The 113107-nt window shown below is 35.4% G+C and overlaps 9 protein-coding genes across 10 annotated transcripts; 4 read left to right on the forward strand and 5 right to left on the reverse strand.

Moving 5' to 3' along the window:
• The first annotated feature begins 26685 nt into the window (after positions 1–26685).
• On the forward strand, positions 26686–46304 carry LOC113765952. The gene is made up of 13 exons (XM_027310187.1): positions 26686–27252; positions 28542–28879; positions 30649–31363; positions 32551–32652; positions 33446–33623; positions 34834–36602; positions 37778–37990; positions 38245–40446; positions 41317–41426; positions 42428–42827; positions 42916–43233; positions 43834–44091; positions 44474–46304. Exons 1-13 carry the CDS (start codon positions 26686–26688, stop codon positions 45719–45721), a joined length of 8418 nt encoding a protein of 2805 aa, XP_027165988.1. The 3' UTR covers positions 45722–46304.
• Positions 46305–47276: 972 nt separating this feature from the next.
• On the forward strand, positions 47277–51178 carry LOC113765528 (gelsolin-related protein of 125 kDa). The gene is made up of 2 exons (XM_027309747.1): positions 47277–47756; positions 50693–51178. The coding sequence occupies exons 1-2, from the start codon at positions 47337–47339 to the stop codon at positions 50861–50863; spliced, it is 591 nt and encodes a 196-aa protein (XP_027165548.1). The 5' UTR covers positions 47277–47336; the 3' UTR covers positions 50864–51178.
• An 807-nt stretch (positions 51179–51985) lies between these two features.
• LOC113765012 (probable 2-oxoglutarate-dependent dioxygenase AOP1) lies at positions 51986–56535 on the reverse strand. Its single transcript, XM_027309064.1, has 3 exons — positions 55928–56535; positions 53858–54179; positions 51986–52482 (listed from the first exon to the last, which is right to left on the reverse strand). The coding sequence occupies exons 1-3, from the start codon at positions 56305–56307 to the stop codon at positions 52240–52242; spliced, it is 945 nt and encodes a 314-aa protein (XP_027164865.1). The 5' UTR covers positions 56308–56535; the 3' UTR covers positions 51986–52239.
• Positions 56536–60697: 4162 nt separating this feature from the next.
• On the reverse strand, positions 60698–63683 carry LOC113765953 (probable 2-oxoglutarate-dependent dioxygenase AOP1). Its single transcript, XM_027310188.1, has 3 exons — positions 63310–63683; positions 61666–61987; positions 60698–61066 (listed from the first exon to the last, which is right to left on the reverse strand). Exons 1-3 carry the CDS (start codon positions 63681–63683, stop codon positions 60803–60805), a joined length of 960 nt encoding a protein of 319 aa, XP_027165989.1. The 3' UTR covers positions 60698–60802.
• Positions 63684–67047: 3364 nt separating this feature from the next.
• LOC113765954 (probable 2-oxoglutarate-dependent dioxygenase AOP1) lies at positions 67048–70696 on the reverse strand. The gene is made up of 3 exons (XM_027310189.1): positions 70314–70696; positions 68345–68669; positions 67048–67311 (listed from the first exon to the last, which is right to left on the reverse strand). Exons 1-3 carry the CDS (start codon positions 70694–70696, stop codon positions 67048–67050), a joined length of 972 nt encoding a protein of 323 aa, XP_027165990.1.
• An 8685-nt stretch (positions 70697–79381) lies between these two features.
• Positions 79382–81160, forward strand: LOC113765955. The gene has a single exon (XM_027310191.1). The coding sequence runs from the start codon at positions 79382–79384 to the stop codon at positions 81158–81160; it is 1779 nt and encodes a 592-aa protein (XP_027165992.1).
• A 1719-nt stretch (positions 81161–82879) lies between these two features.
• Positions 82880–88202, reverse strand: LOC113765193 (alkaline ceramidase-like). Its single transcript, XM_027309283.1, has 3 exons — positions 87933–88202; positions 85731–86054; positions 82880–83844 (listed from the first exon to the last, which is right to left on the reverse strand). The coding sequence occupies exons 2-3, from the start codon at positions 85982–85984 to the stop codon at positions 83334–83336; spliced, it is 765 nt and encodes a 254-aa protein (XP_027165084.1). The 5' UTR covers positions 85985–86054; positions 87933–88202; the 3' UTR covers positions 82880–83333.
• A 2195-nt stretch (positions 88203–90397) lies between these two features.
• LOC113765211 (probable methionine--tRNA ligase) lies at positions 90398–98103 on the forward strand. The gene is made up of 17 exons (XM_027309304.1): positions 90398–90727; positions 91296–91440; positions 92098–92251; positions 92393–92542; positions 92851–93081; positions 93226–93369; positions 93976–94066; positions 94226–94332; positions 94489–94603; positions 94726–94844; positions 94936–95001; positions 95185–95313; positions 95399–95539; positions 95656–95782; positions 96764–97002; positions 97112–97213; positions 97680–98103. Exons 1-17 carry the CDS (start codon positions 90589–90591, stop codon positions 97908–97910), a joined length of 2430 nt encoding a protein of 809 aa, XP_027165105.1. The 5' UTR covers positions 90398–90588; the 3' UTR covers positions 97911–98103.
• A 2146-nt stretch (positions 98104–100249) lies between these two features.
• Positions 100250–108253, reverse strand: LOC113765506 (probable sucrose-phosphate synthase 2). Of its 2 annotated transcripts, none has more exons than XM_027309717.1 (12): positions 107283–108253; positions 106118–106350; positions 105611–105674; positions 104823–105521; positions 104254–104385; positions 104044–104175; positions 103763–103939; positions 103631–103684; positions 103467–103529; positions 101840–102553; positions 101629–101756; positions 100250–100891 (listed from the first exon to the last, which is right to left on the reverse strand). In XM_027309717.1, exons 1-12 carry the CDS (start codon positions 107562–107564, stop codon positions 100609–100611), a joined length of 2961 nt encoding a protein of 986 aa, XP_027165518.1. In that variant the 5' UTR covers positions 107565–108253; the 3' UTR covers positions 100250–100608. The 2 variants fall into 2 exon arrangements, with proteins under 2 accessions (XP_027165518.1, XP_027165517.1); XM_027309716.1 differs by having other exon boundaries at positions 101840–102790.
• Between the last annotated feature and the right edge of the window lie 4854 nt (positions 108254–113107).

The following is a 113107-nucleotide window of genomic DNA, read 5'->3' on the forward strand; positions in this document are numbered from 1 at the left end:
TCAATGTTCTGAGAAGGTTCGATTTTGGTGAGAGATTCATTGATATGGTTTGGCGAATGATTTCTAATGTCTGGTTTTCCGTCATTATAAATGGATCCTCATATGGTTTTTCAAGTCTTCGAGAGGACTCCGTCAGGGGGACCCATTATCACCAGCATTATTTATTATAGGGGCAGAGGTGTTATCTAGAGCACTGAATAATCTTGTCATGCAACCAAGATTTGTGAGTTTCAAAGTTCCATATGGATGCCCGTCTATTACTCACTTGGCATTTGCGGATGATGTTCTTATATTTGCAAATGGATCCTCATTTTCCCTGAAGGCTATCATGAAAGTGTTAGATGATTATCAAAGATGCTCGGGCCAATTACTAAATGTACAAAAAAGCTGTTATCTGGTTCATCCATCTGTATCAATGGCAAGACGACGGCTGCTTGATCGCATCTCTAGGTTTGCCTGCAAGTCATTTCCAATACGCTATTTAGGGTTTCCGCTCTACATTGGAAGATGCAAATCATCTTATTTTGGAGAAGTTTGTCACGCAATACTAGCAAGGATTCTGTCTTGGAAATCAAGGTTACTTTCCTTTGGAGGAAAAATTATTCTAATCAAGCATGTATTATCATCAATACCAGTTCACCTAATGTCAGCTGCAGTGATTCCCAGCTCGGTGTTTAAAACTATAGAAAAGGCATGCTCGGCATTCCTCTGGGGATCCTCTCCCGAGGAATCGAAGCTTCATTGGATACGTTGGCCTCAATTGTGCTATCCAGTTGAGGAAGGGGGAATTGGATTTCGGAGATTATGTGACGTCTACACAGCCTTTTCCTTCAAGTTATGGTGGAAATTCCGAACAGAATCATCACTGTGGTCGACCTTCATGAAAGCAAAGTATTGTAAATGTCTGCACCCTTGTCAGGCAGAACTCAGGCCAACGGATTCGGCAATTTGGCGAAGAATGCTCAATGTGAGCCGGCAAGTGGAACTCTCAATATTATGGGTGGCCAAATATGGGGCGTGTCATTTTTGGTACGATAACTGGTTGGGGAGTGGTGCATTGTTTCTAAAGGTTCCAGTTATCCCAAATTTGACGTTCCGAAACTTCATAAACAACGGCCATTGGGATTTGAATCTTCTATACCACACATTGCCAAACGAAATTGCTTATTCCATCTCAGAACAAATGGTCCCAGAAGAAGGAAGTATAGCTGAAGTCTTTTGGATGCCCACAACAACTGGTAATTTCTCTCTACATTCGGCTTTTGGGGACATTAGGCAGACCCGACCCACGTCTATGGTATTTGCTTCCATTTGGCACCCTCTGATACCTTTGAAAGTTTCATTTTTCATGTTGAGACTACTTCTGAGGAGAATACCGACACCGGATAAGCTTCGTAAATTTGGTTTCCATTTGCCGTCAAAGTGCTTTTGCTGTACTGAGCCTTCTGAGGAGTCTATTGAGCATTTATTCTCCAATGGACACATTGCGTCATTCCTTTGGAATTATTTTGGAGGGTTATGTGGAATAAAATTTTCAGGATCTTTTCTACGAGCACACATAGTAGATTGGTGGTTGAATTCACAGGATTCTGAGTTACGAAGGATTATTTGCCGTATTCTTCCTAGTGTAATTTGCTGGCAGATTTGGAAGGCAAGGAACAAAGCAATGTTTGAGGGTGTCCAGATGCAATCATCGGCCATTCGCCAAGCCATCTTCTCAGAAATCCAATCCATGGTAGGAATACATTTTAAACAATTGATAAGACTACAATCCTTTTGTCAATTGTATGATTGGTCAAAGGCACCTGGGGGTACGGTTGTATATCAAGGTATCCGCTGGGAAACCAAAGAGACAGGGAGGTATACTCTTAACACTGATGGATGTGCTAAGGGTAATCCAGGAATAGGTGGAGGTGGGGGCATACTCCGGGATTCCACTGGATTACCAATGATTGGTTTCTCGGCATATCTGGGAGAAACTACATGTCTCCGTGCAGAGGCTTGTGCCCTTCTTATTGGTCTTCAGATCTGTATACATAACGGTTTTGGAAACATATGTGTACAATCAGATTCATTGGTTTTAATTGGGATCATTCAACGTCGTACTCAGTGTCCGTGGAAAATTCGAAGATACGTCAACCAGATTTGGCAGTTATTAGATGATCCACCTAGATTCACGCACTGCTATCGGAAGGCTAACACAGTTGCTGATGCTTTATCCAATGTGGGTATATCTCATCCAGATAAACAAATTGAGGTTTACGATACTTTCAGTAAATTCCCAAGGTTGGCTCGTGGGGCAATCCGTTTGGACAGAATAGGGATACCTTCAATTAGAAAAATGAGGATTATGTAAGAGGAATATTTGGTTATATTTTCCATGAATAAATAAAAAGAATTTCTAAAAAAAAAAAAAGAAGTCATTATTACCCCAAAAAAAAAAAAAAAGAATTTAGTCACTTAGTGCTTTAATTGTTTTTGAGAATGGTTAATAATTTGCATGGCATATTTAAGGCTTAAAATAATTTGGATTCGAGCATTTCGAGCATGTTCGCGAACGGCTCATTTATGTTAAACGAGTCGAACACGAACTCGAACTCGAACACGAATTTTGCTTAACGAGCCGAATACGAACACAGGTTTGGAGTTCGAAAATTAACGAACGAACACGAACGTTGTTCGAACTGCTTAACGAACAGAGCTCAAACATGAGATACTCGGTTCGATTCGGTTCGTTTACAGCTCTAACTCTACATAAACCTCACCAACTTGAAATTAAGACTGTCAATAGGGTCGGACCAACCCGAGCCCTATCTGTTCAACCTGTTCGACCTAATAAAAAACCCAATGAGCCTACAATATCAATGAGTCGGGCTGAGGTTGGGCCTCAAAACTAGGTTCACATTAAATATAAGCCGAACTTGGGCTTAACTAGACTCAATTTCGATACAGGCCCCGCCCTATATATATAATATACTAATATAATATAATATAGGTAATATTTATAATATTTATATTTTGGTTTTATAATTATATATATAGGTATTATATATAATATTTTTGTTTTGGTATTATGTTATATACAATTAATCAATTCTATATCCAATTCTATATCCAATTCTATATCCAATTATATAATATTTTTGTTGAGAAATTTTTTTTATTCGTTGAGTAAATTTTTACGTTGACATAATATTGATTGATTTCTTTTTGTGTTGGCATGTTTGGATTCAAGTCACAAGGCTATGAAGAAGTTCCAATATTTGAAAATATATTGGTTTATGATCACATATTTTATTACTATTTTCTATGTACTTTAAACAAATTAGATATAAATATTGATGAAAAAAATCTTGGTTTATATACTTTTTAAGAGCTATTACTCGTTCATATTTAGTTTCAATATTGTAGTCATGTGAATATTAAATTAGTTTTACAACTTAATAGTTATAGCAATTATATTATGAAAATTGAATAATAAGTGAGTTTGGTCTAAACTCAAATAAAGCTCACAACCCGAATATTATGTGAGTTGGGTATGAATTTCACATTTATTAATCTGAAAGTTATAACCCGAAATCCGAAGGTGTTACAAATTAAATGAGTTGAGCTCGAGCTTATAAAAGCCGGACTCATTAGACCCGATTGACAGGCCTACTTGAAATAGAATTAAACTAAAATTGGTTTTGTTAATTGATTTCATCCATTTTCATATTTGGTATAGAAAGAAAGAAATCGATTTGATGTTAATCAAATGCTGAAATCTGTTTGGGGGAAGTAGATCTTGTCCATTGTCATGAATCAAGTTATATGTAAAATTATATCATGTAATTTATTAAGTTACTTTATACAAACATAAAGTCATTATTCGTAATGTCTAAAGTAGTACAATTATATGACCATTGTAACATATATTTATATGAGTTGTATGCGGTATATACTGAGCATGCTAACATACAATGTAACAAGAAATTAAGTATTAGGCATTACTACTACATTAATTATGTTACATTGAACTATATATATATATATATATTTTTATTTATGAGAAGGTAGTCACTTATCAATACAATGTATATTTGTCAATATATATCCATAATAAATTGTAACATAGATATAAGAATAAGCATGAGAATTTTTTTCAACCAAAAAAAAAAGCAATTGGTTGTCAGGTATCATCAAAATAGAAAATATGAAACTGTCACCGAATCGAATTACTAATTAGAATTTGATTTTTTAACCAAAATTTTTGCTCGCCCTTACTTGCAAAATTATATCGCCAGTGTAATTAAGAGATAAAGATTTAGAACTTGATTAGCTACCTTATTATTCTGAATTCGGGTAGATTTTTATTTGAATATCTACCATATTAGTATGGAATATATACCTTAATAATTACTTTCCTTTGAAGAAGCATTTATACCTTAATAATTACTTTAATAATTCCTTTCCTTCGAAGAAGCATTTATACCTCAATAATTACTTTCCTTTGATGCTGTATATATGGAACAATATCCTATAATAATATTTCAAGTGACTCCGTTTGGTAATTACTATATAAACGCAGCATCAAGAACTTAAAACGCATCACTAAACAAACAAGATGACTATCAGTTTCATAAAAAACTTTTTCTTGTTAGCTATCCTATTATTTTGCCTTCTGCAGGCCACACAAGTGCATGCTCAAAGACAAAAATACAAGATTGTCATAGCTAATGGTCTTCCTAGTGACTCCCCTCCATTGACAGCTCATTGTCGATCGAAGGATGACGATATTGGAAATCATACCCTTAAGGTGAATGAATTTTTCAGTTGGAGGTTTGCCATGAATTTCTGGGGAACCACTAGATTTTATTGTCGTTTTATATGGGGACGAAAAACTACATTTTTTGATGTTTTCAAAAAACATTTGGCCTTTGAGCATTGTGGTGCTAGTACTTCGTATGTAAACATATGTTACTGGCTGGTGAAGGAAGATGGTTTCTATCTTGCGAATACAGACTATCCAAAACCAAGTAAATTGATGTTTATGCATACATGGGACGGGAGGAGTTAAGGCAAAAGCTTTCGAAAATTGTTGTGTGGGCGAAAAGTGTGATTTAAAAAGGAGATTTTCAGCCCTCTCGTTCCATCCTTGTATATGGTGATGTGACTGCGTTTTGCATCATCTTATTCGTCTATAACAATCTCTATTATACATATCAAAATGTTTCTTCAGTTTCTTCTTCATCTAAATTCTTATCAAATATTGGCTTCACTTTTTGGATAATTGTTAACAAAGAAGCAAACAAGGACAAGATAAAGTGAAGAATTGATTGAGCACAATCATTATATCATTGCCAACTATTGGTTGCTAACTATGGGTAGCTATCTCTTAAAAGGGTGGTTTAGGATACTCAGATGAGGGCTTGTGTGGATGTCACTCTTTTTACAATTTTTTGTTGCCCAACTGTTTAATGTATGAGTGCTAATTATAGTACTGAAAATCTCAGAGGCACTAAGGGAAATTGTTAGAAAACCTTGGGGGAGGTATTCAGAATTTTTCGTTAAACAAGTGAAAGCAAAGTCTGTTGATTCTCTACTCTTTGCTGTCTTCAACATTTTAGGAAGATTGACCTTAAGATGTCAATTAAGACTGCAGAGGCAAAATAACTCAAATTTTGACTTTCATAGTTGGATTTGGATAACAAGTGCTCAGTAGAAACTCGTTAAAAGAGATTTCAAATGTTAGCTTTTTTAGAAAAATATAATTAATTTGAAAAAGTGTCTAAACATAGAAGATGCAATAATTGTACCTGTGTGTATTCATATTATAAGTAAAGTATAATTTAAATGTGCCACCACTGTTGAGTTAAAAAAAAAAAATCCTTCATACTTTCTTTCTTTCTTTACTTTTGGTCATTACCCAATGGCTGAAGCCTTCATGGGCCAAAGAAATCTTAGTCTAATGGCTAAAGTTAATGACAGATTCTAGGTTTTTATTTTTTTACTTCCTTTCTGCTTTTTAAATCTCATCCCTCGACTCCTATCCTTGCTAGAAAAAAATTTCAAAAAAATAAATGAATTTAAAAAAAGACAAATAGTAGAAAGTAAATTCTTATGACTTTTCGAAAGTGAATGATATCGAAGAGGAGGAAGAAACACAAGCTTATACCAAGAAAAATATGCTACCAAAGGTCTAAAACCCATATTTAGCATATGTTACAGGTTGCATATTTTCAACGTATATTGATTACAAAAATATATATATTTCCATTATATTCACAGCACAACAATTTGCCCAAAAAACTAATTAGTCTTCAAAATCCAAATCAAAATGAATATCCTGACACAGATTAAACAAAACATGATAAAATCCCCAGGCTAAAATATCTGTATTTACAACAAAAAAAAAAAAAAAATTACAGTTCCCAATGATTTCCCCGCCTTTTGTAGCCTCTACTGGTAAAACCTACCTGAGAAACTGCAAAACCAAATAGAATAAAAAAAAAGGAAAGAGTCTTAAACAAATCTCATACTAACGATGACAAGGCGACTAGAAATTAACAAAAGAGTAAAAGATGAATGCTATAAATTTGTGTGTTGTAAACAAAATAAGAACTCCATTAAGTTAATTTTATACGATAATACATTGGTCTGTTATTTTATTTCATGAAAGAGGGAAAAATGATTAATGGTCTTGTGAAATGGTTAAATTTAAAAAATTCAACTTTTGGAGGCAGAGAAAAAAATTTGGTTCATCTTAGGCTGCTTTTTGGATTGGGTTGACTCATTTTCTTGGGCCATATGTTACAAGCCACATTTCTACAGAGCGCCAGAACAAATCTGGAATTATCTTTTTTCCTAAATTTTAAGAAAGGGGTAAATGACACCAGCAGTATTTCAATTTTTACCGATGATCTTGATCTCTTAACTTTTAGAAAGTGTCTTTGAGGTCTCTCATATTATAGCAAGTGATGCCTAAGGGAGAAAGTGAAAAAAATTACAACTAATTTATGTGAACTAAAATGAAATGACTGTTTCAAATGGCAGCAAAATTCAAGCTACAACTATTATAGCAAAATTCATGCAATAAGTTACTGTTAATTCCTTGTATAACGCTTCTATATATAGTAGATATGAGCATCAAGGAGTCGAAAAACACATCACATGAACAGGCAAGAAGATGACGAGCAGTTTCAAGAAAAACCTTTTCTGTGTAATTGTCCCTTTACTTTGCCTTGTTCAACCTATACAAGTGCATGCTAAACAAGAATATACGACTATCATAGCTAATGGTCTTCCCAGTGGTTCTGCTTTGTTGACAACTCATTGTCAATCTAAAGATGACAACATTGGATACCATACCCTAAATCCAAATCAATCTTTCAGTTGGAAGTTTGGCATGAACTTTTTTGCAACCACTAGATTTGATAGGGTGTTAATTGTTAGCAATTTTATTGTTAATTTTCCTTTTTATCCTTGCCAAATATTATTTTAATTATTAATATTTACTTATATTTGGTATTGGACCCAATTTCAGGGATTGAAGCAGAAAACTACAAAAAAGGAGGGACTTTTGGAGATAATTGAGACTTCAAATAAGCCACAGACTTGGCCCACATGGTGATATACGCGGACTGCATTTCTTCTGCTAATTGGGAGTGTCTTGAGTACTTAAGAGTCCTAAGAGCAATAAAAGACGAAAAAGAGGAGGAGACATCAAGAGGCCTTGCCTTTTGTACTTTGATTTGGAATCTGCGGCGGGGACCACAGAAAAGCATTAGTCATTGGACTTTGGAAGGAAAGAAACGTAGGAAGCTTTGAGAGTTGTTTTTGTTTCTTATTTGTGGGGACCACTGGATGGATAGCTTGGGTCATCTTCCTTTTGGCTATAAAAAGACAATTGTAAGAAAGGCTACGGAGACAGTTTTTAGCATAGTTTTAGTTTTCTTTTCTTAGCTCTTTGGCATGGTTGTTCTCCATTAATGGAGGACTAACCTCTTAATTCTAGTCAAGGGGACAACTGAAGACTTGGTTCAACAATTACTGTGAGATCTAATTTATTTTAATTGCTTCCTTAATTTATTGGTATTTATATGTTTCCTGCTTTTAATTGCTATAGCTCGTGTGAGTGATTGAATAGATGCGCAATATTTAATTATTCACATAGGCTATTTTGCTAAATAGGGATAATTGAATCCGTAATTGTTCGTTATCTTTATCTCAGTAGCAACTGGCGTAATTGGGTTTATGTCAGGGGAACATACGATCTAACTTAAACAAACCCTCGTAGCGTGTTTGTTAGTTAGGATTGGGTCTTTCTAATTATTAATGCAATCTAGAAATTAAACCCTACGGTCGTACCTAGGGTTGTTTTTGGGTTAGAGAAATAGTTAACGGTCGTACCTTAACTATCGAGAAAGTAAGGAAAGGTTGGTTGTTTATCGCGTGCAGGGCAACTATAACTAATCTATTAATAAATTTGGAATTATCTGTGAATCAATGATCAGTGCCTGAACCATTTCTGAAGTGTACCCTTGGCTAGAGTTTTCCCTTAATTATTTCTTTTACTTAATTATTTTCTGCAGTTAATTTATTTAGTTAGCATTTAATCCAAAACCCCCCATATCTTGAACTCTAGAAGAAACGAATTATCCCCAGTCCCTGTGGATTCGACCCTACTTACCGCTATATACAAAATCTGTATTTTTCTTGAGTAGGTTTTTATTATTGTACAGGTTCGGCACTTGTCAAGATTCTATTGTAGCTTTACATGGGGACAAAAAGTTAGATCCTTTGATGTCTTCAATGCAAATTTGGCAGATAGGTATTGCAGTTCAAGCATTGAGGTTGAAAACATATGCTACTGGTTGGTGAAAGAAGATGGTTTCTACCTTTCTGCTAGAGATAATCCACAACCAAGTGATTTGCATCTGATCAATAAGTGGTGAAATGATTGTATTTTATATCATCTCATTATACAATAATAACCAAGATTATTCATATTAAAATTTTTGTGTAGTTTATTCTTCATTCAAATTCATTTTCAAATTTATTTTTAGTTTTTTTATGATGATCACTAAAGAAAAGAAAATAGGACAAGATAATGTAAAAATATGAAATATAAGTTACGATCATCACACTATTGTCAACTGTTCGCTGCTAAATTTAGGTAATAATAATTTTAAAAGGTTACTTTAAGATATCCATATAAAGCTTTGTATTGATGTCACCTCTGATTACAAGTTTTGTTGCCCCAGATATTGGTAACACCAAATATCGATATTAACATATACCAAACTTTGCCTTTTTTAGTTCTTGATAAACAAATCAAATTTTATTTTAGTGAAATTATTTTTCCTCCAGCTGAATTTTTCGGATAAAGTCATTTGATCTTATGTGGCACAACTAAAAGAACAATATAACCCGCATTTTAATGATCATTCACATTGCACTTGATGTTTTTTTCTCATTTCATTTTAATTTTTGTAATTTCTTTTTCATCAAGAAACAAGTTGCAAACTGTCCAAGAACATTGTTGGTTTGCACTATATGTAGACGTTGTTTAAATTTTTGTATCATAGTTGTTGCATAAACATATAATAGAATTAAAATTCTCATCTTCTTTTAGAAGTTTTTGAAATATAAACCGTTTATTATTATTCAATTGTAAATACTAATCTTCAGGCTAAAGGATAGTCTTGTGCCAGAATGCGGTATTTCTTGGTGATTCTTTTAGATGATTTAGAATGCATATATCATGTACATAATTTTGATTTACATTTCGTTTCATTTTGAAACTCTAAAAGTAACTATTGAAAACCTAAGGCCCTTCTAATCTCGTCAAGGGCCACCCTAGTTAAGTTATGTCTAGTTTTATCACCCAATATGGGTGAACTTATACAGTTTTGTTACACTATTATACCAAATTTGTGTGAATTTATACTAGATAATGCAAAAATTATGTCAACAGGACAAAATTCACCTGTAGAGGCTTCAGGTCTATCAATGCACGACTTTCTCCACAGATAATGCACCAAAAACTACCTCAAGGCACCCACGTTAATGAATCATATTCAATTTCTATCATCTTTCGTATAGGACTTTATCTATTAACATGTTTATCTTCTTACATGACTTTGTCTATCTACATCCAACTCAGATTTTTACATACTATTGTCTATTGAATTGTTCCACCACTAAATCTACAAAGGAACGGAAAATATTTTGAACAGATATTCTTTTTTTTATAACAACTTTTACCAAATATAAGATTAGGGATGATAACAGGAGTGGTTGCCCGCTGGTGCCCATCTCAGGGGGGTGGAATTTTTCTCCCCCCTTATCAAATGTAGCGAGGGGAGGGAGAAAAATTACCCCCCCCCCACTACCACCCCCGTTAATATATATGTATGTTTTTATATGTATAATATGAAATAAATGCTATGTTATTGTTATTATAGAAATATATTCTATGAAATAAAAATATGTTATGTTGTTATGATAAAATGATGTAATTTTTTGCTAAAATTTCAAAAGAATGATTAATAAAACTTTTATTAGATCTATATAAATTAAAAAGTTAAATCAAATAACAAATAATAATGATAGTGGGGTAGGATGGATGCACCCATGGTGATAGTAGGGCAGGGCGGGTATAGGGGTTAAGGGAGCGGGGGACGGGGACAGAAGAGTTTTAGTAGAATGGGACTCTCCCCTACTCCAAGACTGCCTCGTTGCTATCTCTATATTAGATAGATGAAGAAGATGATTTTGGTGAAAAAATCAATCCACTTTTTTGTATTTAGTTGGTTTGATACTTATGGTCTCTACTACTTTCTTCTGATTGATTTATGAGTCGATTTAGTATGACTCAAGCGAGTTTCACTAATTTTTTTAGTTTTTTGAACCAACTCGAGCAATATCAATCAAATTTGGACAAGTTTCTAATGTGATGAATGAATTACATCATTCGGTTTGGCTTCATATTGATAGGACCTGATCCGATTGTAAATTGTTTGAGTTAACTCAGACTCGGACGATTTGACAAACTATGAATGGAGTGGGATAGGCAGTAGAGAAAGGAGTGTGGTTTGAGGAGGAAAGATGATAGAATTGGAAAATTTGTGTATCCCTTTATTCCAATTAGGGTAAAGTTATCAAATAAATCTATTTGGAACAATCTAGCACAAGTGCATACGGTAAGGGGATGGATTGCAATAATCTTTAATGTTAGGCAAGTCGCAATTAAGCATAGTTTAGGGTGCATTTTGCAACTAACCCAAATAATTATATCAAAATGGAATTAAAATCGATTCATTTAACCAAATTGTTTGCTTGTCCTTACTTGCAAAATTATATTGCCAGTGTGATTAAGAGATAAAGATATGCAACTTGAACAGCTACCTGAATTTGAGTAGATTTTTATTTGAATATCTACTATATTAGTATGGACTAGATAGATTTTTGAAGAAGAATTTATACCTTAACAATTACTTTCCTTTGATGCTGTATATATGGAGCAATATCCTGTAATAATATTTCAAGTGACTCCTCTTGGTAACTACTACATAAACGCAGCATCAAGACCTTAAAACATATCACTAAACGAACAAGATGGCTAGCGGTTTCATAAAAACCTTTTTCTCGTTAGCTATCCTATTATTTTGCCTTCTACAAGCCACACAAGTGCAAGCTCAAAGTTTCCGGACCATCATAGCTGATGGTCTTCCTGGTGGTTCTCCTTCATTGACAGCTCATTGTCAATCTAAGGATGATAATATTGGATATCATACCATCAATCCAAATCAATCTTTCAGTTGGAAGTTTCGCATGAACTTTTTTGCAACCACTAGATTCTATTGTAGCTTTACATGGGGACAAAAATTTAGATCCTTTGACGTCTTCAATGCAAATTTGGCAGATAGGTATTGTGGTTCAAGCACCGAGGTTGACAACATATGCTACTGGTTGGTGAAAGAAGACGGTTTCTATCTTTCTGCTACAGATAATCCACAGCCAAGTGATTTGCATCTGATCAATAACTGGTGAAATGATTGTATTTTATATCATCTCATTATACAATAATAACCAAGATTATGCATATTAAAATTTTTGTAGAGTTTGTCCTTCATTCAAGTTCATTTTCAATTTTAGTTTCAGTTTTTCTTGATGACGATCGTTAAAGAAAGAAAGAAAGAAAGGACAAGATACTGTAAAAATATGAAATATTAATTACGATCATCACACTATTGTCAACTGTTGGTTGCTAAATTTTGGTAATAATATTTTAAAAAAGTTACTTTAGGATATTCATATAAAGTCTGTATTTATGTCACCTTTTATTCAAAGTTTTGGATGTCCAATTATTAGTAACACCAAATATCAATATTAACATGTACCAAACTTTGCCTCTTTTTTTGTTTGTTCTTAATAAACAAAAAAAATTTTATTTTACTGAAATTATTTTTCCTCCAATTGAATTTTTCAGATAAAGTCACTTGATCTTATGTGGCACAGCTAAAAGAACAATATAACCTGCATTTTAATGATTACTATTTACATTGCACTAGATGTGTTTTTCTCATCTGCATTGTTGCCCCCAGTAAAACAAACTCATTTTAATTTTTGTAATTTCTTTTTCATCAAGAAACAAGTTGCAAACTATCCAAGAACATTGCATGGTTTGCACTACATGTAGACGTTATTTAAAATTTTGTATCATAGTTATTGAATAAAGATATATTAGAATTAAAATTCTCATCTACTTTTAGAAGTATTTGAAATATATATAAGCCGTACGTTTACTGTTATTCAATTCTAACTACTAATCTTTAGGCTGAAGGATAGTCTAGTGTCAATATGCAGTACTTTTTGGTGACTTTTTAGATATTTTAGAATGCATATGTCATATGCATAATTTCGATTTATATTTCATTTCATCTTGAAACTCTAAAAGTAACTATTGAAAATCTAAAACCCTCGTAATCTCATCAAGGGCCTCTCTAGTTAAGTTATGCCTAGTTTTATCACCCGGTGTGTGTAAACTAGTACGATTTTATTACACTATTGTACCAAATTTGCATGAATTTATACTAGATAATGCAAAAATTACATCAATCGGACAAAATTCACCTGTAAAGGCTTCAGATCTATCAATGCAAGGCTTTCCCCACAGATAATGCACGAAAACTACCTCAAGACACCCACGTTAATGAATCATATTCAAATTCTATTATCTTTCGTATAGGACTTTATCTATTAACATATTTATCTTCTTACATGACTTTGTCTATCTACATCCAACTCACATTTTTACATATTACTGTCTATTGAAATGTTGCACCACTAAATCTACAAAGGAACGTGAAATATTTTGAATAGATATTCTTTTTTTATAATAACTTTTACCAAATAGAAAATTAGGGATGATAACGGGAATGGTTGCCTGCTGGTGCCCGCCTCAGGGGGGGACAGGATGGGGGGAATTTTTCTTCCCTCTCATCAAACGTAGCGAGGAGAGGAAGAAAATTCCCCCGACCCTTGTTAATATATATATATATATATATATATATATATATATATGTGTGTGCAATGACGGAGTTAGGGGGCTGATGGGGGCCATGGCCCCCCTAGGTTTTTGAAAATTTTAATTTATAGTATGTATATATGTGTAAAACAAAGTTGGCCCCCCCTAATTTTTTTACAATTTTAGTTTTTATTATGAGAGTTTATATATATATATATTTATAATTAAAGTTAATATTTGATTATTTTAAATGTCATATATTTAAATGGATGGAAATTATTTTGAACATAGCATATTAAGAAAATTTTGGTCCCTCTAGAAAAAAAAATCCTGGCTCCGTCACTGTATATATGTATGTATGTTTTTATGTGTATGATATGAAATAAATGTTTTATTATTGTTATTTTATAAATATATTATATGAAATAAGTAATATGTTATGTTGTTATGGTAAAACGATGTAATTTTTTGCTTAAATTTCAAAAGAATTATTAATAAAACTTTTATTAGATCTATCTAAATTAAAAAGTTAAATCAAATAAATAATAATAATGATAGTGAGGCATAGTGGATGCACCCATGGTGATAGTGGGCGTGAAGCGGGTATGGGGACTAAGGAAGCAAGGGACGGGAGAACATGAATGGGCAAGTTTTTGTAGAACGGGGCCTTTTCGGCTCCAAGATCGCCTCGTTGCTATCTCTATTTTAGATAGATGAAGAAGATGATTTTGGTGAAAAAAATCACTTTTTTGTATTAAGTTGGTTTGATAGTTATGATCTCTACTACTTTGTTTCGATTGATTTCTTAGTCGATTTAGTAAGACTAGAGCGAGTTTTACTAATTCTTTTATTTGTTTTGAATCAACTCGAGCAATATCAATTGAATTTGGACAAGTTTCCAGCGTGATGAATGAATTACATCATTCGGTTTGGTTTCGTATTGATAGGACCTAATCCGATTGTAAATTGTCTAAGTTAACTCAAACTCGGACAATTTGACAAACTATGAATGGAGTGGGATAGGCAGTAAAAAAAGGAGTGGGGTTTGAGGAGGAAAGATGATAGAATTGGGAAATTTGGGTATCTCTTTATTCTAATTAGGGCAAAGTTATCAAATAAATCTAATTGGGACAATCTAGTACAAGTGCATAAAGTAAGGTAATAGATTGCAATAATCTTTAATATTAGGCAATTCACAATTAAGCATAGTTTAGGGGGCATTTTGCAATTAACCCAAATAATTATATCAAATTAGAGTACCCACCAATAAAGACAAACTACAATTTATTTACCAAGAATAAAAGAAGGCAAAGTTTGATACAGTGATATCCGGTGTTGCGGTCATGTATATCTTACAAAGTTACAAAACCATACCCTTTGCAATTAGAAGTGACAGTTTATCGGTTAATCGAATAATTTTTAAAATGAAATTAGTCGAAATGGATTAAAAACGTCACCAACTTGAAATAGAATTAAACTAAAATTGATTTTGTTAATTGATTCCATCCATTTTCATATTTGGTATAAAAAGAAAGAAATAGATTTGCTGTTAATCAAAAGCTGAAATCTGTTTGGGAGGAGTAGATCTTGTCCGTTGTCATGAATGAAGTTAATATGAAAAATTATATCACGTAATTTATTAAGTTAATTTATACAAAAATAAAGTAATTATTCATAAAGTCTAAAGAAGTACAATTATATGACCATTATAATTATATTTATATGAGTTGTATGTGGTGTGTACCGGGCATGCTAACATACAATGTAACAAGCAATTAAGTATTAGGTGACATTAATTATGTCACATTGAACTACACTGAAAGGTAGTTACTTATCAACACGATGTATATTTGTAAATATATATTCATAATAAATTGTAACATAGATCTATAAGAATAAGCATGAGAATTTTTTTTTGAACCAATAAAAAAAAAACAATTGACTGTCGGGTAACACCAAAATAGGAAATATGAAACCGTCACTGAATTGAATCACCAATTCGAATTTGATTTTAACCAAAATGGAATTAAAATCGATTCATTTAACCAAAATTTTTTGCTTGTCCTTACTTGCAAAAATTATATTCCCAGTATGATTGAGAGATAAAGATATAGAACTTGAATAGCTACCTTATTATTCTGAATTCGAGTAGATTTTTTTTTTTGAATATCTGCCATATTAGTAATTACTTTCCTTTGAAGAAGCATTTATACCTTAATAATTACTTTCCTTTGATGCTGTATATATGGAGCAATATCCTATAACAATATTTCAACTGACTCCTCTTGGTAACTACTATATAAACGCAGCATCAAGAACTTAAAACCTATCACTAAACAAACAGGATGACTAGCAGTTTCATAAAAACCTTTTTCTCGTTAGCGATCCTATTATTTTGCCTTCTGCAAGCTACACAAGTGCAAGCTCAAGATTACAGGACTATCATAGCTAATGGTCTTCCTAGTGGCTCCCCTCTATTGACAGCCCATTGTCAATCTAAGGATGATGATATTGGATATCATACCCTTAATGTGAATGAATTTTTCAGTTGGAAGTTTGGCATGAATTTCTGGGCAACCACTAGACTTGATTGTCACTTTATATGGGGTCGAAAAACTATACATCTTTTGATGTTTTCAACAAACATTTGGCCGATGACTATTGTGGTGAAAGTGCTGAGGTTCTAAACATATGTTACTGGTTGGCGACGGAAGATGGTTTCTATCTTGCAAATATAGCCAATCCAAAACCAAGTGATTTTCAGTTTATGCATATATGGGACGGAAGCAGAAACTTCACTTGACGGGTGACTTTCATAGAAATGCAGAAATCAAAGTTAAGGCAAAAGCTTCCGACATAAAAAGGAGATTTTTTTGAAACTTTCAAAAACTTTTAAGGGGAAAAAAACAGCCCTCTTGTTCCGTCCTTGTATATGGTGATGTGACTGCGTTTTGCATCATCTTATTCCTAAATAACAATCTAGATTATACATATCAAAATGTTTCTTCAGTTTCTTCTTCATTTAAATTCTTATCCAATATTGGCTTCACTTTTTGTATAATTGTTAACAAAGAAGCAAAGGAGGACAAGATAACGTGAAGAGTTGATTGAGCACAATCATTATATCATTGCCAACTATTGGTTTCTAACTATGGGTAGCTATGTCTTAAAAGTGTGGTTTAGGATACTCATATGATGACTTGTGTGGATGTCAATCTTTACAAGTTTTTGTCGCCCGTATAATCTTTAGGCTAAAGGATAGTCTTGTGCCAATATGCAGTACTTTTTGGTGATTTTTTTAGATATTTTAGAATGCATATGTCATATACATAATTTCGATTTACATTTCATTTCATCTTGAAACTCTAAAAGTAACTATTGAAAACGTAAAACTCTCCTAATCTTGTCAAGGGCCCCTCCAGATTATGCCTAGTTTTATCACCCGACGTGTGTAAACTTATACAGTTTTGTTACACTATTATACCAAATTTGTATGAATTTATATACCAAATTTGTATGAATTTATACTAGATAATGCAAAAATTACGTCAATCGGATAAAATTCACCTATAGAGGCTTCAGATCCATCAATGCACGGCTTTCTCCACAGATACTGCACCAAAAACTACCTCAAGGCACCCACGTTAATGAATCATATTCAAATTCTATTATCTTTCGTAGAAGACTTTATCTACTAACATATTTATCTTCTTACATGACTTTGTCTATCTACATCCTGTTAGAGCGGTAATTTATATTAACCTTTGGTGAAAGCCATCACCTATTAAACCCAAAATCGATATGGCGACTATTAAGAAATAATCAATAGAAAAATTGCGGAAGCGTACCTGAATCCATATTCATAAACTTGATACTTGAATCGCTAGAGATTTGGGGTGGCCTTCCAAGTCAACAGGTATTCACCGATCCTTTGAGAGAGGCCTTTAGTTTCTCTCTGGTATCTTTCCTGACGATGGGATATCAGGGAAGGGGTATTTTGTGGTATTAGGAAATACGACAACTAAAACGATACCTGTGACCTGGGGACCATAACCCTATTTATAGGTAACATTCCTGTTACCTTTGGAGCCCTATTTCAGCCCATCATTGAAATAGGAGCCCATAAGTTTCTACACATAAAAGGGCCCACATCCTATTAGATACATTAAACCCAAACTATATTTGATCACTTTAATTGGGTTTAACCTTAATTGACAGTTTGCAATACATAATTATTCACATATAAGTCCAATGTTGGATTAAGGATCCAACAATCTCCCACTTGGACTATATGTGTAACCTTATAATTATATTTTGCAATTAACCGTATGAGCTCAACTTTACTGTCATTATCACAATGTATCTGCAACCAATTCGGTCCATCAATTACACCAATATAGGATCAAAGCGGCCTTTGTTACAATTTCGTAACTCGACCCATCAATGGTCACATATATCAATGCAATTGAATGACATGAATTATGATGTGGATGTGTAGCATGAAAATTTCATGTAATGTGACCAAAACATGCCTATTTCCAACTGGTCCACCTTAAATTTTATGAGATCAAACCATACCAAAATTAGAGTGCAAATAAATCCAAACTTTATTTATGCATAAAATATCCTTAAATCCTTAATAACTGAAAAATATCATAAGAGCATTTAAAATAACAAACTCCCACAAAAACTATACATCATTTAACACGACACCCATATGAGCAGTATGCTCATGAAACATTTTGGGTGGCAATCCCTTAGTAAGCGGATCCGCAACCATGGAGTTTGTCCCGATGTGCTCTATTGATAACTGTCCATTCTGCACTCTTTCTTTAACAGTCAGGAACTTGATATCTATATGTTTAGATTTGGTCGAGCTCCTATTGTTATTGGAATATAAGACTGCTGACTTATTGTCACAGAATAATTTGAGTGGTCTTTCAATGCCATCCACTACACGTAATCCTGTGACGAAATTTCGCAGCCAAATTCCCTGATTGGATGCCTCATAACAAGCTATAAACTCTGCAGCCATAGTGGAAGATGCTATGAGGGACTGTTTAGCACTCTTCCAGGATATGGCACCTCCAGCCAACAAGTAGACATAGCCTGACGTTGACTTCATAGTATCTTTGCATCCAGCATAATCGGAATCAGTATACCCAATGATCTCCAACTCATCTGACTTCCGATACGTGAGCATGTAGTCTTTTGTTTTCTGTAGATACCGTAAGACCCGTTTGGTTGCTTTCCAATGATCTAATCCAGGATTACTCAAATATCTACCCAACATTCCAGTAATGTATGCAATATCCGGACGCGTACATACTTGAGCATACATTAGACTCCCTACTGCTGAGGCATAAGGAATCTTTTGCATCTCTCTTTCCTCAAAAGCATTCTTGGGACACTGCTCAAGACTAAATTTGTCTCCTTTAGCCACAGGGGTGTCACCTGGTTTACAATTTTGCATGCCATATCTTTTAAGGACCTTTTCGATATAGCCCTTTTGTGATAGTCCTAAAATACCCCGAGAGCGATCACGGTGTATCTGTATGCCTAACACAAAAGATGCATCACCAAGATCTTTCATCTCAAAATTCTTAGTTAGAAATTTCTTGGTTTCATGCAATAGACCAATATCGTTGCTGGCAAGCAAAATGTCATCAACATACAATACCAGAAAAATATATTTGCTCCCACAGAACTTATGGTATATACAATCATCCACTAAATTCATCTCAAAACCAAATGAGATGATCACCTGATGAAATTTGAAATACCATTGTCGAGACGCTTGTTTGAGCCCATAGATGGATTTTTTAAGTTTGCAAACCATATTCTTTGGATCTCCTGATACAAAGTTTTCTGGTTGCACCATATAAATCGTCTCATCAATGTTACCATTGAGAAACGCTGTCTTTACATCCATCTGATGTAACTCAAGATCAAAATGTGCCACTAATGCCATAATAACTCTAAAGGAGTCCTTTGAAGAGAGTGGAGAGAAGGTTTCTTTATAGTCGATACCTTCTTTTTGTGTAAATCCCTTAGCGACAAGACGAGCTTTGAATCTTTCCACATTGCCTTTCGAATCCCTTTTGATTTTAAATATCCATTTACAACCAATGGGTTTCGCACCTTCTGGCAATGGGACAAGATCCCAAACATCATTGTCCTTCATGGATTTAATCTCCTCATTCATGGCATCGATCCACTTTTGAGAATTTGAACTTTCCATGGCTTGACGGAAGTTGATTGGATCATCTTCCATCAATCCAGAGTCATCCTCATGTTCTTGGAGAAAAACAATGTAATCATCTGGCACTGCACTTCTCCTTTCTCTAGTGGATCTTCTTAATGGCACTGGTTCTTGAAGAGGAAGAGTTTGTTCTTCTATAACAGTTTGCTCTTCGACATTGTCTTGATTTGTTGTATCATGATCAAATTCAGGAATAGGGTCCTGAGCAAGAGTAATGACACCTGTGGGAATATTAATATATTCCTCTTTAAAGACAATGTCCCTTACTGTATGTTCTCCCCCAAACTCGACATCCTCAAAGAACCGGGCATTTCCTGTCTCAAAAATTGATTTGGCTGTGGGATCATAAAACTTGTAACCTCTGGATCTTTCAGAATATCCAATAAAATAACAACTAATCGTTCTTGAATCCAGTTTCTTTTCATTTGGCCTGTAAGGCCTTGCCTCAGCTGGACACCCCCAAACATGCAGATGCTTTAAACTGGGCTTTTTCCCTGTCCAAAGCTCATAAGGGGTTTTGATAGTTGCTTTAGTTGGAACTCTGTTAAGAATATATGCTGCAGTCTTAAGTGCTTCTCCCCAGAGTGACTCTGGTAAGGTGGAATGACATATCATACTCCTTACCATGTCTTTAAGCGTTCTATTTCGTCTTTCAGCTACACCATTCATAGTGGGTGAACCCGGCATAGTGTACTGTGGAACGATACCGCATTCCTCTAGGTATTTAGCAAATGGTCCTGGACGTTGTTCACCTGAACCGTCATATCTACCATAGTACTCACCACCACGGTCAGATCTGACGCTTTTAATTCTTTTGTTGAGTTGATTCTCAACTTCGGCCTTAAAATTTTTTGAACACGTCCAGTGACTGTGACTTTTCAGAAATGAGATATATGTAGCCATATCTTGAAAAATCGTCTATGAACGTTATAAAATATTGTTGACCATTCCAAGCAGATGTAGGAAATGGTCCACAAATATCTGTATGTATAAGTTCTAAGACGTCTAAGGACCTATTGGCTTCAAATCTCCTTTTATTGGTTTGTTTCCCCTTTATACAGTTAATACAATCATTAAAATCTGTAAAATTCAAGGGGTCGAGAATTTCATTTGACACAAGTCTTTCCATTCTCCGTTTGGAGATATGTCCTAATCTCTTGTGCCATAATGCAGCTGAATTCTCATTGGCTAATTTTCTTTTAACTCCTCTAGTACTCAAATGCAGAGATTCATTAAATGAGACAATTGTGTCAATTAAATATAGATTATCGTAGTGCATTAAAGAACCAGAGCCAACCAATTTTGAATCATGAAACAATTCAAATTTTCCATTTCCAAATGAACAGAAATAACCAAATTTGTCCAAAGCAGAAATAGAAATTAAATTCCGTCTAAATGACGGTACAACAAATGTCTCATTGAGATCCAAATAAAATCCGGTCTTTAACAATAATCTAAAAACTCCAATTGCCTCAACTTGAACTGTTTTGCCATCGCCCACGCAGATATATCTTTCACTATCATTGGGCTTTCGGCAATTCAGGCAACCCTGCATAGACACACTGATGTGAGTTGTTGCACCGGAATCTAACCACCATGTGTGTCTAGGTACCGAAGTTAAATTAACCTCAGAACAAACCAAATTAAGAAGCATACCTTTCTTAGCACGCCAAGCGTGATAGTTGGTGCAATGCTTCTTTTGATGCCCTTCAGCCCCACAGAAGAAACAACTATTCTTTCCCTGATCATTTGATTTCTTTTGTTGTTTCTTTTGTGGCGCTGTACCTGCAGCTCCTTTTTCCTTCTTTCTTTTAAGTCCCTTACTTTTATTATTAGTGGTTGACACCAGATGAGCACTTTCTGTCTGCTCTTGCTTCAACCTTTCCTCTTCCTCTACACAGTGTGAGATGAGTTCATTTAGAGACCAAGTCTCCTTTTGACAATTGTAACTCACCTTAAATTGGCTAAATTGTGTAGGAAGAGATATTAAAATCAAATGCACTAGTAACTCTTCGGAGAGTTTCAACTTAAGTGCATTTAATTTCGAAGCAAGATGAGACATCTCCATGATATACTCTCTGATATTGCCTTTACCACTATATTTCATTGAAACCAGGCGTGTCAAGAGCGTACTAACTTCAGCCTTTTCGTTCTTGACAAACCTTTTTTCAATGTTCTGAAGGAACTCTTTAGCGGTTACAGTCGTTTCTGACATTGTTCCCCTGAATGCTTCTGGAACGGCCTTTTTAATGATCATCAGACACAAGCGATTTGATCTCTCCCACCTCTCATTATTTCTCTTTTCATCAGAGGTACTCTGATCTGTAAGAGGTGGGGGTGAATCATTCCTTAACGCAAGGTCGAGATCCATTACTCCAAGTACTATCAAGAGATTTTCTTTCCAGGACTTGAAGTTTGTGCCATTCAGCATAGGAATATTATTGATGTTGGAAGTAATATTTGTAAGATCATTCGCAACTGAACAGAAAACATAATATAATTAAAACAATGCTCACATAAACCAAAATAATAATAAATTTAAATAATGGTAACCCCATCTCAAGATATCGATATTCCATTAATATTTCGTCTTTGGACAAAAATATTAACTTCTGAGTGATATCTTGGTGCAGTAATAAATACTGATAATAATAACATGTCGAAAATAAATTTTCCTTTGGGCCAATTTATAAATCACATGTAAAATCCAAATAATTATCACGTATTTATTACCACAAGTGCACATGTAATTTTATGAAATATGGACCTTCCTTTGGGCCGATCAATATTCATAAAATTACAAGTACTCAACTAGTTATATTCTAAAATAAATTAATTTTCCTAATAGAGGTCACTTTGGTGGCATATTATGTCAATTAATTTATTCCAAAATATATATAATCATACCAATATTCAAATTTAAAATTATACAAATTAAACAAAATTTTGATTAAAGTCAACTTTAGTCAACTCCAATCAACCAATTAATTGGACCAAAACTTATTGGACCAAAGGTCCATATCCATAATTTGACCCAATTTACTATTCAAGCCCAAAAATTTTCTTGAAATCCATAAGTACTTTAAAAAACTACATATTTAATGGGCCACATATATGGATTTTATAGGGCTTAAATGTCCTATTTAACTTCATTAGGGTTCACTAAAATTAGAGAAACCCTAATTTTCTTAATATTATTTTTCAACCAAGAAAACAAGTCAAAGAGCCCAATTGTAAATAATTGAGCTTCAAAAGCATAATGGAAAAGTCACGGCAAAAGGGAAAATATTTTGGCTTTCTGTTTGAGGATAAATAAATAAATAAACTACTAGACAATCAATTGTGATCCCGAACCACGTGCCAATGATCAAATATAGCTGTGACTAATTTAGCTGCAGGCATCTAATAAGAACTACTCAACTAGAGCCAGGAAAATTTGCATCAGACTTCACTGGTGCCGAATAGTTTTGATAGCATGAATAAACAATTGAATCATACAACTAAAGCTGAACTACGGTGGGACCCTCTAAATTGAATCATACAATTAAGGCCACATGTATGCAAAAGCATTGTTGGAATGATTTGACCGAAGGCCATATTCAACTTACGTAAGCACCCATGAACATAAAAGCCACATAAAGACTTGTCAACCATGGAAGCGGAGCCCACGAATTCATTTTTTTTTTTTTTATTGCATATGAGTCAGAGTGGCGCCGTACAAACAGAAACATAATTTACCATAATTCTGAATTCATGTAGTGCGGCGGAAGCAACCAAAATCAGTCATATATATAGCGAAAACAGTGACTGGCGATCGAAAATTTAAACACACAACAGTCATGTATTTTATAGCATCAGTTCCGCAGCCAGTAGTCATGAAAACAAAACCAATAGTAATAAAACCATAAATTACCAAAACAAAATTACTTCCTAATAATCAACCATATGGGCTCTGATACCACTTGTTAGAGCGGTAATTTATATTAACCTTTGGTGAAAGCCATCACCTATTAAACCCAAAATCGATATGGCGACTATTAAGAAATAATCAATAGAAAAATTGCGGAAGCGTACCTGAATCCATATTCATAAACTTGATACTTGAATCGCTAGAGATTTGGGGTGGCCTTCCAAGTCAACAGGTATTCACCGATCCTTTGAGAGAGCCCTTTAGTTTCTCTCTGGTATCTTTCCTGACGATGGGATATCAGGGAAGGGGTATTTTGTGGTATTAGGAAATACGACAACTAAAACGATACCTGTGACCTGGGGACCATAACCCTATTTATAGGTAACATTCCTGTTACCTTTGGAGCCCTATTTCAGCCCATCATTGAAATAGGAGCCCATAAGTTTCTACACATAAAAGGGCCCACATCCTATTAGATACATTAAACCCAAACTATATTTGATCACTTTAATTGGGTTTAACCTTAATTGACAGTTTGCAATACATAATTATTCACATATAAGTCCAATGTTGGATTAAGGATCCAACACATCCCACTCACATTTTTACTTACTACTATCTATTGAATTGTTCCACCGCTAAATCTACAAAGGAACGAGAAATATTTCAATTAGATATTATTTTTTCTATTAGTTATAAATGCTTGTATGTGCCTAAATCACTAGTCTAAATAACAAACACCCATAAAGCAATTTGAAGATGGGTGCTTGGACATTGGAGAGGATTCAGTGATAGGACGATCAAGGACAGTAGGCTAGGGCTGATATAGAAAATAAGACGAGACAAATGAAGTTGTGATTAGGGGTGGTATCTTAACAAATGAGTGCTCAATCGAGGGTGGCAAGAAAAGGGAATTCTAGAAAGTGCATGGGATGGATTTCAAGCTTCTCAATTCGATAGGGAAAGAATTATTGGGTGCCGTGGACTAGGTCGGGCGTTCAAGCTCCACCTAGTGGATTATAAAGAAGCATTGTGCTTTTTTTGTAAAAAAAAAAAATTCAGAGAGTGCAATAATGCACTTGCTGATTTGGCAATTCACCTTTCAACCATCATAGAAGTTTAGTTGAGTTCCCCCTCTTCATAGGATAGTAGTAATATAGATTATTGTTGTTAAACAAAAAAAAATGTTTTTGATGGGGTGAGGGACAATGTATTTGGTATTGGAAATAGTTGTGCAAAGAAAGTAAAATGGGCAAAAGGCAATACACATTGGTAATGCAGTTTTGTAAAGGGGTGGAAAAGAAGTCAAAAGTTGGGATGGTGCGGGCAAAGAAAGAAAGAAACTGGGGAGAGGAAAGAAAGGAGATACAGAAAATTTTGGTATCTCTTGACATCAATTAGAGAAAAGTTATCCAATACATCCAACTGGGCAATGTATAAAAAATTCGCATTCTTAATTATTGGGCCACAAATTCATATTCTTAGGTGGTAGTTGATTGCAACCATTTCATACCATGGAGCAAGTCACGCGTGAGTTAGTAGTACATTTTGCGATCAAAGTAAGTTTGTCTATCATCAAAAATCAACTTCAATTTGTTTAACGAAAACAAAAGGACACAATGATATAAGTTTAAAGTAATTATTGATTGTTTCCTCTTTTTCAGTTGGTCCTTTGATTTCTCTATCTTGGTATTAATATCTTGCTAATTCTAGCCATGCAAACATACAATTTTTTGTTAGTTAAAGAGATATAATATCAAATATCCGACTAGTTTCGTAACATTATAGTTATTAACGGGTCTCGTGATCGACCCCTCGTGTAATACATTGTTGTGTATCCTTAGGATAAAATTCTATACAGCCTTAAGGGATTAGTCTAGCCAAAAGCTAGGATACTCCTAAATAAAAAAAAAATTCTCGAATATCTATCATATTGATTTGGAAGTGACTAGGCTTTCACTTAACTAGTGTATCTACATGGGATAAGATAGATGTACCATTCATGTACTTAGGTGTTCTTACGTTTGACTTGACTTTCTGAATTTACTCTGAAACTTCATATCGGTTACATGGTTTGCTGTCATCAATATCGTACTTAAAGAACTAATATAATGAAAGTAATTACTAATCTCTAACATTTTCTAAAATTTGAGGAGGGACCATGTTTTACAATTAGTATAGTACATAAAATTTAGAGAATCATTTGTGATTCAGTAATCACTTTTGAATTAATGCCTATTGTTTCTCTACATGACTACTATATAAACATAAAGCATCAAAACTTTAAAAAAAAAAAAAACACGTTCCAATAACAAGCAAGATGGCTAATAGTTAAAAGCAAACTTTTTTCTCATTATTTGTCATGTCATTTTGCCTTCTTCAAACCATGCAAGCGCATGCAACTTGTGAAAAACAGTGAATCGTTATAGCTGATGGTCATCTAGTGGTTCAATCTCCAGTGACAATCCATTGTCAGTCCAAAGATAATGACTCTGGCTGCTTTGATTTTTAGGAGAGGAAGAGAGAGAAAAGAAGAGGAAAAAAAGGATAGAAAGGTTAAGTCAATAAAAGTGCCTATCGACGATGATAATGATGGCCGGTTGTGATCGGAGCTGGAGTGATGAAAGAGCTCAAAGGAAGGGAAAAAAGAAAGAGAAAAGAAAAAGAAAAATAGAAAATTTTGTCAATTTCTCGACAAAAGTTTTTCTACGAATTCATAGTTAGTTATAGTATAATTTTATCTAAATATTCACAAAACTGGCGACGTAAAATTAGTTAAGAGACTAAAGTTCGATAAAAATAAAGATGGAGGACCAAAACAGTTGTAGTGAAAGAGTTGGAGGATCTCACTGGTAATTTATCTTCACTTTTTCGTTATTTAACAAAAAAAAAAAAAAAAGACCCAGTCACTCCTATAAATATCGCAAACCTCTTAAACCCTGCTTCAAGATCAAGCCCTGACGTTGCTTCAGAATAAGCAAGCAGAGAACACGCAGAAAAAATATGTACGGACGGCCACCGCACTTCCGCCACGGTGGCGGTGGTGCGCCGCCACCTCTGCCGCATCCACAGCAACCACCGTTCCAGCAGCCGCCACCAGGACAACAATTTCCTTTCCATAACTACCTCCAAAATCCTAACAATCTCCTTTACCAAAGTCCCAACCTACTGATTTTTAACAATCTCCTCAACAACATCAATAACGTTCCAATTCAGCCACAAGACCCTAACTTTCACTTTCAAAATGTTAACTTCCAATCGCAAAATCTCAACGCTCAACTCCCTCGGTTTCCGCAGCCTCATCCACAGCGGCCTAAGGAGTCAAAGCCGCAGCCACAAGCGCAAGCTAAGGCTATGCCGATGAAGGTGAACATTAACGAAGTTCTGGAGAGGTTAGATAGAGCGGTAATAAAAGCTCGCCATGATATTTTAGCTTCTGGCGGTTATGTTTCAGCTTGGAAGGTGTCGCAGGACGCTTTGTTAGCGTTGAAAGCGGAATCGTGGGAGTCTTTAGGATTTCAGATGCAGCAAGTCCCCTCCCTCCATCGCCTTATGAGCATTGAAGCGAAGGTATGATTTGATATATTTGATTTAATACATCACCTGAATTTTTTTTGGAAATTTATTCCTCGTGTATATTTCATTTGTATCAGTTTTTGATCATGTGGATAGTAGTATGATGGAATATGATGGCAAAGCTTAGCAATTCATTGGTAAAGTATCGATTTAATAATAATGGGGGAGAATTAATAAGTGAGATGAATATCTTGTGATGGAACAGTGCTCAAAATCAATGATACTCTAACATGACAAATTAATTACTCAATAAAATAGTGAAATGGAGCCCAGAGACAACTGAAATTTCATGGAGTAATCAAAATCTGTTACAATCGCCAATACAGAAATCAGAAGGGATGAATTAAGATGAGAAAATGTTTAAGATGAAGAAACTTGGGGATGGGGAAAACTCAGCTATTTGAGACGAAACCTCTGCAAAATTACATGACCTCTGGGAAATGAACTACTACTTTTATAGCTACTCCTAACACAATTCTGTATGCGCTATCTACTGCTGCCATGTGTCCCATCCACTTTCTTCTTTTCTTCTGACTAGAGCTCCTTCACGTGTATGGAACTGCACCCTGCCACTGCCACTGCTCCCTTTCCATGCCTTTTTCTGACTGCACACCAAAACCCCAAATTAATTCATCATAACCAGCTGCTTCATGACATATTTTTCGTTTTTGTTGCTTGCACATAGTGCATTAGTTTGCAAAATTAAGTAGGAAACTTCACGAGATAAATAAATCGGAGTTTGGTTTGTGAAATATGAATTTTCAACTTGGAAATTTGACTGTGCAAATAAATAGTACGAGATAAATAATCTGAGTTTGATTTGTGAAATATGAATTTTCCACTTGCAAATTAATTGTAGACATTGTAGGTCTAGAAAGTAATATTTAACTGGACAATTTTTACAGAGAGAATCAGGGCCACACCTGGATTCGTCAGTTGCGAATATAAGGCTTATTTGATATGCATTGTTTATTTGAAGAACCCTTTGCTCAGGCTTTTCTATGTTTACTAGTATCTAATGCAACAAAAATTTTTTGATGCCTGCACCATATCATGGTAGATAATTTATGATTCTGTGGCATAACTATTAGTATGCTTGTGTATATTGATTGACACTGGTTGAAGAATAGTAGGTAGATATTCTCTGAGAAATAGTAAGTGTCAAATGGGCTATTTTCAAGAATGCATATTAGGTTCTTGTGACTTGTAAGAGATATGCTATGTTAAATTTCCTTTTTTCTTTCTTGCTTTTAATGTTGCTGATCCATCTCTCACATACACAGATAAACTCATTCATTCATTGCTATGTTGGGGTTAGAAAAGTTACTACTTTGTATGATTTGGAATTGGCAATTTGCAAGAACGAAGGGGTTGGCCTGTTTGAGGAGCTGGAATTGGGTCCTTTGGTAAGACACCCACTTGTCGTTCATTATTTTTCTGTCATTCCTGATGTCAAGGAAGTTTTCAGAATAACGAGTGAAGATATAATATCTTACCTTCATGAGTATTTGAAAACTCATCAAGGTAAAGAAGTAAAAGTTGAAGCGTTATTGGATTTCGTTGCTGAGAAGCAATCTAAGACGAGCAGGGAAAAGCTTAATGTGCGTATTCAGAGCTTGGGGTATGTAGATGAATGCTGCTTTCAAATAATCTCAATTCAGATATATCCATAGTACAACTAGTAATTTGTTTAAATATATGCATGAAAGCTCATAGAGGTGAGTTGTGCCCAGATTGATAATATTTTTTATTGCTTAACGTGATTTATAAGCTATAGTTTTTAGTTGTGAAAGTAGACCATTTTCTTTTCGTTGCATGTGGTTTAGCAGTTAAGAATGTATTTTCTGTTTCATCGTTTTCATCCATTTTGCTGCTATGCAATAGGAGCATGTAATCAGTTGCAGAATGTCAACATGCTGGTGCACTTGTAATGAAAGAGGAAATGTGGTATTTTTATGGATGTGTTAGATAGAAACCTTTCAACTGCCCCTTTTAATCTAAGATAAGTTTTGGGACATGTTGCTCAGCTTTATTTATTTATTAGCTTTGTGGGATAGCTTAAAATAACTTCTTTGAGGGAAAAATCCTAATTTGACAGCCAATGCAGTGTCAATGTATTTATAAACCATATTTTTTTTGGTAGAAATTTATAAACCATATGATATAGGTTGAATATTAAATTTCAATGTCCTCTTGTAAGAGAAGCTGGTAGAAATTTATAAACCAATGCAGTATCAATGTATTTGACAGCCAATGCAGGATCAATGTATTTATAAACCATATTTTTTTGGGTAGAAATTTATAAACCATATGATATAGGTTGAATATTAAATTTCAATATGTTCTCTTGTAAGAGAAGCTGGTAGAATCATTTTGTACCCCTAGAATTCATCTTAATGTTGTTAGAATAATGCAAAGAATCTGATAATTTAAGGAGTTTGTTACCCTTAAGATAGCCAGAACTTTGCACTCAGTGGCTTCCCCTTTCTTTCTTTTTTGTTTTAAATTTTTTTTGGGGGTAGTTGGTAGGGGCAATGGATGAAGGAAGGGGAAGAAAGGGAGGCAGGGATGAGAAAAAAAAATGTCGTTCCTGGCCTATCAGGTAAATAAGATCTTTAGCCTACAGGGAAAAGGTTAGGGATTAATATTCTGTTTTCTTTATATTTCTTGCTCATGATGCTGCTTGTTGGATTGCCTGTTCGGTATCTTAACAAAACCTTGTGTGGTGAATTGCAGCCAGTTGATCTTTTATGACTTCAGAATACAAAAAGTGGTTGAATAATGTATCAAGTGTCATTTTTGGCCTGAGGAACTATAACCATATGTGTGGATATCTGAAAAACATGCGTCTTAGGTTTCATTAGTTGAATTATGCATATTTGAGAAGCGGCTGAAAAATACTATTTATGAGATCTCTGAGTTAGAAAACCATCAATTACCTTCTTAGTTGAGCAATTGGAAGGTTGCACTATACCTGGTTCCTTTATGAAAATTTAAATTTCTTCATTGGGATAAAATTTTACATGCTCACTGCAATAATAAAGGCAAAGCTTAGGTTTTGTCAGTTTGTGGAAGTATTAATCTTTATATTTTTTGACAAATGAATGAATCCTTGTTTTTTCTTTTTTGAGAAATGAATGAAAAGGAAGAATGGATTTATCATATGTTTCTATACCTTTTTGTAAATCATACATTTGATTTTGTAGGTTTACTCTTTGAAATGTTATCAGGTGCAATTTATTCATTTCTGTATTAGTATGGGGCATATAGCTCAAAACTGGTGTTTGAACATTATTAATTTATAATGGCACTGAAATTCATCCTTTTATCTTTTCTCCTTCAAGCTGCCCAGATGCGGCTCCAACTAAAACAATTGAATTTTTCTAACAGGTGGCACATAACTCTTATCCGGAAAGCAGTACAATCAGAAAATGCCACACTGAAGGAACATGTTGATGAGTTGAGAAATAAATATGGTATAAGGATCAGGAAGCGTCCACTTTTGTCTTCAAAAAAAGGGGTGCTTGATGACCGTTTCAATGAAATTTCACAGCGCATGAAGTCAATTTCCTCAATGGAGAAAATTTTTTGTGGAAAACATGTAAGGTTTTCATCTTCAAGTTCAGATAATGACAGTACAGATGATGACGAGGAGGACAACGAGGACAAAAATGACAATTATACTGAATTTGAAGACAACCTGCACTTGAAGAATGTGAAGAGTGATGCCAACTTCACATCTCCAACGCTCGAAAATTCAGAACGAGTTAGTAGGTGTCCTTATCCTTCAGCATCTGAAGAAATGGCACGGCTTGGGTTAAAACCTGATTTGGAATGTTCTATTGGGGATGACACTGAGGATGAAACAAATAGCATGAAGACTGTGCCGCTAACTAGAAAGAGAAAATTCAGCAAAGGTAGCAGCAGTACTTTGTTACCTAGGAAATTAACTAAAAGAGAGAAGGACAAGTCCAATTTTCATACAGGAGATGAGAGAAAGAAATCCGGCAGCAAGGACACAAGTGATTCTTCTCTTGTCAATGACTCTACAAGAATGTTCATTACAACATGGAAGGAGACATGCCAGAATAACAGTCCAGATGAGGTATTTTTTTCCCCTGATGCTGTACTGTTAGTCCTGTCAATCAGATGAATCTTTTGAGGCATGTCCTTTTGCTCTTCAATCATAGTTTCCTGTGTTGGAATTCCAAGTCTAGTGATGATTTCTTTGTACTGTATTTTTCCTGATTTTGTAATACTGCACAGAAGTTGGAGAATTCCTGTAAAAACACTTCCCTGAGCTGTTTAAATAGGTGATAGCCATTAGAGTGATGAGACTGACTTTTTGTATCCAATGACTGAGGGCCCATTTCAGGTTCCGGTGCTTTTGGTTAAAAAGCACTTTTGGGTGTTAAAAAGTACTTTTGAGGCGTTTGGTGAACATCATCCCATAAAATTAGGAGTGGACCTTTTGATGTTAAAAGCACTTTTAGCAAAAGCTCAAATTTTGGTGCTTTTAGAATAGCATTTGTGTTTTAAAAAATAAAACATTAAATTTAATCATTTATCCTATATTATGAACCAAACTAAAGAGATAAATGCATTTAAAATTTTTCAAATTACACGTTATCCAATACAATAAGTAATTATTGAACTATGTATTCAAACAATATACTTAAAAGCACTTAAGCACTTACTAAGCACTTTTATTAAAAGCTCTATTAGGTGAAGTACTTTTTGATAAGTTACTGCAACCCCAAATGGGCCTCGAGTCTGAAATGGTGGATGTTGGAAGGTATTGCTTCACGATGATAAGACATGCTTACGTGTTTAGAATCTGATTGTTAATCCTTGAGTCCTGTGAGCTTGTGCATTTACAGACCTCAATACATGAATTTGCAGTGATGTCCTGGTTTTAGAATTGAATACCGGTGGGGCTTTTGAATATTACCCCATTTGGCACTTCTTTGCTCTTTGATTTTCAGAGTTGAAACAATTTTGTCATTGAAACCTTCTAATGCTGAGTTTTACATGTATATGTTGCATGGCCCCTAATTTCTTCTGTGTGAGAAGATTTATTCTATTGTAGAAAGATTAAAACTTTGCTTCGTGTGTTACAGCTCTGATTTTGATGAGTGGGTAGGAAAGCAACATGAGAACAGGGATATATCTGTCTATATGCTTGTTGTTATGTGTGTATCTTGACGATTGTGACACTTTATTTGAAGTCTATTTGTTTGATTTCTACTTTTTTAATTGCTGAATTCTGCTCATTCCTTTTTGCACTTGTAGGTTCTAGATAGGATGCTGCACATGTACAGCTCAAGGAAGAAGAAGAAGATGCTGACAGCATTGTTTTCTTCATATCCATTTGCTGGATTACTTGATGTTGCTGTACGTTATTCACTTGAACTTTTCTTGATCATAATTTTCTACTTGCTTTATTTACGTAGGAGGAAACTGATATGTTGTTTGCATGTGTTCTAATTCCTCTAATTTAGCTCTAGGTCAACAGGCTATTTATTGATATTCAGAGGACTAGTGTAAGGGAATAGCTTTGATTCCGTTGGGATTTGTCTTTCCTTCTTAATCAACTTTCATTTTCCGCCTACAAGATGTTCTATCTTTGAGCCATGACTAAGTTTTCTTGATATTCCACTTTGCAAAAAACAAATGTACTGGCGATGCTATTTCTTATATAATTAGCTCTCTGTGACATCTTTGAAAAGACATATCGTGTTTTTCCTTTATTTCAATGAGTTGATCTTGAGTAACTTAGCTTTATCTTGAATTATATGCATCGAAGGGGATTTTAACTTCTTTCTAAAGCTTGTAGGATTGAACTTTTGAACTCAAATCACTTATTTCATACTACATATGTTGGCTGGAGCTGTTTTTTTGTGTCATTTGTCATCCTTTTCTGCTCTATTGATTAACTTCTACCAATGATGTTTCATCTGGTTTATTATTTGTTTTCTTCCAAAAGGTGAAGAATATTCTTTTACAGCTATCCAACTTATGGGCATCCTTTTTTTTTTTTGTCTTTCCCCTGATGTATATAACTCCAAATGCACAAGAGTGAAAGAGGTGGATTGGTTTTTGGGATTGGGGTTTGGTAGGAGTTGCTGACTTATGGATTGGTTTATTGATGCATTTTTCTTGCATGCTTTTTATGGGATTTTCACAGGTCAAATCTATCAAATGTGGTATGTGGGATAGTATATATGATACTTTCCAAACTCTTGGTCATCAAGGAGCATTGAACAGTGTTTCTGAGAAACAAGTTGATTGTATAAGCATAGAAGTTGAATCAGATGAAGAGGATGCCCCAATTTCTGCTGGAAAATCTTCCAAGCATGAATGTGGTGAGTTGTGTCTGCTATGAGATATAAGCTGGCTTTCTGTTTCTTTTTCTTTGCTGCCCTTTGTATGTACCTTATTTGTCCTTTATTCGGCTGCTGGCTGGCAACTGGAATATTGTAAAATTTTAAAGGGAGATTTGATGAATTTTGTGAAAGATGTCTATATAAAATCTTTGTATTCTCTAAACCAACCAATACATTGTCAGGATGTAAATTTGAAGAACCTCACTTGGAAAATGTTTTCGATGGCAAAAGCCATTTTCCTATTATTTCCTTCTAAAATTTTAGTCTCATGATTTATATTGCTAACACATTATGCACTGACTCTTATTTACTATGGTTTCATGGTATTAGGCAAGAAACTTACTTAATTGTGGAATCCAGATATCCTAGAATTATGGGCTGAATGATTTGGGGGTGGGGGGGGGGGGGGGGGGGGCGAGAGAGAGGAACCAATTTCTGTGGTTGTCTGGAAAATGCTTAAGCTCTTGAAGTAATTTGTATAAGAAAACAAAATTCTAGGGAATTTTCTAGTGTTTGGTTACAAGAATTTGCCGATATCTTCCTTACATCTGATAAATGAATCTTATTGGAGATTGGTTGCTTAATGCTTTTATTCTTTTGCCTATCCTTCCCTTCTCTCCTTTCTACTTCTCTCTAAATATGTCAAAAAACCCTTGATGGAGTTCAGCAAATAGCTTTAGATGGAGTGGAACTGATTAGTCCTACGTAATTAGGAAATAAGATGACAGAAAAATACAGCATATATAAGTCAGAAAACATAACTCTATCTGTTAAGTTTAGCAATACATTATTACAACTGTATGTAGCAAACAATCTTGGATGCCAAAACTGCTTGGAAGTTAAATCAACTTCAGCCTTTGGGAACTAAGAATCCTAGCTCAACTGAAAGAAAAAGTTGGAATACAGCTAGAAAGTAGAGCTCAGGAAGACTATTGCTTCCTGAAATGGCTCAATGGAGCCTTACATCTATCAGTATGTGATTTGTTTCGCTATTTTTCCTTGTTTTTGCAGCACCTTCGATATAATATGAGAATCTGGGTAAGAAAAATGAAATTGTTTATGAAAGATTCTGAGGACAAATTAGTTTTGTTTTGAGGTTTAATTACCAAGGTGGTAACTTAGTTATGCTTTTCATAAACATCTGTTGCTACCCTCTATCTCATCTCTATGCGTGCTTTACACTTTACAGGTGTAACAGTTGATGATATCATAAAGAAAATTTCTTCATACTTTGATTTTGATGGTGATGTCTCTGGCTATGCAAATCCTACTAAGCAAATGAGACTTTCCATTTTGAGGAAGCTTTACAAGTGTGAGTCTTGGCTAGTTGAACAGTTGTCTGTTGAAGAATTTGAATGTTTTGGTTTTGGAGATTTTATAATGTTCTTGGAGAGATATTTGCACCTATTACCTGATGCAATGCAGAAGTTTTTTATTGGGCACAAGTACGAGAATCTTCCTTTCGAGCCTTGCATGCTTCAGCTTCAGTTGGATGTACTAATGTCACAAGCTTCAAACAGCATTTGGAAAAATGAAAAGGTAAGCAAGATAATGGTATCGGGGCTGTTGAGTGCGCAATTCCCTTCAGTCTGCTTCAAATCAGTGGAAAATGATTCTTTACTAGATCTTGGGGATATATTACGGGAAAATGAAGGTAATGTTACTGCTAAATGTGTCCTATTTTCTGCGACTTTGTTAAAAAGGCATAGTGTTGGAGCTTCCAGTGCTCTAAATGAGAATTTGCTGGATTCTGGTGGATCTCAGCTTGATATTGGGCATAATGCTGGAAGCCTTGGCTTGGTCACTACTAAGGATGCCATTGAATTCTTACTTAGGGCTCCTATGCTGACAGATCTACATATCTGGGCGCATTGGGATACCAACTATGCTCCTTCACTTGGTTCTCTTGTGACGTGGTTGTTGAAGGAGGTTAATGCTAGGGAATTATTGTGTTTAGTAAGCAAGGGTGGCAAAGTCATGCGACTTGATCATACAGCTACTATTGAGTCCTTTTTAGATGTTTTACTTGAAGGATCCTGCTTTGGAACAGCAGTGACACTGCTGTCTCTACTAGCTTTATATGGTGGTGAAGGAAATGTTCCTTTATCTCTCCTAAAGTGTCATGCACAAAAAGCTTTTGAAGTAATAATCAACAATTCGATGGGAAAGGAATTCCATGGGGATCAGGGTTGCCTTGTGCAGGGAGAGTCCATGCCTGGACATGATGTTTTTGAACAAAGAACGTCAAGGAATTTAGGTGACGAGTTATACAGAGATAGGAATAGAGTTAATGAAGTGGTTCAGGTTATTTCAGGGCTTATTCTGGATTGTCTGGGTTACCTACCTGCTGAATTCTGGAGTTTTGCTGCTACCGTGTTGTTTGCTGGATTGCACAATTTGGTCAAAGATGCTCCTTCAGCCATCCTCACTGCGTGCAAGAATGTAGAGCAACGTGTCATGCTTCATGAAGTTGGATTATCACTTGGGATATTGGAATGGATTGATGATTATCATCAGTTTTCATCCTCTGCATTGACTAACTCAATGTGCACCTTGGATTCTTCCTGCTCAAAAGATGCAAGTTATGAATGTAACAGGGGTACATTATTTCTGCGGAGCAGACTTAAGGATTGTCTTCCTTCTTTAGGTGGTATGGAAGTCCCTATCAAATCAGACCAGAATAATGATCATCAAGAAGTTAACTCCATAGAGCAAGTTGCTGATGTTTCTGTCCAGCTTTCACCTGATGATACTGCACCTAGATTATGCAAACTAGATTGCATTCACGATCCACTTGGAGTTATTGACTCCATTAGGAGAGATGAATTTGGTCTAGATCCGAGTCTTTCGACTACAGAAAGTAGAATGTTAATGAAGCAACATGCTCGCTTAGGGAGGGCACTCCATTGTCTTTCTCATGAATTGTATTCCCAGGATTCACATTTTCTTCTGGAGCTGGTAATTGAACCTTATATTGTTCCATCCTTGTGCTTATTATGTGTTCACGCCTACTGTTTATCATGGCCTGTTTTCTCTGACTTCGCTGTTTTGTTCGATGTTTTAGAATTGAGAACACTAAGTGATCTTTATTGCAAACTTCTTCCTTCTTTTCTAGTTCATATCCCTATAACTGTAATTTAAAGGTAAGATAGAAAATTTGTAAATTGATATTGCTTGCACGATTGAGCCCTATGTTACTTCCAACGCTTCATTTGACCCCAAAGTACCTGTGTTGACACAACATGACACTGGGGCTGGTATAGATATGTTTCTGACATGTTAGAAATATTTTGGACATTGACTTCTGTGAGGTGTGATGTAGATGGAAGAGGAGGAGACATGGGTGAGAAAAATTCATGGATGTTGAAGACTTGTTGCACTGGAATCCTTATTGAGCTATGGCTTGTTTGTTACTTTAGAATTCTCCAATCCTTGTTGAGCTATGACTTGTATGTTGGCTGTGTTATATAATTTATACATTTACTAGAAATTTTTCTGTACCCATGTCCGAGTCTTTAGAAGTGTCACCGCATCCTAATTTTAGATAGTTGATGAATTAGACACTTCGATACATACCCAAATCCAACACCCATACCGAGTCCAATTACAATAGATTCAGCCAAGTATTCAGAGTGCTACATTCTTCTTATGGAAGATAGCTGACAGCTGCTAATTTATGGGTCCTGTGAAAGAACCTTTTTTTTTTTTTTTTGGAAAAAAGGGGTTTGGGGGGGTGGGGTGGGAATCCTGGGAAAGCCTAACCAGGCAGTTTGTGTTCACTTCTCTATTTGTGTTTTGTACAAATTACTTGAATGGTTTGTGGTATACTTGTCTTCTACTTGGAGATTCTTATTATACATGGAAAGAATCACTGAGATGAAAATCTGATATGCTGTTTGGGGTTGTCCATAGGTTAGAGTTTTTCATCCTTTCCCCATTGGAAAGTATTTGTTGCCCAAGGGATCTTTGAATAACCGAGCCATATGTATAGGCTTCTGGATACTGAGCTTTGTAATCTAGTGGATAATTATGTATGTTGAACTAATGTCAATTTATAATTTCTTTTGGATTGATAAATTTGTCATATTTGTAATGATGATTTTATGTACATTTCCTCTGAAAAATTCCTTCAGGTCCAGAATGCTGATGATAATATCTACCCAGAAAACGTGGAACCCTCTCTTACATTCATTGTTCAGGAAAAAGGCATTGTAGTCCTTAATAACGAGATGGGGTTCTCTGCCGAAAACGTCCGAGCTCTTTGTGATGTTGGAAATTCAACAAAAAGGGGATGCAGTACTGGTTATATTGGAAAGAAAGGCATTGGCTTCAAATCAGTGTTTCGGGTATTGTGGAAAAACATTTGCACTATATATTTTATGATCTTCTATTACATTCTTTCAGACTGCAGAAATAAGAACGAAATTGGTAGCATTCAACTTATCATTGGTTAGATTGATAAATAGTAAAGAATACTTTCAACCAAATTTTGGGAGACAGAATTTGACTTGTTAATTTGTGGCACTGTGGTCGTCAAGCTGTTTGATTAGTAATTTTATGTCATTGATTCTATTAACTAAGTTGGGCAACTTTTATGCAGGTCACTGATGCTCCTGAAATACATTCCAATGGTTTTCATATAAAGTTTGACATAACTGAGGGCCAGATTGGTTTTGTTTTGCCAACTGTAGTTCCTCCTTGTGATATTGAATCATATAGCAGACTGTTATCGACGAATACTGATGATATGGATTGTAACTCTTGGAGAACTTGCATTGTGCTTCCCTTCAAAGCAACTCTTTCTCAAGGTCTCGCAATGAACATCATATCAATGTTTTCAGATCTTCATCCATCTTTGTTGCTCTTTCTTCATCGTCTTCAATGCATCAAATTAAGGAACATGCTTGATAATTCTTTAACTGTTATGAGAAAAGAAGTGACTGGAGATGGTATTGTTAAGGTGTCCATGGGGAAAGAGAAAATGGTCTGGCTTGTAGCATCTCAGAAATTGCAAGCTGACAACATTCGTCATGATGTCAATGAAACAGAGATCTCCATAGCATTTTCATTGGAAGAAGCAAATGATGGGGAATACATTCCACAACTGCACCAACAGCCTGTTTTTTCATTTCTTCCTCTGAGAACTTATGGCTTAAAATTTATTGTTCAAGGTGATTTTGTCTTGCCTTCATCTAGGGAAGAAGTTGATGGAGATAGCCCTTGGAACCAGTGGTTACTGTCTGAGATTCCTGAGTTGTTTGTTACGGCACAGAAATCCTTTTGTGATCTTTCATGTTTCAGGGAGAATGCTGCAAAAGCTGTTACAGCTTTTATGAGCTTTGTTCCCTTTGTTGGAGAAGTGCAAGGATTTTTTTCCAGTCTTCCTCGGTTGATAATTTCCAAATTACGCATGTCAAACTGCCTACTTCTGGAAGCTGATAAGATTGAGTGGGTTCCTCCGTGCAAAGTTTTGAGAAACTGGAATGAACAAGCTCGTGTGCTTCTGCCTAATTGGTTGCTTCACAAGCACCTTGGCCTTGGGTTCCTCAAGAAGGATATAATTTTGTCAGATTCACTGGCAAGGGCATTGGGTATAGAGGAGTATGGGCCAAAAACCGTGTTTCACGTTATGTCATCTTTGTCTCGATCTAAGAATGGTCTAAAGGATATGGGCTTGGGATGGTTATCTTCCTGGATAAATGAAGTTTATCTGATGTCCCTCAATTCTGGGACTGAATCTGATCTGATTTTAAGTCTTCGAAAAGTTCCATTTATACCTCTTTCAGATGGCAAATATTGCTTTGTTGACAGAGGTACAATTTGGTTGCACTGCGACACCATTGGGGTTGGTAATGAGTATGATTTCAAAGCGTTTCCAAAACTCTATTCTAAACTTCGAATTGTGAATCCAGCACTCTTTTCTGCAGCAGTAGCTGCTGACAAATCATGCTTGGATGCATCTATTGTAGAGAACGTCACTAGGCTGCTTATCAAAGTTGGTGTCCAGCGATTATCTGCACATGAAATTGTGAAAATGCACATCCTACCATCTATCTCTGATGATAGAAATATTTCCAGGGATAAGGATTTGCTGACAGATTACCTTGCGTTTATACTGCTCCATATGCAATCAAGTTGCCCAAGCTGTTGCCTTGAAAGGGATTGGATTATGTCGCATCTGCGGACTGAAGCTCTAGTTTTAACAAATTATGGCTATAAACGACTTAATGAAGTGCCAATACATTTTAGCAGAGAATTCAGAAATCCAATTGACATGAATAAGTTAATTAATGGTATCGATATGATATGGCACGAGCTTGACAGCATCTACCTGGAACATCCAATCACGAAATCAGTTCCTGATGGAATATTGAAGTGGAGAAATTTTTTCCAGGAATTAGGCATCACGGACTTTGTTCAAATAGTACAAGTTGAAAAACCTATTGCAAATGTAACCTTGACTTCCATGGGGCCAACTGTAAAAGACTGGGAATCTTGGGAGTTGGGTCATCTGTTATCACGATTTTCTTCCAGAGGTGACCGTGAGAAGTGCAAGTACCTGCTGGAGATTATTGATACACTATGGGATGATTATTTTAGTGACAAAGTTACTAGTTGCTGCATGGTTACTTCTTGTGAAGCAGGCAAGCCTTTTGAGTCATCAATTATTAGCATGCTTCAAAATGCTAAGTGGATGGTCTCAATTATGGATGATGACCTTCACTATCCTAGAGATTTATTCCTTGATTGTGAAGCGGTGCGATCTATTATTGGTGCCACTGCTCCATATGCTGTTCCAAAGGTTGTCTGATTTCGATAATCACTTTTATCTTCTTCCTCATCCATCTCCCTCACCCCCTTGGAAAGAAAATTTCCAAGCAGTATTGATAAGTTGTTTTGCATATGCCACTTGTATGTGAGTGGATTAAATTTGAATCTGACAGTGATGCTAAGAATTCAGGTCTTAACAAATAAGATTATCAACGTTTAGTAAAATAGTTGTAAAGTGATAATGTGATAGTTGTCTACTCAGTGGGTACCAAAAGTTATATCTTCTTGTTTCAATTTGACACATTTGCGGATGTTGCGAAAAAAGCAAAGGAAGGAGACACTGCTATGGATATGTACTTTGGTTGTCCCAAATTTAATGGTTGATTACTCTGCTTGGTGTATTCTTTTGCCTTTTCTATTTAGATCTTGTCATGTAAATACAAATCTACCTTTTGCTGGATGATTTTTCTTGGTTGCTGCATGATTTGCCTTCACGTGCAAGTTAGGGACCTTTCCTTGCATTTTAATGTTATAAATGTCTTTACTGCCGCAGATTGTCCTTTTTGACTTGTTTGGGATGCTGGACCTTTTTCTCAAGGAGTAGCATTTTTATTTTAGAAAATGGTTAACAACCTGAAACCTAACCTAAGTACCATTTCATGGTATTTTTCTTTCTTTCTTTTTTTTTTTCGGAAAGCCTTGTGAAATAAGCACAATTTTGCTCAAGGAATCATTTTTACCAAAAAGAAATTAAGGGGTCATTCATTTTGAACAGGGTGCTTTAGTCTGCATATATTTTGATTGGTAATGCAGCATTTTAGAATTAGGATAGTTCTGCGGGAAGTGGCACATAATATCGATAAATAACCTCATTTATTTATTTATTTATTTTTTGGTGCAGGTGAGAAGTCAAAAGCTGCTAGATACCCTCCGTTTAAAATCTCAAGTTAGAATTGACGACATAATGTCACTTCTTAAAGTCTGGAGGACAGCAGCACCCTTCAAAACAAGGTAAATCCAGCCCTTATATACTTCTTTCTTCCTGAAATAGTAAGAGCGTTATGATTTGTGGGGGTCGAATTACTGTTCCGTTGCCAGCCTAATCGTTACGTGAGGGTAATATTCAGATATAGCTTGAGATTTTAATTTCTCCTTTTGTAATAAAGTTCTGAAGTTCTGTATCCTCTTGTGGTTATTGTAATGGAGTTTAAGGTGATTCTGCAAATCAAGAAGAGCGTTATATCTCTTAATGTCGAGGAATATAGGAAAGGATAAAAGGCAGAAAGATAACTCAAAAAAAGTGGTTGATTGGAATTTTTCCTTGGATAACAAAAGGTTATTTTCGCTTTCTTCTAGTTGCACATATAAATTCTTAACAAATCTCTGGGATTATCCTATTAGGTTATTACAGGAGTGCTTTGTCATTTTTATATTGTAGTGTATCTTAGAGAATGCCAACCATATGATACAGTGAGGGAGTGAATAGGGCTTCAATCTTCTTTGCCCTGAAATTCCTTTTTCTTTCTTCTTTTCTTTTTCTGAAGGCGATTTATGCATCCAAGAATTGGTCTATGTACTACTAAGGTTTGTGGATATTTGAGATGCATCTATATTCATATGCAATAATGCGCAAACAAGTCAGTGATTGGTATTTACTAAGTGTCAGTTTGTCAGTATCTTCTCTTAAGACACCTTTCTCCTGTTTCAGTTGTGGAAAGGTAGCTAGGGAAGAAAATTCTGCAGAAAGCTACACATCGGTTGTCTACTACTACTTGTGCATAACTTATGGTTCCTGGGAAATGCTTGAAACCTGTTTCCTCATTTTTTGTGATAATTAATCTGAAAAAAGTAAATGTCATTTTCTATGAGAGTTTTCCATTCTTTGATCATATTATTCAATACATAATTTGTTAAATATTGATAGAAATGTTGCATTAGCATATTATATTCCCTTTCAAACCTATTTTTGAACAATTTGCAATGACATGTTTATCTGGATGATTTAATTCCAGCAAAGCACAGATGTCAAGATTGTACACATTCATTTGGGGCGAAATGGCTAAATCAAAGCCAAAAATTGTGGAGGAATTATCTTCTGGGCCTTTCATATTTTTCCCCCACGTATCTGGTTTCTCGCTTGAAGATGTTGTCACTGGTGTATTTTTGTCTCCTAAAGAAGTATGTTGGCATGATACAACTGGTTCCATGGACCAAATGAAGTTGGTGCATCCAAAATTTGCCCTAGACGTGATTAGTCTTCCCTGCATCAAAATGTTAAGCAGAGTTTATCCGGCCCTTCACGACTTCTTCGTAAATGAATGCGGAGTAGAAGAACTCCCTCCTATTAATGGTTATCTTCAGATTTTGATAGAGTTGTCAACTGTTGCTTTGCCTTCACAGGTTGCTAGGACTGTGAGTATTGGAAAACACCTTATCCTCAGATACTAGTATATCATTAACTTTCCTGAAATTTATGTTAAAGAATTTCTTTGCGTATCAGGTTTTCAATGTTTTTTCGGAGTGGGCTGATAGATTGAGTTGTGGATTGTTGAGTAATGAAGATGTGGAATACTTAAGAGGGAGATTTCTGGAAAAAGAATGTGCAGTGTTTCCCACAGCACAAGATAAATGGGTTTCACTACACCCATCATTTGGTCTCATATGCTGGTCAGATGATGACGAGTTAAGAAAGGAATTTAAATATCTTGATGGTATTGACGTGCTTAGCTTTGGGAATCTCATGGATGAAGAGACAGAATTGCTTCAGACTAAGGTTGCAAACCTCATGAGAATGCTGGGGATACCTGCCCTTTCAGCTGTAATCTCTCTCCCTTGCATAGTAGCTAATAATGTGATTGACAAAATGCTGCTGCTGTTGTTTTTTTTTTTTTTTTTTGTTTTCCTTTTGTGGCCTTGATATCCATTAAATGTTGACCTAACTTGAAATGCCAGGCAGAATACATTTGTATTGAACAAATCTTTTCCTGCGGTTAGTTTCATAGAAGGCTCCGATGCATTCTCTTAGATAAAATTGTTACCGTGTCTTTCAGAAGGCTCTAAGTTATCCTTATAGTTCTGTATGTGGCAAGCGTGGGCTTCAAATTTATCAAAAATTTTTAAGAGGCCAATTATTTTAATCCTTGTACTTTCTATTAGTGCATCTTAAACTGTATAAAAAATTCACGGTGATAAAATACCATGCTAAAGTGTTCTATGGGCCTGACCTTTATAGCATTAGCATCTTTAGAAATGCGAAAAAATAAAAATCTTCTTGGTGCTCTGCTCATATCTGCTTTTGCATTTTGCATCCTTCGCACATGAAGTGCAGAACTCTTCGTCGATGTTATCTTTTAAACTAGTTTGAGGACAAAATAATGCCTGGAGTAATTGTCTTCTTAACATTTTCCCTTGCTTGCAGGTTGTGAGTCGTGAAGCCATCTATTATGGTCCTACAGACTCTAGCTTGAAAGCATCTCTTATTAATTGGGTTCTTCCTTATGCTCAGCGATACATTTACTATGTGCATCCTGATAAGTATCTTCAGCTCAAGAATTGTGGATTTGAGAATCTGAGATGCCTGCAGATTGTTGTAGTGGAAAAGCTGTTCTATAGAAATGTTGTTAAGAGACATGAAGTTGTTTCTAAGAAACGCTTTGAGTGCACTTGTCTTCTACAGGTACCTACGTGCTTAAGCATGTTTTTCATCTTATAATGGCAAATGGTCTCTTAGCTAATATTACATGTTGGCAGAACTACTATAGTTGTATTCTCACCAAAAGCCTTATGGATCATACGAGTATATAGCGTATTATTCTGTTACCTAGGATACAACATTTCTGTTTGCTTCATTTTGCATTGATATTTTTTAATTCCTGGAGCAATAATGCGTCCTGGGCATTTTTTTTATTATATACATCGGTCATTTTCATCTTAGTGGAAGTTACAACTTTAACAGAATTGCCTGTTTTGAATTACTTTTGGATTGAACACTTCCATTTAGCTGTTTGCAACATATGCATACCTCAAAATCTAATATGACATTGTCATCCATTCCACAGGACAATATCTTGTATGCCACTCCAGAATCAGATTCTCACTCAATTTTCATGGAACTTTCACGTGTATTATTTGAGGATGCTCCTCAACTGCATTTGGCAAACTTCCTTCACATGATCACAACCATGGCAGAAGCAGGTTCCTCTGAGGAGCAGACAGAATTTTTCATTTTAAACAGCCAGAAGGTTCCAAAACTACCTGAAGGAGAAACTATCTGGTCTCTGTCTTCTCTATCGGGAATAGTGAACGATGAATTGCATACCAGTAGTACTGTTTCCGCATTAGTTGACAAGTCGAACACACACACAAATAAGAGGAAGCTTGACATCAATTCAAATTGGCCACCAGTTGGTTGGAAAACTGCCCCCAGTTTTAATTTTGCTTGTATAAATGCTTTGAAGACACAAGCAGGTGATAGCCTTCCAATCAGGGAGGTTGAGGATGCAGAAGAAATTACCATACAGACAGGTCAGATGGCTCTAGCTAATTTGAATTCTGATTTGGCTTTTCAAGGTGGCCAATCTTCTATTTTACCAGCAGTAAACTTGCAATTTCAAGATGGCCCCTCATCTACTACACCCGAAGTATGTTTACAATTTCAAGATGGCCCATCATCTACAGCACCAGAAGCATGCATACAAAATCAAGATGCCCCATCAGGTACTACACCAGGAGCATGTTTACAAAATTCTGTAATTCCAGAAGACCAATCTGATCATGCAAGCATTATGGCTGCTTGTAGTTCAGCTAAGATATTTGATTCTGTTGATGCTGCGAATGCAGCTGATGGCTCTCATTTTGCTTTTTCTGATACTGGTCTGAGAAATCAACTATCCTGGGGCAATGCTGGTGCACAGGCAGCATTAACAGGAAAACTGGGAGAGTTTGTAGCTTTCAAATATTTTGCAACAAGAGTTGGTGAGCGATCTGTTAAATGGGTAAATGAAGCCAGTGAGACTGGGCTACCCTATGACCTCCTCGTTGGAAATGAGGAAAATGGCTGGGAATACGTTGAAGTTAAAGCAACCAAATCCAGATCTGCAACAAGGGACCTGGCTTTCATATCTGTGAGAGAGTGGCAATTTGCATTTGAGAAAGGTGAATCTTTTAGTATTGCACATGTCATTCTCCTGGATGACAACACAGCAAGGGTCACAACATATAAAAATCCAGTAAAACTGTGTCAGCTTGGTAAGCTGCGGTTAGCCGTTTTCATGCCAAGACAGCCGGAGTTGTCCAATCTCTACTAAAGCTGCTACCCTTTTATTTGAACTTACGGGGTTATTTTTCTACGTGCTGGTTGCTAGTCTTCGCAACAGCACAGTGTCTGATTTAAACGGCGGAAGGTGCCAGAACTTCCTGATGGAGAGAATCCATCTGGTCTCTCTCTTTCAGTAACTGAGAATGACAAATTGCACACTAAGAATTCTTTCACTGTGACGGATGAGTCGAATGCTTTTAAATCTGAGAGGAGGCATGGCATCAACTCAAGCTGGCAACCCCTAGATGACAAAACTGCTTCTGGTTTTAATTTGCCTGTGCAAATCAACTGCAGACAAAATCAAGTAGCTGCCATCAGATCAGGGGCACTGAGGATGTAAAAGAGTTAAATACATGGACGGGGCCCACGGGGTGCATATCATTGAATCCAAGTTGGAATGTAACTCAAACTAGGAAGATAGCTGAGCATCTATGTCACAGACAGTCCGTTGACATGGTACTGAAATTTCTAAAGATCAGTATAACCAACCGAGCAAGAAGGCTCAATCAAGAGGAGATTATTTGGATGATTTATTTAGATAATTATTGTAGTATTTTTTATGATATGATGTATATGAGATAAAAAAATTATTGGAAAGATAAAAAGGTGATTGAAATTTGTAAAACAAATTATTTTATTTCAAATAGAATCTATGAAAATATCCCCACTCAAGCCTCAAGAGTCTTCTATAATGATTCAAGTAGGCTCCACAACATAATTTTCAAAAGATTCAATTAAAATATAATAATAAAAGAGAAATATTATTTGTCTCTCGATTTTTGTTAATCACACTTTCATTATCATTTTAATCATATAAATTTAATTTATTAGACTATATAAATAAAACAAATAATGAAAGCGCAAATAACAAAATATGGAGTGCAAATAATATTCAAAAATTTTTCTCTCTTTTTTTTTTTCGAGCACTCAAAATGTTTCAAAGCATTACGATTTCTACAATAATAATGGATCATCTTTCAATAAAGTTTGAAAAAATTCACCACATCTACAATAATAAAGTAGCATCTTTTCAATGAAACATTAAAAAATTTATGTGAAAATTTATACGAAAACTCTAAACAAGAGGAGACATTATCGAATTTTTTCTCTTAAGAATTTAAAATCTTTCTAGTGTTGTATTAGAAAAAAACTTCGTATCTCCAACTTCGTTTGTATTTTCAAGAAGAAAAGTTGTGTTTAAGTAAAAGACTATATATATATTTTTAAAAAACACCTCAAAAAATAACTAATCCAAAATTCACCACATCTACAATAATAAAGTAGCATCTTTTCAATGAAACATCAAAAAATTTATGTGAAAATTTATACGAAAACTCTAAACAAGAGGAGACATTATCGAATTTTTTCTCTTGAGAATTTAAAATCTTTCTAGTGTTGTATTAGAAAAAAAACTTTGTATCTCCAACTTCGTTTGTATTTTCAAGAAGAAAAGTTGTGTTTAAGTAAAAGACTAATATATATATAAGTCAAATTGTTGGTTGGACTCCCAAACAGTACCTTGCACGCGAAGCCGGAATGATAAACCCCAGCTAGAAGTAGAACCCTCCCCTTCTCAAATTTGAAGGCTAAACAGAAAAAATAAAATGTCCTTATCTCGCCACCTCCTCCGCCGCGCACCACCCCCGGCAGCGTCATTAAACCCTCTCTTCCACCTTCGCAACGCCTTCTCCACTACCACCACTCACCACATCGATCACCAGCGTAATCACGAGTTTCTCCCGCCAGACAAGTACCTCAGCTCATGGAAAGCCCCAAAGGACCCCAAAGAAGCTCAGGCGAAGCTCGCGATGTTGCGGCGGGAGTATGGGAAGAAGGTCAAAGCCGTCCGCAAAGAGTACATTCGCGAAATGGAATTTCAGAAGCTCGAAAAGCTTAAGAAGGACGAAGCGAAGAAAGAGGCATTGAGGATCGCAAGTGAACAGAGGAAAGCGGCGAAAGAGGCCGAGAAGAAGGCCAAGGCGAAAGAAAGAGAAGTTGCCGAGGAGGAGTTCCGACAAACCCTAGTATGTTGTCAATTTACTGTTTTGTCCTCCTTTGGTTCAGTTCATTCTCTCTTTTCCGTTTACTTGGTTTAAAGTTTATGGTAAAATGTTGATACTGATGCGTTTGTAGTTTTCCTATAAAATCACACAATAGCTGTTTGAGTGTTAGGACATGAGTTTTGAAGGACGAATCTTTTTCTGAATAAGTGATAATCTTGAACAATTTGATGATATATTTGATTAGTAAATAACAAGCAAGGCTCTGATTGTTCTGAATCATGAATCCTATGGGTGCATGGCCTAATTGGAATATGTGTGCTTGTAGTTTTGAAATATTGTTAGTCAAGAAATGTATATACGTTGAAGAATCACTGAGTAAAGGACATAGGAAAGATGATCTTGGGAATTCTGTGAAAATAGTTGCCTTCTTGTCCAAAAGTTTCTGTTAAAGTTGAGGCCTAACTACCAAGAAAATACCACTCATTATGTTTCGTTATTGAAATTTACAATAAAGAAGATGTTTATTGATGTGAAATAATTCTCAAGGTTCCAGCCAAAAATTTTTTTTCTTGTGTTGTGGATTTGAAGTTGAACCTATGATTAACTACTGTGAACAAGCTGATTTATGGAGCTAGAATGGGCTTTAAAGTGCTGTACACATTTACTTGTCTTGGTAGAAAACTAAAATGGATGTAGAAGAAGAGGAACAGGTCTGTGAAGAGCTTTTGATTGAGTGATTATCTGAGATGAAATGAAGTTCTTGCCGATGCTTCTTTGTTACCACTTACATGAAAGTATGACTTGGAGGCCAAACCCAGTTGAACCAAACCATGCATCGCTCTACAGCAATAGCCTTCCGTAGTATGTGAGTTTTGGTGTTTTTCTCTTATGATCAAAAGGATCCTACAGAAGTTTTAGAGTAAAGTTGACCTTTCAAGATTGAACTTCACTTTACTTTCAGTCATGTTACTGTCAGGGATCCTGAAAAGTTGCTTCTTTTTTTCCCCATAAGAAAGAGAACTAGTATTTTCTTGAAATTCAGGTTAGTTTGCTATTGTGCAGACATACAGGTTACATGGTAATGGAGTTGATATCAATAGGTTGTAATAATTTTGTATTATCTTTTATGTTGCAGTCACGTGGTAAATGTATGGCGTCAAATTTCTGCCAATGTATATGGTTAAAGTAACAGCACGTAATCAAAACCTGGAATTAAGCGGTGAAGAGTGATAAAGACACTATTGTTTACAGGTGGGTTTAAGGGAGACTTCACGCCTTACAAAGGGTAAGGGTAAAGGAGGGGGTTGAGGGTCGAACTAGGGGAATCAGGGTCACCTAGCTAGTGTCGGTACCAAATGAACTGGGTTTGGAGACACAGGCAGTATTGATTGCTAGGAGTAATTTGATGATGTAGCAGTTCATCTATGAATATGAAGAAGACAACTCTCTGGAGACCCAAGATCAGGAATATATTGCTTAAGTAAAGCTTTTGGTCCAAAGAGAGGTTTCCACGGTACTGAATGGCATGCCTTTTGGTTAATTGTCCTTTCTTAACTGTGTGATTTTGGCTTTATTTATTGAGCTTTGAAGGTTGAGGGTATCCTTATAATCTGAGTGGTTGCTATGTTTCAACTTTCCTTCTTACGGTCAATTTGGGTTCCCACATTGGTTGCCATTAAAAGTCTTGGTTGCCAATAAGTATGCTTTTTTTTTTTTTACAAATTCCATGGACCATTCTCATCAGACATTACCTCAAGGAACATAAGAGTGTGAATGGTTTTTGATACTATTCCCTTCCATTTAATTCGTGATGTTCATTCCTAGCTCCATGTTTTGTCTGATTTCTTTTTCTGTTTTAATTTTTGTTCCAGAAGGGGAGGTGGAAGGGGGAATTGAGGTTGAAGTTCGTGTCCCAGAATGCGTAGAGAAGGTCCTTGACCTGTAAACAGTTTGGAATGATAAAATCTGTCTAAATTTGCATCTGAACAAACTTGGAGCTAGTGCATCATTTATGGCAAAAAAATTTTTCTAGGATTGAATAAAGTTATTTGCCTTTTAGCAAGGAAATAAGATGAAACCAAAAATAGACCAAGTAAGAAGTGGAGAAGTGGGGAGGCCAGGATAGGACTGGAGACTGATAATAAAAAGTTTTTTGAGATTATCACACAACTAGAAGGTACAAAGAACATGTACTGATACTGCTGCAGTGTGCTGTGCAGAAGTGATTCTCTTGCATTAGGAAAACTATTTTGAAGATAAAATGTGTACATATGTTGAGCTTCTGTAATAAGTTAATGGAATCAGTGTCTGGTTTTCCACTGAGACATCATCTGTTGCTTTTCTTTTTTCTTGGAAAATTTGTTTGTTGCTTGTTTTTTCATAAGACTGCACAGCGCAGTTAATTGATACAGGACCTCGTAATACTAGTTTAGGGAAATGGATTTCATGTAAAGATAAAGCCAGAATTTGTTTAGTGAGAGTTATTTCCATGTAGAGTTCATGTACACTGATAGCAGCAGTAAAAATCTGACATGCATGTTACATATTTGTATGCTAATGGTAGTAATGTTAAGAAAAGCATTAATGATTTATTGATGCTTAAATTGCTTTATTGTAGAGGCATCTCCACTTGACTATGATTCCATTATGCATTTGTTTATGTTAATGGTATTAATGTTAAGAAAAGCATTAATGATTTATTGATGCTTAGATTGCTTTATTGTGGAGGCATTAATGATTACACTTTGTTCTTTATTTATTTATTTATTTTGTTCTCCTTATGCGAAGTTGCAGAGCATTTGACAACCTCGTTCGTTATGGTCTAGCTTAATGTAAAAGCCCCCCTAGTAATACCAGTTTGTATGAAATTGAACGTTGTGGTTTGCTTTATACGAATTGGTTCATGTAGGATATATATCTTTATATTGTCCCTGACGTTCCGTATATCATTGCTGCAGTTGAAAGAAAGAGCTCAGAAGCTTGAGTACTGGAGAATGAGAACAAAACAAGTTGAGGAAAAGGAGGAGGAGAAGAATGAGCTTCTTCGTCGACAAAGTTCAGTATGGATTAATGAAGCTGATTTGGAGAAGAAGATCCTCGAGGCTATTGTTGATGGTACTCCCCTATAGGGTATCAAAGTCAACTCGCAATGCTTCTTGAGGAGATCTCTCTCTCTCTCTATAACTTTTGGACAGCACAAGGACAAGGATGATGAGTTCTTGATGCTATGTCTGCAATTTTCATATTATCTTTTAATTGTATCTGTGACTCCCTTTATTGGATTAAATGGTATACTGGCAGTGAAACTCCCTTTGTAGGAAGTTCTGTCAAGAAGAGCTTCAAATGAGTCAAGTCTTTGTAATAGAAAACTTGGATATAGCTCATAAGGTCAAATGAATTTAGATAAAACTGAGTTCAGTATGAGAAACTTTTTCCCTTTTTTTTTTTTTGGCCCCTAAGGACATGGAATCTTTTTACCTTTTTCTTTTTTGGTCCAGAACATGGAATCTATTTACTTAAAAAGTTGACCAAAAAAGATTACATGACTGGCATAACCATTTCTGACTTGGTGGTGCGTCAATAATATATAGAACAAGGAAAATCTCAACTCATGTTCTCGGCTGGGATTGCTCAATTTCATGTTCAACTGTAAGGTGAAAGTTTTCCAGCGTACAAATAGGGTAGTTACAAGAGTTTTTTCAAAGCGGAAGAGTTCCTTTCTTTTAGCAGCTCTTTTATCTTTTAATTTCAAATTTTCTTGATTCTCATTCATATTCCGATAAGAATTCTCATAATCAAAAAATGACATATTGTTATAGCCTGTATCTGTGAAATGAAAGTGGAATTCATCCTTTGTTTTTTTTCTTTCCATTCACTCGGATTTCTTCCGTTTCATCGATTTTGTTCGTATCCTCTTTTTAGTCTGAAAGAAGGGAAGGAGGAGGATCTTCTTCGGTGGATCTCTCTTGTTTCTATTTAGTCCCCTTCATTTCGGAAGTTGCTTCTATTGCCACACCCTTTCTTCCTCACTTTCCACCCCTCCTCCCGTTTTCGAGGTTTCTTACCAGTGCCCAATTCCTGTAATCTCCAAAGACTCGTTATGTTCTGTTCGTCGGATAGCCATTTGCTGTTTAAATGTGGTTCAAGAACCTTTAGGACTCACCGTTGCTGCATTTCGCAGTGTTGGATTAATTGGTTCCCATTCTATAAAACCACACAACTCTAGCAGATAAACTAACTTGATCCAACAATTAGTACTGAAACATCTTCCTAATGGAACTCTTGACTTCAAAAAACAAGCCCTGCTTGCCCAACTAGTTATGTATATCAAGATAACAGAGACTCAAAGCACTGTAAAACATAATTACGAACTGAAATCACATAAAGTTTACAAACTTGACAGCCATAGCAGAATGAGACTATCCTTATTTGAGGACACCAACTTAAGTCTTGTAAATTAGGTAATGCATCCACCTGCAACACTTGGGATGTGCAAATATTTTACTTAAACGCCATAAAGAACTTTGAGCCTGTCTTCAATTAGGTATAACTTTTTTGTGTGGGTTAAAGAAACCAATTCAAAATGATTGAATGGCTTGAACAGTAAAGGATGTTGCTCATCAACTAGCTCTTTTGGTGCTTCCACTATCCCATGCGTGTAGCAAAATAATCCAATCGAGTATCTTGGCTCTTCTGCTGGCATAATGACTCGATGAACCTTAGGGCGTATCCTACCATTGCTCCATGCCTGTGGAAAGAAAAAATATCTCACACACTCTAATATATAAATATATATATTTTTTTTTATGCTTTCAAAAGTCAGGCCAAACGGAGTTAGTTATCATCAGAAAATAGTTGCAAAAATAATTGCACAAGTAACTGAGGAACTGACAATCAAAAGATAAAACATCATGAAATGAGAGATGGTATTTTAATTTTAATTTTATTTTTATCAATCAGCAATATCCACTCTGCTTCTATTCCTACTCCTATTCTAATCTATTTTAAGGAGAATCAATTGGACCACGGAAAATCGACGAAAGCTGAACCATCTTCGGATTAGGCGGACGCACTAAGCACCCATATGGATTTGGAAAAATCATATGTTAATGGCAAAGTAACGAAAAGTAAGATTTACATTCTTGACTTTTGGAGACATAAATTCTTTGGTGGCCAACCACCCAAGGCGTTGGTTAGGGAGATGGTATTTTACCATAATTATCAATCTTCCACTTATACTAGCTCCATCTGTTGTTCCATTAAAAGTGTCTCAAATCTATTGCCATTTACCTAAAATGAAAAAGTATTTCTCACCAAATTCCAATCTTTTCCCTTCTCTACCTGACAAAAGTTATCTTATCTTACTAGTTAAAAAACTTTGAGCCCTCAAACCTTTAATTCACTAGTCAGTGAAACATTAAAAGCAGTCAATGGTTAGTGTGTGAGATACACCACTCAATCTGGAGGATACGTTATCTACATGCATGGCTGAGTGACTGGAGTCATATCATACGTACATTCTTGAAACAAACCAAACAAACTGACCCACACATGCTCACTTCCAAGACATTTCTCTGCTAGTGAGTGCGCTTTGTGAGGGCATAGTATAGGAAAAGTAGTCCAAAATTTGACCAAATTGTCTTCATTGTCAATAAAAAAGCACTTATCCTGAAAAGTGACAACCAAACCACCAGCCTTTGGCTTTGAGCTGGTGGCCACCATCAAGCCTTTAAGGTTGGTGGGGTGGGAGGTTACCTCCCACCAAATACCACAGTAGTGGCTTTTTAAATCTAAACGGGTGTCTAGTACATTTGTTTGGTCCGACGGTGGTTCAATTCCCATCGGTCTCTCTATAGGTCCAGTTTGATCCCTCATAGAATAAGTTAGAGTAAGAATAAGAGTAGATCTAGAATAGACTGTTACCGACTATCGAAAAAAAAGAAAGAAAAGTGACAATCTTTTCGGGAAGGTGGGTGGGAGTAGCATTTAATACTAAGAAACTGAGCCATTAACCAATTCCACTACGTAAACAAATTAAGAATCCTAATCCTACCAAAATGTGAGAAGAGATCAATCATAAATGCATTCATCAAATTAATAAATACTTGGAAAATGCAGCCTACCAATAATCCATCACCAGCAACCAGGGCGAAGGATGAGGGAGGAAAATCAACCGGAACCCAACTTCCATCCTTGGACTTGACCTCCAAACCATTGACTTCATTTTGATCAAGTATGGTCATGAAACTCGAGTCTGTATGAGGAACCACAGCTACATCTCTTTCATTCGGCTCTGTTGCTCTATATTTGTTTACTCGACATATATAAGCCAATGATTCTTTGAGAGATTCGTAGTATTTCTCAACACCATAGCCTTCAAGTACCATTTTGAGTATCAGTTCATGCAGTTCTGCCACTTGCTTTGTGTAGGAAAGGATGATTTCCCTGATCGTTAATTTGAAAGCACACAAAATAAAAAAATAAAAAAAAAAGAAGAGAAAACTATGTTACTACAATGACATTTTAATGAGATTTATCATAAATGTGGGGACTCTTTTCTTTTGCCTTTTCAAAGGGATAATTTCATAATCCTCTCCTGAGAATTTTGATAATGTCAGTTGGAACCCCTGGAGTTTTCAATGCAGCATTGGCCACTCCTATGTTGAGTTTTATCGGTTTAATTTTAATGTAACCAATACAACCCATCATCTATAATAGAAAAAAAAATCATGTAAAATGCTAGAAGCCATTATTGACTTTTCTAAATTATCACTTAAATTACTAATTACAAACTAATATAACAAATTTAAAGTTTTTTTTAAAAAAAAAAAAAAGCAAGAACTTGAAACGCATGGGAAAAAGAAAAAGAGATGATCTTGAGAGTTTATTAGGGCACGTTGTAAAATTCTTTGATGAAGTAGGAGAATTAAAATTCTAAATGTTGATGCTCGGAAGTACTACTTACCAAAACCTTCTTGGGCATGCAAGGACATTCATTTGATGCAAAGAAACGGGATCATTTGACCAACGTTTCATTATTGCTTATGAGGATAAAGTTTTCTAAATTTAATTTTTTGCTATCGCTTTTTAAAAGTCAAATTTATTGTTCTTGTTTCTTTGGGCCTACGTGTTTCCAAGCATCAAGACTTACACATTTAATTCTCTTCACAACTTTCTCATAGCTTCATAACTCTTTCCATCCTTTCAAATTCAACTTTTTTCCCTACTTTTTTAAGTCACACCCTTTTGCATTTGAATTGTTTTATCAATTTTTCATAGCCATTCGAGGATAATTTGGCAGTAAAAAATAGATTTTAGCATTTTGTATGAACTCAAAACAGGAGAGACAAGTTAAATTGGAGAGACAACATTTAGCATTTTAGCATGTAATAATGTAAACCACATGCTTAACAAGTTAAATTGTCAAAAACCTCAACGGAGGATCTGGCACTTATCCCTTATAAAAATTACATTTACCTTCTTCTAATTTCATATACGTCGCTTATGTTTATAACCTTTCCGATTACATTGATTTTTTTTTTCTAAGTCCACAAGTACAACAACTTTTTCCATTACTATATATATTTTAGTATGTGTGGATGTGTGTGTTTAGCTAAATTATTTTACTCAAGCATGATGAAGTACCAAAAAAAAAGAAGATAAAATACACTTTACTTCCATGTGATTTAGCATTTTTTCGCATAATCCTCTTGCGGTTTAAAAAACTATATATAACCGCCTCATAGTTTGAATTAAAGTATCAAAATTACGGCATTTGCATTCCATAACAAATTCAACCATAATATCAAAAGTACTCCTTTGTAAAGTTAAAAATTATCAAACAACTACAGGGATTTATGTATATATTTTAAAAACCACAAAAGGGATTATGTGATAAAAAATAAACTTTAAGAAGATTATCTAGTAAAATACAAAATCATAAGACGTTAAAGTACCGTATATATTACGATTATGCATGTTGATCATTTTAGTCATTTTAATTTTTAAAGAAGGATATTCTTGACATTTTCTTGAATTTCGTTATGGAGGATTTTTTTATAAATTTGACACATTAATCCAAACTATGAGAACGGTTATATATAACTTTTGAAATTATAGAAATTACATGAAAAATCTCTAAATCACAGGGAAGTAAAATGTATTTCATCCCAAAAAAAAGTTTTAAGTTGTACCTTAAATGGTCCTTCTTCCCAGAGGAGCGAAAGAGATTTGTGAAACCTTCAACAGCTTGTATACTAGTTGGATCTCCGATGGCTGCAAGTTCAAGAATAGGAGGCTTACCATCACGAGCTTGCCTTAAATAACCCAAATAAGGCTTATCTGAAGTGAACCGACTTTTTTGCTCCTCGGGGAGATCGTGGAACTCCTTCATTGCTAAGATAAATGCATTCTTGACTTCTGAAGAAATTTTGGCGTAAGTTACCAGAAAAAACCCATGATTCTCAAGTGCATCCTTGACCTGCTTGCTTGTGGATAGCCAAGAACTCGTGCCAGGTTCTGAGTTTTCACTGCTAAAATCTATGCGAGGAAGGCTTGGAGTTTGGGTGGCCATAACTTCGGCCTTGAGCAGTGTATCTTAGTTGTTGCAGATTAAAAATGGCAAAAGGGAAAGTAGTTTAACAGCTGAATTATTGCTGACAAAGACTTGTTGAATAAGTTCCTTAGCCGGTTGAATACGTTTCTTTGAACTGCACCTTTCAAAGAAAAAATACGAAAGTCTTGTTATACAACTGGCAAGTAGACCGGAAAATTGGACGAGTTGAGCGATTTTTTGGCTGGTTCGTGTTGAGTTTTCAACCATTTATACCTACACCACTCATATTTCCACGCTACGAAAGAAGGATAGATCCAATTAGATCATTGGGAACTAGAAGGGATGCTGGATTTCAAAAAGCTACGTATCAATTGATAAGAGACGTAAGGGCCGAATTCTTGATTTGTCATCCCACAAAAATCTTAAGAATCTTTATGGGTTGATGCTCATATTTGGGTCATGATCTAACTTATTCTTTTATTTAGGATAAAATATAGTAAATTCCCTTGTAATTTACATAATGATTAAGAAACCTTCTTAATATTCGAAAACACCTATTAATATATCTTATATTTTGGACTAAATTGAAATTTGGACGAAAAATACGAAAAGTGAAACACACTCGCCTAATACGTAAATATGATTGTCCATTGCAATATGTTTTGTTTAAAAGTTGGAACTTTTCATCCGAAAATACCCTCTTTTGTTTTCTTTCCTTTTTCTTTTATTATTTCTTTTGCTTTCCTTCTCTCTTGCTTTGAATTGAAACCGGGAGTCAGAAACGTGCATTTTCTTTCCCCTTTATTTTACTTTCCTTTTCTTTTCTTTTCTTTCTCTTCCTTCTCTCTTTTTCTTTTGTCTTTTTTTTTCTTTCCCTTTCTCCTACTTACGGACCAGAACATTATCTTTCCTTTTTCTTCTTTTATCTTTTTAGTTTTAATTTTCATTTTTGCTCCCAATCTAATCCATGTAACAATCCAAGATGCAATAATGGAGATGCTGCCGCCATGAGCCACCAACTGTCACCACCGTCAACCTCCTGGCGCCACCGCTTCCATCACTGTTAGATCAAAACTTCACAAATTCCTCAATTCAAATTCTATTTTTGACGTAGATCTGAATTATGGCAACCAACTTGGCTGAAAATGGCCAGAAAGTAGTTCAAAAAGCCTACAATCAAAATAGGTCTAGTCCTCTATTTCCACTAGATTACCACTAAATTTAGTAAAATTGATACTAAAATCATCCTTAGGAGCCATAGATTGAATTTATAGCATCAATTTAACACAAAAAACACATGATGATGGTAAAAATGACGAAGATGACCTAGGGAGGCGGTGGTGGAGATGGCTGATGAAGATGGTGACGATTCAATGATGAAGATGGGATGACCATGATGGAAGCTGGTGTCCGCTAGATCGAATGAATCCGTTTGGATTAGCTTATTTTTCAAAAATATGTTTTTTAAAATTATACAAATACAAATAACTCAAAAAATATATTATTCAAACAATATATTAAATATTTCAAAGAAAAATTTGTAGTGAAAATTTTTCATACACGATACAACAGTAAAATATTTCAAAAACATTCCAAAAACAACTAATTCAAACGAAAATAAGAAAAAAATATGTAAAACAGAAAAACAAATGAAAAAAAAATAGAAGCTGCTTTTGATGATGGAGAAGAATCAGAAGATGAACAAGTTTTTAAAATTTTAATTAAGCCCTACATTTTACTTTATTCTTAATGGATTCAAGAAAGTTATTAAAATTTTAATTGACTCCTTAACCAACTTTTGGTATAGTTTGAAAACAAGGTTAGTATAAGAATTTTACATGCTTCCGTAATTTAGATGGTTTCTGTCCTTCTCCCAAATTAGCCCAAATCATCAAGCGGTCTTTTGGGTGTTTTCAAATAATAATAATGAGATCTCTTGACCTTTATGTAAACCACAAGAGGGTTGATTGTAATATTTTACCCTTTTATTTATTTTGATACATAATACACCGTCATACATATTTACACCCACAAAATGATTTTTTTGACACACATAAGCTCATTTTCACGTATATAAACATAATTTCACATACTAAAAACACTTCCATGCATGTGAACACACACGTACTTCTTAAGTTCCTCAAAACTCTTTTAACAGGCGCACAGTTGTCTAATCCTAAGATATATGGACCATTTTTTCAGGCATGCCAGACATATTAAAGCTCCATCATTTTATCCTTAAAACAAAAAAAAAAAAGAGAGAAAAGCAGCAGTAATTTGAGATCCTTCCTATCCCACATCAAAAGATCGTGGGGTCTTTACTCTGGGTTTAAAGTTCACAGGGACCATGTTCTGTCACCAATTGGCTGAACAGTGGTTCTTTGTGGGTCCTCTTTAAATTGCTTTCAGACCGGCTTTTCGATTAACTCATGCGTTGTCTAAATTAGTTGGGTGTGTGTGTTCTTACCGTTTACAGAAAAAACAAACCAGTCTCTAGTGAGGGTGTGCGCCGGGAAGGGGGGGTTAGGGCTTCCTATACCACATCGAAAGATCATGGGATCTTTACTCAGGGTTTAAGGTCCACAGGGACCCTGTTCTGTCACCAATTGGCTGAACAGTAGTTCTTTGTAGGTCTCCCTTAGATTGCTTTCAGGCCGGCTTTTCGATTAACTCCTGCATTTGTCTAAATTAGTTCGGTGTGTGTTCTTACCGTTCACGGAAAAAAGTAGTAATTTGAGATCAAAAGTCCTAGAATCTTGCATAGGTAACAGTTCTACGACCTATGAGAAATTTCAGGATATCCTCAAAGGAAAAAGGCTGCTGAGCTCTTCCTTTTTTTCTCTACTGATTAGGAGCTGACACAAATGAAGAAACTTTCATGCATGCATGAGCAAGCTGGAGCAACTCCCGCAACATGAGTTTGTAGAAGATTCAGCTGTCTAAACTCTGATCAATTTTGTTGAGTGTCAAGGTGTGGATCTCTCAGATGGCAGGAAGCATGTACATTTAAAACGGGAAGAACTACCAAAATGCTATAGCATTTGGTGATCCTGTAAATCTCCAGCCAGCAGCTTGCATTGCAATTCTAAGTGCTAATTAAGATAGAGAATATGGCTATATGCCCAATGGCTCGGTAACAGCAAGCATTCATCCAAAGCCAGTGATTAGACGTTTATGTGTTCTTTCATTAGGTTTTAAGACCCAATTTCAACATTTCATCGACTTCCAAAAATTGAAAAATTGATATTTTAGTTGACTCTAAATAACGAGAAAATATTTAGGATATAAAAGACAATAGTTCATTGGGCCGGATTCTTTTCATTTTTATTGTATTTGGTTAATTTGGGCCTGTGAGAGCCCAACTAAAAAGCCAACCCACGCAAAAAAATATTTGAGTTTTTGCCACCCAATATAAAGGTAACCCATCACGTAACTGATCCAACTCATCCCTCAAAATAAGCAGGCGACAAAATAATTTTTACTTATCACAACCACCTATGTCGATCATCCCTCACAACCATCTTTACTTATCACATATATGGGAATAATCTATGTCGACGACATATTAAGGTTGGACCTAAAATTGCATGTTCCCTAAAAGAAATTAATGGAAATGAGTCAATTGATTGCCATTCAACAAAACTAAACAAGAATACTAACAGATAAGCTAAGTTGATCCAACCATTAGAACTGAAATATCATTTGTTACCATTACAATTCTGATTCTCTAGTGCAAACCATACTTGCCCAATTAATTATGCATGCCAAAATAACCAGACTAAAAGCATGCAAATTGAAGCACAATTAAGAGCTGAATTTACCTCTCATTCCCCAACCATCCAGTCACCAAGGCAATCTTCATTTTGGTCTTTACCTCCTGCTCCTCATTTCAAAATCAACTTTGATGCTTCTATATCAACAATTCACCAAGTTTTTGGTATCGGTGTGGTTATCCATAGCTATGATGGTCAGTTCATTGCTGGCTTATCCAAGAAAGCGCACCTCCTAACTAGTGCAGAATTGGCGGAGGTTCTTGCTGCAAGGGAAGCGGTTTTGCTTGCTAAGATATTGATGATCCCCAGCTTCATTCTCGAAGGAGATGCGTCCTCAATTATAAATCAGATTAGCAGCTCAGATGAGACCCTCTCCGACTTAGGAACTGTAATTGAGGATATCCACATTTCCTTGTTAGACCAACACATTGTGAATGTAGCATGGATTCCTAGAGATGCAAATAAGGTTGTGTATAGTTTAGCAAATTTTGCTAAATCATCCAACCTACTTGAATCTCCTTGGAAATCCTCTCCCCCCCCCCCCCTCCCCCAAGTTTGTCGAACAGTTGGTGTTAGACGATTTCCAGTAATCTAATTGATTAATACATCCTTTTTTTTTTTTTTTTTTTTTTTTTTTATAAAAAAAGAGTTGAATTCACAAACATGTATCCCATACATATGTAGTTTATGGACACGAATTGTATATCATGTAAATTGGGTAATGCATCCGCAAGCAACACTTAAGATGGACAAATGGATTCCTTGAGCGCCAAAAGGACTTTGAGCTTATCTTCAACTACGACCACCCTTTCTGTGTAGGCCAATGAAACCAAATCAAGATTATCAAATGGCTTAAACAGTATAGGATGGTGCTCATCGACTAGCTGTTCTGGTGCTTCCAACATCCCTTTCTTGTAACAACACAATCCAATTGAGTATCTTGGCATTTCTGATGAAATTGTGACTCGATGAAGGACAGAACGTATCCTGCCATTGCTCCATGCCTGTGGAAAGAAATTGTTTATCATAATATTATATAGATACGAATTTGGGCTCTCAGGAGACTTTGGCGGTGTTAATATCTATGTGTATACCATAAGAAATTAGCAGAATTGCATGTGACAAGTAGATGAGAATCAAAGGACAAACGTCATAGAGTCAAACATAGATCTTCTAATGAGAATTTAATCCTCATTTAACACAAGCAGAACAAATCCAGATTCGCAAGGCCTCTAGAAGCAAGGATTTTAAGTTTACATATAGATTGTGAATCATGCTTCTAAATACCCTTGTGTAAAAATTATCTTCATTATCAAGATAAGGAAAACATTCATCAAGCAAGACTGCATAAGGAGTTTTTGGAATTTGGCATCCATATTAGTATTCAAGTAAAAATAATGGCGTGTATGTGGATAATTCTTTTGAGCAGGTCGATTTGCAAATTCAACTCAACAACACAAGATGATTCTTTAAAATACTTCCAATATGTCTAACCTGAATTCTTTCATATTAAACTGAGAACTCGAATTCTAATGAAAATGATTAGAAATGAGGGCACAGTCGATTACATGGATTAAAGTAACACATGAAAGAAATGGCCTACCATCAATGCATCACCGGCAAAAACGGTGAAGGCCGAGGGAGGAATATCAACTGGGATCCAACTTCCGTCGTTCGACCTGACCTCCAAACCATTGACTTGATTTTGGTGAACTATGGTCATGAAACTCAAGTCTGTATGAGGAGCCAAACCTACATTTTTCTCATCCAACTTGGCTGCTCTATACTTGTTGACTCTACATATATAAGCTAGTGATTCTCTGAGCGATTCGTAGTATTCCACAACCCCATAGCATTCACAGACCATTCTTATTATCACCTCATGCAGTTCTGCCACTTGCTTTGAGTAGGATTGCATGATTGCACTGATCATTAAAGTTCAATAAACAGAATTACAGAGAAGAATAAAGGAACAAATTACAATGATATTTACGAGATTTATCAAAACTGCAGGGTTATATCTATAACCTTTCTGATGGTTTTCATTATACTTCCTAGCTTATCATAAATTGAACTTTTCTTATTGTATAAAAAGATCTGTCTAATGAGCGCTCAATAGGGATTGGTCCAGAAGGGTCTAAGATGTTTGTGTTGGGAAAAGTGAAATTCAATCTGCAGAATGTCTTAAATGCAAAAGGGATGAGAAATCTCACTGTGTGCATTTAAATGGTAAAATTCAGTGTAATGCAATTACTTTTCTGGTCTTAAAGCGGGTTTTCTCCCTCCATCCTGCAAATGGCCTAGTTTGGCGTCCTCTACTCCCAGTAATATAGGAGTATATCAATATTGTTGCAATTTGTAGAAACAAAATATGAACTGATCCATGCCACTGGGCACCGGTTATATACACAGAAACACATATAATTAAGCTATTTTACGCAAGAATTCCCAGATGAAATCAAAGAAGCACAATGTAAAGTTACGATGTCTTTGACTGAGAGTTGGACAACATCAGGTTTCTCATTTAGGTAGTATGGTACAATTGGAATTGTAATATAAAGTTCAATATGGGCATAATTTAACATGCCACTGCATAGAAAATGAAACTTCATTCCATCAATAACAGTCCCATTGAGCAATCCAAAGTGAAGAACAAAAGGTCAGTTTTCTCCACATCTCTCTGTGTTTGAGTTGTAGCGTAAAGAGTTTGTTGTATGGAACGGTACAAAGGAAGCTGATCATTATAACTGAAAGTAAATTAAAGCACTATTAACGGGTAGTTAAATTTGTATAGAGTAAAGTTAGGCATGACCAATGTTAGCTGAATCCTATGGGAAAGCACTATTATATGACTAACAAAAACAGAGATTGTTATCCACTACTGCCTTATTTCAAATTATCTAACTTCTAAGTTCTTGATCTACATTAAACATTAATACGACCAAAAAAACTTCATCATTAGTAAGAATGAAGCTAATTCATTAAAAGAAACAACAAACTTAAACTAACAAACAAACACTAAGATGCATTTGAAGGAAGAAACCAGCTGATATATGGGCATATTGTGTTCCATACTTTTATTGACAATTTACCCATCCAACCAACAAGTAAAATTACTCATACGCCCACTGGTGAAGGTGTATATAAGGGACGAAGATGCACTGTTCCTAAGGGTACTCTCTGTCCCTTTAAAGATGTTAGGATAGAATTTATATATGACTTGATGATTCCAGTACAAAATACTGACCTGACATAATCCTTCTTTGCGGAGGAGAAAAAGAGAGTTGTGAAGCCTTCAATAGCTTCCATACTGGTTGGATCTCCAATAGCAGTAAGTTCACAGGTAGCAAGATGATCAGCTAAATAACCCAAATAAGGTTTATCTGGAGTGAACTGACCTTTTTGCTCCTTGGGGAGATCATAGTACTCCTCCAGTGCAAGGTGAAAAGAATTCTTGATTTCTGAAGGGATCTTGTCATAAGTTGCCAGAAAAATTCCATGATTCTCAAGTGCATTCTTCACTTGTTTGCTTGTGGATATCCAAATATTGGTGCCAGGTCTCAAGTTCTCGTTGCTAAAATCTATGAGAGGAAGATTTGATGGAGCTAATTGGGAATCCATAACTATTTTGTTGACCTCTGTATCTCAGTCGTAGCAGGCTTAAAGGGCTGAAGCATACTTTTAAAATGGGCAAATTACACTTTACCTCCTGTGATTTAGTATTTTTTTACATAACCCTCTATGGTTTCAAAAACTGTACATATTCCTCTCATTGTTTGAATTAAAATATCAAAATGACGGAAATGATCATTCGTAACGCAGTAATCTAAAACGTCAAAAATACGCTTATGTAAAGTTGAAAATTATTTATTAACTAAGGGAGGTTATGTATATATTTTAAAAACCATAAAGGGGTTATATGGTAAAATATTAAACCATAAGGAGGTTATATGATAAAACATAAAATCATACGAGATTAGTGTGTCATGTATTTATAAGGGTAATTTTGACATTTTTAAAGGTTCCATTATGAATGATCACTTTCGTCATTTTGATACTTTAATTCAAATCATGATAGGGGTTATGTATAACTTTTGAAACCATGTGGGGGTTATGTAAAAAATACTAAACAACAAGTGGGTAAAGTGTAATTTGCCCTTTTTAAAATATGGCTTTAACTTTTAGGGATAATTTCAGAAACCTATCCTGAAGTTTCCAATAATTTCACTTGGCTCTCCTGAGGTTTACATAATTATAAGGACCTCCCTTGGTGTAATAAAAGACAACAATGCCCTTCATTAATTGTCAACTTATTGAAAAACTTAATAAAAAAATTAAAGATCTTTCATCTATTATCAGTCAATAATTCAAACTATAATCTTTCCCATTTAACTTTTTATCCTCTTCCTCCTACGTCTGTTTTCCTTCCAAACACATTTATTTATTATTATTGATCAAATGTGTACTAATGCTAGTAACAAGGCCATCATACATTCGAGCCACTAGTGCTTACCTATTCTGATGTTTATTCCAAATTCTCTCTTTTTTATTACTATTAAATAGCTTCTTTACGCACATTTTTGTTTCCAATTTTTTATGGATATTAGCAAATTGAAATTGTCAAATGATAGTTGAGTGATGATTTCGTTATATAACTAGATGGAGATGAAGATAATGGCAGTATAAAAAATAAGGAATTAAGGATAAAAAGTGAAATAGGGACTAAATAAAGATTATACTATTATGGTTGTTATGAAAAAAAAAGTGTTCCTCGTATATTTATAACTTCATTGTATTTCTGTTTTTGATTTGCAATTATTAATGATGTTGTTCTTATAGAGAGAATTTGATTGATTTTGAACTCTATGCAGATGGAGTATATTGAATATTGATATTAGTAATGATGGTTTAGACTATTTTATATTAGAAATGTGGCAGCTGTAGAATTGAAATTTAGATATATTGATGAATATTGCTTTGTATTAAGCAAAATTTGATATTGATATGAGATTGTAAGTAAGCTTTTAGGTATTTGATGCGGTATTTTGTAGTTGATAGGATTGTTTGCATTGGACATTTTTAGGTAAAATAAGGACATTAGAACAAAGGTAATTGTTTACTTAGTGATGATTTGGATATTGATAGGTAGGCAATGGTGATAGCAAGTAACGATGAATAAAATAGAGACGGTGAACCCTTTTTTCCTTTTTTTTTATTGTGAATTATAACTCAAGGGCATTATAGGATTTTTAAGAAAAAGTCTAGCCTTTTGGACTTAAAATGTTACTTAAACAATGAAAATAGAGGAGGTACGTGTAATTTTTAAAACTTGAGGGGTGTTTTCTACAATTGTTAAAAACCTCAGGGGAGGTATGTGAAATTATCCCTAACTTTTAAGAACTAATTTTTGGAGAGTAAAGATAATTGGAATACTTTTAGAAACTTCCCCTGAAGTATATGCTAATATTACTTGGCCCTCTTGAAGTTTCAAAAACATCATTTACCTCTCTATGTCAGGAGATGAGACCACTAATCACTATTACAACATACAAATTGAAAAAAAATTGCCTTCGCCATTATAACACTTCTTCAAGCAAACAAATATAGAAGAGAAAAATAAAAAATGCTAAAATAAAATGGCTATTTTAACAAATTTTTTTGCACTTAAACCATCCCATTTATTTAACCTTTCTACACCAACCGTATATCAAATTATTCGTGCTATTCTACTAATTATTTAAGCAAATAAAATCTAGAAGAAAATTTTCGACTTGAACACAATTTTCTACTTGTATGACGTAAATAAGCTAAGTTTGAACTAGCTCGAGTTCAAAAAACTCAAATATGTTTGAATATATTATACAACTCTGAAATTTAAAAAAAATGATCAATTTAATTTGCCTATTGAATGAAAAAGTCTTCACCAAATATAAGAAGATTCCCAATATTTAAACAAAATGAAATCCTAAACAATAGAGATGTGATGAATTTACATAATTAATAAGAAAAATTAGTAATACTAGCTTGAATAAATGTATAAATGTAGATGAATTTAAATGAACTAATTGCGACTCGAGCCAAGCTCAACTCGTTTAGGAAATGAGCCTAAATTGTTGTATCAAATTGTTATGAGCCCTTCATGCATAATTTGGGAGTAAAATAGTTTAGCATTTGATATGGATCTTTTTAGAGTTTGGTCGACTTTGTCAAAATTAAAACTCAAAATAGGGGAGGCAAGATAATAGCTTAAACTTCAGGCTGCAAAATGAAATTGTTAGAAACCCCAAGAGAGGTTTTTTTTTTTTTTGGGTTAAATTATCCATTTCGAAAATTACATTTAACTTCTTGAAATTTTATATTATGTGACTTCTGTCTATAACCTTTCCATTACAACATATGTATGTCTGTCTATTCTATGCACATACGAGCAAACTGTACACCCATATTTACACATACAGAAACGTGTAAGTAGATTATTTTCTCAGTTCCAGCAGGATTTAAGGCTACAAGGAACCTTAAGGTTCTTGAATATGCTCTTTGAGGTTATTGAAGTATTACTAAAGAAATTACTTGTTATACAACATCTGGCAAGTTTACATATCATGTTTAATTTTCCCGATGAAAAATGTTGATTTTGTTGTGAAGTCACCCACGTAATAAAATGCTGTTGGATTGACATCTTGAACTATGCGTGTCATTTCTCCCATCACATTAAAACTACTCCTACAATTTTCCAAAAAGAAAAGGTAAAACTAGAGAAGATTAGGTACTAATAGATAAACTAATTTGATCCAAACTGAACATTCTTTTATTACTATTCCAATTTTGATTTTCAATTACAAACCATAAGTGCCCAATTCATTAAGCACTCTGAAGCATAATTAAGAATTGGAAATCAGAAACGTGTATCCTTTAAAATATATATGTAGTTCTTAAACACCAATGTGTATCATGTAAATTAGGTAATGCAGCCACCAGCAGCACTTCAAGAGGGACAAATGGTGTCCTTAAGTGCCAAAAGGACTTTGAGCTTATCTTCAGTTACGATCACCCTTTCTGTGTAGGCCAAAGAAACCAAATCAAGATTGTCAAATGGCTTAAACAGTAAAGGGTGTTGCTCATCGACTAGCTCTTCTGGTGGTTCCACCATCCCTTTCTTGTAGGCGAACAACAAAATCGAGTATCTTGGCTCTTCTGATGCCATCATGACTCGATGATGAATGGAATGTATCCTGCCATTGCTCCATGCCTGTGGAAAGAAATATTTGATCATAATCTTTCTTATCTTGGAAAGGATTATTAATTAAAGATTAACTTTTTGTGCACCGACGATGTAGTTAATTTTTAAACATACATCTACACACGTCACTTGTTACATAATTACGAGTTGTGGGCTCTCAAGAGACTTTATTTCTACGCATTCCATTACAAAATATTTGTAGCACAATTGCGTGTAACAAGTAGATGAGAACCAAAGGATAAATGTCATAAAGTTAAACTTAGATCATCCATTGAAAACTTTACAGTAATTCAACTTGGCAATTCAAGGTAAGGATAGAATATATGATGGAATTCCGTAATCTCAACTGTTAATTCTACGGTTTCCATGGAGTACTTTTCTTCATTTGATAGTAGGTGGTGTTGCATAAACACTAAGTAATTAGACTCTTGTAATCTTCAATTGGCTAATATTATTTGGTTTTGCATTGTGTGAAAGTCAGGGAAGTAGCAAGAAACCATTTCACTACTTTTGGAGCTTCAAAACTCAAGACTCAATATTTTATACTTGTCATATTTGATTTTTTTAACCACTGAATTCCCTCCAAATTTCAGATCTCGAGATTATATTTACTGTCTATTTTTAGTCACTCAGACATTTTCAAAAGAGTAACATTTTTCATATAGACAGTGTAAGGAATGTCATTCAGCATATAAGGATCCTGTTAGCGAGCGAAATTGGGCAGTTGCGCCACATTTATAGAGAGGCCAATGCGGTTGCTGATGCTCTGGCGGGCCTCTCGGGTAGGGGTCAAGGAATGTTCGACTCCTTGACCAAATTGCCTCAACATATTCAAGTATTGGTTAACTTGGACAATACCATCTATGCAGGAATTCGACGTGTGCATGTAAGGGAGTAGTACTCTCAATTTTCAACTTTCCTCAGTTAAAAAAAAAAAAAGTCAAACGAATTATCTACTTAGATACACTCTCTCATGTAAGGAAAATACTCATCAAGTAATTTTGCATTAGGAAAATACTCATCGATGAAAGAAATGGCCAACCATCAATGCATCACCAGCAACAACAGCGAAGGACGAGGGAGGAAAATCAACTGGAATCCAACTTCCATCATTGGACCTGACCTCCAAACCATTGACTTGATTTTGATGAAGTATGGTCATGAAACTCAAGTCTGTATGGGCAACCAAACCTACATATTTCTCAGTGAACTTGGTTGCTGCTCTGTACTTGTTGACTCGACACACATAAGCTATTGATTCTCTGAAAGATTCATAGTATTTCTCAACCCCATAGCTTTCAAATACCATTCTGATTATCACCTCATGCAGTTCTGCCACTTGCTTTGAGTAGGATTGCATGATTTCACTGATCATTAAGCTCAATAAACAAAATAGAAAAGAGGAAAAAAGGAACAATTACAATCATATTTACTTATACATGAGAAGGATCAAAACTGCAGGGTTATATCTATAACATTTCTGATAACCAATTTTTCTTAGTGTAATAAAAGAATTAGTTTCTGACAAGCTTTTGTTACTGTAGAAAAAGATTTGTGTAAGGATTGCTCAATAGGCATTGGCCAAGAAGGGCCTAAGGTGTCTGTGTTTCCAAAAGTGAAATTCAATCCACCAAATTCATATATGCAAAGGGACGAGAAATGTAAATATGTGCATCTAAATGGTGAATTGAGCCGTAATTTAAATCACCTATTTGGTTTGGAGGTTGGTTCTCTCCCTCCAACCCCCAAATGAAAAGTTATGAATGATTCTACTTTCATAAATTGTTTTATCTCGAAAAGTTAATGAATTAGTTGTGTAGTAAAAGCTAAACATGCTAAAATTAGCATATAGGAATATTTTTGTGGTATATTGGTAAATAGTGTAAAATGTGGACCTTATAGTCAAAATTGAATACCCAATTAGCAAGAAAAGTCCGTCTTCTGTGGTGAACATCGGTCCCTATAGTTTTGACTTTTGCAGAAGCTTACCCTTTTTTTTTTATCCCATTTAAATTGCTATTTTTAGGAGTTTTGTAATGTATATAAAATAAAAATATGATTGAGAAATATATTTACAAAAAATGTAAACAATTTTTACAAAAAATCATGATCCAAACAAGGTTCTTAGAATAACGATTTTTCTTCAAAGTTGATTAAAAAAAAACTCAGCTATGAACAGGAAAGGCTTAAGAAAAGGCCTCAAATGTGTTATACAAAAGCAAATAAAAAAGCTGGGATTTCCCCATATCACCTGCTTTTTTTGGAGCAGCAAGTTCCGTTCTGGTTATGAATTGTTTGAGTCAATTTTAAGGAATTGGTTAGGGGTGGCAATAGGGTTAAAAACGGATTGACAGGTCGAGTCAAAACTCAGATATAACAGGAGACTTACTGATTCGAACACAACTTGCCAACCCGCGGTGGGTCAACATGTCTGACCTGAACACAAAATTTTCAGATTGGCGAATCCGCCGAATGATACGAAATATAATTCCAATTTACTAATCTACTGCAATAATTTCTAACAAAACTAAATCCACACGAGACTACTTACATAATCAAATAATAAAGACCATAATAAAACAATCCCAAGTTAGATCTAAAGTAAATTAAGACACCTTAAGAGTAGAAAATAATGTAACACTTCATCTACCCAAAAATAACAACTCCAACTTCACACAAGTCAAACAAATTCAATTAGAACAATCCAAACAAAAGGCGGCTAGCCAAATACAAGTTTAAAGTCAATTCTTACAATCCACATGAAACAGATAAAAAAAACCTATTTAGATAAATTTTTTTATATATTTATTAACTTATTTTTATTTCCTAAACGGGATAATGGGTCAACCCATTTCTGACCTGAATTTGACTTGTTTTCTTTTTAGGTTCATCGGGCCACCTCTAGAGTCGGTTGATGTTGCTATATATATATATATATATATATATATATATATATATAAACAGTACATATAAGTAAAATAACTAGATCATGATCAAGGACAAATGCTAACCTGACATAATCCTTCCTTCCGGAGGAGCAAAAGAGATTAATGAAGCCATCAAAGGCTTCCTCACTAGCTGGATCTTCAATACAAGTAGTTTCAAACGAGGGAAATTCATCAGCAGCTTTCCCCAAATAACCCGAATAAGGTTTATCTGAAGTGAACTGACATTTTTTCTCCGTGGGGAGACCATAGAACTCCTTTACTGCTTGGTAAAAACAATTCTTGACTTCTGAAGAAATTTTGTCATGAGTTACAAGAAAAATCCCATGATTCTCAAGTGAACACTTCACTTGCTTGCTTGTGGAGATCCAAATACTGGTCCCAGGTTTCAAGTTTTCACTGCTAAAATCTATTAGAGGCGGATTTGATGGAGCTAATTGGGAGTCCATGACTATGTTGTTGAGCTCTGGAATAAAAAAAACTCGGTTGTAACAGATTTAAAGCTACAAAGAAGCTCAAGATTGGTGGATAGGTTCTTCAACGTACAAGAATGGGAAGGAAGATGCCGATCTTAAAATGATCAGGAGCAGGTCAACATTTAGCCAGTCCGCTTTTGCTCCCAAACAGAACAAGCCAAGAGAAAAATAAGTAAATTGTTCGAGTGTAGCTAAAAAATTCTTTCTCAGTATACAAGTGACAAGTCACACTATCATATGGAGTATTAACTAGTAGTAACTAATTTCATTTATTAAAAAGTTAAAATAGATATTCTTGTCTAACGAGTCATTTGCATTTACAGTAATATTCAAATTTATGAAGTTGTTTAAGCATCAACATCATAATTGTTAGGGTAAATTATCAATAATGTCATGAGATTTTGCATATTAATACATGACGTCTCTAACGTTTCAAAATATTTACACAATTCCTCTCTTATTTAAAGCAAAATGAACCAGTGATGAAAAGTACTTCCGGTTATGGCAATTATCCAAATGCACTCCAAAAATATATTTGGATTCGCTGACTTCTTCAAATTAAAACTCATTTGACGCTTAGTTTTATTCATTTTTGCTTTTGCATTTTCAAACCCTTTTTTGAAGTCAAATGTGTTATTCTAGTTTCTTTGAGCCTAAATGTTTCCAAGCATCAAGACTAACATATTTATTTCTCTTCACCCCTGCCAAAAATAATTTTTGACTTTAAAATTTTCCCTTTTTTCTACTATTTCAAGTCATACCCTTTTCAATTTAAATTGTTATATCACTTTTTTTCATGAGCTATTCAAGGATAATTTAGCAATAAAAATTGCTTTCAGCATTTTATATAGATACTTCAATTTACTAACTTTTTAAAATTTAAACTCGAAATTGGGGAGACAGTATAATATTATAAACTTCAGGGCTAGCAAAACCTCAAATGTTGAAATGATCCCTTTTTAAAATTACATTTGCCTTCTTCAAATTTCACATCATGTGACTTAGTCTATAACCTTTCCAACAACATTGATTTCTCTTAAACTTACAAGCTGGACCATTACTCTTTGTGTGTGTTTGTGTGTGTGTGTGTTAGTAAATTATTGTACATAAGCATGGACGTATAAAATTGTACCTTAAACAGTCTTCTTCCCAGAGGACAAAAGAGATTTGTGAAACCTTCTGCAGCTTGTATACTAGTTGGATCTCCAATGGCTGTAAGTTCAAGAATAGGAAGTTGATCATCACGACTGGCTTTTCTTCTCTTTGGGGAGCTCATAAAACTCCTTTATTGCTAGGCAAAAATCATCCTTGACTGCTGAAGAAATTTTGTCATAAATTGCCAGAAAAAACCCATGATTGTCAAGTGCATTCTTCACTTGCTTGCTTGTAGATAGCCAAATACTTGTGCCAAAAAAAAAAAAAAAACTGTGTGCCAGGATTTAAGTTTTCACTGCTAAGACCTACGTGAGGAAAAGATTTGATGGAGTTTGGGAGTCCATAACTTTGGCCTTGAGCCTTGCATCTCAGTTGTAGCATGAAGGCTACAAGGAACATCAAAGTTATTGAAGTATTGATAAAGTATATACTTGTTAAATAGATTAATTTTTCCAATGAAAAAAGTTGAATTAGTTATGTTGTCACCAACTGAATAAAATGCTGCAGGACATTTTGAACTATGTTCGTATGCTCCCATCAAATTAAAACTGCATTTTCCCCAAAAAGAAAAGGAAGAGATTGAAATGATCCCCATTCCACACAACTAGACAACAGTACGTACTAACAGAAATACTAATTTGATTCAAACCATTAGAACTGAACAATCTTTTACTACTATTACAATTTTGATCCTCAATTAAAAAACACTTTAAGATGGACAAATGGTTTCCTTAATTGCCACACAGGACTATGAGTTTATCTTCAATTACGTTCCGTTCAACCTTTTTGTGAAGACCACAGAAGCCAATTCAAAATGATCAAATGGCTTAAACAATAAAGGATGTTGCTCATCAACTAGCTGTTTTGGTGCTTCCACTATCCCTTTCTTGTAGGAAAACTGTTGGATCCTTAATTTGACGTTGGATTTATATGTGAATAATTATGTTGCAGACAGTCAAATAAGTTTAAATTCAATTAAAGTGATCAATTATAGTTTAGCTTTATTGTATCCAATAGGATGTGGGACTTTAATGTATAGAAACTTAAGGATAATTTCTATTTTTGTGATGAGATGAAATAAGAATCCAAAAGATAATATGAAAGTTGTCTATAAATAGAGTTATGATCACCGAATCATACGTATTTTTATTTTTGTATTTTTTTTTAGTATCACAAAATACCTCTTCTCATCGTTAGAAATATACCAGATCGTCATCCCAAGAGCTCTCTCAAGGGATTTGCGGATAAGTGTTGACCTGGAAGGCCATCCCAAAATCTCGAAGAATTCAAGTACCAGTTAGTTAACATGAATCCAGGTTGAATCCATGTATGCTTCTGCAATTTTACTGTTAATTTATTTCTTAATAATCACTATAAAGATTTTGGATTCAATAGGTGATGGTTTTCTCCAAAAGTCAATATAAACAGCCACTAACAAAAACAATCCGATCCATTGCCTTGTCTCTTCTGATGACATTATTGTTAGTTTGTTACTCAATGAACACTACAACTTATCCGGCCATTGCTCCGTGCCTGTGGAAAGAATTATGACATTATCTTTCTTATCTTAGAAAGAGTATAACATTCATCCACACCCATAAACTCCGGTCTCTGGCTAGTACCTTCAAACGGAGAAAGAGCACTGACAGTCCCAAGTCAAGTTTGATGTCGTCTACGGCTCAATCTTCTCAAAAAAGGTTATTAGGCAGCAAGGTGAAACGTCCTGAAAATTTTTCCCTCTCTGATGATGTTGATATGGAGGATGTTTCTCTTTCCAAGAAATCTAAGATAGCTGTTCAACCGCATCACACGGTATATCAATTGCAGAGGCTGGTTACCAGCCCCGCCAAGAATCAAGAGTCTTTTAAGTTGGAACTGTCGGGGGTTGAAAAACCTCTGCACAGTTCATGAACTCCGGAGTTTTATTTGGAGGGAAAGACTTTCAATTATTTTTTTGATACAAACTAAGTGTTCTAAGATTTGTGGAGAAATTGAAGCAGCAAATTGGATGGTTTGGTATTGGTGTGGATGCGCAGGGCACTTCTGGTGGGTTAGCTCTCCTGTGGAAAAAAGATCTTGACATATCATTGAACCGCTTTGCAAGTAATTTTATTGATGCCAATGTTCATATGCCAAATTACACATGGCGTTTCACTGGCTTCTATGGACATCCTGATGCTTCAAAGCGAAAATATTCCTAGGATTCTCTCCGACAACTAAGCACACAATCTCGGCTCCCCTGGCTTTGTATTGGTGATTATAATGAAGTCCTTAGCCAAAACGAATTTCAAGGTTCTGGTCCACGAAATAACTGGCAAATCATGAATTTTCGTCAGGCCTTAATGGATAGTAATCTGCATGATGTGGGCTATAAAGGTTTCACTTATACATGGTGCCATAGTCGGACATATCGAAATACGATTAGAGCGAGACTTGATCGCGCTTGTGCAACTCAAGATTTTGTGGACTTATTCCCTGATTCAAAACTCAAGCATGTGCACTCTATATTCTCTGATCATTTGCCTCTAGTTTTTAGCTTTGAGAATTTCATTAAATCTTCTAAGACTACAAATGAGGTGAAGAAATTTAAACATTTTATGGTCGAAGCCATGTGGATAAAGGCGGATGATTGTGAAAACGTAATTCGACAATCTTGGGAAAGTACATCTGCGGATAATGCTTGTGTTAATTTGTTAAAGAAAACTGATGAATGTCGAATGGGTCTTTTACAATGGAGCAAATCAAAATTTGGTAATGTTTGTTCTGTAGCAGACGACCTAAGGAAAAAGATTGCTAAGCTGCAGCAAGGGACTCTCTCTGATGCTGTTAAGTCTGAAATTGGGACTTTAACAAATCAATTAGAGGATATTTTGGATCGGGAAAATACTATGTGGAAGCAAAGGAGCAAAACTCATTGGTATCGAGAGGGGGATTGGAATACAACTTTCTTCCATGCACAGGCATCCAAACGACGGAAACAAAATCAGATAAATGGCCTTTTCAATGATGCGAGGCAGTGGTGCAACTCCCATGATGATCTGGAGAACATTATCTTAGACCATTTTGGATCCATTTTTTCCAGTTCAAAGCCATCTCCTGAGATAATTGATGCGGTTTTGCAAAGGGTGCAACCTAAGGTATCTAAACGAATGAATGATCCACTGATGCGAACTTACTCAGCTTTTGAGGTAACACAAGCTTTAAACCAAATGCATCATTTTAAATCTCCCGGTCCTGATGGCATGTCCCCAATATTTTATCAGAAATTTTGGCATGTTGTTAGTCAGGATGTAGTGAAATGTGTTCTTGAATTCCTGAACAATGGGCATTTTGATGATCAATTGAATTTCACTTACATTGTGCTTATCCCAAAATGCCAATGTCCATCCAATATAACTCAATTTCATCCAATTAGTTTATGTAATGTAGTTTATAGATTAGCTTCTAAGGTTATAGCTAATAGATTAAAGAAAGTTCTTTCAATAAATCTCTCGCCCTTTCAGTTTGCTTTTATTCCTGGTCGTCTCATTACAGATAATATCCTGATCATTTACGAAGTTAACCACTCTCTTAAATCAAAGTCTGCAGGCAAAGAGGGATCCATGTCCATTAAATTGGACATGAGCAAAGCGTTTGATAGGGTTGAGTGACCTTTTCTTAAAGGAATGATATTGGCTTTAGGTTTTCATCCATCTTTTGTTGATCTTATTTCCAGTTGTTTCTCTACTGTTTCGTATTCTTTTCAGCTAAATGGTGTTCAATTTGGTTATCTACGACCACAGCAGGGCATTAGACAAGGTGATCCAATTTCTCCGTATTTATTTCTCATATGTGCAGAGGCTTTTTCCTGTCTATTACAAGAAGCAGAGGCTTGTGGTAAATTGTCAGGAGTTTGAATAGGTCAGAGTGGCCCCAAGCTTTCTCATTTATTATTTGCAGACGATACTTTGTTATTTGGCAAAGCGACCTTACAAGAAGCTCAACATATTCAGGATATCTTGCAACTATATAAGGAAGCTTCTGGGCAAGAGATCAATCTTGAGAAATCAGCTATGATTTTCAGTAGTAACATAGATTTCTCAACCCGACAAGATATCACTCAGTTCCTGAATATTAAAGAAGTGGTTGCACATGAAAAATATCTCGGTCTTCCCACCATTATTAGACGCTCCAAATGTGAGGTATTCTCTTCTATCAAGGATAGAATTTGGTAATGAATTCAAGGATGGAATGAACAACGGTTATCAAAAGGGGGAAAGGAAATTTTGCTGAAAGCAGTGGTTTAGGCAATTCCCACATATTCGATGTCTTGTTTCAAATTTCCAGATTCTTTGCTAATGGATATCCAATCAATGATGAGCAATTTTTGGTGGGGTGATGGAAATAAGGCTAGACTAATTCACTGGGTTAGTTGGGATAAACTTTGCAGCCGAAAAGAAGATGGAGGAATGGGTTTTAGGCAGCTTAAGACTTTTAATCTTGCATTGTTATCTAAGCAACCATGGCGTATTGCTACACAACCATCTAGCCTTCTTCATCGGGTATATAAAGCTAAATATTTTCCCAATACTGATTTCTTCCAAGCTCAAGAAGGATCACGGCCTACCTGGTCTTGGAGCGGACTATGTGAGGTCAGGAAGTATATAGAAGTAGGAAGTAGATGGCGAGTTGGTTCTGGCCAGTCTATCAAAATCTGGAAAGATAGGTGGCTTCCACGGCCATTTACTTTTAAAATCGTGTCGCAGTCTACTGCATTGCCGGAGAATTCCACAGTTGATTGCCTAATAGACTACGAGCGAAAGACTTGGTGAGTTGACTTATTGTAGGAAATTTTTTGGCCTGAGGAGATTGAATTAATTCAAAGCATTCCAATTGGAGACACTCATAATAGGGATAAGCTAATCTAGCACTTTTCAAAGAATGGATATTTTACTATGAAGAGTGCGTATCACTTGATCAAGCAACGAGCTTCTAATTGGCAGAATTTGCCATCAAGTAGTAGTACTCTAAAGCAAAATGTTTTGTCTCGGCTTTGGCACTTGAATCTTCCTGAGAAAATTAAAATTTTCTTATGGAGGGCATGTAAAGATATACTGCCAACTAGCACAAAACTCAATACTAAAGGGCTCCATTTAGATACCTCTTGCCCTTTATGTCTCGCTCCAGTTGATGATATTGATCATACCTTCTTAACTTGTCCTGTAACTGTGCAATCGTGGGCGCTTAGTTTCTTAACCCAGAAAGTTCAACTGCAATCGGCTGATCATATAACATCCTGGCTTCCCAACCAACTTTTGTGACTATCAAGCAAAGAGATGGAATTGGTGGGTGTTATTCTTTGGAATTTATGGAATAATCGGAATGGAGCAATCTTTGATGGGCCCTACAGAGATCCTCTTAGCTTGGTCTCCCTGTCCATAGCATTCCTGAATCAATTCCATGAAGCAAATTCCAAAGATAAGTGCAATATGCCTACCTCTCTTCAATCAAGGTTATCAATAGGTCATTGGATACGACCCAATGCAGGTTTTGTTAAGGCAAACTTTGATAGAGCTGTGTTTAAGGATGATAAATCATCAGGGGTTGGTGTTATTATCCGAGATGATAAAGGAAGTTTTATTGCTGGCCACTCCAAGAGAATTCCTGGGATATTGGAACCAGAAGTGGTTGAATCATTTGCGGCCAAACATGCTACTCAATTACTACAATCTTTGGGTTTCAATAAGATTGTTTTGGAAGAAGATTCACAAAAAGTCATCAAAATGCTGGACCGTTTGGAATCTGACGATTCATCATGTGGCTTGTTGATTGATGATACCATTGTCTTATGTCAAGATTTCATGTGTTGGGAAGTTTCATGGATTTCTAGGTCGTTTAATGTTCTTGCTCATAACCTTGCTAAGTATGCTGTTAATCTTTCAGACTCTTGTATATGGAGAAACTCTCCTCCATCTTTTATTTGTTCTGCACTTGTTGCAGATTCGATCTCATGATTAATAAAATTATTCTATTTTATTATAAAAAAATATATAATTCAGTTTTGGGCTCTCAAAGAAATTAAAGTATATATTTATGGATACTAAAAAGAGGATAGGTCCCGTATATATTTTGGAAACCAATACTTTAATGTTATAAATTTGAAAGTTAATTGGTAGATAAAATCATGCCATGTTCATGTTATATTGAAGAGCCCATGGAAAATAGTTGTCGTGCATTTTCATTTAATTAAGCAGATAGCAATCAAAGGAAAAAACATCATAGAGTCAAACATTGAATTCAGAAAGCTACTAACTAATTCGACTCATATAACATGAAAAATAATAATGTCTAACATACTAAGAATTAGATTTTTATGTGAAATAAAAATTGTAGAAAACTCGAGTATAGAGAAAAAAGAAATATTGTTCATGTGCTTTGTTCCTAAATAATCAATAAATTATGAGTCTACAATTAAATTTTGTTTGTCTTTGCCAAAAAGAAACAAGAAAAACAAAAACAAAAAGATCATTAGTCATAAGTATCGATATTGTAAGTACTATTCAGAAGTGTTTAATAATTTATCCAAATCTTAGTTTTTCAGTTGTTAAAATACAATCTTGTAATTTAGTACTGGTAATCACAACACTTTTGGTAAAATATGATAGTGTTAATAATCGTTATCAAAGTTCAATCCAAAATTGATTAAAAAAAATGCTCAAAAAAGTTTAAAAAAGCTTTAGGTCAAAAAGTTTAAATTTGAATAATCTTTATAGCCGTAATGGATTAAAGAAACTGAAAAACATACAAAACTTGTATTATGAGATATTTAATCAAAATTTCACAATGAATTTTAGTATATAAAAGATGTTATTACATTCAGTGCAAAGTACGTGAACTATTTACTATTACTGGAAGTTTGCTGTGTTAAACCATTCAGGGCATAAAATTTGGCCTCTTGCTACAGTTATTTGGGGGAAGAAAATGTCATTTTTGTCATAGTGCAGTTTGTTAATTGAGCTGTTGACTTCAATTGACAACTTTTTAGACCATAAACTAAGCACTACGGGAACAGTTTGAGAGATGCCGACTGCTGAGGCTCTCTATTGTTTTATCCTGTAACATACATCAGAATTTTGATTAATTAAGTCTATTTATATGTTACGTATTACTCTAATGAAAATTGGCCTGAATAACTATATTTGATTTGATGCGAGTGATTGTAAGTAAGAGATTTTAAATTTTAAATTTTTCATTTATAAAAATAAAAAAATAAATGTAGGTATATTTTTTTTTAAAATGCCTCCTTCCTTGATAAGGACTAAAAAGAGGGCGACGAACTTGATGGAATTTCGGTGAGCTGATATTTAAGCCCATTATACAGATTTGATTCTGTAAAAGCCCATCTTAGGCAACGTATATATATAAGACTAGCCGCCTATTCAAAATCAGTAGTAGTATTCCGCTGCGGCGACCATTTTTCCTTGCAGAAAATTTCAGCCTTTACATCGAGGATCAAGCTTGGAGATGGCATCAATGGATGACATGCCAGAAGACATTATAAATCATATTAGCTCTTTCCTCTCATACAAGCAAGCAACTAAAACAAGTGTTTTGTCCAAATCATGGCTGAATGCATGGCGGGCACGCCCCACGGTCAGTTTGACGTTGGATTATGAAAACTTCTCCGAGGAATTGAGGGAAGAAGGAGGTTACAGATTTTGGGATACGAGAACAAAAGATAAGAGAAATAGAAAGTTCAGCAAACACGTCAGAAGAACCCTGAAGAACTGCACCAAAGAAAAGATGGGCATAGACGAGTTCATGCTTGTTGTAAGGGGTATTTTTATGTGGGATTCTCTTATTAAGAGATGCTTGCAGGTGGCTGTTAAAAGCGGTGTGAAGAAATTCTATCTTGATCTCTGCGGAAGTTATTTGCCTGAAATCTTCTTCGAAGCTAAATCCGTAGTTGATGTAAGCCTAAGGGAGCTCGAGTTGGTTGAGCAATCGATGGAGAACATTAGAGGGTTTGATCATCTCAAGCGACTCTCTCTATACATGGTTCAATTAGATAATGTCACGTTTGAGCAGATGATTTCATGCTGCCAATCAATTGAGATCTTGGAAATTACTTATTGTGGTGGTGACTTATTTTCTCAGTACTTTGATGTGCCTGATTTAGACAATCTTTGGGAGTTTACTGTGAAATTAAAGCGTGATCAAAGTTTGATCCTGCATGAGGCTCCAAACCTTGAATCACTATTTTGTTCGAGTCATGAAGACTTTATCCGCTATATTGATGATTGGACACCTTGTTGGCTTGATTTGCGTTCGTCTCAGTACAAAAATCTGAAGACTTTGGTTCTGTATGCTGTTGGCCACTGTTACAAGATTTTGATCCAAATGGAACATAGATTTCCTCACCTTGAAAATTTGACAATCCAATATTGCCAAGACTTGAAAAGAATCAGAATTAAGAGCGACTCCCTGAAAGAAATACAGTTGGCAGATAATTGGGGATTGAACAAGGCACAATTTGACACCCCAAGCATTGTTCGATTTGTATTTGCTGACAACGAATGCAAGATCATACCAGTTTTGTCTTTTATAGCTGCATCAGGTCATTGGACTTCTGATATAAGTATATCCTGGGTTGGGAATCTAGACACTTCATGGTTTTTCAAATTGCAGAGATTGTTGGCAAGTCTAGTTCAGTCGAAAATTTCAGTTAGTCTTGAGGTTGGAGGCACCATGTCATTTGATTTCAATGAAATTAGAGATAATTTGACATATCATGGACCTCAAGAGGTGCACGAATTGACTCTAAACATCCACAGGGAGTCTTTGTTATCATCTCCAGTCCCCGTGTTGGACGTCCTTTTTCAGATTTGTCGTCCAAAAACTATAAGGCAACATTGGAGTGACATCTTGGGGAAGAACATTGAGACTTTGAAGCTCCTCTATGACGGGTTAATGCTAAGAAAAAATCAAGAACAATCCCACAATTTGCAACAATTGAAGTTCTGGCAGAACAATTTGAAGGGACTGAAAGTCGAGATCTTTAAGAGTCGTCTAGTTTGGGAGGGGGACTCAAGAAAATACTATGCAGGGAAACAAAGTGAGCAGCAATTGGAAGCTTTGGATTGGGAGAATTTTTTGAAGGTAGTCAACACTCATTCAAATGCGTTGATTCACTTTGGGTTGGAATGGAAAGCATCCGTCGAGCCTGAGGGGACGAAGAGGAAAGCAACTGACAAGCCTAGGGAAGAAAAATCATCAAAAAGATCAAATTCGAAGGTGGTCTAATTATAAGTATTTGCATTTTTCAAATTATGAGTGCATTCTTGATCAAAAAATTTGATCAATCATACTTATAGCATGTGCTTTTGCTTGGATTTCTATGAAGAAATCAGTATGGTAACTAATTAAGAAATTCAAATCAAAGAATTTATCGTTGTATGGAATTGCAATCATATTTAGTTATTATATACAATTAGAGTTATTTGAAAATTCCCTTCATCTCCAAAAATTGGAGTTACATAATAACATCTCTTTGAACATATTGATGGGCTTATTTGTAGGATTCTTGAGGTTCTAGATTGCATAACGATGGCTTCAGTACTGAATTTTGATCAGTAGAAAATTTTTGGAGTTATCTGCACCAAGTACTCAATGTAATAGGGTGATTACTCCGTCCAGAAGTAGTTGAAACATTGTAGTATAATCCTGGTGCCTGAACATAGAAATTGAGAATTTTTTGGTTAATTTTTGTTGAAATTTGTTAGCATAGTTTCAATGAAAGACAATGAGCTATATGTAATTGAATTGATTTAGAGGGTTGATGTATTTCAAGATAATGTCTGTTTATTGAGTTTTCAACAGGTAATGATCAAATCAGAAAGCCCAGGAAGAGCTGAAAAATGATGAGGGACTCAAATATGGTAGACAAAACTGCAGAAGATGCTGGCTGGTTTCTCCCAGGAATTGGAACAAGCAAGTTAAACCCTGAATACCAATCCTGCATGCTGTAAATTGACTGATAGGGCAAGCCGGGGTGTAATGGTTCGTGACTCAGAAGGAAGATTAGTAACTACCTGGACAGCACCTCAAAATACTTGCTCTGAGCCATCATTGGAAGAACTATTAGCCATCAGAAGCTCTGCTATTCTGACACTTCTCCTTTCCAACCATAATTTGTATCTGACATGACAAGTCTGATATTGCCTTGTTTCCTAAATATGTTACTTACAACTGAGGATACAGGATACCCTTGTCCAAGTCTTTAAAGATGTCGCTGTATCTTAGTTTTAGAAAGCAACGAATCTAACACCTAGGCAGTAGACACATATTTGTATTGAACAACCATACTTGAGTCCGAGCAACAATGATCAGAAGTTCTTTACACAGAGCTAAAGAAGCTGGAGACGCATTCAGGTGCAGTCTCATTTTCAAATTGCACTAATGAATATCCAGAAGGAAATCCTTTATGAAGGACTATATGACAGGGTTTTAGAAGACATGGAAGATAGTGAAATGTTTCAAGAATGCTGTTTTTCTTTTGTTATAAGAACTTGCAATAGTGCTAGTCACATTTTGGCAAAAATTGCCAGAACTTTGTGTGATGGATGAGTTTGGAAGGAGACCTTTTCCCTGCCTGGCTGATGAATGCTACTCAGGATGATCTAAAAGAGCAGTTTTCTCTAGTTGTAGATATTCATTTTATTAGTGAAATGTCATCTTATTGGGGAAAAGAGGGGGGGGGGGGGGGGGGGAGTAGGATATGGAAGAAAGGGCCTGCAATCGAAGGATGAGGGAGGCAATTAGCCTTGAGCTCTGTACCTCAGCTGTAGCAGATTTAAGGCAATTAGGAACCTCAAGTCGTTGAAGCACTGCTACAAAAATACTTCAACATCTGCAAGTTTCAACAAGGCATGCAGTCACCAACGATACATTATAGTATTAGATATACATAAAAGTTCTATTGAGCAAAACATAATCAGCCAAGTGATTAGCCTCCTTTATCAGTTAGTAAAACATATGACGTGTATTGATACTTCAGGTCGAAGAATTAAACATACAAATGAAGGAACAAAGAGTGAAAATCATGTCAAAATTTCAGAGAAAAAGCTTTCTAGAGACCACATGAAAAGGGAGAAGCAGAAAACACTAAGAAGCTAACCGGTCTGGTGTTGTATCAAGCTAACCGGTCTGCTGTTGTATCCAGCGAAAAGTACATAAATATAGTACACTGGGGAACTACTAATTTTACAGTCAAAATTGAGCCACCGTCCGGACAAACAAAACAATTTCGAGCAGTCATTTACATCGCGTTCTTGAAAATGTCTTGGCTGGAAGGAAAAAAAAAAAAGAAAACAAAGAAAAAAGAATCACAACCACTTTTCTTTGCGCGCTTCTGCAAAGTCATTGCCCGTCTATTGTCTTTGTAAGAGGGGTTGTTGTTTCCTATCCAGCTGAACATCTACTGTTCCTTCGGCTTTTGAATCTTCACAAATGGGAGGATTCCCCAATACTTGACCTTTGGATCCCACCCTCTTTGCTGAGCACGGCAGTACATCAGAAATTCATTTGCAAAGTAGGAATTGAAACCCATGAAGACGTGCCACAAAGCATGACCCTGTGGATTGAAGTACCAGCGTGAAATGCCCTTGCACAATAGTCGATCAAAGAGCCAGCAGACACTCCCAACTATTAGGGTGATTAAATATAGCTTTGCTAGCCGCTTTGCCAGTTTGTCTTCTGTGTAAATGTAATACTTGTACATCCGAGGGATGCACAGAAGGCATAGTAGTGCATAATGCAACCAAAACCCAACGCCAAAACGGACATACGCATGTGCAAAGGCAAACACTATGGCATAGAGGAACAAGAAAATGGGCATTGTACTACGATAATGCCAATCCGGAGAGTAAAGGATGTAAAGGTATAGAAGCATTTCCCATACCATAGGCGTTTCATCACCTTGTTGTTGCCTAAAAATAAGTTGCAGATTAAGACCACCGAAGCAATTAGGACATACAAAAGTCAAAAAAGATAGAAGAACCATAATATGACAGCTCAACGAGTATACAAACACATCATACAGCAGACAGATTTATTAAAAGTTGCATGAGATAAAAATTTAAATGAGATTATTTGGTTCTTCAACGCGACATAGTAAGATGAGACCAATAAAAGAGAAAAGAATACCGGGATTCGGTTACCGCAAAAAACCCCAATAAATCAAGCAATTCTTAGAAGGTAGGTGACCCTAGATTTATATCCTTGACACACAAGCCTTCATCACGTCAAAAAAATGTTTTTAAATACATCAAATCTTTATGCTGGCAATTTCATTTCATCCCAATGGCATTTAACATAACAATACCCTAAGTTAAATCATCAAACAACCCAACACAAAAGAAACAACTCATGTAAATAATATCAATAGAGAGTCAACCATTTTTTACCTCACAACATTGAGCACCGTCTCAGACAGAATCTGTTGAGCAATTTCCTACCATAGACTTGCCCTCAAAGCTAAGGTGTTAATAATGCAGTTTAAAAACACAAGCCACTATTAAGTGCAGCAAATTAGTTGTTTAGGTATGCTTTTACAAGAGGAGTGTTAATATTTGAAATCATTATCACTTTGCCACACAAAGATGATACAGAGATTGCAATTTGAAATATATATTCATCTCCGCCATAATTGCGAGTTTTTTCAACTTCCTTTCCCTGAGACAACTAATGTAACAGCCTTCTAAAATCATACCCCCCCCCCCCCAAAAAAAAAAAAAGAACTGGTTGAACATATCTCTATATGAAAAATACAGAGCCTACCATATCTATTTTCAGGTGTTGAAAAGCTATGCTATGGCCTCACAATGGGTTATAACAGAGTCTCCAGACCATATTTTTGAAAAACTGCAAATATTTGCTTGAAGACCATATTTTTTGATGAGGGCCTTGAATATCTGAGTCTCCAGAAAAATACGCATGTCTTGGAAGGATTAAACTTTAGCAATTGGAAAGAAATCACACGCTACTGAAAGAAACAGTGACAGAAAATTAGGCTAAATGAAAAGGACTGTGGATGTATTTCCGCTGATCAAGATTTTCTAAATTACTCAGCATTACACCACAAAATCCATTCGGAACAACTACAACTGGCCATGACATAATAAGCCACAGGGGCAAATAGACAAAGAACCAGCTCTACAAATGACTGGAACGGAGGAGTTGGTGTAATGTGATGAAAGGATGCTGAATGGCATGAAATGAGCCCTTTAATGACCAGATTATAGTCAACAGAAGTTAGGTTGGCAAAACAAATTTGGTGGTTGTAACTCTTAATGAGGCTGAGGAAACATATCCAACACTCAGGATGAGGATAATAGGAAATTTTCCTCAAAGTTTGAGAAAACAAGGTCCACGTACATAAGGCCTTGCGACAAGAATGTCATGCATATATCGTGCACTTCTTATCACTAAGAGTTTTATAAAACTTACAACTGACAAGCTTGAAATCATGTTTCAAACAATAGCACTTGGAAGATATCAGACACTTGCAGGTGTAGGCTGGAACTTCAAGAAAGACCTAAATCTATATGCTCTTGGAGGTTGAGGAGCGCTACATGTTGCAATCTTCAAAATGCATCACGTACTAGCCGAAACAGAGGTTCTAGTCTGACTATTCATCGTTACATCAGATGTCTTCCAGTTGGTTGATAAAGCATGAGGTTATTATGCAGGCTTTTGTAGTTATGAACTAACTAAAATATTTCAGCCAATTTGGAAATTTAGCAATTTTTGCAACTAGAAACAGCAAAATCAGTTATCCATGCAATCAAGAAAAACAACAGCACGAGATACTTACATGCGCTGCAATGTTGCATGATAGAGTGCGCTCCCAATGGCAAGTATCATATTTGATATGTGAAGAACACCAAACCTTTTCTCAAACCGCTGGCTCAAGGCAATCACAAGACCAACCAATGCCAAAAGAATGGCTGGTAAATTAGAGAGAGTGTTGAAAAATTCTGCAATATAGGAGGAGTAGAGATAATTTGGCTCACACCACTCGTGAGTAGATGTGACAGGACCCCAGAAGCTTGATATTCCATCTGCCATCCCTTAATTACTATATCAGTATCTGACCAAAATTGTATTTTGCTGTAAGAAGCTAATAATTTCAGGGGACCTGCAAGAAACAAGCCAATGACACTTATATGAAGAAAATCGCATATAATTGATAAGATTAAATCCAACCACCCACTATCATTTCTATCATTATCATAACACCGTTTCCGGACAATAAAATGGTAAGAGCTATGTAGACCATAAAATCCAGAAAACATGGACTTGATGCAAACAAAATCTTCATAAGTTAAACAAGTATCCCAAATCTACAGCTTAAAGAAAGACAAAAGATATTAAAAACATATTGTGCGTTTGGATAGCTTCCCATTTGCTAAAAATTATTTGATTGCATCATAACATTTTTCAATAACCTTTTTATCTTCCCAACTACCTTTTTATCTCACATACGTCACATCAAAAAAGTGCTACAATGTTTTTTCAAAAAATAATGCCAAATAATCCCCAATCCAACCACACTTATTGCTACAATGAATATGAAGACATGGAAACATAAGAAACACGAAACTTGTACAAAAAGAATATGAAAGTCATTCTACTGGGGACTTGTAAAAATTGTCTAGAGCATGTTCAGGGTGCGCTATCCATGACCCCCCTAAGAGTTTCTCATCACATGGTCAAGTATAACTGTCTCAACACATCACATTCCTTTTCATTAGATTCCATTTTTGGAGGTACTATGTATGGCTCCACCCTAGCTAAGATATAAACTATTGACACTGTCCTAAACCATAACTATACAAGAAAAGGGAAAACCCATTGCTTCTCTCCTAAAAGTTTAGAGTCACTCTAAGCAAACCATTTTAAGGTCTCTCCTGAATGTCAAAATGCTGTAGAAGCAACACAAAGAGAAGCCATTGAACCAAAGGAAAAGTCAAAACAAGATAGAATCTCCGTGAATCCCATAACGCTATGCACATAAGTCTGTCCAGAAAAAAGCACATTGCGCCAACCATAGCCAATCAACAAAAATTACTGAGACAACCTATTCAAGACAAACAGGATTCTAATGTGTGCACTTGCATACATATTATCCACACCTTTCTTTCCATAATCCAGAATAGTAACCAAATTTCCAGCAAATCTCCTCTTAAGTACTAAGAAGGCCGTTAAACATAAAGGAGACAATCGCACCACAGTAAGATCTTCACTACACTAAGTTACTGCTAACACGCCCCACAGCGAATAATATGGAAACGTGTGACGAGATGACTAACGCGACTAACATAAATACTCCACATTCATCCAATGCAAGCGACTTTCCCTAAACTCCAAAATAGTTTCATTTGCCTAAATTCGAACACTTGTCCAACAACGCTAGCTGACTGGACTAGTACCACCAAAATTTTCCACCTTGTCATTCACCATGTCCCATCATTTAAATTCCTTTGCCCCAAAATACAGCTTCGACCCCTAAAGGTAATTTTTCTTACCACAATTTGACTTTGAAGCTATTCACTAAAATCAAACAAACACATATTAAACTTATTCAACTGATTCAACAGCTTTAAAAATTTCAACTTTTGATAAAAACCCCAGACTAAAGGAACAAAAACACATAAAAACCAAATCTTGCAATTAATAAAAAAAAAAAACAAGAAAAGTTACAATAACTGGATAAATCCTCTCGTGTTTTACCATATAAACAAAACCCTCATTCTACACACACACAACACACACTTATCAAACAACATAATAAAACATATATACAATGCATTCACCAACATCAAGCTCCATACTCTTCCAATTTATTTATCAAAGTTAAGTACAAAAATCACCAGGAAAACAAAAAATTCAACCCTTCACTTTTCTCAATAGCAATCCAGCCAAAACATGGTACCTTTACTACAAAAACACACACTACACACACAGAGAACCACACATACTCGAGAGGAAAAAATGCAAAAAAAAAACGACTAACCTTTCTCGAAAATCAGATCTATTTCGCCACCATTCTCCTCCTTCAACAGAATCAACACTATCTCTCCCCTATTTATACCCTACAATTATGTCAATTACAAGATATATCAACGATATTATATCTCAAAAAATTGAATATCAGTCGGAAGTTTTATTATTCCAAAAAAAAAACAAAAATCTTCCTTTCGTTTTTTTTGATTTTTTGGGTGGGTTTTGGGGAAAAGGATATTGGATTCAATTCAACTTTTAAAAAAGAAGAACCCAAAACGCCAGTCTTTAGATTCGTCACTCTACACGCGGTTTAGACGTTAACTTTCCCAGGCGCGTGTGCGAGTGGATAGCGCGGTGAGGCGTGTGAGTCGACAGACACCTGTGGGCGTTGTGGGCCGTTGGATTGGATGTGGTTTTTAGCGTCGGAGTGGGGAATCGACGGTGGTGAATTGAAGTGTTGATGTGGCGATGGTAGAGCTTAGTCACTCTTCAGGTGACTTGGTTTCCTTCTCAAAAAGTGAGAGTTTAGTTCCCCCTTTTTTGGGGTTATCCTAATTTGGCCCGTGCGTTTATTGTTTTTGACACATTGATTCTAGTACCAATTATTTTTCTTGTTCAATAGACAATGACCTAATTTTGCCGCCACCTCTATTTTTCTCGTCCTCCTTTGCCACCTCTCTCTTTCCTTCTCTTCTACTAGTGTAGGACTTCAGGCAAAAAGAAGCAACCGTCAACTCTTACATGTAATATAAATGAATTAAAATTTGTTGTCATTTCAATTTATTGTATATATCTTAAGTTTAAATGGTTCTCTTTATACTTTGTATCTAAATAAAATAGATCAAAGACTTATTTCTCCATTAAAATAATGGCAATGTTTAGTTTTGGAATAAAATTTATTTTTCTATTAAAATAATTACTATTACAAAAGTTCGTGTACTTCTAGGGGTCAATGTAGTTAATGGAAAGGTAAGGGTAAATTCATCCATAGGAAAGAATTTTATAAAATGTAAGGGGCGTAAATCTAAAATTTTTGAAGAAAACTTTGAAATTATAATTTAATTTTGTTAAATTTGAGGGAGATGGAGGGGCAGTTACCAATCATCACACCACTGTGGCTCCGCTCCTACCCCTTTTCCTTATTCTTTATCGCTTCTTTCCACCACCTCGTATTCCCTCCGCCCTTTCTCTTCAGCCCTATTCCAAGCTACCTTTCTTCATTTTGCCCCTCACTTTATAATTTGTTGAGTCATGTGAGTAGGTCGTGCCACCAAATAAAAGGGAAAGAAATGAAAGGGAAAAAAAAAAATAAGGGAGAAGGGGTTGCGGAAGGGAGCAAGGAGGGATTAGAGGTGTGGGCTAAGGTCGACAAGTTTGTTTGGATAAGAATTTATTTGGATGATTTATTTGAGATAATTACTGTAGCACTTTTTTTAATGTGTTGTATGTGAAATAAAAAGGTGATTGGAATTTATGAAGTAAATTATTTTATCTAAAATCATGTCAATCCAAACAAACTGACACTCTTGTACGCTTGGATAGCTATTATTTGCACAAAAATTATTTACTTGGATCATCACATATATATTCTCTAATACATAATTTAATCTTTTAATAATTTTTTTATTTCACATATATCATATCATAAAAAATGTTATAATAATTATTCTAACTAATATTTTAAATAAACTCCTATTCAAACATTGTTGATCAGTTTGTCCGAATGTATTTTTTGAATAATTTTTAGATGCTTTTTAAATGTATTTTTAGATATTTTTGAGCAGTGTTACTATATGATTTTAAGAATTAGAAAATCCACTAAGAAAGTCAAAGTCAACATCTTTTATGCTACTACTAAAGAACCAACACTTTCTTCCATTTGCAACATGCGAAAATCATCTTAGCAAACTATCAAAGAATCAAGCATCAAATTTTACTTTTTGTTCCTAAATAACGAAAATAAAACAAAATTTTCATTGTAAATGAAACCTTCTCACATGCAAAAATTAGTTCAATATAATCCATCTTTTTTTTTAAGCATTCAATAAAATCCATCTTAAAATACTAGTTTTAGTAAAAGTTATTCTAGCATAAAAAAAAAAAAATAATTGAGTGTCACTCTTGAACAAATGTTTTAACATGATTTTGATTTGGAAAAATAGTTTAAAACGTGTATTACTTTTCGTTAAATAAATTTTTCATCATTCATGATTTTGGTTTGAAAAAATTATTTCAAACATCTATCACTTTTCATTAAATAAATTTTTTTACATTTACTTTTAAAATATTAATTTTACGTCCTTCTCATCCTAAGTTTTTAACTGTTTTTAGTCTGAAATTACTGTGCTATATCCATTTTCCTTGCATATGATCGCGTAGTTTAACGGCAATAACGGAATCCAGAAAAAGAAACGAATATTTATTACCCCAAATTTATGTATTCTGATTCTGTTGTTAAACCCTAAATTCCTTCACTAAGCCAAAAAGTCCTCATTTTTCCCATTTTCACCATAGCTTCCTTTCTCCTCTCTTGCCACCGCCTCCACCAGCTCTTCCGCCTCCGCCGCGGTCCGTTTCACCTCCTTAGACTACACACGCTCACACACTGTTGTCCGCCTTCAAAATTGTTAAGTTTTCGTTGCTTTTCTTCGACAATTACGAGAAAAATGGGCGACTTGGAAAACTCGGGGAAGAATAATCCTCCCCAAAATCTTAAGCTACCGATCCCCGGGAAGCGGAATATTTTGATAACAAGTGCTTTACCATATGTGAACAATGTTCCTCATCTCGGCAATATCATTGGCTGTAAGTTTCATTGATTTATGATGAATATGTTGAATTTTTGAACAATTTAGTTTGTTTTGTGTGCATGTAGTCGTTGTTTTTTTTTTTAATTGACTCTCAAGTTTTAGTTTTGGATTTTTACTTATTTTTTGATTAATTTTTTTGATAATATGTGGTCTTCTTGACCAATTTAGTCAGTTTTGCGTTTATGGATGAGATAGTTAAATTGTTTGTTTGATTTTCAATTTTCAGTTTTGGGGTTTTAATGATTTTTTGTTAAATTGTTTTGCGTTTGTTCATGACATGGTTAAATTGTTTGTTTGATTTTCAATTTTCAGCTTTGGGGTTTTAGTGATTTTTTGTTACAAGTGTTGATAAATATGTTTATCTCTTGAACGACTCTTTTGGTTTTTGTGTGTAATGTTTGTGATGGTTGAATTTTCCTTTTTGTATTCTCAAGTTTAAATTTTTTAAAATTCTTTTTGCTAATTTTTTTGGATGAATTTTTTTTATGTAATTAAATTGATGTATCCATCCATGTGCTGTAATTGGTGTTGTGATTCTGTGTTTAAATTTTTTTCTGGTGTAGGTGTGTTAAGTGCGGATGTGTTTGCGAGGTACTGTAGGTTACGAGGGTACAATGTGTTATACATATGTGGTACGGATGAGTACGGAACAGCTACAGAGAATAAGGCTCTTGAAGAGGGAGTTACTCCTCAGGAAATTTGTGATAAGTAATTTTTTTTTTTTTTGGTTTTGTGGGCTTACAATTTTGGTTCATTAGTTTTAATTTTTTGAGTGTTAATTGTGATGTATGTATTGATTCTACATAGATGCTTAGTTCGTATTTTATTATTTATCCTTTTCTTTTTGCATTTACTTTATGCCTGTTATGTTGAGAATTATTCAGTATCTGTTAGAGAAAGTACAGTTCCTGTTATTGATTGGAAATTTAGGTCGCACTAAGAAAATGGAAAAGTTTATACAGATTAGGTATGTAATAACTTAGTTCCATGCTTCATTGAGAACTCGGAAATTAAAGAGTTTAAGTCCATCTAGTTGAGCTATTATTATTCTTTTTTCATGTAAGATATGAACTGCAAAGGGATTGATCTCGATTTTGAGATTATGAAAGTTCTTGTTAGCACTTCATCATTTTCTACTGACAAGATGGGTTTTGGTGGCAGTTTGATTCTAGAGTTCTGAGTGTTCTCATGCTTCTCTGGTAATAGGTACTCTTTCAATAGAAAATGAGATGCTGTTGCTGCTGTATCATTTGTGTGTACAGTTCTTCATTACTTGAATTATATGATACAACACTCATCAATATGATCACTTTGACTTTACTACGAGCATGTTTTTGTACTGAGGTATTTTATTTCTTCTTGTAGATACCATGCAATCCATAAAAGCATCTATGAGTGGTTTGATATTAGTTTTGATAAGTTTGGACGTACTTCAAGTACTGAACAGACAAAGGTTTGCCAAGCAATTTTCAAGAAATTATTGGAAAACAATTGGTTGTCCGAGAACACAATGCAGCAGGTAAAAGGTTATGGCATGCCTGAATATTTTCCGAGAACAGGATAATGCTGCTGATCTTAATTCCTCTTATCAGCCTCATTTGGCAATTTTTCAAGTTTGCAATATGGGAGCATGCTAACCAGAACTACATTGTGAATGCAGCTTTACTGCGATACATGCCAAAGATTCTTAGCTGATCGATTTGTGGAGGGTAGTTGTCCACATTGTAATTATGATTCTGCTCGAGGAGATCAATGTGAAAACTGTGGAAAGCTTTTAAATCCTACAGAATTACTGGATCCAAAATGCAAGGTGGTTCTTGTCCTGTTGTAACAGCCATTCTTCTGTTGACGGTGACCTACTTCATAGATGCCGAAAGAAGATACACTAATTTCTTTTATTTTCTTTCAAAAAAAGGAAGCTGTTTAATTGAATCTATTGCAAGAATTCTATCATGCAATTAGCTAATACCAAAATTCTCAAGGCTCAAGTGTTGACTTTTACAAATCTAATTTGGTGGAAACTTGAAGGAAAAAGAATGCTTATTGTTTTTCTTCCTTTTGCTCGAGCTACATACAACGTAATCGAGTGATGACAATTTATTTCTATTTTCTGAGCAGGTTTGTAAATCGGCTCCACACATTCGAGACACGGATCACTTGTTTTTGGAGCTTCCTTTGCTGAAGGACAAATTAGAGGCATATATAAACGAAATGTCAGTGGCTGGAGGATGGAGTCAAAATGCCATCCAAGCAACAAATGCATGGCTTAGAGAAGGACTGAAACCAAGATGCATTACTAGAGATTTGAAGTGGGGAGTTCCTGTTCCACATGAGAAATATAAGGACAAGGTTAGTTGAGGAAAAATTTGAAGGGTTGGTTAATGCCTTGCTTAGTATCATTTGGTTATCCTTTATAAATGGTGAGAATACTATTGACTCTAGTGTTTGTTTGATATTTAAACTGTTAAACTTACTCTTATTTTTTATGGTTAGGTTTTTTATGTGTGGTTTGATGCGCCTATTGGATATGTATCAATCACTGCATGCTACACAACAGAGTGGGAAAAGTGGTGGAAAAACCCTGAAGAAGTGGAGTTGTTTCAGTTTATGGGCAAGGATAATGTTCCTTTTCACACTGTATGTAACTTGCTCTTGAAGTTTGAGATGCTTGAGCAATATTAACATTTTCCATGGATGGTGGGGTGGTGATTACCGGTTTACTCATGCATTTGCATTAAATGGTTGTGATTTTAACCTAAGTGATGGGTTAAATTAATTGACAATTCTTGCTGTATGCGTGTATATTTTTATGTCCTTTCTGCACAGTATTTTGTGTCATCTTTTTGGAATCCATTCAAGAAGGAAATAACTATCTGGGTTTTTTTACAGTGAACGAAATTCTTTTCCTAGAACAGGTGTGATTTTGCTGTTCTTGTTTGAGTGGGTACTAAAATGCAACCTTGTTGGTAGGATTATTGGCTAGTTCTTAGTTCCAAAGTTCAATCTCCCCCCCCCCCCCCCAAAAAACCAAAAAAAACAAAAAAAAGGTTCATTTCCCCTTTAAACAAATAATTTTATTTCTGTGACACTGCAATTAAGATTTGATTTGTTAGATTTGTAAAAAGAAATCAACTTAATGCCTGAGGAATTGTTATTAAAACTTCTATTATTGTGTCTCATTTCTTTTATGTTGCTCATGATCATGTAAAGTTCTTCTCTAACACCCCCCCCCTCCTTTTTCAGGTGATGTTCCCTTCTACCCTTCTTGGGACTGGTGAAAATTGGACTTTGATGAAGACGATCAGCGTAACGGAATACCTGAACTATGAATCAGGTTAACAAAGAAACTACTAGATTTGTAAATTGAATATGCTGTGTCCTGAAGATAATTTTTTAGGCCAAAATGTGACAAATAATTTCTGCATTTCATTTTGCTTATTCTTCATTCTATAATAGCTTGCCATGTCTGATTTTTCTGGTTGGTTTTATGCAGGAAAGTTTTCAAAAAGTAAGGGTATTGGAGTTTTTGGAAATGATGCAAAAGATACAAATATTCCTATAGAAGTATGGAGATATTACTTACTGACAAATAGGCCAGAGGTGCTTTCTTTTTACTGCTATCTTCAATATTGTTTTTTTCACTTGACAGACATTGGCAACCAATCTTTTTTCTGCTCCCACTCTCCCACTCCCTGCATACACAAATATAGATGCACATATTTTCCGTCAGCAGTTCTTATGACCTGGCACGTATAGGTATCAGACACCTTATTTACTTGGGATGATTTACGAGCAAAATTAAATAATGAGTTGCTGAAAAATCTTGGCAATTTCATCAATCGGGTATTGAACTTCATTGCAAAAGCTCCAGGTAGTTTTTGTCCCTGTATGACTTATCTTATACATATTATGTATTGATAGCAATATTCCATATTTTGAACTTTTCCTTGTTGCATCTCATGTTGTATTCAATTGCAATATGTGGTGCTACAGGTTTAGGATATGGTTCCATCCTTCCAGACGCACAGGATGCAGAATCACATCCCTCAACCAAAGCTTTGGGTGATAAAGTTGGTGAGCTTGTTGAGCAATATGTAGAAGCCATGGAGAAGGTGATTGAGCCATGTGGTCCTGTAAATGAACTGTTTTGCTTGGAAAACTTTTCTCCATTTCATACTATCAATGAAACATCTTTTCTTGAAGGTAAAATTAAAGCAAGGTTTGAAGATCGCTATGGCTATTTCCACAGAGGGAAATGGTTATCTGCAAGTAAGCCTCTAACATGTTTGCATTTGTGAGAATTCAATTTGTCAATGTTGGCTTTTGAGTTCTACTGATTCAGGGTTACTTTCGAGATTTTCTTGTCTCAAAGATGAACACGGGGCTATTTGACAGTTTCTCATTGTTGATTTGCCTAAAGCATAAGAATAACTTATTCAATCTTGTTAATAGGAGAATGAATTCTGGAGACTCTACAAGGATGATCAACCTACGTGTTCCATAGTTATGAGAACTTCTGCTGGACTAGTGTATCTCATTGCCTCTCTTTTAGAACCTTTCATGCCATCTTTTTCCATCGAGGTAATTGATTGTAGCATTGTAAACTAGATTCTGTTTTAGGACTTGTTTTCTGAAATTCTGATGTCTTGCTCTATGTGATACACAGGTTCTAAAGCAGCTCAACCTGCCTTTTGAACAAATTTCACTTTGTGATGAAAAAGGTGATATTGAAAGGGCCAAAAGGCCATGGGAGATTCTTTCTGCAGGTCATAGAATTGGAAATCCTAAACCATTGTTCAAGGAGCTGGTATAGATTCTAATTTGTTGGAGGATATGTCCTGGATTGGCTGTTTTGATTGTAATTAATCTAAGATGCAACAAACATGTGATTGATTATAATGACTGAAAATCCTGTGATTGCAGAAAGAAGATGAAGCTGAAATGTACAGGGGGGAATTTTCTGGAAGTCAAGCTGATAGGGCTGACAGGAAATTGAAGGAAGAAGCCGAGGCAAAGATTAGTGAACAATTAAACAAAGCAAAACTTTCAGGTTTTGCTGCTTTATATTTATCATCTGTCCTGTGATTGGTCATAAGTTGTTCTGGAGTGCGTTCCTTCTGTGTATCTCGATATTTTGTCATTATCAAAATATGTTAGGCAACCTTTTTTGTTATATGCCACTTTGTTGGGGGTTAAATCTCGAAGCTGCTTCATCTAGCTGCTTTAGTGGTTTCTGATTTGCTAATAGCTAAGTGAAAACAGTTAAAATGATATTTTGACCATTGAAATATGAAATAGACAGTCTTGGCAGTTTATGGGGTGATATAATTTCAATTTGAATCTCTGTCCTGGTTTGCTAGAGTCATTAATAGGTGTCAACAGTATTATTCTTTTGGTTTTGTTTGATGGGCAATCATTTTTCCTATGACTGGATTTACATATCCTACAAGTTCATCCTTTTGCAAGATCACCTAAGAAATTCATGATTTAATTTTCCAAAGTTGAATTTGACTTGCTTTTCAGAACAATTCTACCCCACTTCCTGCAACTTACCAACATAAGATTCAATGGGGCTAGCTTTTGCTGTGTCTTGTTTCCTTGGCTGTTTTCTTTAATTTCCAATGGCTGGATGAGTCCAGTCCAGAGCAGTACGTCTGAGGTGAATTCTCAGGCTTCTGCAGTCCTTAGGTTTGTTAATAATTGAAATGTGGATACCAGCCTTTTTGATACTTTCATCAGCATTTCAGCATCAGTTGTCTCTTATAGAATTCAGCATCCTCAATGTGGTGTTTTGCTTTGTGACACCTTTGACTATTGTCAGTGGAAGCATTATATGTTCCAATGCTGACTGGAGTGCTCCCAATCAGCTTATCACAACTATCATGTGTCAAGTACTGTCTGTAAAATAGTTTCGTTGAATGTTTTGCATGATTGATGAAAACCTGTTTGCAAGTTGGCTACAGAATATACAATGTGACACCTGACTAGTGAAATTGTTGCTTACCTCAAGTTTTTCTGCCTCTACTTCTAGATGGGAATGCAAAGAAGGGAAAGCCAACAAAATCCGCTCAAGGTGCATCTAAGACTGCTTCCCTTGCTGAAGCAGAAATATCAGTTAGTAGACTTGATATCCGTGTTGGTCTCATTAAAAAAGCTGAAAAACATTCTTCTGCTGATTCACTGTATGTGGAGGAGATTGATGTTGGTGAACCCCAACCACGAAAAGTAGTTAGTGGCCTTGTCAAGTACATTCCTCTAGAAAAAATGCAGGTTTCTGCATCACCTTTTTCTTTTCCATACATTTGTATGTGCTTGTTTAAAGATTTCTGAGGTTTATGATTTCCTTGTTTAATATTCTTAATGATGATTGATCTGTCAGAATCGGAAGGTTTGCGTTCTTTGCAATCTCAAGCCAGCAAACATGCGGGGAGTAAAATCTGAAGCCATGGTTCTTTGTGCTTCTAATAGTGAGGACACCAAGGTGAGCAACAATATTACTGTTTTAAGTTATTAGTCTGGAACTTGTGCTTTCAAGAGTGCGACTACCCTTCAATTGCTCCTTCAGGCATTCATTGCTTTCCCCAAAGGACCGAAAAGACTGAGAGGATTACTTGTGGTCAAACAACCTTTACTGATTACTGATCCAAAAAATACATATATAGCTCATCTCTTCCTCTGTTGCTTACCTCTATTATTCATCTTCAGATTATTCGTTTGTCTGGGTTGATGTATCCTTCAGCGTACATACATTTAAACTGCAAAACATGGTGCATTGAATTAAGGGCTTGGCTTCTAGTTAATTGAAAAGCGGATGGTCGGCATTTTTTTTTTTGACAATCTGTTGAAACGGATAAGAATGCTTGTGCCGAATGCATTGGTGAACTTGGAAAGAAGTCTTATAGGTTCACAGTACTTGTTAATCATTGTGAATGCTTATCACATGGTAGGTTGAATTGGTTGAGCCACCTGAAGGTGCTGTCATTGGCGAAAGAGTGAAGTTTCCAGGATTTGAAGGCAGTCCTGATGACCAGTTGAACCCTAAGAAAAAGGTGTGGGAAACCGTTCAACCCGATCTGCGGACAGATGAGGAGTTGGTGGCCTGCTTTAAGGGCATCCCGTTCACTACCTCGGCTGGTGTTTGCAAAGTCTCATCACTCAACGAAGCGAAGATTAGGTGATTGCTGCATTGAAATTTGCTAATGAAAAACATTTGAATTACAATTTTGCTTTCTATGATATTTTGCGGTTCTTCTTGGTTGTCATGTTTCAATTCTCTGATCAATTTTGGAATTATGAAATGTAATATATTAACAAGAGTACAAGATTTATTGGCAGATTGGTGCTTAATTGCAGTTACAGATTTTCCGTTTACTCTTATTTATTTTGAAGACATAGGTTAGTTCGAAGTGCCTTGGACACTTGAATTGAAAAATGGACAGTTACATTGGAGGCCGAAACTCACTCGACTTGAAATAGTTTATTATTTGTTTACAAATAGCTAGTCATTCTGTTCACTACGAAGTTCCAACTTCTACGTGCTATATATGTGTTACAATTTAAACTTTCAAGTTCTGGAGCGCGAATGGGGAGTGTTGGAAAAGGGTGAACGCGGCTTGTAGAAATCACAAGGACCTGTGGATTTGGAGCGCTGTACATTGTGGAGTACTTTCTTCGCCACTTCACAGGGATTTTGGGAATTATTTAGTTACATTTGCAGGCCAAGGCAAAACTGAAGGATATTAGGACCTTAAGATATGGTAAAGAAACTTGATATGATTGTTTTGCAATGAACGATCGGGCTTTTCTTTTGTGCATTCAGCACGAGATGTGTGAAATAATGCACTCAATGATAGACTGGTAGGTAAAAAATCCAGTTACGATTTTTACTTGGCAAAAATGGCCATTTTGGTCCTTCAATTTTTTACTTATATCAATTTAGTCCCTTAATTTTGTTTTAGCCTAATTTAGTCCTTTAACTTAAATTTTGTATCCAATTAAATCCTTTTACGGTGGCACCACCAATTAAAACATTTTCGGCACAAAAGTCACCATCCACTCAAGGGTAATATTGGGACTACAAGTCAAGGCCGCTACTGAAATGAAGAAAATAAAGATTTGGTCAATTAGAGGAGAAAAACTGGTTTTTAATTTAATTAGGGAGGAAGATTTAATATTAAGTACCAGTCCAGTCCAGAGAAGCATCCAATTATGCACCCATTCTGGCTCGACCGCACCTCTTGCACGTCCTTGCTCCAAAACCTTCAATGCAAGCCCCTATTCACTATTCAAACTTCCTATATTTCTTCCTCGGCCTCTGCTATCCCGATGGCACATTTCCTGCTGCAATTGTGGTGACATTAGCTCCATTGAATTTGCATAGAATGGCACCCTTTTCTGTAACTCCTAGTACATCATGGTCTTCTCGGAGCACTAATGCTTGGACACTCCTATCACCATTGCCAATCCCCACAATGAAGTTTCCAAACTCCAAAGAGTAACTCTACTCATTTGAAGCCAAATGCAATGACAACAGGGATTATGTCATTGGAAGAGCCCAAAATTCTTCCAATCTTGATTCTAGATCATTGTTGTTTGTCACTTTCATTTCTTACCAGAATCTTTCTCCCTTATTTGAGTAGTTTTTCTTTTCCCCTATTATTTTTCCTTTATCCAATAGATTTTTATTTTAATCATGTTACTTTAATGAAAATGTAATAGAACTTGCAAGTAACAAGGGATGGTCATAGAACTTGCAGCATCTCCAATGATTTCAATGATGGGTTGTGTAGTTCCAAATCATGCGCCCACACTGGAGATGGATGGTGGTGGATGCGAGCGGCTGTGGTGGAGGAGGTGGTGGTGAACCTTTACAGCCGTAGAAGCTCAAGAACGGTGGTGGAGTTGGAAAGTATGTGAGACTTTATTAAGTTTAGAAACAGAAAGAGAATGTGTAGTTGTTTTTGAGTGATGGATGATTAATTGGAATTGATGAAGAGTGTAAATAGGTGGTGTTTCTAGTTCATCCTCAAAGTTTTTTGTGAGTTTATGAAGAAGATGACCCAATTGTTGTTGGGTTGTGTTTTTGCAAGAACTTTTTATTTATCTCCCTAATTCCATAGTAAATTTACTTTCTTCCCGAAAGTTATGAAAAAACTATTTTTCTTCATTTAAATATTGGGCTTCACCTGTACTTTCTATACTACCCTTAGACATTTGGATCAAAATTATTTTAATTGGAGGTGGCACCGTAAAAGGATTTAATTGATACAAAATTTAAGTTAATGGACTATATATTAAGGCTAAAACAAAGTTAAGGGACTAAATTGACATAAGGAAAAAGTTGAAGGACTAAAATGGCTATTTTCCCTTTTCACTTACCTCAAATTTGAAGAATTCCGGATGACTTGTTTGAGCATGTTAAGCTCTAACCTTAAAATTAACCAAGAAATTAGCAGCAACAGTTATGTGAACCTCTTCAAACTAATGCTCAGAATATTCATTCAATCAAATTCCTGAATCTTGGGCAACGAGTTCTTTCTTGTTTCAGCGCTAATTTTAGCTTGCGCAATTGGGTCAATTACAAAATTGCAGAGATGCTATGAGAGAATTTAGGACATCTCATGAGCAGCACTTCCACAACGTGACATATGTTATCATTTGAGCACAAGAATTATGAACAAAACAACATATTGTTTCACGACCTTGTTGCAAATAATTCTCCAAAGTAACATTTATAGAACAATTCTATAAGTGGTGCCTCTCTTGCAAAATATTTTGAGACAACAGCTATACAATAAATTACTGCATAATGCTCCTGTTTGTATATGAAGTCTTACTTGACAACAAACAGAAGGATTAAGTGCCCATCAGATGTTATCACATTCCAGCTTTTGAAAGCTGCCTTAGTGTGTTGGCAATTTCTTCTGCTCTTGCATCCCCGTTTAAATGGGCCAGAAATGGACTTTCCCCTGGAATCATGTCATCTCTTAGGTAACTACCTGCTGTTCGGAGCAACTCTTCAGAGCCTTTCTCTGTGACCCCCTTCATGACAAGTGTTTTATGAGTTCCACCGATCAGTTCCTCATAATCAGTGTCTCCAGTTTCACCAAGAATTACAAACATATTGGCAACATTCAACCTCCAGCGGACAAACAGATATCTGTTTGAATAAAAAAAATCAGGGGACTTCTAATTATAATTGTTTCTGCAAATTAGTGTTCAAAGGCTATGATTGAACAGGCTGATCACAAGAAGTCTGCAGAATGTTTCGTTGAATGCAGTACACACAATAAGCGGCCATTAATCAGTCCAGAAAACATTAGCCTAGCTCTGTTATTCTAGTGGTTTTGGACAAGGATCATGATCTTTGGGAAGAAGGAATCTTAAGATACAATCAACCATCATAAGCTAAAATTACATGGAATACAACTAGTTCATTTACAACTGATTAAATTCTTTAAGTTACTCCGATGATTAATATTTTGAGATGAGGAAATAGAATGAACCATATCAAAAGTTATGAAAAAGGAAACTCGCAAAGCACTTTAAAAGGGGTGTGGGGCTTAGGGCGGTGATATTTCTCTACATTTCACGATGCAGGAAAGCAATTACTAGACCCACCAAGAAATTAGGGGAAAAAATGGTTCATCTCTATTCTTCTGCAGTTTCTCCTTTCACTTTTCTCTGGTTTCAACATACTTTTGCTTGGCCTAATAGATTTCCTACTTAATAATGACACTTTCCTTTCAAATGACATGGAACCATTATCTTTCTGGTTGCAAATTTTGTTGGAAAATATTTGGCCATTCAACTCAGGTAGGGAAAGCCAATGGCTTCCTTATAGTTTTTCTACTATGCAATCGCCCATTTATTTACATTTCCATGGAAAATTATTACCTGAGAGCCTGAGATCGAGATGCAAGAAGAGGAATAACTTGCATTCTTGTAGAGTTTCTGCAGTACATCACATGGCACCGAAGACCCCGCATCCTAAGTTTTTGCCTCATATAATCTACTTTCTTGGCCTGAAAAAACCATCAAATAAAATGCAAGCCCATATCCACGACAAATTAACCTGGGCATTGGTCTATGTGAAGTTTATACTTACCCTACTGAGATCCTTGATTAAGAAAGATATGCAATGCGAATTGTTTGATTTCACGTCTTCCTCAATGGGACTACGATTAGATTTTGCTTCTCCACCTTCTGACGTGTTCATCAGTTTCCAGATGGTTTTCTTTAAACCATCAGAACCCCAACGATACTCAATATGTGATGCATAATCTGGGTCTGGACAAATCTTCCCATCTTCTTCACTATATGTACCAGGATAGTAAACTTCACTGCCACTGCTACAAATTAAAGCATCAAAGTCATTAACTTTTACATTTCCAGATTTTAAGAATTCCATCAGCTCAGAGATTGGCATGGCAGTGGATATAGCAAATCCTGTCAATCTGGCAATTTGTGGATCCAACTTGATGGCTTTAAAGAGTTCTTGTACAATCTGTATCATTTTCTTTTCAGGATTTCCTCTACTGTCGTAGCAGTCAAGTGCTACAACAATCAATCGGCGTCGCCTCCTAAGCATTGGGTATTTGCTTGGTGAATTATCAGTTGGTTTCCTGTCAACTTCAGAATCAGGAGCACCAGGTTCTTGCCTCTTCATTCTGCTCAGCACCCTCTCGACTTGGTCTTGCAGTTGCCGGTCATCACTGACTGCAGCCATATCAAGTGATTCAGTTAATGATGTTTTCTCCCCATCAACAGAAAGCCTGAGAGACATGTCTTGCACATCTTTTAGTGAATCGTTAAAGGACTCCTGTGGATCAAACTCATCAGTAGGAGTATCAGTTTGCCAGTGTGGGTGTCTCATTCGGCATGCAGCTACTCTTGTTAAGTATGTGCGACAGTGTTCGGGCCATGAAAATAGGTGTATATTTTTCCATCCATTCTTTCTGCACTCATGCCACAAGTTCTTCTCAGATACAAGTTTAAGTAATGCAGACGCAATTGACTGCTGATCATGAGGATCAATGAGCAGACCGTTGTTTAGTGCCTAGTCAAAAAGAAGAAACTGATGTCAATCGAATAGCTAAGGCTCTAGACTGTATGAAAATATTAGAAGTCTATCTAATTCAGAAGTCAGTTGCACCAGCTGATGCCTGTTCACTTGCCTTATTCTTTTGAAGAAATCAAATCCATATAAGGGTAAGAATTTTGCTATCTAGTGGTTCCCATCTGAAGACGGCATACTGAGTTTGGGGGTCAACCTCTCAATGGCTTTATTCTTTTTTCTTTTTTCTTATTCTTGCACTTTAAAGCACATTAACTAGTTCCCATATGCTTAAAATATTCAGTGAGCAGCAGGAAGGGTGGGGTGAGAAAAATGCTTTCTTGCAGTTATCAACTACAATACAAAAGTTGAAGCTTAACTGAGGCATACAATTGGGAGAATAAGCTTTTATGACAATCAAGGCCATAATTAGCCTTAAATACCAGCTGAACCATCTTTTTCATCTTCCAGTTGTATAAAACTCCATTATTTACCTTGTGAGTTTTTTACCTTTTTTTGCCCTATTCAGAAATTAAAGGCTGCACAAGAGTTAGTTGTTTATGGTATCCGTGAAACCGTTCGACTGTGGATTGTGGACATATGTGACGGTAATACTCGAGGGTATGGGACTATTCATCCAACAAAATATGTTGAGTGCAGAAGACAAAGATAATTTTACCCGGTGTATGTCAACTGGACCACCATTCTTTGTTGCGACCATTGGAAGCCCATGTGCTGCAGCCTACATTATTTAATAAAGGAATTCAGAACTACTTTCAAGATATGGTAAAGAAGATTACAGAAAAATATAGCATAAACAAAACTGTAGAATTAGAGCCAAACCTCAATCAAGGTAAGTCCGAATGGTTCGATAAAAGCTGGATTTATGAAGACCCCCTGTTATATCACTAATGTCTGGTTAGTATTTACTATCAGAAACTTTCAACATATGTAAGGTTGAAAGTCCTAATGAACCTTTGTTTTGGCAGCTAGACGGTATATCTCTGGGACATCAACCTGCTTGTGATGTTTTGGGAATGCCACTTGCCCATAAAGGTCATACTTATCTATCAACTTCAGCACTGTTGTGAGCACACTGGCATTGCCTCCAGACATCTCATCTATATCGTCCCTGTTTCCCATTATAAGTGTCTGCACACGAGGATGTTAATTTTGTTATTAGCTTGTTATTGGTGCTCAACCATGTTCTTAAAATGTTCTACGGAATTCATGGACGAGTGCGGCTGCCTACTTACAAGATTAGCTAGCTCCCGTAATGGGCGGCATTCTCCAAAAGCTTTCACAAGTGTCGTAATATTTTTCTTTGGATCTGGTCTTGACAATGCTAGAATCATTGGCTTGTGGGGATTTGTGAGAAACCGCATTACCTGTCAAAACATTTACTAAGATGTAAGGTAAACATTCCCAGGTAAGAGCAAAATCAGTTATGAAAACCACCTACTCACTTCTGACCATATTGGAGGGAGTGCTTTAGGTGAAGCACCATCACCATTGGTTAGTGCTACAAGTTCACCATCGACTTCGGCTGTGTCTTCTTGTGCTATGACATTGCTGAAGTCCATCCCAGGAGGGATAACCTGAAAAATGTAGCTAAAACTAGCAGATATTAGAACCTTCATAAATGTATATACACTTGAGCAGATGTCTAGACTTTCTCATGATGCTCTCCTGGCTGCAGAATTCAAGAACTTAAGTGAAAATCATAGTCTCATTGACAACAGCCAACTGCCATACTAGTGCTTAATAGGAAATAACAAAGGCAGATCATACATGTCTAATGAAATCTTCTAAGTTCCTCAAAAGAGGCATGCTATCAATTAAAAACCATTACTACACTGGAGTAATGAGCCTTGTCTTAGTAGCTTACCATTCCAGGGAATTACTTTAGCTGAACAAAAAAACAAAGAAGCAATAATTATCTAAATTGCTTTGCTTATTTTAAGAACCAACACTAATGCACAAGTTTCAGCTAAAGCAATAGCATATCAATTTAATTTCTCAACAGTATGCTTACCGCCATCCTTGGCATGTAGCGACCATGGCAATTTACCCCTCTTCTTGCACGGGCCCTCAAAACTTTCTCAAGCTTTACATCAAATCCATCATATAGTCCCCACTGTTCATCAATCTCCTGCTTGGTGCTTGTAATAACAAGTTCTGCAGCATCAAGTGAAAGTTCTTCTGCTTCTATCCTACGCATAATTTTGTATGTAGAATTAATGTCCTCTTTTGATTGCCTTCCTTGTTTCAGAAGTTGTTCTAGCTTGTTTCTACCAAGTGAGTGCCCTGTCAGAACCATCGGAACATTTAAAGCACCCGAAAGAAGAGCAGCACTATCCCCTGCATCTGCATAATGCCCATGAATTACATAAGGCCAAACAGGATGTCCACCTCCAATTTGTTCACCTAAAACTTTTGACATATTAAGGATGTGAGCTAGCGCCCCGTCTACAAACTCTTGAAGATGAGGCCACAGTAATTCTTTCCGTAGGTACTTGTCACGAGGACCAAATGGTATCCTTACAATATAAGCCCCACAGCTTTCTCCCAAATCAGCACCATCACCATCTTCGGGACCAGTATTTAGCATCTCTGTGGGCTCCCCATAGCTCCAATCTACTTCTGGAGAGGAGATTTGCCTGGTGAACAGATCAACCCGATAAACACCTGGCATCTTAGCAAGTGCCTTAGCAAGCTCAACAACATATTTAATCTGGCATTTTCATGAAAGCAGGTCAGGCCAAATAAGATGAGAGTTGACAGGTAAAAGGAGTTATAGTTTTTCTTGAATGCTGATCTTACCTGGCCGCCAGTATCAGAGTCCCTACCAAGCTCCATATTATCACCACGAACCAAACCATGCAGACTGATGAAAAGGATAACAGGAAATGCTTCAGTGAGATATTAGAGAATCTATATCATAAGGGTGTGATATTGCAAGAGAAACTTAATCAGTGGCTCAGAAAGTCAAACTAAAAAGATGTCAACATCAACCTGTTTTTTTAGGCCAGTAACCAACTATGCTTAACAAGCCACTGGCACAAGTTGGAAAAACCAGTGATTAGGATTGTCATGGATGAACGTTGAAATTGGTCAATGTAGAAGAGAAATGCCCAAAATTGTGAGTTGATTTTTCGTGGAAATTATTGTTGGCAATACCCACTAGAGCAAAAAGGGATATGAAAAGGCAACAGAAAAATCCTTTTAATGGGCAAACATTTCCTTAGGAAGTATTTACCACAAAGGTGAACTTGGTAGAAATTGGATAATTTATGTGCTACTTCCTTAACAGGTACAGTGGTACTGTACCTGATCAGGACAACATAAAGCTTTTTCTCCTTGTTCTTCTCTGACCATACTTCCAAGTTGGAGAAATTCCTTTGGAACTTTTTCCTGGGGCTGTCTAGCGATACTGCCTCTCCCAACACATCCCCCTTTTCTCCTTCAGACAAATCTTCGGACATATCTTCAGTCACATCCTTGCGTCCTTGTTCTCGTTCCCACCTACGTTTTGCTAAGCGTTGGATATCTTCCAATTCCAACTATACAAAATTAAGAAATAATGGTGATTCCTGACTCTTCAGTGAGCATTCAGAAAAATCTTTTTGCTATATCAGAGAAGCTAACAATCCATAATGCCTTTTCAATGACATATGAGTACAAAACTCGCAACAGAGCCAAAAAGAATAAAACCTAGATAGAAGCTTATATATCTTATGGCAATTCTGGAGATTATTCTTCTTTGACTTATATGCAGATGATAGAATTGCAAGATACTAGCTCAAATGGAGGCTGTTAAAGTGCGTAATGCAAAGGATCAAGTTTTATACCAAGTAATAGAATAGAACATTAGAGATTCTCATTCTCAAGTTGCAAGAATGACAGCTTTTAGCAACTGCGACACTTAAAGCCACAATTACTTGAGCAAATAGATAATATATACCCTGTTCAAGAAAAATTAGGATTTCAGCCACAATTACTTGAGAAAATCCCAATCATGTAGCAGATTCTTCTAATCCGGGACAGTGAGAATTTGAAATCCATAATTACATTACCCTCCATCCTCTCAAAAAGAATAAAACCCACAAACACATAAAGAATTATTCCTACCCCTTCTCCTAAAACTTACAAATAAAAAAAAAATTTATCATAATTGACAGTGTTACATGTATGAAGAAACTAATCTCCCAGCCAACAAAAAGAATGAAAGTACAAAACAAATAATGACATACAGATTAAATTACACGAACAAACACACAACAAACACATATGCACAATACACATATGCAGATTAAATTACACATCCACACTCCCAACAAACACATATGACTCAGTCAGCTATTCACAAGAACATTTGCACATTTATTACAGAAAGAGCCAAACTACATTAGAAAAAAAAATTGAATCCCACAAACACATAAAAAGAATCCACACACAATATGCATGTATATATGGTCAATAAACCAAAAATTACCTGCTTCTTTTTGCGGGTGAGATGCCAAATGCGCCAACACATATTCTCCAGCCTTGAACTCCTCTCCCTTGTATTCCTTGTTGCAACAACTTTGATCCATGTCCTGTGAAGATCAGTCTCATCCACCCCTGTAACAACTTCTTCAACAAAGTACTTTGTTGGATTGAAATGACTCGCTTCTCTCAAGTTCACAGAGCTGATGGCCTTATTCTCATCTATAGCTGCTGCCCCACTATCCAAAATTGCCTCCAAATACCCGTTTATCCACTCATTCCCAGCCATCTTATCAATTCTTTCACCTCAAACGCCAACCAGAAAAAAACAAGAATCAAATATGGGATTTCTATAGCTTGATATTTCTGATAGTTTCCACACTTTTTTTTCCACGAAGAAATTCTTGTATCAGGAGGGAAAATTTTCACCTCAAAATTCAAGAAAGTCAAGAGACTTACACACCAAAGAAGGGATTTTTACAGCTTAATAAAATTTCTATTTCCCCCCTCCCTTTCACGTTAAAAATCAGGAAAAAAAAACCCGACATGCAGGATCCCTTTTCGTTTCTACTGTTGTATTAGGAGCAAAGATTTCACCTGAAAAAATCCAGGAAAATCAAGAAACCAGGAAATGAGGGATTTTTATAACGTCCTATACATGATATTTTTCCAACTGTTTTTCACGTCAACAATCAGAATACAACCGACATGCAAGATCTCTTTTCGTTTCTAGACTAGACTAGTATTGGGATATAAAATTTTGTGCTCAAAAAAGGGGGAAAAAACCAAGAAAACCAATAAACCATACAAAAAAAAAAGAGAAAGGTGAATTTTTATAGTGATCCTATATTTTCTTTTTCGCGTTAAAAATCAGAAGAAAAAAACCAACATGCAACATCCCTTTTGGGCCATTTGAGTTTTGTTAGGACTGAACTCTAGCATTCTTCCTTCTCAGGTGATATATGACAGAGAGTGCTGCGTCACTGTGTGACTGTGTGTTGTGCGTGTGAGCTCAGCTAATAAACCCGATAGGGAAGATTCGGAAGAAAGGGGAGATTGGTTGGGAGGGAGGCGAGGGAGAATCAGATGGCAGTTAAATGTGGGGCCAAGGGAGTGACACGTGGATTACGGATCTGTATGAAGTTTTAATGGGTCATGCACCGATATTGCATATACATACATATAGATACATTGGGTCATCCCATCCCCACACACCCAGATACCCATACCCTCCCCCACTCCCTCTCCGGGCCCCATAACCAAAATAGAAGAGAGTGATTTTGGGAGAATAATTTGTTTGTTTTGTTACTAATTTCAAGGTTGTCCGCTTCCCAATGCGAGGTGGGCGCTTTTGTTTCTGTGCACCATCCACCTAGAGAAATATAAACATGTATAGTACTATTATTTGCATCCAATTTTTTTTTTTTTTGAAAAAGATACATCTTAATTCTTTGGGGTTAAATTGTTAAAAATGATAGATATTTTTTTCACACAGTCAAGTAGAATCGAAAAGTTAATAAATGAATATTTTATCAAAAAAGTACAAAATTGGAATTGTTTAAGGGTTAAATAGATGTGTTGCTCAAGTAATGAATACTAATTAAGCGTGTTTGGATCAAGAATTATTTGAGATAATTTTTTGAAAAAAAAACTGTAATACTTTTTTAATATGATGTATGTGAGACAAAGAGATTGGCTCTATTTAGATCCCCTGTTTTTTGGGTGTTTTTCAAAAATTAGTTTTTCAAATACAATAAAATTTTTTAAAAGTACTCTAAAAGGTAATCTAAAAATTAGTTTAAATTTTTTTAAAATTTTAAAAAATATCTCAAAATATATTCTAGAAACTCTTCTACTCTTAAATATCCCAAAATATTTTCTAAAAATATTCCAAAATATATTCTAAAAGATTCAATGCAATTTTTGAAGGAAATGAAATATCAATTCCAAATTACCTAATGGTTTATCAATATAAGATAGAAAATAGAAAGGGAGGCTGGTCAAATGAAATTTTCTTAGAACTTACTAGCTTAGAAACTTAAAAATATAATTTAAGTGTTAAAAATCTACAGCTTTGATTTCTTGCCTAAAGACAAATGTGATTTGTCATTTTAAGACTCTTTGTAGGACTGAATAATAGGTAATTTACTCTCTACAATTATTTGGTGATAAAAGATTAAGAGTAATTATTTAGACAAGATTATTTCCAAATTGCCTTTTAAAAAAAGAAAAAACTAATTTATACACATATGGAAGATTCAATGCAATTTTTGAAAGACATGAAATATCAATTCCAAATTACCTAATGGTTTATCAATATAAGAGAGAAAATAGAAAGGGGAGGTGGTCAAATGAAAATTTCTTAGAACTTACTAGCTTAGAAACTTAAAAATCTAATTTAAGTGTTAAAATTCGATCGATAATTTTGAAAAAGGAAAAAAAAAGGTTTGGTCCACTAAATAGTGTTCAAATTGTTCCTCTTACAACTAAATGCAAGAATTCATTGTAACTATTCTTGTTTTTGTGTATGTAAAGTTTGTGCAAGAATTAATAATTAATGCTTTGATTTCTTTCTCCCTAAAGTTTATTTTGCCTCAAGACTCAAGAGAGAACCATGAATAAATATTTCCACCTTACTGACCAAAAGGGCCATGGATCGGTCTAACCGTGAATATTATTACATCTAAGAAAAGCTATTATAATTCATGAGATCATTTTGACATCTGAGGAAAGTTATTATAATTCATGGGGTCATTTTGCCGGCTAACACTGCATGAACCACAGACCACATATACATAATTCTACAACCATATCAGAACAAGCGATGGTTGCTAATCAGAATCTTTATGGCTTTAGTGTTCTTGGAAATTCTGGGATCTGATTCTCTTCTAGCTAACACAGTCATTTAAGAGAATCAACGATATATTTGTAATGTCTGCGTCAATGAAACATTTTTTGGAAATGCAAGGGACCATTTTGGTGATTTTTTCTTTCTATTGCTATGGTAATGCCCAAAAGGCCACAAGAAGAACTATGACACTATATAAACAAGCAGTTCAGTTTAGACTTACATCTGGAGCAGCATATGAAGCTGAATTCTTTGAGGTTTTGATCAGTCCATTAAGATAGGATGCTTCCTAACATTAAAATAGTTTACCACTCTCAAGATTCAGTGATTGAATTGCCAGCTGAGGGATCCATATGTTACTCATACACTATGTTGTTCCGCTAGAATAAAAATACAATGTTAAATAGAAAAATTAACAATAGTTATAATAATAATAATTATAACACTCATAAAATTAACTATGATAAAATAGTTAAAATATTAATATAATAATGATGTACAAATGTGGAGGGTTGAGATACGGATATTTCGCTTTCTTTAAGGTGATTTAAGCCTTTGCGAAAGAATCAACTCTGGTACAGCAGAATCTTCGGCAAACACCTTTTTTCTTGCCTAATTATGAGATAGAAAATAGTGAATTTAAACTCACAAAACATAAGTTGTAGTAGTAATATTTTTCCATCTCAACTATGCATATTTATAGGTGGAGAAAAGTTAGGCAAATATAACCTAGACTACTAATAAGACATCAAGTAGATGCTAAAATTATTGGCCATTCAAAATACATTCAAATTTGTATTGTAGGTCACAAAAACTTATTGTAATTGAAAAGCCATAATTTCATATAATAGGTCTTTCTTCAAAAACATTCAAACACCTATAAATTGCAGAAAATTTTACCAATTTATTTTTCTTGTAACATGCACATTTAATTGAGAATTTAATTATTTTATTAAAATACCCCAACAAATTATTACCATATTTTAACTTTGTCATAAATGTGTGCGTGTGTCTGTGTGTATGTGTGTGTGTCTCTCTATATATATATATATATATATATATATATTAGTTTCTGACATATACCAATGTTAAATCTACCTTAGAATTATAATAAAAGTTTGTCTGGATTTTGTGATGTTTGGCACCCTGAATAAGTGCCATCCTTGTCACTTGCCTTGACCGGTTAACTTTGCTTTATTTGCTTGTCAAACAGAAAAACTACACGTTTCAGTACATTAAACCAAAGTACTAAATGGTTAAGAGAGAATTAATCTTTGAGTTGAGATAATTGACTCTTTCGGGACAGTGGTAGTTCAGCCTCGCTGGAAAGGAACTCATCCAAATACCCAACAATTGGGAAAATGTAGAAAAATGCTTGATATCTGGTAAACTTTCTATCACTCCACAAATCATGCAGTGGCTTGATTCTTCGAATGAGCAATTGAGCTATACTTTTCATAATAAAAGTAGTCTTTTTCACTTGAAACATGGGTACAAAAAAACCTATCAAACCCTTGTTTGACATGGCCCTGAGGGCATCAGAATCTTCTAATGTTTGTTTGTGTGTGTTTTGAGTCCAACGTATGTGGCAGAAACATCATCATCCTAGCTTGTAATAACAACCATCAATCAAACTTTATCCCCACTATTCATCTTTGCCATAAATAGGTGAAACCCTTCACACACAAGTACCTTTCCAAGCTTCGAATCAGCTACAATCCACATTAACTTTTAGTGATACAATGAATGCACACAAACAAAAATTTGAAGAGGCACAATTAGACAAACATGCAATTGCGCCTCCTTTCTTGGCTTTCTTCACTCTTTATTATTATTTTTTTTTGACACCAATGGTCAGCTAGAGAAAAGGGCTTCTACTCTTTAGGGTTTTCCTCACATGGATGTCCATTTCATGTGCTTATTTGGACTTTACATTGTACTTTCTCCACTCTCAATAAGAGTTGGAGAGATGTGAAAAAAAATAATTTGGTTCAAAAAGTTGAAAAAATACTAGCACAATGTAGCAATGAACTTTTCCATGTTCACGTACTTCTTTGGAATTATCTACCAATAGACTTACCAACAGCCATATGGTAGGCTCTTACCAAAAAAAAAAAACAGCCATCTGGTAGGCATAGCAACATGGCCATGGACAATTACTACTGGCTTCAATTTATCTGGCATCAATCTTTTGTTTGCTTGCCTGTGCTAGAATTTGTTTACTTTGAAATTCTACAACTATTAACCATTGCTGTTAAACTTAGGCTCGATCGGCATCTAGGTAGGTTTAGGTTTCATCAATCCAACAAAAACTTGATCAAAGGTCAATGTTCTTGCATGTTGAACTGAGACCATAATTAGCCACTAAGAGTTGAGACAAAATATGTTGAAATCTTTTGTGTTTGACAGATCCTTTTGTGATAGCAAGTGAACCATGACTAACTTTTAGGTAGGATGGATATGACGGTTGTCTACTTCTTCTCATTATAATTTATAAGCCATGAGCGCAGAAAAAAAGGCACAATTACGCTTGCCCATCAAATCATATCAGTCTATATGGGGTCTTGGGGTTGGGTGTTATTGATAAAAATACCTTTGCATATGATAAATAGCAACCATAATTTGATTTCTTACGGGTTGATGATAATATGTTGCGCGCATCTACATGTAATATTGGTTTTCACCTGAATAAAAACTTAATTTACAATTTTTTATTGATAGATTATCAAAGTTCAATATCACCATTAATTGTTAAAACCCGTTCATAGACAGGGGTGAGTGACGCTAATGTACTCTTCAACATTTTCTAAACATGTTTTGAGGGTAAGAGAGGGAGACATAGTTCACTTATTGTGCAATTAGTAACTTCTTGACGTTCTACCCCATGAATGATTGCAAAGATTACTTTGTATGGCTACCATTTTGAATCCTAGATTTAGGTTTTTTTCCCCTAAATCTAGTTGTTAATAGACAAGAGGTAGCTA

The sequence above is a fragment of the Coffea eugenioides genome, chromosome 3 (assembly GCF_003713205.1).
Source record: "Coffea eugenioides isolate CCC68of chromosome 3, Ceug_1.0, whole genome shotgun sequence".
Classification (NCBI taxonomy): domain Eukaryota; kingdom Viridiplantae; phylum Streptophyta; class Magnoliopsida; order Gentianales; family Rubiaceae; genus Coffea; species Coffea eugenioides.

Excerpts from the sequence above, each read along its gene's own strand:
- LOC113765012 (XM_027309064.1), bottom strand. The coding sequence starts at position 56,307 with ATGGCCACCCAAACTCCAAGCCTTCCTCGCATAGATTTTAGCAGTGAA. Across the intron at positions 54,180-55,927 it reads GGGAAGAAGGACCATTTAAG|GGAAATCATCCTTTCCTACA; the intron begins GTACAACTTAAA and ends ATTAACGATCAG. Across the intron at positions 52,483-53,857 it reads TTGCTGGTGATGGATTATTG|GCATGGAGCAATGGTAGGAT; the intron begins GTAGGCTGCATT and ends TTCTTTCCACAG.
- LOC113765211 (XM_027309304.1), top strand. The coding sequence starts at position 90,589 with ATGGGCGACTTGGAAAACTCGGGGAAGAATAATCCTCCCCAAAATCTT. Across the intron at positions 95,540-95,655 it reads AACCATTGTTCAAGGAGCTG|AAAGAAGATGAAGCTGAAAT; the intron begins GTATAGATTCTA and ends CTGTGATTGCAG. Across the intron at positions 97,003-97,111 it reads TTCCTCTAGAAAAAATGCAG|AATCGGAAGGTTTGCGTTCT; the intron begins GTTTCTGCATCA and ends TTGATCTGTCAG.
- LOC113765955 (XM_027310191.1), top strand. The coding sequence starts at position 79,382 with ATGGCATCAATGGATGACATGCCAGAAGACATTATAAATCATATTAGC.
- LOC113765952 (XM_027310187.1), top strand. The coding sequence starts at position 26,686 with ATGTACGGACGGCCACCGCACTTCCGCCACGGTGGCGGTGGTGCGCCG. Across the intron at positions 28,880-30,648 it reads GTGCGTATTCAGAGCTTGGG|GTGGCACATAACTCTTATCC; the intron begins GTATGTAGATGA and ends TTTTTCTAACAG. Across the intron at positions 44,092-44,473 it reads AGTGCACTTGTCTTCTACAG|GACAATATCTTGTATGCCAC; the intron begins GTACCTACGTGC and ends TCCATTCCACAG.
- LOC113765193 (XM_027309283.1), bottom strand. The coding sequence starts at position 85,984 with ATGGCAGATGGAATATCAAGCTTCTGGGGTCCTGTCACATCTACTCAC. Across the intron at positions 83,845-85,730 it reads CATGCAACATTGCAGCGCAT|GCAACAACAAGGTGATGAAA; the intron begins GTAAGTATCTCG and ends ACTTATTTTTAG.
- LOC113765954 (XM_027310189.1), bottom strand. The coding sequence starts at position 70,696 with ATGGACTCCCAATTAGCTCCATCAAATCCGCCTCTAATAGATTTTAGC. Across the intron at positions 68,670-70,313 it reads GGAAGGAAGGATTATGTCAG|TGAAATCATGCAATCCTACT; the intron begins GTTAGCATTTGT and ends CTTAATGATCAG. Across the intron at positions 67,312-68,344 it reads TTGCTGGTGATGCATTGATG|GCATGGAGCAATGGCAGGAT; the intron begins GTTGGCCATTTC and ends TTCTTTCCACAG.
- LOC113765506 (XM_027309716.1), bottom strand. The coding sequence starts at position 107,564 with ATGGCTGGGAATGAGTGGATAAACGGGTATTTGGAGGCAATTTTGGAT. Across the intron at positions 104,176-104,253 it reads TCCCTCCAATATGGTCAGAA|GTAATGCGGTTTCTCACAAA; the intron begins GTGAGTAGGTGG and ends ATGTTTTGACAG. Across the intron at positions 102,791-103,466 it reads GTCCAGTTGACATACACCGG|GCACTAAACAACGGTCTGCT; the intron begins GTAAAATTATCT and ends CTTTTTGACTAG.
- LOC113765528 (XM_027309747.1), top strand. The coding sequence starts at position 47,337 with ATGTCCTTATCTCGCCACCTCCTCCGCCGCGCACCACCCCCGGCAGCG. Across the intron at positions 47,757-50,692 it reads AGGAGTTCCGACAAACCCTA|TTGAAAGAAAGAGCTCAGAA; the intron begins GTATGTTGTCAA and ends TCATTGCTGCAG.
- LOC113765953 (XM_027310188.1), bottom strand. The coding sequence starts at position 63,683 with ATGGATTCCCAATTAGCTCCATCAAATCTTCCTCTCATAGATTTTAGC. Across the intron at positions 61,988-63,309 it reads GCAAAGAAGGATTATGTCAG|TGCAATCATGCAATCCTACT; the intron begins GTCAGTATTTTG and ends TTTAATGATCAG. Across the intron at positions 61,067-61,665 it reads TTGCCGGTGATGCATTGATG|GCATGGAGCAATGGCAGGAT; the intron begins GTAGGCCATTTC and ends TTCTTTCCACAG.